We start from the raw sequence: 121,896 nt of genomic DNA, 5'->3' as shown, positions 1-121,896 counted from the left end.
AACACACGTCTCCATTGCCATAGGAAAGAGGAGCTGCGGGGCCGTTCCTATTAAGGCTGAATCACTAAAAACAAAAGTAGGATTTAAGAGTTCAACAAAGGGCTTCAAGTTTACACAAAAATACAAGATTTGTTAAGATGTATGTTATTGAAGAAAATTGTGTAATCTATTTTCCTGCAGGTCCTAAAGAATAGAAGGAAACCTTTCTATAGGAAGGACCGCCCCAGACATTTCCTTTGATGTATACAATTGTGAGGCGCCAGTGCTGAGGTTTCTACAAACCTCCTCAATGAATGGTGCATAAAACGACTCACAGATAAAATGATTCAGGGAGTGAAAAAATTTCAAAGTCAAAGTTCTTTGCTCCAATGTTAAGGACGAACCATTCCAGCTGTCCTATGTGGACACTGACTTTTGACTTTGATATGTGATAGACAGTGTTACAAGCAGGATTTTTCATTACAGTAGTAACCTTTGGTTGTTCTTTCTTTCCAGGGATCAAATACCATACATGCAAGAGGTCAGGGGATGTGGGAATGGTCAAAGTGGGAAGAGTTTCTAGGAAGACTGACTGAGTTTGGCAGAGTCAGGAAAATCCCCAGGCAGCAGGAAATCACATTCATCCTAGAAACCAAGTGAAAGAGTGTGATAAACCCGCAGACTTGCTGTACTGCGGCTTGGTGAGTTAGGAAGTCCTGATGTGCTTTGTAAGGATACCTGGCTGTGTTTCCTACAGTCTGGTATTTAAATAGTTTAAACTGTCTTAAATTTTATGGGTAGAAAATTCTCATTCCTCAGTCATCCTAACTTTTTACTTGCTGCATTCACTGTTCAAAATACAACCAAAGCAAGATTCAGCAAAACAATACCTCTTATACTTTGCAAAATGATTTGACAATGTGTATCAAAGGCTCTCTGAGAAGCTGGCATTTCACTGTTGAACCTGTATACTGAGAAAATAATCTTAAATATGGGGGGAGCTATGTGAACAATTCATTGCAGCACTCTTTATATTAAAAAATGTAAATAAATTTAAAAACCCAGTTAAACACATGGTATGATGCTACCCATCTGAGTGCTTGTTTGCAAATGATGTAAAGAAGTAATAGCTTGTTAAGCAAGAAAGGAACGTACTGAAAGGAAGTTATTAGCACATGGTATCCCCTCAGTGACACTCAGGTCAGGGTAGCAGTGGGGCTCCGCTGGACATTTCACCGTCCCAGCGACTTCCAACTGAGTCTGCATCTTGTGACAGAGTCTTAGGATGACTCCGATGACTCCGTATCTCCAGGAGAAGCTTCTGATAGGCTGAGCCTCTTCATGTGCGGTGGCTGCCTCCAAGCAGAGAGAAGGTCTTGCCCCTCTGAGTTTTGCTAGTGTCTGTGAGCAGGGTCGGCGTGGGGTTTGCCTGCATCTGCCTTTGAAATCCTCCAAAGTAAGAAAGATTTGATGCCAGGCATCAAAAAGTTACAAGTTTCCATCAAAGTCTCTTTGACTTTCAGCTAATACATTTGTCAGATTTCCGCTTTTAAAATAAAAACATCTCAAATTTATCTGCTATAAATTGACACCTATTACATGAGAAGTCTGCAAAGGATTTCACATAGTATGCCACCTCTAGCAGATATTTAATAAGGAGGAATAGCAAAAATTTTAGAAATAAAAATAAATGCTTCCACTAAAGAAAATCACTCAGCCAAATTGAAAGCCCTGCCACCCCAACTTCGAAGGAAACCAGCCCTACAGTGTCATCCATCGCTGCGTGTGCCCAGCTCTAGGGCCATCGTCTCCAGCTGGACGCTGACCCTGTATACTTAGTGTGCACTTCGGTCTGGATATAATGCAATTTATATCCTAGGGGGGCTAAGAAGCAGCGAGAGAAAGGAGGAGCCAGGAGAAGACCACACCCTTCTAGGCCACGCCCCCAGCAACCCACAGCCAACCAGACTCCGCCTCCTGGCAACAAAACAGCCATAGCCAATGATCTTCCACACAGATGAGAATTTGGGAGGGCATTCTAGATCTAAACCGTGACACTGAGGAAGAGATTGAGGCTACGGACTGTTCCTACACCTTGTCAAGAGCTGCTGCTGAGTTGTATGACCTGCTTTCTTTACCATATGTTCTGCGTTCCTCCTGCCTTCTACAGCGTCTCTCGCACAGGTCCTATGACCCTAACCTTCTTTCCTGAGGACTCTGAGCCTTTGCACACGCGGGACAGAGGGCTCTGACGTTTTGTTTTCCTGCGGAGGTTGCAGTGCGATGTCCCCGAGTCCCTGCAGCTTTGCTTCCATTCAAGAGCCGGGATCAATGCTCCAGCCAGCGTTGTAACCCCCTCCTTCTTTCTTACCTGTTGATCTTGTAAAGTGTTGAACCGAATGGTGCTGAATCTTGCTATATATTCCAATTCAATGGAAGAAGTGCTATACTACCTGGTAAAAACATACTTCCTTACAGACCGGAGCCCGAAATCACAGGCACAGGAAGGGCATTTTTGTCACTAAATCACCGGGATATAATTGCGAGCAGCGTCACATGTATTTCCATTCTGGGTTTCAGATCCAAGCGTTCTGCCTACAGGTTGCTCCATCACTATAGAAAGCACGGCTCTGTCTCCCAACTAAAAAAAGAGTTGATGTGAGCAGCAAAAACCAAAAAATTAGATCATGTAAACCGTGTACAGATGTAAAGCACCTCGCCGGAGTGAGACCCACTTGTTAAAGGCGGGTGGTCCCAACCTACAGTGCTGGGCCTCCTGGGAGGAAGTGAGGTCATGGAGTCTTGCCCTTTGGGATCCCACCCTGTTTTGGTTTTATTTTTGTTTCCTGGCCTTTAGGAGTTGACCAGGCTTCCTCTGTCACTTGCCCCATGATGTGTAAAGCAAAGGGTCAAGCTATCATGAACTGAAACCAGATGAAACTGAGTCAAAATAAAGGTTTACTTATTTTAAGTTGATTATCTTGGTTATTTTGTCAGAGGAACAGAAAGCTAACACACACCTATACATGGTACATAGTCGACAATCCGATGCAAAGATAGGATTTAGTTCTTCTGTGAACTCTTTCAACACATCAGCATGCATGTTTCCAGTACCTGTGCTCCAGCCATTCCAGGAGTTGCCTGAATTTGACTTGGCTGAAAACCACATGCACCCAGCCTGGGAGATCTGGTGCGGTGTGTGAGGAACCAGCACAGAGACTTCCGTGCTGCAGCCAAAGCATCTCAGAGCAGGGGATGGAAGAGGGGCAGCAGGGAGAGAGCCAGGCTGTGAGATGAGCGGTGGCTGGGCCTGAGGCCTGAGACTGGAGGGCGGCACTAGGGCATGGTGTGGCTGGCGGGGTGAGCTGGCAGCTCTAGCCCAGGGCAGCTTTTGGAACTCAGTGAGTCCCAGCAGAAAATCAGCAGAAACATGAAGAGACAAGCTGCCCGTGAGGGAGGTGGTGTGCCCCGTGAAGGAAACGGTCCCGTCTCACCTAGGTCAGAAGCAGGGCCAGCGCAGGGCAGCCCAGCGCCACAAAGAACAATTAGGCAAAAACTCCACCGCAGCAAAATAATGGAAATTCAAAAGCAGATCCTGCCAGGACCTGTGAGCCTGCAGCCGGCACAGGCTGCAAACTGCTGTCCCTTACCATCCTCCCCTTCTTTTTTTTTTTTTTTTTTTTTTTTTTTGCTAAAAGAAGACCCCTTATTTTAACTGGGCACACAGCAGCTGAGCTAGGGAGGCCGTGGTTCAGACTCTCTTGCAGTTCAGTTGACCATGTGGCTAAGTTCTGACCAACAGGATGCAAGTGTGAGTGCTACGTGCAAAGCCAGGAGAAAAGCTTTCGGGGCTGTTTGCTCTCTGGCAGGCAGAATGACAGCAGCCACCACCCTACCCCCCCCCCCCAGTCTGTGTGCTCATCTCCAGAACCTGTGGGCGTGTTAGGCTAAATAGCCAGGAGCCTTGAAGTCACAGGTGGAAGGTGCTAGTAGCTTCCCTGGAGAGGAGAATAGCCTGGCTCAGCCAGCTCGGCCCAATGCAATCAAAGGGTCTTTAAAACGGAAGCCTGAGGCAAAGGACTGCGGAGTCAGAGAAGGCATTGTGAAGAGGACCTGGGCTGAGGCTGCTGCTTTCAAAGGAGTTTCTAGAAGCTGGAAAACTCCATGAGAGGTTCCTACACCCCAAGCTTTCACAGCAGAACGGAGCCATACCTTGACGCCAGCCTGCCAGCCTCTGTTGAATTTCTACAGAACCGTAAGTTACGTTTGTGATGTTTGAAGTCCCTAATTTATTACTGCAGCCGTAGGCAATCAATACCCCTCCATTTGTTTTTATTGTCCCCTCAACTGGCCTGGAATATGGTTCATTATAACCACACGAGGACAACACTGCTGCAACTAGAAGAAACTTAGGTTGCTGATGCCAGTGAGGGTCCCAGAAGGAGAGAGGGTTCATAGCTGGGACACCTCAGTGGGGGGCTGTTTAAAGATGTGGGTGAGTACAGAAAGCCATCTGGGATTATGGCAGCCTCCACATGTGGGTAACGTGAAACCCGTGACTGTGCGCAGGGCTACCAAAGGGAGCTGTGATCTTTGGCCACTAGACCTAGGTAAGTGTGACACCTGATACCTGGCAGGGCCCCTAGGGACAAGAGTGCTCTGATGTCCGCAGGGGATTTAGCTCAGTGGCATAAGCCCCTGCCTTGCAAGTGCGTGGTGGTCGTCGTGAGTTCGATCCATGGTACAAAAAAAAAGTGCTCTGACGTCACTCTGCCTTGCTGTCCAATCTCTTGCTGGTTGATGGCCCCACACAGTCTTCTGAGGCACAGAGCAGGGGACAGGTAGAGGCAGAGTGGCCCAAGGACCCTGTGTGTGCCTGACTCCCTGGATGGCCTGCAGGCTTAAAGTTGTACCTGACAGAAAAGCAGACCTCGTCTAAGTCCTGGTGATTCTAGTTTCTCTTACGGCAGCTGCACCAACATCCCCATTAGTACCTGAGACCACCAGGGAGCCCCAAATCCTCTCCAGCCCACTACAGTGGTCCTCTCTTCCCTGCAGTGTGGAGACTGGGACCACGGGCCAGGTGACAAGGGCAAATCCTGGTTTGCCCTGCATGACACTAGGTAAGTCACTCTCTCTGAATCCCAAATCGTCCACTCTTCAGCTACAAAATGCTTAGTGTACCTCATCTACTTCTGGGGTCACTGAGCTCATTCACACCAAAGGCTTTGAGACCTGTGAGGCGCACATTAGTATGACACGGTGTAAATTATACATGCGGTCCCCTCTGCACCTCTGGCCATGTGGCCCTAGCTGTCTTGCAGTCATGGCCTCTATCTGTCCTTCAAATGCAGCCTGGCCTCACAGAAGGCCCTGAAGTCTTCTCTGAGGAACCTTCCCTGTCTGACCAGAGAGGTAAGTCCCTAAAGGCAACAGAGCACATCCTCCAAGGATTTATCCCTGCGTGGAGGCAGCGCTCCAAATACTGTCCTATGAAACCACTTCGCCCCTCTGAAAGTGTAATCGAGAACAAGTCCAGTCTTTATCTCCACACTGAGTGAGAGGGCATCAAATGGGAACTGGGAATGGAATCTATACCTAAGATGTGAAGTCTCTTCCTGTTCTCTCAATAACTGCCATGCCTTGGGGTCTCATTAAAACTCCTGTCCCCTCTTCTGGAAGCTCCTTCTGCTCCCCACCTGAAGCCCGGCAGCACCTCGTCCTCTTGCTCCCCCTCCTCCCTCTGATGGACCCTCTTCCCTTTGCTCTGGGTTGTTCTCCCCTGCCATATAATTTTGTTTTGTTGACCCAGGGTCTCAGTGTGTAGTTCAGGGAGGCCTTGAACTTACAGTGATCATCCCTCCTCTCTGTCCTGCCATGTGGGTTCCAGGTGACCAAAGCTGTTTTCCAAGTCACTAGGCCATGAATTAGGCTGAGTTGCTCCTCCTCGACGGTGGGGTGGCCCTGCCTCAGCCAGGGAACAGCTACCTAGCCAAGCAGAGCTCCCCAAGCCAAAGGCAGGGCGGCCTCTCCTCTCCCTCCTGTTAGACTTTGTCCAAAAGGCTGACTGCATTAAAAATTGAAGGGCATATGTGAAAGCATTTATAGATATAAAAGCTTAGATTTATGTATCAGGCTTAATGTAAAATTTATACCTACAAATACGACATGCAGGCTTCTCGGGAGTCCTGTACCATTAAGTAAATCAGTTCAACAAACCCTGCTGAGTCCACACACCACACACCTGCTCCCTGCCTCTCTCGCCTTCCTACAAAGCGAGCCTGAGTCAAGAGCAACCCTTTTGCAGTCACTTTCCACCATGGACCAAACTCTTTCCCTGCCCTAATGCAGTGCTTGTGAGCAGTGGAGAATCCAAGCAGGGTGGTGGCACCTTAGCCTGGGGAGTTTTCCATCGCAAGCTCTGAGGGGAGCCTGGCTGATCTTTGATGCTCCTGCCCACTCCCTCTGCTGTTTCTCCCCCTTTGTAAGAAGGCAGGAGAAAAGGTGCCTGTCTTTTTTTCTTCCTGCAACAAAAAGCACCCTGAGCAAGACTTCTGTTAACACCTGCTCATCTGTCTAACGGCACCTCACATTTCTCTCATGTACGCTGTGCTTTGTATCAGGCAGGTCTGGGACTTGGCAGCTCTGACATATTTCCTACTTATTATGGTTTGTCTAACAGCAAACACCAAAGACTAAGTAAGCAGAGGAGGTGGCTGCATTTTCCTACACTCACTGGGTGGCAACCAGCTAAGGGTGGAGTCTGTACTGCTATATGGGAAAGAAACTCCCAAGCTACTAGATGTCTGATGCAAGTTCATGTTCTCTGAAATCGAAGAATGAATTTTAGGAACAGTGGAGGTTAAGAGTAGAATATATTTATTGAGAAAAAGAAAGCTTTTGTCTGAAAGAAGAGACACAGAAGGGTCCCGAGTGGGTTGCCAAAGACATTGCCTTTTCTAGAGATTTTATAGAGCCAAACCACGAGGTGAAGTGTAGGCCATGGCACACTCCTAGACTCCCAGCACTCAGGAGGCTGAGGCAGGAGGATCAAGACCAGCCTGGGCCACAAAGTGAGCCCAAGGCCAGCCTGAAGTGCATAGTGAGACCCTGTCTCAAAAAGACAAAAATAGTGTGGTGAGTCCGAGGTGGGGAAACATGGGAACTTGCAAGGTACTCATGAGCTGGGTCAGAATTATGGTCAACCAATAGGATTACAAGTGTAATTGCTCAGGTAAAATTGATTAAATCAGGATCAAATGGGAAAAGGTCACGTAGCAGGCAGGCCTTTACCTGTAGGGTTGGGTTAGTGGCTTCCTCTGGCTTCCTCAACGTGATTAATATCCATCCCTGATGCTTATACTTAGGTGCGGCTACGTTTATTTTGTTCTTTGTCTTGATTGGCCCACAGCAGAGGTGTTTGTTTTCCCCCATAGTTGCAAGGTATCTGGTCTTCTGCATTGGCTCCTTAGAGGACTCAGTCCTATCTGCTGCCTATAATATTTCTAACTCGCCCAGTTGCCTGTAACAATACTGTATGACAGACATCCCCACCTGGCACCAAGACTCCACCTTGCCCGCAGCACTGGGACCCCTTACAGTGAAGGCTTTGACATGCTTGGCCCACACACTACTCCCCGTGTATGTGTCAGTGTCAGCGTGTGTGGGGACACCTTGAAATCTATGTGCTGAAGATTAGCTTTGAAGATATAGATATAAAACGAGAGGAAAGCTCTAAACGCAGCTGGGTAGACTTAGCGTTAGCGTCCTCATGTGAGTTTTCTTTGAGTCTCCCTCAGACTGGAAGCCAAAAGCACCAAAATGCAAGAGAACTAAAGGATTTCCTAAACCATGCCCACACTTTGTGACGATTACTGAGGTTAGGTTAGCAGGGCCACAGAGCTTGTGTGTGTGTTGGGTGGGGGATGCCCAGGCAGATTCGATACAGAGTCTGGTCCATCATGATATCCGTTCTGTCCCTTCCTCTGCATCCTTTCTTTAGGCTTTTAACTGGTCTTGAGCTCAACCGAATGGGTCACCAGATAAAGCAAACTGTTTCATTAAAGTGTGAATGGCCTGTGTTATAAGTTAAATATTTTAAATAATAAATTTCAAAGGAAGTAGTTTTGTTTAAAAGAAGTCTTAAGCCCAAAACTAGCAAACCAAATAGAAACAGTTTACTTCTGAGATATTATAGGACAAAAGTATATAGTCTTTTGGGACTAGTATACCTTTTGAAGAGAGCTAAACAAACATACAGATGTAGTTATTTAAGTATGTTCAGTTGAGTTCTTTTAGGAGTTCTCAAAAATTTCCATGTTATGTTTTGTTTTTGAGACAGGGTCTTGATATGCAGTTCAGACTGGCCTTGAACTCACTATGAAACCCAGGCTGGCCTCTAACTCATGATAATCCTCCTGCGTCAACCACCCGAGTCCTGGGTGATAGGTGTGCACCAGCACACCTAGCCATTGTGTTTTTAAAAATAAGATGACTTACAGTAACAAAGCTGGCCAAATTTTATTCCACACTTTGTATTACAAAATGTATTTATTCAACAAAATTCATTTGATTAGGAAAGCAAAAATATATTTAATTTCTGAAAGAACTATTTGGTTGGGAATCCTCAATCTATATGATACACACAGCCAATTTTCCAGGGGATGCAATGTCCAACCCCAATGATTACTCTGTTAAAGTGAGTAACTCAAACCTTTCTCCTGAACCTGTTTATTGAACCATCTAAAGGAATTGTGTTATTATGGACTTTCTAGAAAGAATTAGAAATGGAAGTTACATGGCGCCTGCAAATTTAACAACAAAACTAGTGTTTAAAGAATCGCAGAGACCCGCACTATGGGAAGAAGCTCCGTGTTTGGGAAGGCTGTATAAACATTCCCTATCTAAAGATAAACACTCGGGGATCTTTACGACATTCAGGCTGAGCTCTGTGTTGGCCTCGCTGTTTTGACTCATCTGGCAACAGCAATATATGAATGGAAAAGGTCAAATATCCAGCATTAAGACCATAATTGCTTTCACTTGGAAGCAGGAAATCCAACATTTTCTGGACAAAAAAGTCAATCTCTTTAAATAATGAGAGATACGATTTTTTTTTTCAGTGCCTGGGGTTGAACCCAGGGCCTACATGTATGCTAAGCAGGCTCTCTTATCACTGAGCTACACTCCCAGCCCCAGATACAATGTTTTAAACAATAACTTTGATCTTTCTAAAATCTAGTTTTGTTCAACCCATGAAATCACCAACAAATGTGTGCACTTTTCTAAATTTTCCCCTGAAAACTTGGGGAGAAAAGGATACCGTTTACCATACTTTGAAAGGTAAAGGCAAAGAAAGTTATTAATAAAGTAATCATGGCTATTATAATATCACTTTCAAACCCAGACCACAGAATTCCTGCTCAACCTAAACAAACTCAGGTTTCTCTAAATTATGAACATATTTTTAAGGAACATCAGCAAGCTTGATGATGCGTTCCTAGGTTTAGCTGTCGGAAGACAAACTGTCTACTAAGATGTAAGCTTTGCCCAGTATCTCTGTCTACACTGCAGACTCTGTTGAAGTGAATTTCACTATTTTTTTATTGGTACCAGGAACTGAACTCAGGACCTTGTGCTTACTAGACAAGCACTTATGCCACTGAGCTATATCCCTGGCTGTGAACTTCACTTCTAAGCATAAAAGATTTCAGAGAATGCACTTCAGGGAGCTCTCTTTATTTTGAAGTAATACTTCATTAGAAAAAGTGCTATAGATGTTCGCTGTAGAAAAAAATTATAAAATAAGGGAAAAAACTATTTTTAACTAGATAATTCCCGGGGGTTCTTTTTGATCTTGAGAATTACATGTCTGTGCATGGTGTGTATATTGTATTATACGTTTTCCATAACTGCAGTCTATCCACAGTTGTGTCATACAACTAGGCCCCATCTTTTGAGCTCACTGCTTGGTATTCCAGTACGTGGGTCTCAGGTTATTTTTACTAATTCTCTAGTGATGGTCCTTTTGAATTACTTCCAGTTTTTCTATAATACTGTAAACATTTTTAGATGCAAACGTTGGTCCATTTTCTCAGACTCAAAATTATGCATATTTTAAATTAATACACATTTCATATTCCCCTGTTAGGGGCATAGTTTTACCTTCTCGATAATTATGCCAGGATCCTTCTGCACCTCCTTACAGCTGAGGCAACTAAGACTGGGGACGGTGACTTTCCACGGTGGTGTCACCACTTGAGCTTCCAACCTGACGGTCACTTCCTGGTATTTTCATGTAGGTTACATTCTCCTCCTTACAGCACGGATTCACCACTGAACAAGTGCATTGTGAACTACTCCTTTATGTATTAGTGCTTCTTGCGTCTAAATCACAGCTAACTCTTCTTTTTTCCCATTACTTCCTGCTGCATGAAGTGAAAAGCGCTGTGTGCTTTTTATAGCACTAATGCCCGTTGCTCTGGCCAGAGAATCCTCTGTGAATGATTTCTCCCCAGAACACGAGGAGTTCAGCCCTAGCCATTTATTGCTGGTGCCTGAATGATGGCCAGTGTCTGAGGAGCACCCGCCAGGTGGTCACTCTGAGCTCAGTGCTGGGGGCTGACACTTGCTATATAGCTCGTAAGAAATCCGTATTCGTGCACTAGCATTTATTTTGCAGCTACTCACTGCACACCTACAGTGTGCTACATTGTGCTACTGCCAGAGTCAGCAGTGAGCGTGAAAGGAGGGGTGCCTGCTTCAAGGCATGTGTTCCAGAACAATCTAGAAATCCAGAACAGTCAAGTACTGTACCTGGGCCTCAGATTAAAGGCTCCCGTGTGAAGAGCCATCAGAACTGAGCTACAGACTAAGGGAAAGCAAGCTTGACAGGGGAGGGGGCAGTGACTCAGACCCCAGGAGCAGGGGAAGCCAGATGCAGGGTGTGAGCTTTGCAAGTGGTGAGCATGCGCAGACAGAGCTGGGGGCGGGGTTTGAAGGGCTGGGAATACAGAGACGGAAGTGAGCTTGTAGGGGGGCCGGGTACCCTAGAGCCAGGCTGTGGCTGAAGCATCTGGGCTTTGTGCCTGCCCCGCAGGTAAGGAAACTGAGGCACAGGCTTACACCACGGCCGCTGTGTTCAGTGAAGCCTTCAATGCCTGGTGACTTAATTCCATGGGCCTCTGAATTTTTACCTCAAAGAAAAAACACAGGCTTAGTAAGCTTTTACAGCCCACTGTTTCCAAAATATAACAAGTATCTGTACTTCAAAACAGACCTTTTGCTTAGAATTTTTGTTTTGAATTATACCAGTATTGTGGGTTTTTTTAAAAAAAATAAAATACAAATAAAGCAAGAATCCCCTCGAGCTCTGACCCCTCCACAGCCCTATAGTCCCTGCCCTTACCGTGCTGCTTTCTAGAACTGTATCACCGTTTATTTCTGTTTATTTGAATGTGTGTTTGACTTTATAGAAATGGAAAATTACGTTTCAGGGGCTGGTGTTTTACGCAACGGTAAAGCACTTGCCCTGCTGTTTGATCTGTAACCCTGACAGAGATTTTCCATCACCTTCTTAACTCTGGTTTGTTTTACCAATAGTGTATTACTTCAGCCAGCCCTGGTCTTCCTTAAATGTGAGGGATCTCTGCCTCGGTTAGAGACTGCAGATGTCCAAGAAATGCTTGCAGAGGGATGCAAGCTGCGTTGTTGATGAGGGTGAGTTGCTATTTAGGTAGGCAGGTGGGACCACAACAGGCGAAAGCCAGCCCAGCAGAGGTCACTGTCACTGCCCAGACTATCGTCCTCTTGGTAGATGACTGGATGTCAGGCCTGCATCTTGTGATTTCCAAAGGAGACCACCGAGGAATCCTCTAATGACAGGTGCCCCCTAGGAGGGAGGGATGCTAATGCGGGCGTTTGATTAACCATGCTGAAGACAGCAAACTTGTCCTTTGGCTGGCAAAAAGCTGACAGTTTGAAACAGCATCCAGGCCGGAGTGGGCCCCAGTGCTGACTTGTTCCTGGTGTGCTGAGAACAGCTGCTCGGAGTGCTGGCCTGGCCTTCATAAATCTCAGCGGCAGCAGGCACACCAGCCCAGGAAATAGACACGCTCTTTTTCGAGGAGGGCGCAGGCCTTTTGTTTCAGATGCACTGCAGTTGCTGAGCAAACTCATCTAGAGCGTGCGGCCTTCCCAGTGGGGAGGGGGGTTCTCCCGGCCTTTGTGAGCTTCTGAGATGGGCTCAGAGCAAAGATCCTGTTGTCTCAGGCTGTGGACACTGAGCTGGGAATTGGGATCTGCACTCAGCACAAGCCATGGACACAGTGGCGAGGGTTTAACCCAGTTTCCTGGGCACCCTAGGTAATAATTAACCCAGAACTTCCCACATTGTCTAATCTACTCTTGCTACAAACCTATTACTTTGAACCTCCAGTACAATGGGGCCTGACCCTTACGAGGGTTAAAAATAAGGTTAAATAAGAAGCACTTTTACCCTGTATATATTTCCTAGATCCTTGCTTGGTAGGAAAACTGACCTTGACCTTTCAAATAGAGAATGATGAAGTCTGGATGAAAAAGCAGAGAGAAAAAAGCACAAAGGAAGCCCTAAAAATTTGGAATATAGCTGGACCTGGTGGTGCACACCTATAATCTCAGCCCTCTGGGAGGCTGAGGCAGGAGGCCTGCAAGTTTGAGCCCAGCCTGGGAAATTGGCTCAAAAACTAAGAAATGGGCTAGGACTATAGCTCAGTGCAAAGGTCCTGGGTTGAATCCCCAGTAACAAACAAACAAAATGCCTGAAATATTGAAAACTAAAGAAAGTCTTATTGTTTTCCTCTGGCTTTTACTGGACCTTAACATCTATGCAAAACTTGAAGAAAGCGCGTGCCACTCACTGAGGTAAAACATTTTAAATCATTAAGATTTTAAGTGAAGTATTTTAAGGGATAAACTGAGTTTTAATTAAGAGTGTTTTCCCCTACAATTTAGTATTGAGCACTGAGTGCTAGCTATATTCTCTGACATGGATGTTTTTCAGGTACACGTAGTAACGCCCACATGAGCAAAAATCTAAGGTGCCAACAAAATTATGCCTGGGTTGTTAGTTAGTAGTCAAGTCTGAAGTTGTTTGACTGTGACTACATTTAAATCAATTCTGCTATTCATCTAGCAATATTTTCCTTGAGGGCTGGGGATTTAGCTCAGCAGCATGAGTGCCTGTCTTGCAAATGCATGGTCATGAGTTCAATCCCTGCTACCAGTAAAAAAAAAATTTTTTTTTCTTTGAGAGAGAGCTCTCTGATCCTAGTGGAGGCATCAGCCCCACCTCTACTAGGTTTTTAAAGAGCCAGGTTGGTGAGGAGGCCGTGAGCCAATAAACAAAGAATTTGCAGAAATACCCCATGAGTGTTTCTATGGGATTCCTGTTGAGTATGGAGTAGAAGCCAAGCAGAGGTTGGGGATTCAGGTTGGGTGGAGAATGAGATGCCAGCCTACCTCCAGCTCTGGGAGAGTGGACGACGATGGAAGGCGTCATCCCCAAAAAACGGCGCTACAGTTTAGTTGAGGTCTTTTTAGGCCTAGTTAATGCCACCTTTAAACACTCAAACACAGGCATGGGCACTCTCCTAGGTGATGTCTCTTCTGAGATACTTAATAGGTGATCTTTTTTAAGCCAGTGCTGATAAAGACCTGCCAGCACTGTGAAGTATGTTACTGCAGGGGTTTTGGTTTATATCTTCCATGCTGCTCATCCAGAACAACTCTGCAGGCCAAGGTCACATTCTCTGGCTTCAAGCATAGCTGGACTGAGCAAGGTGATCCTCAAGGACCCATCGTTCTGCTGCTTTCTGTTGTGTTGGCATCAGTCACAAGCAGCCTCCCCCACCCAGATCCAAGGTGATTTTGGCCTTGTAAATTCCGTTCGGAGGGAAGAGAGGTATTTTTCCCAGAATTCCCACAAAAACCCAGGACTCACTCTCTTGGGAAAGTTTGTTTCCTTCCGAATTCAAAGCAATCACTAGGCAGAGGGAAGCTGGGAGCCCTTGGAGGCTCAGCCCTCACTGGGCTGAACGTGTGAGCAGACCTGTCCTTTAAGGAGAAGCCAAGGGGTGCTGCGGGGTGGGGGAGCAGAGGAAGGGCTACTAAGCAAGCCCCAACAGCACTGTCTCTTAGGTCTAAGACATAAAATTCCAGGAGCCCTGAGTGATTCCGGTCTGAGGATTTCTGTATTATAGAATTATAGAATAGTATTCTGTACCCCTGAGTGATCCTGTTAGTAGTTATTTAAAAAGGGTTATTCAGTTTTACTCATCTACAAGGGGGGACTGAATGTATGTGTACTAGTAATAATGTACTAAAAATTCTGCTTCTTTATGGAAATACAAAGGTTGACAGTCTTTGCCCCCAAAGAATTCCTAGGAGTAAGATCAGTTAACACAAAACTGTGAGGTACTGCAGTGTGTTTAAAAGAGTCTGACATTTGTCTTAGTTTTGCAGGTCATGGAACTTGCTGTTTCTTCTTAAACTTGTAACAGCTCCAGAAATCAAGGAAGTTGTATGAAATTTAATACGCAAGACTATTTCACAAGAATATTTGTTCATGAGAGAAGTTTGGAAGTATTCCTAAGACAAAGTAAGTGGGGCAGTGATATGTCTTTAACTGGAAAAAATTCATATTAGGTACGAAGAAAGTACACAGGTAAAAACCTAAGAAAGTGTGTGTGTAAAAGTGTGTAAAATTGATTCTGAATTGCCAAGTACATTTCAAAACAAATTGATACTTTTCATGACAAGAAGTTCATAAACATAGCCAGGTGTTAGGACCTAAAAACCAAAGTCTAGGATACTATGTCCTGGTTGTTTAGAAGTGGAACAGAATTTATGATGAGACCCAGATGTGGGAGTTTAAGACTGAAAACGAAGGTGACCTCGAACTGATTCTTGGTGGTATTTTTCCAAATGAAAATAAGAACTCGGGGAGATAGGTGGCCCACAATCTCTGAGGCACAGCAGCCCACAGTGTGCGTTCCGTCTGCCACTCAGGATACCGCAGACATCTCCAGGAAAGGTGGCCTCCTGTGGAAACAAAGTGCCCGATTCACAAAAATGAGGGACAAGGGATGAGAAGGAGTCATCAGTCACATGAAGCCAAGGCCTGGGACAGATTTAATGGCAAAAGACTCCCCCTAAACGTACGTTTTTATTGTGGTGATTTGTTTGTATGTTTGTGCTTTTGGTGGCACTGGAGATTGAACTCGGGACCTTAGCACTGAGCTACATCCCCAGCCCCTTTTTAGTTCTTATTTTGAGACAGTCTTGGTAAGTTACTCAAGCTGGGTTTGAACTATGCAATCTTCCTGCCTCGGCTCCCAGAGTGCTGTGATGACAGGTCTGTACTGCCCAGCTAGCTTCCTAAACCTCTTCAGAAATCCAGAGAAGTCCTATGAAATATAAAAGCCAAGAAGGTCTGGTTCAGGTGTGAAATCTGAAAGCATTCCTAAAGTAGTGCTATTTTGTTCTCCTTGACTAGAAAGAAATTCATATTAAGCCAGAAAGTAGGCATTTAATTAAAAATATAGACACTTAAGAGTTTTAAGAGACAGAAACTAGTCTTGATTTACTTCAATTTGGGAAATATTTACTGAGCACCTATAATGTGACTACTTGTGGTGTTTGCTGATGCAAAACGAATGTCACATCACACAGTACTTGTCTCACTGTGCCAGCGAGATAAGGACGGAAATAGAGCCTTACGTCACAGGCTTACGTTACTGCAGCAGGCTTCTGCAAGGTGCTGGAGGACAAAGGCTCCCATTAAAAGCCATGTTTTAAGTGGCTCCTACAACAGCTCCCAAAGCCGACAAGGTCACAGATACAGCAGAGAAAGAAAGTCACAGAAGCGTGAAGTGTGCACAGAGAAGGTGCAAACAGGATGGAACTCTGTGCCTCTGACACTCCTCCTGGGGGACCTCACAGCACAGGGGAGCCGGAAGCTGCCAGGGGCTCCTGCGGGCTTTGGACAGGGCTGCAGCACAGCGGGCAGAGTGACCGGGCTGTGGCAAGGGGACAGGGCAGTTGTGGTGGAAGTGGCAGTGGCAGCACTGGTGACCGGAGGGCAGGTGAGAGGACACATCCATGGTTCCCAGCTGGCTGGCTGGCTGGCGGATGCTTCCTACCAAGGCTTTGGGAAGAACCTGCCATAAGCTGCGGCTTTTTATATCTCCTTAGTAAAATGGGACTCCACTCGTGTGCCCAGCTAATCACGTGGCGAGTCCTGGCTCCAGGTTTCTGTGTGGAGTTGAGGGGCAGTGTAGGGTGCCAGTGACTGAATGGAACTCGTTTTGCCCTTGGAGGGCAGGGTGGAGACAGGAGCCCAGCTCTGTGTGGACTTCACATAACCAATGTCACCAAAACCGAGAACAGTGACGGCCTATTAGGAGCTGGATGCCAGCTCTGAGTGACAGCAAGATAGTGCAGTGGTGGGGTGCAAGGTGAACAGATGGAGCCCTGTGTATGGGGAGCCTGTATAAAGGCAGGAAAGAGCCGGGTGTGGTGGTGCACACCTGTAATCCCAGCACGTGACAGGCTGAGGCAGGAGGGTTGCCGTGAGTTTGAGACCAGCCTGAATTATACCCTAAAACCCATCTCAAAAAAGAAAGAAAAAAAAAGAGAAAGAGGCTGAACTTCCATGAGCACCGGTGTTTAAGAGATCCGAGAATGAATGACAAGGCAGAAGTAGAGGAGCCAGTACCCGTGGAAAATGGGAACAGGGGTCACATCCGGGAAGGCAGAGAAGGCTGCTGAGAAGGAAGCGGTGATCTGGGAAGCACGTGCCACAGAGATCAAACAAGGCAAAGGTGGGGAAATGGGGGCTGCACAGGGATGGGCGGTCACCACGGACAATGGCCGAGGCAAAGCCACACTGCAAGGCCGGAAGGAGAGACCTAGCGATTCTGTCAGGAGCGGGCCCAGCAGTCCAAGGGAGGAAAGGAGCATGGGTGTGCAGGATAAAGGCGGGCTCCTTTGTTTCTCTGCACATGGGAGGAAGGTCAGTTTGTGGCAAGAGCAGTGGTCTCAGCAGACCGAATGGAGGACACACTTGTGGAGGAAGCGTAAACTGAGAGTGAGACGGGAGGTAGATGGACAGGTCAGAAAGCAACACCACCAGGCCTTCAGCCCTGCGCTCAAAGCTGGGATCCTCCTGCCTCAGCCTCCCACAGTGCTGGGGCTGCGGGCATTCCCCACCAATCCCGCTACATCCCTTTAACGCGCCCTCTCACTTCCCCCATGTTAAATGTACTAGGGGACAGGTGATGAGAGCAGCAGGTGTGGAAGGGTGTCACGGGTGACTCTCCCTTCTCACCCATCTAGTGGAAGTGGGCCCTGACCAAGGATGGGGGCAAAAGGGCTCCGGCCCCAAGCAGGGAAAGAGCTGAATGGCCCGGCCCTCTGTGTGGATTGCAACTGTGATACAAGACTTCGCCCAGGGTCTTAAAGCTGGAGAGAGGAGGTTTGCCTTTTAATATTTTCCTCTTAATCTCAGCAGACCCTCGCAGCAGGGTGGCTTTTCTCCGTGATTCCTGGCTCCAAGGGTCCTTAGCACCAGACAGGCAAGGTCTCCCCAGGCTGCAGCAAGGCCAAGTGCTGACCTGGTTTATAATTAATGCCTCCTTTGACTAGGAGATGTTTATAAACTTGGACCACAGCTTACTCTGAGATCTAATGATTAAACTTCTCCAGGCCCTCTTTAATTGCAGCTGCATTAAAAACTGACCAACTGGCCACTTAATCCCTTCTCCGTGAGATGCCTGGAAATCAAACCCCAGACTCCCCACACACTGGTCCACAGCACGACTCAAGAAAGCGCCAACCCTGGCTCCATCCATTGCTAAGGGCAGCAGATTGGGCTCATTTTAGGGAAGGGGAGCGTGGGGCGCCACTGCCTGGACTCTTTCCCTCAGCTACCCCAGGAGAGGCGTTGACCCCTATTTAAGCAGCCACACCCCGCACGGTTCCCTTTTTCCCACCTCCCCTGTGTGTGGCTCTCTGCAGGAGGTGTCTTTAGATTGTGTTTTGTGGACTTTAGGGAGAAGTGTGTCTCTAGAATCGCCAGCTTAGTCTCTGGGCCAGATGGAGAGTTTAAAGATAGCGTCCCTTGAGAAATTATCTCCCTTAAAGCCATTTCTGGATTCAGAAAAGTAGGTTTAAGATAAAAACCAGAGCTAGAAGCTACGACCACCTGAGTAGCAGGGCCCAGGCGCGTCCCGAGGGAGCCCAGGGAAAGAATTCAAACAACACTAGGGTCCCCCCTTCCCGTGGAGACGAGGTAGGTGTCACCCCCATCCCAAAGCTCTCGCTTTCTGATAATTGGGGGCCTGGAGTGGGTATGGGGGAGCTCCCGCTGCACTTTAGAACAAACCCGACTGATCCGCTCTCTCCTTTCAAAGGGGTTAACCGGCCTTCCCTGGGTGCTAGGTGAGTTGTAGCCCAAGGCACCTTGGGTGACTCACTCCTTACATATGTAAGTGTTCCTGTCCTGGTAGGTCCGACCCCGGGCTGAACACCCACCTTGGAGACCCGCCTAGGCGCATCCTGCCCGGGGCGCACGGCTCGGACACGCACCCAGGGGAGGCTCGGCCACCCCAGATCAAGCCCTGCAGCATTCGCTGGTTCTGCTTTAAAACAAAAGAGGGGGTGGAGTGGGGTGGGCCTCACCCCCCTCCCTTGTCTGGGCGCCCGCCCCCGCGGCCCCTGCTCTCCGCGTGCGCATGAGCAGAGGCGCCTCCCTCGGTTCCTCCCAAGGCTAAACTTTCTAATTCCCTTCTTTGGGCTCCGGGCTGCCAGGGACGGAGCGAGCGCTCACTGCGCGGCTCGGGGTGAGAACAAAGTGGCTGCGCGATTTTCCCCCCTCCCCGGCCCAGCCCTGCTTCCGTGGGAGCGGCAGGAAATGCAAGGGCCCCTCTCCCCTCTCTGAACATTGCCTTTCCCCCACCTCTGCAGAAGGGAAGACGGGAAGAAGGCAGGCGGCTCGGCGACGTGCGAGACCAGGTCCGCCAGGCTGCGGGATGGCCATGGGGCGGCTCCAGGTGTTGGTCTTCGGTTTCTTAGGTAATGGCGAGGCGGCGGTGGGGGAAGGGGTGCGCTTGGGCGCTGGGCTGAAAGCCCTCCGTGCCCGCTTCGGAGGGAGCCTGGGGGGCCGGTAGAGGGGCTGGTTGGAAACGATGCCCCTACAATTCAGCGCCCCCGCCCTGGCCTCGGTGGTGGCTGGGGACGCGCGCGGACCGCTTCCCCGGCTGTGTGCGCCGTGCTCACCCCGCCGCCGGCTCTCCGCGCCGGGCTGGGCGCCGGCCAGTTCATGCAGAGTTTCCCGGCCTCAGAACCCAGCTCCCCAGGGTGGCAGGGCTTTCTGTGGAGGGTCCCCTAAGAACCCACTGCCCAAGAAACTGCCCGAGTCGAGCGCAGGCTTCGTCCTGGAACCAGAGTGGGGCCATGTGGTTTTAATTAACCGTTGCCGTTCGTCTCCGCATGGCATCAGAAAGCGCTGGCTGGGGTGCATTTCTGGAAGGGCGAAGCCACCCCGGAGCTGCAGGCATTGCTCAGCCGCCCCTTGCTAGGAGAGGGGATAATTATCACCAGCCTAGGTGCCTCACTCTTCCAGAGCCTGGGCGACCCTGGCGCGTGCACGCGCGCACACCCGCCCTTGCTCCTCCAGCTCGCAGGTTTCCACGCGCACGCTCACAGCGAGGGTGCCCGCTGCCGCGTATGAGGGCTCACGCAGTGGGGGGGGGGGAGCGGGGCCCCGAGCCTCCCGGCGCTCTGGTCCAGGTACTTTGAAATGGCGAGTAGCTCACCCACCTTTTGTGGGTGGCTGTTCTCCAGGGCAAATCGGGTTGGCCCGAGCATCGCGTGGGTTTGCGGAGTGCTGCGCTCTGCCGAGTGCTGGCAGACCGGGTAACACGGCGGGGTTCCTTTCTGCTACCTCTCCGCGTCCCCGCCTTCTCCACCTCTTCGCTTTGCTCTTTCTATTGTGTGTTTTCTGTGTATTTAATTTACTCCTGAATCCACCACATGCTCATTCCATCTCCTCGGGTCTGTCTCCTGCTTGCGTCCCCCAACCTTGACACTTACTCCTCCCGTAGCCTTGTGCGGACCTGGAGGAGTGCGCGCCCTGGACGCTCAGGAACCAGAGTTCAGCTATGGCTGCGCTGAAGGCAGCTGCTACCCAGCCACAGGCGACCTTCTCATTGGCCGGGCACAGAAGCTGTCGGTGACCTCCACGTGCGGATTGCACAAACCCGAGCCCTACTGTATCGTCAGCCACCTTCAGGTGAGGGCAGACTGCTGGGTGTTGGGCGCACGTGTCCTGCTGGCCCAGTGCATAGGGGCCAGCCGGAGCCTCCGCATCCTGCCAGCCATCCGGTTAGGAAGCTCAGTCAGCCGGCGGAGCTGGGATTAGGCTGGTCACTCTCTTACAGCCCATCTCGGTGTGCTCAGTTGTATCTGCCAAACATTTCCTGTCGCTGCTATGACAAATCTTTGCTTCTGCCTTGTACCCAGCCCTGATCCCCAAGGCTCCAAAACCTTTGATTTCTTTTAAAAAATAACACCTTTTGAGGTGTGCATTAAAGATCGCCTATCCTTTTATGTTCCAAGCACTGATCCTGGTTTTTCCACATTTTCTATTCCAGTAAAGGGGTACTGTTATTTAAGCACGAGCCTCACAATGTGATTCCAACCAGTGAACCTGTTTTCTTTCCTAGCTTGGTGCTGTGGCCGTTTACCTCCATTAGGTATCAGGGATAGGTGCTTTTTTGCAAAAGAAGAAAAAAAAAGCCCTGGTTGCCATGGTACCCAGATAATGGGAAACCAAAATGAAATTTCAGGATGTTTTCTAGAAGTGGACCCAGATTTTTGGTTTCACTCCTCTATACAAAATCAGGAGTAATTTAACAGTAGATGCAAAGTATAAACTATCTAGAATCTGAGTCATTTTTCTTTATTTAAAAAATAAACAAAAGGAGGCTGATACTTCTGGTCTCTAACAAAAGCTAACAGTGTTGGTCCCACCGGCAGGGCAGGTTCCAAGCTAATTGCTCAGCACCTGGTCAGTCCCTTCACCTGTGCACCTTCCCGGCAACACGAGGGCAGAGTGTCCTGTGATTTGCAGGGCAGATGCTTGAAAACTTTTCAGAAGCAGAAAGCCTGCTTGGAAACTCCGATAAATTAAACTGAAGGAATGTGGTAGAGTGGATTCCACTCGCAGGCTTCCAGCTTTATACAGAGATGTCTAGACTGCTTCCTCCTGATTAGAGGGGAGGCTATAATTAAGCCCCCCTCATCCCCAGTTCTGGTAATTGTTCTTTAGTACTAGTTTCCTTGACTACAAGTTAATGCAGGCAGTGGATGTTATTTTTTCTAATATTAGCATTTAAATTTTACCTAAAGTGTTGTGCTAACATTTATTTTAGAGGTCAGGACATCCTGTTAATGAATCACCAGCTTCTGAAATCAGCTTTGAATAGGAATTAGACTCTTGTCTCAAAAGCAGCTAGAGCCAAGCTCTGATTTATATGATTAGCTGTGAATTTGTGCCATGCTTTTCAGAGACAAGGCCTAAAGAAAGGAAGCAAGCATGCATTTTTCTCAAATGTTTAGCTTTGTTCCTTATCTCTGTGCATCCCTGACTTCTGGTATTTATTTGGGTTCATATTTTGCTGGTCTCCAAATCCTTTTGGAGAAAATAGATACAAATGTAAAAGTATAGTCAATCCCTTGGGCCCTATGCAAATACCTTTTTTGAGCAAATTCTGTTCAAAGATCTGTTTGGTTCTCCACATACTTCAGTGTTATTATCATTTCTGACTTAAGAAATCATCAGCATTCCCGAAAACAGGTACACAGCCAAGCTCCCGAGGGGAAATGGAACTATTAAGGCAGTGTTATGAGTCACCATGATGTACAAAGAGAATAGAGAACCCTACTGCCTGATGACTATGGCTCCCATTTTAGCAAGAAAGAAAATGAGAAAAATTCAGAGTTAAGCTCAAGCCCATCTTTGCCCTAGTTCACATCCATGTTGGGGTTCCCTGAATTAGCCTCAGTTTATAGTACCCAAATGGCATGACAGCCTGATACCCCTTCTCCAGAATCCTGAGCAGTTTACAAGGGGTCCTGTCTGTCACCACTGTCAGTCTGCTGCTTGGGCAAAAACGATCTTGTTCTGTAGATCCGAAGGCCTCTCTAAATGCTTCTGCCTGATACTAGGTCTCTGACTCGTTCAGATTTTAGAAAAATCAGGCCAAATGAATTGTCTTTTTTCCTCTTATTTTTAGTTTGTTTTACGTCAGCAGAAACTAATACTTCTTCATTTTAGAGTAAGCTTTTCTAGCTATTTACTGAGATTAAGGCTTAAGCCTAGAAAATTGATTTTGATTAAATTAGAGGCTTATGGAAACAATGACCCTTTTTACTTTTGACCTTGAATTTGCAAGAAAGGAGGTTATTTTTAGGAGTATTTTAGACTCACTAAGTTGAAAGTGAAAAATGTGATGGAAGTCATTTGAGTAAATTTTTGTGCATTCACCTTTCTGGAAGCTTAGTGGTTTGATTTTTGTGGGCTTGGTGGAATTTTTTTTCTTTATGAGATTGCTTCTTAGACTCATGAGACTAACTTGTTTTCAGGAGGACAAAAAATGCTTCATATGCAATTCCCAAGAGCCATATCATGAGACCCTCAACCCTGACAGCCATCTCATTGAAAATGTGGTCACTACGTTCGCTCCAAACCGCCTGAAGATTTGGTGGCAATCGGAAAGCGGTAAGTGGTTGGTAACCTGCATGGGGTTCCAATTATGATTGGCTTCTCTGTCCTGTAATTATGGCCTCTGGCAGACTTACTGCCTGGAGTACTAACTTGTCTTGGTAAAATGTGATCCTTCTTCCTGAAGCAAATATCCTACAAGAAAACAATTTTTCATGCCAGATAAAGGAGCTTTCCATAGTCTTCATCCTAAGGCGCCCTTAGGGCATGGAGTTTGTGCTGGGGCAGTTAGGGAAAGGCACGGGGAGATCTGGTGCATCATGCCTTACAATTCTATAGGACAAAGTTAGTAGCTTTCATTTTTATCAACCCTAAGAGGAGTACAGAAATCACAGGCCCTTCCAACTGCAGGACATTTCATAGCGCTACAGTACTATGAAAAAAAGACAACAGAGTGATTTTGCAGAGTCAGTCACTGGCTGTGACCCCAAGTTCAGCAGTTTTCCTAATGATTGTGTGACTCCGACTCCTTTTTCTTTCTTTGCCATTTGAGTTGCAGCGTAGTGAATTCATCAGCTATGATATCACTATTGCTATGAAACTGAAATCGCATGGGTTTCACAGTTGCTAAATGCTGAAATTTAGGGAACAGAAATGTGTGTTTGTTAATTAATGTGCCCCAGATGGTTTTAAAGATGTTTATTAGTACGTTTGCAGTGTGTAAAGCGTGCACTCATTGTGGGGAGTTGTTACAGATATGCAGCATGTGATTCGCTCACCCCCTTCCCTCTCCTCCTCCCCATCTCTTAGTCCTGTTCCTTTTGCAAACGATCTCTCTCCCTGTCTCCTGTTATCTGCCTTTTATTTCATTCTTAATTTATTTCTGTTTGGGATCAGAGAACCATGCAATGTGTCAGCTTGTGCATCTGACTTATTTCGCTTAATATTATGGTCTCAAGGTGCACCCATTTTCCTGTAAATGACCCACATGTATCCTCCTGTCTAGTTAAGTAGTACTCCATTGTAAATATCAACACAGAAATAAATGTCTAACCATTAGATCCTTCTAAAATATTATGGAAAAGGACTCTCAAAGAAGAGAGCCTAAGCCTGGCCATAGAAGGCCTGGATACAACCACATCTGATACATGCTGCATACTTGGGGCTGGGGATGTATGCAGTCACTTATTAGTCTGAGAGGAAGATCTCCCTTGTCACTGACTGGTTACCTTGTAAAAGTTTTCCAGAATACAGTTTCTAGGGGGAGTTGGTTAGCCATTGGTCAGGCGTAGGAATCCATTGGTTACAAACTTGACTGGGAGAGATCCGGAGACCACATGTGCTGTTGAGAGTTGTCCATCTCGAATTAATTATTAAAGTTGAATGTTTTTGTTAGAAGTTCAGTGTGAAAGACGTTTCTATAAATGTGAGTCACAGAGGACTTCTGAAGTAGCATAGGGCTCATTGTGAGCAGGGCCTGGGTGAGCAGTCCTCCACTGCCCACGTTCATCCAGTGAAACGGACCGACAGGATGCCTGGACGTTAGGACCAAGACTCTCTCCAGCTTAGTCCATAGATAGGGAGATAGCGTCTTCTTGTGCTGTAGTTGTGAATGAAGGTTTTCCAGTTAATCCATGTCTACATCTTTGAATTGTTGGGAACAGGAGAATCCAGATGCCAGAAAGATTTTTGCAAGCTTGGTCACAGAGATTAGATAAGATTAGACAGATGGAACTTGGTCTTTCAATGATTGTTACCGCACCCTGCCATCTCTCTGTTATCTGATAGCTCACAATTAAAGACTTTCCCCTTGTGTGTGACACTGTCTTTTGTGTGATTTATGCAGGTTGTGCTTGTATATGTGGTGCTTAAAACATTAGTGACCTGTTCCTAAACCTGAAAAGTCAAATATGCAGTAGAAGGGATGATCATCATGTCTCTTCTCCACGAATTTTTGTTCCCATATTTTAAAAACGAAAAAAGCCCCAAACACTGCAGCACGTTATCAGGCTGCGAATCTAAATGGAATGTGCTTTGGGGTTACACATTGCGCGCATGTTCTTAGGTTACAAGAATGGGATTGAGTCTCGCTTAGTACTTTACGTAATTTTGTTATCTTAATTGTGAACAAATACCACGAATTTTTAAAAGCCTGGAAGAGGAGCGATGTAAGTTACTTGGCTAACATTTCTCTGAAAAAATTCAACGTCTAGAGTAGTTTTGTAATATGGTTCTTTATAGTAAGTCCGATAGGGTTTGTTAGTAGATGGTAGTGTTTTTCTTTAACATTCCAACTGGCTCATATCCGTTCCAGTGACCACTTTTTCCCCTCAATTGGCTTGGCAGTTTTCCAGCAGGAGGGTTCATTTCAAAAGGTCTTACCGATTTCCTGAAAATACACCAGCCTCTGACATGATTCATTCTGATATATTCCTGTCTTCCTGCACTGAAGAGTCCTTTTGCTTTGGAAGAGGGACCCCAAGGGCTTCCTCCAGTCTTGGGAAAGAGGCAGAGTCTCCCAGACCGGACAAGCGGGCTGGGCCCTAGGGCTGGGGGAGGGCTTCCTATCCCTGGAATCCCAGTGGCGCTTTTAAAGTGCTCCAGTGGGGCCTGCTGACCCGCAGGCGCTCAGCAAAGACTCCTGTGTTTGTTCAGGCTTTCCCCTGAAAGGGAAGATGTTGGTATTTTTTCCACACAAGTTTATTTATTTGACTGCTTCTTTGTCTCTTTGGCATTGTTTTTCAGTTGTGGAAATGCATCCAAAAATGTTCCATCAGGGACAGGGTTTTCTAAGTTGCTGTATAACTAATTTGTGGTAGACTCCTATTTATTTTCTTTGCTGCCACATAGAGAAAAGAGAGTATTTGTGTTTCTACTGGAGGAGGACTGACTCCCAGGGGCTTCCCACAGCAAGCTCACCCCCTCCTGTGCACAGGAAGTGCTCCTTCTTCCCTTTTGGGGGTCCTTGAGCACAGAGGGTCCGGTCTGGCTTGTCCCAGCTCCTGAGTGAAAGATGTCTATGTTGACATCTGCAGAGCTATTCTTTCTGCCTTGATCCAGTGAGCAGATTCACCCAGGTGGACTCCAGAATGATTTGTGGGAAACCCAAGACTCAATCTGCCTTGTACTTCACTTCCTAAATAATCTGCAGCCTCAGTTTAAGATAGAATGCAAAGAGGGATTCTGTGAGGTGCTTAATGATAACTTAATCATGAGTGTTGACAGATGGTACTGTTTTCCTGACTGCTTCCTTCTTTATTTTTTAAATCTATAGGTGTGGAAAACGTAACTATCCAACTGGATTTGGAAGCAGAATTCCATTTTACTCATCTCATAATGACTTTTAAGGTAAGAAATCCCTGACTTTCTCACAAACGATCTGGGGCATCCTGGGCAGTTTCCCTTTTAAAACAAACATCTCATGTGAGATGGCTTCTCCATGAGAAGTTAAATGTTATTGTTGCCATAAGTTGGAATAACTGAACAGCTTTTAAAACATAGGCATGAATACCTACCGTCACAAACCCTCTATTTTTGCGGCCGTAGGTAGAGTGAGCCTCTTCTCTAAGGTAATTCAACTCTAAACTTTTAATTAGCTATCTGCTTATTTCCCCCTAGAGAAGAGGCAGTGTTGACTCACTCCCAAACCACAATAAAACATCTGGAGAATAAATCTCTCATTCTGTGTGTTTATTTTTTAATGGTGTTTGGTAACTGAAAAGGAAGCATATTTTCTTTAGTTTTCAGGGTTTTGCAAAATTTGTGGGAAGAGATTTTTCCTAGAGAAATGTGTGTGTCTTCTTCAATGCAGATTTTTCTCATCATTTTTCTTTTCGAGATGTAAAATGACTCCAGGACTAGGGAATGTCTGTACAAAGTCCCTTTGTTTCTTCTTAAGCAGCTGCTTGGAAATGACAGACTTCACATGGCTTAAAGTACATGTTAGTGCACGGAAAACCCATCATTTGCTTATTGCTTCCCAGATCAAAATTGCTCTGGAATAATTTTCATTTGGAAAATTAGCCATACCCTGTCAGATTAGGAGAAGGTGCGGAGGATAGGTTTACCATGTGGGCAAGCAGCCATGCAGGTCTCACTTGTGCCTGCTGCTAAAGCCTGAGAGGGCGTGGGAGTCAGGAGGTGACCCAGGGGCCCCAGGGCCCGAGGTTCCCAGGACCGCTGGTGTAGCTGCTGGGGTGAAAGGTTGACGCTGACATCTGATCCGAGAGGGGTTGGATAACTCACCCGGTACTCCTTGTCACCAAGGTCATTAGATCGAAACTCAGCCACTGGTGAGGATCTCGCCTTCATGTTAGGTGACACTTGGGCATATTCACAGTCATCCTTATTAATGTTTTCGGTCTCATCTCTTACTTGGAAAGAGCACTGTCCACACACACATGGGTGGTTGCAAGTTCATCTGTGTTCCAGAGTCCTCCGGGCACATATTCCACAGCTGAATACTCATTCAAGTGAATACAATGGACCAAAGATGAAATTCTGCACATAAGCACAAAAGGTCACACGGAGGAGGCAGTGGTTGAACTGAGATGTGAACGATGGGTTCAAGTTGTCAGACTTCAGTTTAAAGAGAACGCATCCCTTGGGTCCTAACTGCAGAGAAGGCAGCGTGTATGGGGTCAGGCTGACCTGGGTGTGGATCCTGGTTCTGTTCCTCAGGGCCGCGTGGCCTGAGCCCGTCTGTAGGTGGCGCCCCATCAGTATTGCAGGTTGAGCTTCCCATTTCCAAAATGCTTGGACTGGAAGTGTGTCAGGTTTTTGGAGTTCTTCAGATTCTGGAATCTTTACTGGGAATCTACCAGTTGAGCGTCCCCAATCCAGAAATCTAAAATGCACCAAAATCAGATCAGCACTCAGGAAGTTTGAGATTTGGTGAAACATTTCAGATTTCTGGGATGGGAATGCTCAAGCTATACCCGGGAAGTGTTCTGCCCCCTCTGATACCCTCGGTTACAGCTGCCTTCCGGAGCAGCTGGGAGGAGCCCTTGATTCCTAAAGGCAGCACTTGGATGCTGTAGACTCCAAGGTTGGCCTGCTAAGTGGGGAAGGTTTACAGGCAGGGCAGCAGAAGGAAATAGATACATCCAAAAGCTCCTCAAAGTCTAAGCTCGGTAACGAAGGAGATGCGTGTTTATTCTCACACTCCTTGGCTCCGGGCTTGGGCTTTTCCTGGAGCATCAGAGCTCACTTTGCATGTGCTCGGTGTGCACAGCTAGCTGGTCCAGACTCTTTGTCTGTTATATATTTGGAGGCAACAGTGCAATAACAGGGGGCCCAGGCAGCTTGATGACTGAGCAGGGCAGGGAGAGGCTTCCACCCTTAGGTAAAGGGTTTGTTACAGTCTCCAGCAACCGCTAACTCCACAGGAAACTGGATGGCTTGTCAGTGGTCCTTTGGGACATAGTTTTCCAGAAGGGAGGAAGAGGGAAGCCCAGCCAGGACTGCTTCAATGGCTCTCCTCTCTACTCCCTTTTGACTGGGAGACATTGGGCTAAGCACGTCCCTCTGGGTCCTGGAGAGTGTCACCAGCTGGGAGCCTGTGGGAGCCGGGGTGTCCTCTCTCCTGTCTTATTCTAAGTTCTTACTTGGCCTGATTCTGCTCACTTCAGTTTAATAACATATGAGGTAAATTAGGCATTTGTCAGAATGTAACCTTTTGCTTTCTTACTCTTATTCTGTTAACAAGGGACAAAGACATTCAGGATTATTAAAGAAGACAAAAGGAGGTTTGGGCATATGCTGCTGTCACCCAGTTTCCTGTCACTCATGCAGAAATAGCTTTCTTTTTTTTTAAGAAGTAGCTATCTTAATTGAGATTCTGGTTTCTAGGTCCTCTGACTTCCCCCAATACCATCGCTGTATCCATTTGTCTCTTTGTCTGTTTTTAGCGTTCATTTTGCCTGTGTTTTGTTGCCAGTTGACCCTGTTCATCACCCAAATCTCCATCCTGTTTTGATTTCAAGCATGGTTTTTTTTTCTCTTTTCACGCCAACACCCGTCTTTCACTTTTCTCCTGTTCCGGTAGTTAGAGAAAGAGAAAGACCGTTTTGGTTGAATTCAGCCTGTTTGAATCTTAAGTACTGACTATAGTTATGAACTCGGTCTCGGAGCCTCAGTTTCCTCATCTGGAAGACAGTTGGGTGTGAGGATGTAGTCATTTCCCAGGGCTACCATGAGCAAGTGCCACAGACCCGATGGCTGAAACATCAGTTATCCCATCCCAGTCCCCGAGGCCAGCAGCCTGGGAAGGTGCGGGCAGGGTCAGCGTCCCCCAGAGCCCCTGTCCTTGGTGTGGAATAGCTGTTCCCTCTGGCTTCACCCAGTCTCCTGATGTGCATGTGTGTGCTAATGGCCCCTTTTTAAAAGGTCACCGGTCATGTTAGAACCCACCCTAGTGACCCCCTTTTACCTGAGCTACCCTCTCCTGACCGGTCTCCACATACTCCACATTCTGAAGCGTGGACTTCAGAATTCAGGAGGACTGGTCTCTCTCCGATGCATTTTCTTGACTCTTTATCTTGCCTCTTGCTGCTTTTCCTGAAGACATTATATGCTTGGAGGTTTCAACTGCTCCACATATACGGTGACTCCCAAGTCCAGGTTTCCAGCTTGGTTCTCATAGCCGAGTGCCAGGCAGAGTCACTGCCCCTCCCATGTAACAGATCCATGTGCCAGCCCCAGACCACTGCCTCCTCTGTCTTCATCTTTGGCATCACATCCACCCAGCTACCCAAGTTCGGGCACCTGAGTTTCTTTCCTGTCCCTCCCTCTCCACTGAGATCTAATTGATCACCAACGCAGTGCTGTATATGCTACATTTCAGAGTCTGGTCCATACCTATGTGGTATGGACCGCACATGCAGTAATATTTGAAAGTATGCAGGGCGTGTTTCACGTAGTGTGATATTTTCAGGGTTAATCCATGTTGTAATAAGTTTCTGGATTCCTTAGCTTTCCATGGCTGCGTAATTGCCCATTCTACCGATCTGTTGTAGCTGTGAGTTAAAACTTTCGTGGTTTTCCCTTTCACTTAATTTCTCTGTCTTCTGTTTCCCATGTTCAATGATTATGCCATGGGAGTTATTTTTCTAAAATGTAGTCATTTCATTCCATCCACTTAGATCTGTCAGTGTTCCACTTTCATTGTGAAAAGATAAATGCCCTCAGCGTGGTGCAGGGGTGCAGCCCCACTGTGACCCGCCAGCCTCTTCCTGCCCCACCCCCACTTTGTTCCTGCTGGAAAAACTCCTTCAGTCATCCAGTTTGATGCCATCCCTTGTGAAATGTTTCCTAGCTTGCTCTGTTCTGTTCTTTTTTTGTGATAAAATATGTGTAACATAAAATTTGCCTTCTTAACCATTTTTAGGTGTACAGTTCAGTGGTGTTAGTTCTATTAACAATATTGTGTAGCCGTCACCAGAATCAAGTTCCAGAACTTATTCAGCACCCAGACAGGAATCCTGTAGTCATTCCGCATTCCCTCTTTTGCCCTTTTTTACTTCCTCTGCTCGCCTCTAACCTGCTTTCCATCCCTGCTATCCTAGACAGTGCTGAACTATCCAAGGCATTTCACACAAGCAGTCGTGTGTGGTATTATTTGAAATTATGCAGGGTGTGTTTCATGTAGTGTGATGTTCTCAGGCTTCATCCATGTTGTAGCAAGTTTCAGGATTCCTTTCCTTTCCGTGGCTGCGTAATTTTCCCTTCTGCCTACCCACCACAGCTTGTTTATCCAAGTGGCCACCTTTTAGCTGGTGTGAATAGTGTTACTACATAATCATGTACAAATGTCTTGAGTCCTGGTTTTCAGTGTTTTGGGTGATACCGGGCAGTGCAATTGCTGACTTCCCCCGTTTCTCAAATCTCACTCTAGGTGGCTGCTATGGTGTTTGTCACACTGTACCATACTTTGATGCCCCCGTGGTTCTGTGTTGGACTGTGTGTAGCAGATGGACAGTGTCTGTGTGGCTTTCAGGAAAGGCAGACCCATGTCACTGAGTGATTAGACCAGGAAAGGAAAGAATGAGCATCAAACCTCACGCAATGGCCCCAGCAGCTAAGCACACCAGAGTTTGTTTGCTATTAGGGGCTGTTTATAATTAGCTCCTAAAGAGAAACAGCTTACTGATCTAGTAATACGGGAGAAAGTACAGAATTCAGAGAGTAGACGCTTCCCTTGCAAGAAGAGGCGCCATGGGACAGCTTGAAGTATTTGAAATTCGGCCACAGCCCAAAATATCGACGACATGCAGTCAGGGCTTGTGGCACACAGTGTGTGACATTTTCATCTGTGATTTTTAAAAAAATACAGATCACCCATAAAAACCATCACATGAGACTTTTGTTCCCTGGTTTCAGACATTCCGCCCTGCAGCGATGCTGATTGAGCGATCGTCCGACTTTGGGAGAACCTGGGGCGTGTACAGATACTTCGCCTACAACTGCGAGAGCACCTTCCCGGGCATCTCAACCGGCCCCATGAAGAAGGTCGATGACGTCATCTGTGACTCCCGCTACTCCGACATCGAGCCCTCGACAGAAGGAGAGGTGAGCTTGCTTCTTTGCTTCCCTTCCCACTTACAGGTCTACCTTGTGATCCCTGTAAAGATACCAACCGCTCCTGTATGTGTTTTTTAGGTGATATTTCGTGCCTTAGATCCTGCTTTTAAAATAGAAGATCCTTACAGCCCAAGGATACAGAGTAAGCTTGTTTTGAAATAATAATGTGGATGGGAAGCAACATTTATGGAACAAGTGTTACCCAGAACCCTGCTGCCCAGAGTCTAGATACTTGGTGCTAAATGCACTGGCATGTTCTTCTTTCTTCTGGATTATTCTATCAGAAGCTCTTGAAATTGCCAGTAATGTTCTCACTGTTGAGGAACACCTTTTGATGAGAGTAAAAGATGTATATGTCTTCAGTACTCTAATTATGTTGGTTATCCTACATCATTTTATTACTCAGTGTATTCATACAGATTAAGCTAGTGTAACTGTGTCCTCAAAATACAGTTGCTCAGGGCTGGGGATATAGCTGAGTGAAAAGAACTTTCCTAGGATGCATGAGGCCCTGGGGCCAATCTGCAACACTGCAAGCAAAAATAAAAGCATAAAACAATTTTGCTTTAATGAAATAGTTTCTTTCTCTTGCATGCAGTCAGCCAGAGAGATTGACAGAGATAAAATGTAGCTTGGTCACCCTCATTCAGCTTGCCAGATAAAATTCTCAAGCGATGGCCCATTAAATTTGAGTTGTAGATTTTAGTATGACTTTATCCTGCCTAATACTTGTGACCAATGTGTGCATTCCACGTGGTATCTGTGGTAAGGATACCTATGTTCCATGTGACATTTGGATGTGCAGAAAAAATTATAGTTTACCTGTAATTCGTATTTAACTGAGCACCTTTTTTTCTTTTCCTTCCCCAAAATTCTGGTAATCTTCAAATAAGGCTACCCATCTTATCAATGGGTAGAATTATCTACATAAGGAGAGTTAGGTTACTGCCCCTTCGTCTGCATCCCAGTTGTGAAGGGCAAGCCAAGGTAAAACATGGAAGTGGTCCCCATTGCTTCCATTCAGCCCCCCTGACCACGGTGAGCCGCTGGCGATGGGGCAGGAGACACTGGCAGACAGCTCTAGCCAGGAGGCCATGTCAGCTAAACTCTCAGCAAGGGCTCTTGGCAAAGAAAGAATCCTGAGAAAAACCAGAAGCGTCAGCCATGCTCCATCTATTCGATAAGATTAGATTTAATTTTCCATTAAGAGATGAACAAACTGAGTTTCAGAGAGTTGAGAGCATGTGATGTGGCTGTGAAATGCCAGACAACTCCTGACCCGTGCGGTGTCGTCCTCAGTTCTGAGCTCTTTCTGACCACCAGCAAGTATGTGTGTGCTGTTTCAGATTACGTTTTGATCTTCTTGGGAAGCAGAGTATGCAGTAATTAAGAGTGGGCTTTAGAATCACATCTGGATTAAAATTCCATTTCCGTCACATTGTAGTTTTGTGACCTGAGATAACTAATATACTAGAGATTTTTGGAGGAGCCAGTGGGGTTGATTTTTCATCTTTAGGTGGAAAAAGCAATGTTGATCTTAGGAAAAATGATTTGATGTGTAAAGTGATAACTGTTTCGTGCATGGTGGCATATGCCAGTTCCTGAACTCTGGAGAACAGAAGCAGGAGGCTGCAAGTTCAAGCCCAGCTTAGGCAACTCAGCAAGACACTGTCTTGAAATCATAATCAATGAAAAAGGGCTAGGGATGTGACTCAGCTAAGGCCCTGGGTTCAATTGTCAGTGACAGATGGAAAAAACAAAACAAATGCCTGACATACAGAAAGTGTTCAGTTCAACCAGTGAAAAGGCTTAGCTGCTGCTGTGAATGCTGTGGCTGCAGCTGCAGCCCAGGGCTTGGTCAGAGCTGGTCCTGTGTGCCAGAGGCAGGCTGTGAGGTGGCCTCCCAGCTAGGAAGGTACAGAGACAGGGCTGATGCTTGCTGATCTTTCCCAGCTGTGCTTGGCCCAATTTTAAACCCAGGTTGCCTAGAACTTACAGAGGGTGGCAGAAGTCCAGGGAATATTGCTAGAAAAGTGCCAGTTCCCCGATCAATTTTACATGTGACTCAGCCTGTCCCTGGTCAGCAACCTACTCCATCGCTCTATTGTAAAATATTGAATGATTTGTGCAGCTCACCCCCAGGTTCAGAGTGAGCTATGATCTGTTCTCCCATGTCTCAGAACACCCGCATAGGCCCCGTGACAAACCCCTTCTGAGTCCCTAAAAGGACTCATCCGTCCCCTTGTAGGTGAAACTTGTGGGACTTGAAAATTATGTTCCTGTTACAACTTGAATTTTCTTTTCTTTTGTTGGAAAGGAAAAGTGGTATCAGAAAACCCATTTCTATGTTAGAAAGATCCTTGTTAGCAGATGTGTTTTTAGTTTACTTTGTAATCAAGGGAACAGTTTCTTTAATTGTCCCTGTTATTAAAAACCTCTGAGTCCTTCAAAAGTGACTTTGCCTCTCGGAAAGCAGTGGGTGAGAGGCTGAGCTGTTAGATGTGTCAGGAGAGAGTGGGGAGTGTGTTTGCTGTCCTGAGGGCTTCCACAGAGGTCAGTTCAAGGGTTTCTAAACACTCCAGCTGACCTTCACATCTGTGTTGGGCCTCTCCTCAGTCGGTGCTTGTGCTCACTTTGTGCAGAGACATTTTACAGCAAGAAGCGTTGGCATTTGTGACCACCATTCAGCCCTGTAGGAATGAGGCTTCTCTTTCCCCTTTGAGTCTACAAAGAGCTTAAGTTTAATGCATGGACTTTGCCTTTCCACCCCCAGCCGTTTCTGTAGTCCTCATTGTAAGCCATGCATATATTATGAGGATTGAAAATTGTACTTGGGCTTTGAAAGTATCCAATGCAGTGGGTGCTGCTCTTTTGTCCTGTACTGTAAGTTGTAAGAATCCAGCAGCATACATGAAAATAAAAACAATTTTAACCTACAGAATTCACTGAGAGGGCAGATGGGCCCACCTGTCTCCTGGGATCCCTTAGACAAGAATAGTTATTAAGAAAACGCCAGTGGAGAAGGTTGATTACCTCTTGCTTTATCTAGTTGCTCTGGGTTTTAACTGCTAAACCAGCCTCTGTACTAAGAACGAGTCTACAGGCCAGGGTTGAAGTGACAGCAATCGATTCATAGCTAACTTTTATTCAGGAAAAAATAATTTGCCCTAGTGTGCTACAGTGCTAAGCCCTGTATCCTTATGTCCCTCCCTGTGTTATGTGGATAAATTAGAAATGTACAAGCAGACAAAAACATTGTAGGCTAAAATGTTGCTTAAAAACTTGGTTGAGATACTCTTTCCCTGGACTGTAGTTATTCTATAGTGTTAAACATGTTCTGGTAATGTAGATTTTTTTAAGCAGTGGACAGATTTAGATATTTTCTCTTCCAAAAGTAGATGTAAAACTATATTCCTGTAATAATGAAAAATTGAAGTACTTTGATTGTATTCTTGTAACTCCCTCACTTGCACACTTGCCCCTGAAACTGTTGGTCTGCTAACAGATCACCAAGCAGATACCCTTATTAAACAGGTGAGAAGTCCATACCCATCCCTGCTCCCAGGGACTGTCACATTATGGTAAGCTTCACAGTTGTCATTTAGATCATCCAAAGAGAGTAAACTGCCCTGAACGTGTTCCCAGGTGCCTAGTCCTGCTCTAAAGAGAAATGACTATCACTGCAGAGGAATTCATGCTTGTCTGATGAGACTTTTCATCCTGTTGGTGACCTTTGTAGACCTGTTAAAAATCACCAACCTGAGAATCAAGTTTGTGAAGCTGCACACCTTGGGAGATAACCTTTTGGATTCCAGAATGGAAATCCGGGAGAAGTACTACTATGCAGTGTACGACATGGTGGTTCGAGGAAACTGCTTCTGCTACGGCCATGCCAGCGAGTGTGCCCCTGTGGACGGAGTCAGCGAAGACGTGGAAGGGATGGTGAGTGGGCCGCCTGTGGCTTCCCCTCGCTCGGCACAGCGCAGGGGAAGCCCACCTTCGCTAAAGCCTCTCCCATCTTTTTATGCATGTTTAGCTTTCCGTCTATATGTAGCCCCTTGTATCATCTCGGGGGTTGGTTGCTAATTTTCTTTTTGAATCTAATTTCCTCTTGGACTGTGAGAATGTGCAGACTGCTCATTTCATAGACCCGGAGTTCAGTTTTGGAATTCGTTGCGGTAGGCTGTTGCTAAAGTAGGGATTTTAGCTCTCCAAGGATTAAAAAGTTGTCTGAATAACAATTGAGTCTGCTTTTGCATTAGGGAAGATTAAAAACCGCAAGCATTCGGTCTTTATGCTAGAACGTACAAATTGATTCCAGCCCGAAGAAACTAGAAAGTTTAACTCAGATCCATGGGATTTCATTTAGAAAGCAAATGGAGTTTGCTTTTTTTCTGTCTGTCCTTTTCAGTTTCTTTCCTTGCCCACTTTTATATTATGTCTCCTAATTGTATATGTATTGAAATTTGGGAACTGGATGATTTGCCAAATGGGTAGAGAGGATCAGGGTATTGTAATCCAGTAAAGTAACTTCTAAGAGAATTCTTACAGACCCGCGGTGGTGTTTTAATGCCAGATCAGCTGCAGCTCCCCTATACAGTGTTGGCAGAAGAGACTAGAGGCCGAGTAGTTTGCTGAAGAGCCCTCCTGCCTCTGCCCTCAGTCCCTTCCACCACTTGCGGCCTCCCTGGATGAAGGGTGTGCCTGTACTTGTAAAGATTGCCAGTCTGACGGAAGTCTGCAGGACCGAGTGTGCTCTGTCCTGCTAAAACGCCTTCCTTGCCTTTAGTCCAGTTAGCAGTCTGTGTGTGAACCTCTTGGGTATTTAAAAGAGCCCAAGGGGAGGCATCTGTCTCTAATCTTGTGGCTGAATTTTTCAGGAGATGCTAGGTAGAGTCTGTTTACTTTCAAGTGTAACAAATCTGGGTAGCTAATGTCACACCACTGGTTTGTCAGAGTGCGTTGTTCTGTTTATTCCAACACTAGCAAGTCTTACGGTTTGACTTTTGGAGTTTACATTGAGTTTCGTTAAACCATGTGGTAATGAGAAATTTTAATCTTCAGCTCACTGTGCTCCTATTAAGACAGTCCAGGAGGGACCCATTGGTCCTGTTTCTGATTTCCGTTCTGTCAGAAGTGCCCAAGTATGTGCATTTTTGGTGGGCAGAAATACCCATCATTTATGTGCCTTGTGGTAAAACAGTGTGACATAGGCCTCTTCGGCCCTTCATAGCATGAATTAATTTGTATCTTTTTCTGAGATTTTCTATTTTCTTACTTGGTTGAAGGAGAAAAAAGTAAATGATTGATTTTTAAAGTTTTATTTGGCTTGGAAAGAACTGTGAGGTGCTGTACCTAAAATGGAAAACCAAGATTAACCTAGCCAGGTGGTAAAGCTCACGCTAATAAGTTGGTTTCCAGATGGTATGTTGCATTTAGTTGTGTGCTGTAGCTTTTGTAGATTTCTGTTGCTATAGATTTTTAAAAAATTCTTAAGTTACTTGTATTTAAAAATAGATAATTTCTAATTTTGCTCATCTCGATTCTTTTTACAGATACTCAATAAAATATTGAGATCTGTTATGTAATGGGAATAATTGTAGTGAGGGTTACAGCCCTCGATGAGTGTTTAGAACTTGCTATGGGAGGAAGAAAATAAACAGACACCCTTGCTGTGGCGAGCTAGAGATTAGCATGGAAAGGGATTTGTGTTTGCTGTGGGAAACGCACGGCTGTCAGCCGCAGTCAGCCTCTCTCTCTCCCGTTTCCCTGACTTCCTAGGTGCATGGGCACTGCATGTGCCGGCATAACACCAAGGGCTTAAACTGTGAGCTGTGCATGGATTTCTACCACGACTTACCTTGGAGACCTGCTGAAGGTCGCAACAGCAATGCCTGTAAAAGTAAGTCTCCGTGGGAGGGACACTTGGAATCAGCTGGGAGCCGGTATCCATTTTCTGCCTAGGGGTGCTTGCACAATGTCGTTTTGCAGAGGGAAGCAGGATTAATTGCCCCTCTTCTCTTGGCTTCCCCTGGAAATGCCTAGGAAGCCAACAGTACACATTCAGTTAAATTAGTAAAAATTTGGGGCAGGGGATGCAGCTGAGTGGCACAGTGCCTGCCAGGTAAGCGTAAGGTCTTGATTCGATTCCTGGTACCAAAAAAAGAAAAAGAAAGAAAAATTCTTGTGCACTGTGCAGAATGTATGCGTTTGGCACTGACCCAGGGAGACTAAGATGCTGTCCTTGACATTAGATCTGTTTTCAGGACACAGTGACATTGAGGAAGATGAAGGAAACATACAGCCTGGTAATGGCTGCGGTGTAAGAGACTTGGAGTGGGGTTTCCGGTCTCATTCCCTGCCAGCCTGGCTACGGCCTCTGGCACTCGTCCATCCATCCATCCTCACCAGCCTCACTCTGCAGTAGCTCTAGGCACCCCTTTCACCCCTAACTCGCAGAGATTTGGACACAGCGTCCCTGCAGGAGGACTTTCCTGGAATTTTAGGGGCAGTGAGAGCTGGAATGGTCGAGGCTTCCTCAGCAGCTGGAGCCCAGCTGGCCTGAGGAGTTCCTAGGGCTGCTCAGGAGAGAGGGAGGAGAGCCTGGCTCTCGGGTACGTCAGTGATGAGACTTAGTCGCTTTGCAGGCGTCCTACTGCAGGGGCACGGAGGCGGTAGGGAGCAGAGAGCCCCATGAGGGCCAGGCTGAGCTAAGCTTCACTGTGAGCAGAATCGGTATGCACTGTAGGTATGAGGGTGAGCTAATCAAAGCTGGATGTAACCAGACAAGCCAGAGGAGAGAAATGCCACACCCAATAGGCTGGCCTCGTGGCTCTGAAGTGGACCTTAGTTATGGAGGTGGGAGTGGAGGGATCCATCCTTCACCCCCTGTCCTCCCAGGCAGGAAGCCCACGCAGGCTTTCCCAGTGCGCTGGCAGGTGGGATGGCCTCAGAGTCATGCACGGGGCTTCCATCCATCACCCCTGGGGGCCCAAAAGCAGCCTTTCTCCTGCTTGTACAGTTCTTCCTTTGCCCAAGGGAGTTCTGGTTGTGAAAGCTCATTCTCTTCCCAGATACCTGTGTTCATTTCGTAGAGTTCACACCATTAAGGTTCCCAGCCTGATTTGGGGTTGAAACGAGTGTCCTCAGTGCTGTGGCCTTTCGCACCATGAGTGCCTGCTGGTTGGTGGCTCTTTTGCCTGAACGTGGTCCCTCCTGGCCCGAGTGGGCCCCCTCGTCCCTCCCACCCTCGGCCAGCAGGTGTGCAAGGCCGCGCTCCATGGTCTCCTCCCTCTCACAGAGTGCAACTGCAACGAACACTCCACCTCCTGCCACTTCGACATGGCGGTTTTCCTGGCCACCGGAAACGTCAGCGGGGGAGTGTGCGACGATTGTCAACACAACACCATGGGCCGCAGCTGCGAGCAGTGCAAACCGTTTTACTACCAGCACCCAGAGAGGGACGTCCGGGACCCCAACGTGTGTGAACGTATGTTGGGGACTGTCACGGGAGCCGCTTCCATTGCTTTTCACAGGTCTGCAGTCCACGTCCTCTAGCAGATCTCTGCATCTGAGCAGCCGAGCCAGCATCATCAGTCGGTTACCCACGAGCCGGGATGGTGGACCTTTCTGTGGCTGATTTCTGTAGATTGGGTGTAATTTTAGCCTGGGGTTTTTTGTTGTTCTCAGGATGTACGTGTGATCCTGCTGGTTCTCAGAACGGCGGCATCTGTGACAGTTACACTGATTTTTCCACTGGTCTCATTGCTGGTCAGTGTCGGTGTAAGTTACATGTGGAAGGAGAACATTGTGATGTTTGCAAAGAAGGCTTTTATGACCTAAATGCCGAAGATCCCCTTGGTTGTAAATGTAAGTCCGTTGGGAGAAGGTCTGGGAATCCCGCGGGTGCCTAACTCCCACTTTGCTTTCTGCTGCTGCTGCTTGGGACTCACTTGGTTTGTGGCTTTTGTCTTCATACAGCTTGTGCGTGCAGTCCTCTGGGAACGATTCCTGGTGGGAATCCTTGTGATTCTGGCACCGGTTCTTGCTACTGTAAGCGTCTGGTGACAGGACAGCACTGTGACCAGTGTCTGGTAGGTACATCACGAAGAGCTTACGATTATATGATCTAAGAGGGAACATGTCACCAGCATGGATTCTGCCATTGCTCTTACATGTTAAGGTCAACAGACATAACAGGAAATTCAGTGTCAGAATTATTAGTGGATACGTCGACAAGATGCAGTCTCGGTGAAATACCATGTTTTATAGATGAATTAACAGAAGTTTGTAAAAATGAGAATACTTCCTGCTAGTGAGGACATAGTGAGGTGCTGGCGCTTGTTAGCTGCTGTTGGAAACGCAGTCGAGGGTGTACTCTGAGAAGCACTCAGCAGATCGGCCCAGTAGCCTGTGGAAATGTACTTACCCCTTGACCAAGCAATCCCACTTCTGGGAATTTATCCTAATGAAATAATCAGAAAATTGGACAATGTTGCATTCACCAAAAGGCTCATTATGTCTTCTGTTCATCGTGGCAGAAGACTTGGAAACAACAGTGGGAAAATAGGTTTAAAAAAATCTGGGGACTTCCTTACAATATAATATTTAGTTGCCATCAAAAATGACAATAACATGAGGAAATGCTTATGTCATTAAATAATTCTTCTAAGGCTCACAAAGTATGAATAATGTTTTAATTGTGTAGGAAAAATATCAAGAAAAACAGAATCTTGGGACCTGGGGATGTGGCTCAGAGGTAGAGTTCCTGCCGTGCATGTACAAGGGCCCTGGTTCACTCCCAGGAAGGAAATACACCAAAAAGTTCACTGTAATAACTGTAAAGCAATTTTAATGTTATTATTTGCTTATTGAAACCAGGGCCTCACACACGCAAGGGCAAGTGCTCTACCTCAGAGGGACAATTACGAGGAAAAATTTTTTAAATTTTGCATCTTCTATGACATTCTTACTTTGCTCGTATAACTTGGGGGATCCACTGGCCCCAAGTTAACATTTATGACCACTATGTAAATTTGTATAAAATCCAGATAGATTCTTAAATAGATTTCCGGAAGTCTAATTTAAATTAGAGAACCTGGTTTTTTTTTTTTTTTTTCTTTATCTTTTTTTTTTTTTGTCCTTTTCATTTTTATCGGTACCAGGGATCAAACTCACGACTGCCTGCTTGCAAGGCAGGCGCTTATGCCGCTGAGCTAAATCCCCAGCCCCAGAGAACCTGTTTTTATCCAAACATTTTTAAGACTCAGAGTTGGTCTCTATTTTGAAACTGTCCCATGTCTTATTTCCGTCTCTTCTGTCCTCCAGGCTTGGCGATTTCCTCACTTTTCAGTTGTGGGAGAACTCGCTTCAGGCCTTGTTTCCACATAAATGAATCCTCAGATGGCTTTTTCCTGGATTCAGGACAGACTGAACTGAGGGAAACTGACCGGCCTGCCAAACATTTGTTGTAACTCTTAGAGTAGTTTGAATGAAGGAAACTAGGTGTCTGCTGCTTGCTCATATTGTTTGCAAGATGACAAAGTTGGTCTAGGATCTGGCATTGCCCGAGATTCTGTGACCTCTGACTGCAGTGACCTGCGGCTTGGGTTTCTTCATTTCCAAACGCTCCTTCCTGTTTGTTGGCTTTTTGCTCTCACCATGCACATAAGTGTTTGGTGAAGCCACCGAGACACGCCGTGGCTTGTTCCCTGCGGAGTCTCCTGTGCAATTACAGGAGCGCCCCTTTAAATGTGGGTTTAATCGTTTGTCCTGCAGCCACAGCACTGGGGCTTGAGCAACGATCTGGATGGCTGTCGGCCATGTGACTGTGACGTCGGGGGAGCCCTGGATGACAGGTGAGGGGAGCTCCCTGGCACACTCGGACCCACTCCAAAGTGCAAAAGGTGCCCATCTTTGGTCTGAAGACCTGGTTGAAAATCACTTGTACCTGTGGCCTCTGTGTTTTTGTTTCGTTTTGTTTTTTGGAGACAGTTTTTATTAGTGCATGTTTAAGAAGCATAACGACTACTTTTATAGTGGGTATTTGGTATGCGTATATGAACATTTGAATTCTTTTTACTTTGCTTCCCTTCCACCCTTTACCTCTCCCTCCATCTCCTGGTCCGCTTCCCATTTACAGTATCTCTGTTTCCTTTTATCATTCTTTTTTTTTTTTTTTTTTGCTATTTATTTATACTTTGGATTTCTCATGTGAGAAATCATACAATATTTAAGCTTGTGTATCTGATTTATTTCTCGTTTTCAAGGTGAATTCAAGGTGCATCCTACAGATGACTCAAAATTTATTCGCTTTTATAGTAGTTAGTTTTCCATTGTGTATAAATACATAAACACTGTCTTTTCTCTCTCCACTTGTCTCTTGATAGACATACAGGCTGCTTCCAAGATTTAGCTATTAGAAGTTGTTCAGTTGTTTTTATTCTAAGAATTGACTTTGAAACTTTCTAATGTACTTTTACTTCTGGATTGTTTTCCTGTAGTATTGTTTTATATTTTTTTTCCAGTATTTTTAAGTTATAAAAGCCATGAATGCCCACAGTTTAAAGAAAAAGGTTCCGATAATGCAGACTGGGCAGGAAGCGAACGGTGAAAGCGTTTCTTTTCCGTTCTCCCCTGCGAGTCTCTCTCAGACACTGCCTGCAGGCACGGCTGCTGGTGGCTGCTTGTCTCCCCAGTCTCCCCTGAATAACAGGGTTCAGTTTTCCTGTTAAAAATTAATGTTTCATCCTGGAAGAACAAGTGTTTCCTGGTCAGGCAGTGGTGTACACTTGTAATTCCAGCATCAAGGAAGGCTCAGGCAAGAGGATGGAGAGGTCAAGTCCTGTCTGGGCAACTTAGCAAGAGCAGGTCTCACAATAAACTCAGAGGGCTGGGGATGGAGCTCGGGGGTAGAGTGTCCCGTGGTTTGATCTCTAGTATGTGGAAAAAAATTCTTTTTAAATGACACGTTAGGCTTTACTTTTTTTTAACAGACACATTCAAAGAAAATAACGCCACAATTTTCTACTTTCCACTCGTGTTCTTAAAAAGGAATATATATATTATATTCTGAAATTTGGTCTTTTTCTTATTAGCGTGTACTCATCCATGTCCCTTTTTGGTAGATTTTTGGTATTGTCATAAGAAAGGGCTATGATTTATTTGATCTTTTTTTAATCTTTTTTACTGTGGAAAAATAAGCTGTGCCTGATAGTGCATACCTATAATCCTAGCACTTGGGAGGCAGAGACGGGAGAATTGCTGTGAGTTTGAATCTAGCCTGAGCTACATAGTAAGACCCTATATCAAAAAAAAAAAAAAATCCTTGACTATATATCTTGATGAATGTTTGTAGATATCTCTATAGACTAGATTACCAGTGATGGAATTTGTAAGTCAAAGTATATGCATTTTTTTTATTTTAATAGGCAATGTTAGATTGTTCTAGATAGGTTAAACCAGTTGACTTTCCACCAAAAGGAATCCTTACAACAGACTTTTCCCCCATCCCCAGCTGTAGCTGGTATCATCTAATATTGTGATTTTTTTTCCAGTCCTAACACATGGGAAACAAACAGTATGCATAGTCGTAATTTACTACTAAAATATGCTAGTGTCCTTGGAGTAGATAGAACATGAAGCTCTACCAAAAATTATCACAGCAAACATTTAGCAAGATGTTCAATTTGTGGGCGTTTAATAAACCAACTCTGAGTCCAAGAGGATCTTGGTCTGTGTCCCTGGATCAGAGTCAGAGCATCTGGTAAAGATAGTGCAAGTGACGGCCAAGAGGCTTGACAGATGTTTCCTTGTAGTCCGGGAGAACATGAGTTCTTTGAGCAAGCTTTGTGTGCTCAGAAACTGATTCTTGCAGACGATTTTCCGACGCCACAGTGGTCTGCAGAGAAGGCGTGCAATGGGGGGGGGGGGGTGCAACAGGTTCTGCTGGGCTCTTTGTGTTCCTGCTGCTCCAGAGAATGCGGCAGAGTCTGTACAGCCTGGAGCCGCCGATGCTCTGGGGAGGATTTCTGTTCTTAGAAAACTTTCAGGGGGAGGCAGCTAGGATGATGCCATAAAGATGGGAAGACAGACTGCTGCGGGCTTGTGGAATCCCTTTCCTGTCTTGGCTGTGTGACTCCCTGGGCGCTTGTTGGCTCCTTCAGCAACTGATTCCTCCACTGGGAGCTGTCATCGCTCCTGGGTGCACATAACTCTGCAAACCACGTCACAAACTCAAAGTCCTACGCTCCTTTACCCTCTGTGCTTTCTGCGGCTTGCCCTCCCTTCCCCTTTCGCTCTGTCCCTCAGATTTAGTAGCACTGTCCGCACCCTCACAAAGCCTCTCGCCTACCCACTAATCTCTTCTTCAGAAACTCAGAAAAACCAGAAAGCATCTTAAGCCTTGTGAAGCAAATTTGTAGCAAAGTTTTTTTTTTTTTTTAAATCAGTACCGAGGATCGAACTCACGACCGCCTGCTTGTAAGGCAGGTGCTTATGCCGCTGAGCTAAATCCTCAGCCCCTGTAGCAAAGATTTTATGATTATGAGATACCTTGTCTTGGGTGAGGGGAAAAGAGCCTTTCAAATGAGGCTTCTGGTCCTGTGACTCAGTGGTGGTTCCTGTGGTCTTCCTGTTGCCCCGAAAGGAATTTCTCTAGGAGTCCCTTTGGCCAGGTCTCTCTTCCGCATGAGATCATAGGACATGAGCGTCACTCAGGAAATAACTTGCTGTATGATTGCTGTGTTGCAAGCGGTTGATTTTCCTGCTAAAGGGTTTCAACAGACCTTTCCCCCACCCCCAACCGCAGCTGGTATCATCAAACATTGTGATTTTTGCCTCCTAACACATGGAAAACAAATACGCAGAATCATGCCGAAGTCTTTTGCCCACCAGCATTCCTTACGTCTGCCTCCGACACATAGTAGGTATGAAGTGAGTGTGGATTGGGTCAAAGAATTTGAGAAGCAAAAGATTTTTGAGATGTAATAACCAAATACTCCTTAAGTGAGGAAGCCTCTAAAAATGATTCCAGGCACAACTTAGTTACTTTGGCCAGGAATGGAATTAAGTGTAAAATTTATTCAAAGCGGAAAACATTTTAAAATGTTTTTATACGGTAAGGCCAGATGGGTTTTTGGTTGTATCGTAAAAGTGTCTACTGTGTGGATGGCCAATCTGAAACTTTCAATATTTAAAGAAGATCTACTAATTTAAAGCAATTCAAGCTGGGTTAAGGAAGTTTTGCTTAGTTGATTGTGTGCTTTAATGAATAAATCAGAATTAGTGGCAGTCGTTGGTAGGTAAACAGTACTTATAAGTGTTTGGAAATATGGAAAAATGTAAACATCTTTGCAGTGTCCTCAACATGTATTACATCAGTTAATCTCAAAAGCCACAGAAGGCCCTACTTTGTCTCAACGTTCAACACATATCATTTCTGCGTCTTTCGGCATTTACTTAATTCTGCTTTGTGTTACAGTTGTTTGTATTAAAGATCTCTCAGGACTGGGATGTAGCTTAGTGGTAGGGCACTTGCCAGGCACGTGCAAGGCCCTGGGTTCGATTCCCGCAAATCTCTCTAGACAATGATCGTGTCTGTCTTGATTTTTCTATCTTCTTTGGCACCCAGCACAGAGAAACGTATAGATGGATGCTCAGTAGACGAGGGACTGGAATGTGTTGACTTGGAAGCCAGAGCAGAAGTTAATGGAAGCTGCCATTAGTACATTGAATGGGCACAGTTTATATAATCTTTAATAAAGAACACACTCCTGCTCTCTAGCAAGTATTGCTGGGGTGGGAGGTTGTGACCCTGGGTGGAAAGCGTGATGCCGATTGCTGGCAACAAATCAATCATAGAGTAGCCAGCTCTTCTGGAATCAGAAGTGTGGGAGAGGACTGCTGAGCAGTGGGGTCGGCTGTTGTGAGCGATGCTTTTATCTTCGTATTTTTTTCTGTCTGATTGGGTAGTAGTAGAGAAGAGTTGAGATCATTACTCATTACTGTTTAAATAAATAGGATTATTCCTCCAATGGAGTTTTTAGATTTACTTATGAGAAATCTGTTTTTAAGAAATAATCTTGTCCTTCACCTATTGGGGAGACCTACACTACTGTTTGTCTTTTGCTGCTGTAAGAAGTTACCAGACTTTAGTGGCTTAAAAGAACACAGATGTGTTTATTATTCTGCAATCAGCCAGGTTAGACAGTTGCAGTGGACTAAAATCAGGATGTTGGTGGGGCTGCATTGCTTTTGAAAGCCTGGGGTACAGAGGGAGAATCCATTTCCTGCTTATTCAGGTCATTGGCAGAATCCAGCTCCCTGAGGCTGTACACTGAGGTTCCCGTTTTCTTGGTGGCTGTCCTCTAAGGCCCTTCCGGGAAGTGCAGGAATTGGTGCAGAAGAAACTTGACAGTGGGCCAAATGGGAAGTTGCTGGTGTCAGGGAGCTTCTGGGCCAGTATTTGCTTCCCAGGATGGCCATGGAGGCTGCAAGGCAGGCAGAAGCCCGCAGCCTGCATGCAGTGAGCTGGGGCACACAGGGCACCCCTGTGGTTGTTTGAGCAGCAGATGGAAAAGAGGTCTGTGTCAGGGTGGCAGAGACCTGGTGGCAGGGCACTGAGCGATCTGGTGGTCTCAAAGGGCCCAGGTGTGGGGAAGGCAGCCCTGGAGTCTGCCATGCCTTTGCGTCACCCGTGCTTGTCTCTGCCGCCTGCCCCTGAGGACCCAGTTGTTGTCTTCACGGTCTGTGTCCTGCTTGTGAACATCTGCTGGGGAGGAAGGAGGCTTCTCTTTGGCCTGTGTGATGTAAGGTCTGATGGTCGAGTTTCCAAAAACGGCCGTCATGGGTGGCTTGTGCCAAAAGAGGGTTGGGTCCTCATCCGAATAGGCTCTCCATGCCTGGGAATCAGCGACAGAGGGCTGAGAATTCCCATTCCTGTGGGATAGTGACATGATACACAGGGAGAGCACTTCCGCTGGGCTGTGACGGGGCCATTTGGGCTGTTTCAAAACACGCCTTGAGCGTTGTCATGCTGTGGGTTGCAGCTGGCCTTGGTACCTGATTTCAGATTAGCTTTGGGAACCTTGGGAATCGGCTTAGTAACAGTTCCAAACCACAGCTGGACTTTCTTTTTCTTCTTTTTTTTTTATGGAGCTGGGGCTGGAATCCAAGGCCGCACAGCAAGTGCTGTACCACAGAGCTGAGTCCCTGACCCCTTGACTTTTAAGGGAGTAAAAATCAATGCATGTAATTTGGATTTTTACCTCATACATAAAATACTACCATAGGAAAAGACAAAGACACAGGCTGAGAACAAAACAAATGCATTGTACTGTGGTTTACGGAGAGATTCTCATTATCTAAAATAACAGTGAAGACTAATGGTTCATTATTTACATTAGATCTTTTTCCTCCCCGCTGTTTTATTTTTAAATGCTGATCTGCAATGCTTACCTTCCAGCTGTTACTTGTTCAGCCCGTGTTTACTTGGTGTCCAGAGCTGTAGGCTCAGGTGGGAGGCAGGCAGCTGAGGTGGAGAGGGCCCCACCCGACCTTCACCACAGAGAAGTCTGTTAATTATTACACCACTAGGGAGAAAGCAAGCAAGTCTTAAGAACAATAGAGGTCTATCTAGAAACAGCTGGGCCTCAGAAAGTACCTCTTGACAGTGGCAGAGCAGGGACCCTAACTAGCCCTGAGGAAGCGGGTAGAAGTGGAGCCAGGGTAAGTGGGATCTGAAGACTCAGTGCGGCAGCTTGAGTGAATAGTGCATGACAAGTTTTGTGCCTTCCTTTCTCCCTCAGTGAGGGACTGCATGAAGGTGAAGAGGCTGGTGCCACAGCAGGGGTCTTTAATGAGTCTTGTTTTAAAGAAGTGGATCTTTGCAGTAGAAGAAGGGAGAGGGCATTCTTGGCTGGAGGAACCACAGAAGTAAAGGGAAGGAGGGGTCACCTAGAGCATTGGAGAGACTGAGAGTTGTTCCAGCTGACAGAGAGAGGCCTGGGGACAGGAGGAGGCCTGACAAGGTAGAGGATGAGGAAAGCATAAGGCACCTGTGACAGGAGGTGACGTGGCCCATGCGTCTTAGGAAGGTCACAGAATTTGATTCTTGTTTGAGTATGAAGAAGGAACCTAAAGACTACCCTCTAATTTCATGGATGGTGGCACTTCCTCCCCAGTAGAAAACGTGAAAGATGGATCAGCGCCATTTTGGATCCATTGGTTGGGGGCACTTGGACAGCCCAAGTTGGAGGTGTCCTCCAGGGAGATGGAGATTTGGGTCAGAGTCCCACAGAAGTTGTAGTTGGAAATAAAGCAAAGGATATAAAATACCAAGGCTAGGAGGTTCATGATGTCTGCAGGTTATCCCAGGATGGGCAGATAAGCAGAAATGAAGAGAGGGCAGGGGAGATGCCATGGAGAAGACCGGATGCCAGCAGGGTTTCCCGTCAGGCTTTGGAGTTTGAGATTCGTTCACAAGTAGTATTTTTCCACATACTTATTTTCTGAAGGAAGTGAGAAAATTCTGCACACATTTTGCCTGTGGTAATGGCGCACAGCAGATGGATGGCTGCCTCCCGCAGGCGCGTTTGTGTCTGGCACCCACCCTGAGGGCTCCTCCTCCCTCCCTGCAGTTGCTCCTCGGAGTCCGGCCAGTGCTCCTGTCGGCCTCACCTGATCGGAAGGCAGTGCAATGAGGTGGAATCGGGGTACTACTTCACCACCCTGGACCACTACATCTACGAAGCAGAGGGAGCCAGCTTGGGGCCTGTAAGTAGGGGAAGCTGGGGGAGTAATGGCCTAGACGTGGTGGCTTAAGAGGCCAGCTAAAAGCATTTCTGTAGCTTTGGTCAGGGAGCACAAAATAAGGGCACCTCACCTTGAAAGCAGCCCTATTTCAACCTGTGTCAATCTCTGATTCACGTAGACTCCAGTCTACTTGCGCTGCAGAATTACTGTTGATTTGACATCATCTACGCTCAGACTTGTTTGAGTCATCATCCTAAAGTGTAATGACTCAAAATGTGTGTGGCATCTGAGCCGGGATGATGGGGATGGCAGGAGGCTGGCTGGGTTTCTCCCTGTGTGCCCTCTCCCTGCAGCTCTCAAGAGCATCCCTGGCACGGCGGAGTCTCAGTACTAAGGCTTCTGGCTTCCAAGCAGGAAACCGAAGCTGCCAAATCTCTCGTAAGCTGGGACTCGGAAGTCCCAGAACATTGTCTCAGCCCAGTTCTCAAGGACGATGTTTCACCTCTTGATTGATAAAGCTGCGCACGATACAGGACCAAAAGATAGGCTGGTGCCAGTCTTTGGAGATGACCAACCTTGACTGTTCTGTAATAGCTGTGTGAACAGTCGGTGAGCTTTATCTTCTCAAGAGCAAGCGCCCATTAGCATATTAAGTTTCTTCACTTGCAGATGGAGCAGGAAATTGATGCCAATTAGATAGAAATAACTGCACTAGATGGGGACTAGCCTTGAAGAGAGTGTGGGAAGTACTCTACCAGCCGTAGACTTGCTTCTGACAGTACTTTGGATATGCTTGAAGCAGGGTCATTCTTTCCCTCACACTAATCACCCTGGTTGTATCATGCTGGTTTAGCCTGTGAGTTCCCATCTCCAATACCCTGGGATGAGTCCAGCACAAAAATAACAAGAAACCGGTTGCTGTGTTTATGTATCAAGCACTTGATATTCTCCTGAGAAATTTGTGACTATGTGAGAGAGAGGGGATGGCCACAGTTTCGAATCTCTGGGTAGCTTTGGGTGTGACTGAAATGCCATGGAACCCTATTCCCTATGGAGTCTAACTCCCGTTCCCCAGGGCGTCACTGTGGTGGAGCGACAGTACATCCAGGACCGCATCCCATCCTGGACGGGAGCTGGCTTTGTCCGAGTGCCCGAGGGGGCTTATTTGGAGTTTTTCATTGACAACATCCCATATTCCATGGAGTATGAAATCTTAATTCGCTATGAGCCACAGGTAAAGGAAGTGGACTATGGGGGGTGGGGGTGCTGTTGGGGTGAGGGGCATCAGGGTGGGGTTACTGGTAGAAAAACAGTACCTCTAATGGGTTCTAGATACTTCTGTGAAGTTTGGGGGTTACACTGGAACAGATCAGCCTCTGACTTGCAAATCTCCTCAGTGGAGTTAAGACATGTTTATTTCTTGAATCCGGTTTCTTGGACTTGTGGTGGCCCCTCGCTGGCTGTTTAACCTGGCTGAGGTAGAAGTGACGGTGACGGTTAACTTCGCCTGATCCTACATCACCAGATCAAGCAGAGCGGAAAATGTTGTCAGGAGGTGGAGGGGGTCATGCCAGGGAGAAGCTGCCAAAAATGTTTCATAAAGAACCAGAACTAGGCCTTGACGCTTGTGGATTTTCGAAAGGAACAACATGAGCAGAAGGGGGATATTTTTTGAAAATCTGTAGAGCTAGATGAAGAATTCGGTGTTTGGGAAAAGCCAGTCAGTAAAGGACTTTGGACTCCTAAAGAGGGCTCAGAAGGGTTTGGAGCAGGGGATTGTCATTGGGGCCGCTGGAGAGCAGTCATAAAGGGACACTGGGAAGTGGCAGGCAGAGCTTCAGGGCAGCCTTTCAAATCAGAGAGGAAGGGTTTAAGGCAGGACCAGGGCAGTGACAGAGGGGAAGGGAAGGCAGTGGTGTTCTCCAGGTAAACCCAGCCAGGGCTTGGTTCTGAGGGAGGTTTGTCTTGGTTACTTTTCTCTCATTGCTGGTACAAAATACTCAACACCCAAAATGAGGCAAGGAAAAGTTTATTTCGCTCCCTGTCTGCAGAGGTTTCAGTCCATAATCAGCTGGCTCCAAGGCAGGTGGCGTGGCTGAGTGGGGTAGCACTTTAAGGCAGCAGCCAGCAAAAGCAGCAGGAGGAAATGAGGGGGCAGAGCAAGCCCCTTTTCCTCCTTTATATTGTACACAGACCACCCCTCGTCCCCTCCAGTCCCTGTGTAGCACCCACAAAATCTCCTTGCCCTCCTTTACACAAGATGAGGATATTTACCAAGAGCCCTGGCTCCCTGCTGAGTCCGGTGGTTAAAGTCTGAAAGTCAAGTTGACACAATGTGTCAACCATAACAAGTATTTAAAAGCCAGGGGGCAGAGGGCTAAGATTGATGGTCCTTTCCATGGCTCATTTCTTACTTAGCTGCCTGACCACTGGGAAAAAGCCATCATCACAGTGCAGCGGCCTGGGAAGATTCCAACCAGCAGCCGATGTGGAAACACCGTGCCTGACGATGACAATCAGATGGTGTCGTTATCACCAGGCTCGAGGTCAGTGCGGGCTGGGGTTTGCCTGCCACTCGGCGGAACTAACATGCACGACCTCCCCAGGCTGGTCGCTTACAAGCTGTTGAGTCCCCACTTCCGAGTCTGACCTTGGCTATTGACTTTCTACCTTTGGAATTGGTGCTGTATAGTTTTTATTTTCCATTTCTTGGATGCTTTCAAGGCTGACTTGTCACTGTTTTGCTCTTCTGTTGTGGGACAGATACGTTGTCCTTCCCCGTCCGGTGTGCTTCGAGGAAGGTCTGAACTACACGGTGCGGCTGGAGCTGCCCCAGTACACCTCCTCCTACAGCGATGTGGAGAGCCCTTACACGCTCATCGACTCGGTGGGTGCCGGCCCCGCACACACACACCAGCTGCCTCCCCAGGGTGCTCATCATGGAGGGAGCAGAGCCGAACCATCCTTGCCCCTGGCATTGCTCTGCGTATATCATTGCACCCTATGGAAACGGTGCAGTTATTCAGATTGTTCCCTCCAAAACTGGGAATATGCCGTACACACCAGCATCTCAAAAACCACCCAGCCACAGAGAGACTAGCTAAGCTTTTTCTGGCCAGAATACTTAAGAACGGAAAGGGTTGGTGAGCATGACTTCTCTGTCCGAGAAGCAAAGCAGCGTAGTGTCTCCTTTACCATGGAGTGGGTGTCACTGTTCTCACCTTCTGCAGCTCGTGCTCATGCCATACTGCAAGTCCCTGGACATCTTCACCGTGGGCGGCACAGGAGACGGGGTGGTCACCAACAGTGCCTGGGAAACCTTCCAGCGGTACCGGTGCCTGGAGAACAGCAGAAGCGTGGTGAAGACACCCATGACGGATGTGTGCCGGGGCATCATCTTCAGCATCTCTGCCCTGCTGCACCAGGCCGGCCTGGGTAAGGGGGGCCGGGCAGCTTCCTGCGAGGTGCGGTGGAGAGCGTGCCCTTTGCATCTGTGCTAGGCAGCGCCAAGGACATCAGCTCTCAACTGGAGCTTTTCTTTATATTTTTAAATAATGTTTCAGTGATCCAGGAAACACGCAAGTAACAGGAGACTAGGGAAGAGATTGCAGATACAGCTTGTCTAGAAAAATGCATGTTTTTCTTTGTGAAAGGTCGGGCTGACTCCCAGAGGTCCTTGGCTTTGGTTTAATGTTCGGGATATTTGAGCTCGGGAGGCAAGGGGAGAGGACCTCCTGCCTAGGGAAACGGCTTTGATCTGCCAGTTCTGTCCCCGTCCACACGCATGCACTCCAGCCCCAACACAGGGCTGCTTTTGTTCTGAACCAGAATGCTGACAAAGCACAGTAGTAAAGGAACAAGGACTGGGGAACTGAGGACTGGCTCAGAGAAGGGTGACAGGCTCTCATGTCGTGGGTTCTGGTGTCTCCTCCCCTGCAGCTTGTGAGTGTGACCCTCAGGGCTCCTTGAGTTCTGTGTGTGACCCCAACGGAGGCCAGTGCCAGTGCCGGCCCAATGTGGTTGGAAGAACCTGCGACAGGTGTGCGCCGGGAACCTTTGGCTTTGGACCTAGTGGATGCAAACGTAGGTGCATGGGGAGCACTGTAAGTGTTCCCGTGATCCGGGCCATGGGTGGGCGGGGAGTGAAGGGGCAGCTTCCAAAGGCATCGCACCACTTGGGAGCCGATCATAGGAGCCCACGGGCTCTCTGCAGGGAAGACAAGGGTGCTCATGAAAGGGGCACATCCTATTTGATGAGTCTCTGAAGGTGTGTCCTGGGTGCTGTCTCTGCAGCTTGTGACTGCCATCTGCAAGGCTCCGTCAGTGCCTTCTGCGACGCGAACACTGGCCAGTGCCCCTGTTTCCAGGGCGTGTACACTCGGCAATGCGACCGATGTCTGCCCGGCTACTGGGGCTTTCCAAGTTGCCAGCCCTGCCAGTGCAACGGGCATGCTGATGACTGTGACTCTGTGACCGGGCAGTGCTTGAGGTGCCAGGACTACACCACAGGCCACAACTGTGAGAGGTAGGTGCAGCACTGCCCCTCCCAGGGAAGAGAACGACATTGTCTCTGGGTGAGAGAAACTTCAGAATTAATCACTGCTGGCCCCAAATGGCTCCTTTATTTCTGCCCCCCTCAGTATTTTCTAGGAAGTCATTCATTTATCCAGCGCATGTGTGGTTTAGGCTTTGTATGTGGTGCGCCCTGTTCTGGGTGCTGGGACCATCACCAAGAACCAGATCAGTGTAGATCTGCCCTTTTGCAGTCATTCCACAGTTCACCATGGTCAGCACGAAAATCTTCTGTTTCGCATAGGTTGGCCTCTGACAAGAGTGTAAAACGTTAATGCCAAAACTGGCTTAAAGTAGGCACTGAGTCCAGATGCGATTAATATTTTAAATAGCTTTGTGTTTCAAAATGTTTTATGGAACCAGTTTCCAGGTAGAAAAGTGTTGTGCATAAAATGTGCACAAATGGAGCTGGTCTCCAGGTAGAAAAATGTTCATTCAGTAATCATGATGGATGTAAAGCCCTGCATCAGACAAATAGCACAGGATATAGACTGTGCCTTCAGTGACACAAAGTAGCTCGTATGAAAAAATTGCATGCCCTGTTCACTGCTAGTTGAGAAATTCAGATTTAAAACCTGCTTTTTGGCCAAGCATGGTGGCACATACCTGTAATCCCAATACTTGGGAGGCCAAAGCAAGAGAATTGCTGTGAGTTTTCATGGCCAGCCTGCTGGGCTACAAAGTGAGTTTAGGCCAGCCTGAACTGCATAGTGAAGAAGAAAGAACCTGCTTTTTTAAGGAAAATAGTCTCCCAATTTAAGAAAAATTACTGTTTTTTTGATAGTGGTACTAGGGATTGAAAACTGATAGGATCTTCATATTGAGTTACATCCCAGCCCTTTTTTTCAATTTGAGCTGTCGTCTCACCAAGTTGCCCAACTTTGTGATGCTCCTGCTGCAGTGGTGAGCAGAAATACTGAAATGACACCCACGATTTAGAGGCAGATTTATTTATGCTGATCAGCAATGATCAGGATCATCCTCAAAATATCAGGCCCTGATTCTGGCAGTCTAGGGCATATGAGATAAGCAGAATGGCTCGTTACTGGGGGTTGGTTCTTATAATTCGCATCACAGTGACCAGCCATTTCCAAGAAGCAAAAGTAACAGGAACTGTAACCAGAACTATTAGGCAACTAACAAACTGAAGTGTATTGACTGGGGTGGACATCTTCTGCCACACTGCTCGGCCTCCTAGAGTGCTTGGAATAGAAGAAGGCACCACCACACCCAGAGTAGTCTCTACTTTTCTGCATCTCTAACTTCTCTCTGTAATATCCCTCTACATGGGATTTTGTTTCAAAAAGCCCCTTAGGAAGTTTTGCTCAGTCAGTCCCACAGTTGCCTATCAGATGGAAGAGAAGCCGTTAGTGACACTCAAACATGAGCTCAAGGTAAGGCAGCGAGATGTTCTTAGCTTGATGCTGGAGTGGATCCAGGACGGTAGACTAGGTCCCACTGCCTTCTCTGAATCAAAACCATCATTTAAACCACAGAACTGTGGGGTCAAGGGAAAACTAAGACCCAGTCACACCAGAACGAAAGGGGAAATTCGATCGCTGGTGTCATCTTTTGTTTTCGGCTCTGTCTTTATCTTTGTTGATGTTTCAGAGAATTGGTATGAGAAGGAGACAGATGAAGAGGTCAGGTGAATGAGGGGAAAGAGCAGGGTGGGGGAGCAGGTAAAGAACAGAGGTAGTTATGCGTCGTGCCAGTTCAGAGTGAGATGCGCTGCCATCTGGAATCAGATCCCTGGAGACTGGCTCAGCCCATATTTGCAACTGGCTTTGGGTTTTATTTGTGGAGCATTTTGATTTCTTGTTAGAAAATAAGCTGTGGGATAAGGGAAGATTTTTAGCACTAGATATGGACAGTAACACTTTGTTGAAGTGTTTGGATCTCTGCTGTCCAGTTTAAGCCAGTTTCTCTACATTCTTTCCTCATTCGGTGTGCTCAGAATTTCAATCCTATTAATTTAGAAGAAGCCCTACGCTCAGATTTCTCCTGAAGAGAGAAGGAAATGAACACTGCCTTTGCATCATGATGTTTCTGATTATACTTCACCTAGAAGAGGCTCTTGGAAACCTGCTCAGAAAACATGGCACTGGGGCTTTCCTCCGCACATCGTTGGGGAACTTATTCTTGTATTATGTCTATATCTAATGAAATGCATGATTAATTTCCTCTGAACACTTCTGTATTTTTTCTTCTACCTCTATTCTTTGCCTCATTTTAAAAAAAAAATGCTGCCAAGTGTGGTGGTGCCCACCTGTGATCCCAGCCCTCAGGAGGCCGAAGCAGGAGGATCACCAAGAGTTTGCGGCCAGCCTAGGTAGTGGTCTAAGGCCAGCCTGAAGTACACAGTAAGACCTTGTCTGAATAAACAAACACTGGTACTTGGACTTTGAGCAAAAATCATGAAGAACACAGTGAAGTAGAAATCTTCAAACCTGAGTTGCAACCTTGGCTGTCTTTAACCAAGGAGGAGTTACAGTGGCCAGCTCTGTAGGTTAGTGATGGTAGACTGATGGTCTCCAAAGTTCCTTCAAGCTCTTACATTATAGGTGTTGTACAAAGTAACCTTACAGCACTTTGTCTTGAGGACAGCAGCATGGCTTAATAAACCAATTCCGTGATAATGATCAGGAGGCTGTACTGGAATCCGTTCATTGCTAAGGAGGTTCCCAAGCTTTGCAAATCATTCACCCTCCATGAATCCCTTTCCTATAGAGGGAGGAGCCTGGAGCTGTTGATTTGGCAGTTAATAAATAACATCTCGCCTTTCAAGTTTGGAGCCACCTGATGCATAGACTCAGACCACCCTAGCAGCTTTGCGACTGGTAAAATCTGCATTGCAGATGTGGCTTTAGATTCGTGGCCACCTGGCCACCCTGGGCTTGCTAACAGGTTCTCCCACCCAGGCAGGGAGGCCAAAGCATGCAAGCTACACTCACAGAGTCAGACGCCTCAAGGCAAAGAGGAAGCCAACCTGATGCTCAAGGTGGGGGCAGCTGATGGCAGAGGAGCCGTGTGGCTTCTTCTAGGAACGGGGGAGTCTGGGGCCACATGTGCAGTGCTGTGATCCTACAGGTGTGAGCCCACGTTACCTGGAACCGATGCATGAGAGACTGGGTGGAGGATCCCAGTAATCTGTCCTTACCCTTCCCAGAGCCAGCTGGACAAGTATTTTGCTCCGGTGGAGCATGGCAGTGTGAGGAACCAGGAAGAATGTTCCCAAGAAGCGCAGAGTTTCTAAGTTTCTCGGAACCGAGTTCTTACCACAGTGGTCATGACTAACTCCCTTTTGTGACGGATGCAGGTGCTTGGCTGGTTACTATGGCGACCCCGTCATTGGGTCTGGAGACCACTGCCGTCCTTGTCCTTGCCCGGATGGTCCTGATAGTGGGCGACAGTTTGCCAGGAGCTGTTACCAGGATCCAGTCACCCTGCAGCTCGCTTGCGTTTGTGAGCCGGGGTACATCGGTAAGTCACACACAGGCGAAGGAAAAGCTGCATCTTTAGTTCATTCATAATGAGAAAAAGGTGGGTGATGTGGTTGGGTCACGCATACAGTCCTTAGTTAAAAGTTAAGGGGGCTGGAAAATCCCTCTATTTTCCAATTTGGCTCATAGAGCAGTCAGTTCTTGAGGGTCTGGTGTTAGAGCAGAATCGCAAGGACATTTCAGTCCAGGTAAAACCTTATGGAACGTTTTTCTGTTCTTAAACAGTAGGAAGATGAATTTACTTCTTATTTCTCCCTTCTTTTATCTAACTTCTAGCAAAAGCATCTTGTCTTTCGGGGCTCAGGGCAGGGCGATTTCACTGGACAGGCCCCCTTTCGTTTCCTTTTCTGACTCAAACACCAGTTATACTTATGCAGAGCTCAGTAAATTGCATATGATTTCAGGGTTTCTTAGGGAAATTGGTCGGCGGGAAGGAGCCCATTTTCCAGTTGCTCTTTGCGGTTTATATAATCCCTGGGTTAGAGCTCTAAGCTCAGGCTGCCTTTTTCCCTGTCCTGTGTCCTTTGGCCCCCACCTGCTTCGCCCTATAAGTGAGATGCTAAAGACTCATAATTGTTTTTGCCCTTTTGTGGCCACAAAAGACTTCCTCCCCGCTCAGTGGAAAGCCTCTTTGCCCCTCCAGGTGTGATGGGCCGGGCTCTGTGAGCAGTGCGGTACGGTGATCCCTGCTGGGTGGGACTCCTGGGCCAGGCCGGGTCCTAGCCAGCTGGTTCACTGAAGGTCCTGTGTTTGGCTTCCCTGCACAATAGGCTCCAGATGTGACGAGTGTGCCCCGGGGTTCTTTGGCAACCCCTCGGACATCGGGGGGTCATGTCAGCCTTGCCAGTGCCACCACAACATCGACACGAGCGACCCACAGGCCTGTGACAAGGAGACCGGAAGGTGCCTCAAGTGCCTGTACCACACAGAAGGGGCCCACTGCCAGCTGTGCCGGTCCGGGTACTACGGCGACGCCATCCAGCAGGACTGCAGAAGTAAGATGTGCCTGCGCTCACCCGCTTGGCCAGCTCCTCCGCATGGCTTCCTTCTCTTCGCTTTTTGTTAGCATGTGATAGACTATTACTTAGTCTTCCTTAAAGAATAAACGTCAACTTTCTGGACTCTTTTTTTTCCCCATCCCCTTCCCTTCCCTTCCACTCCTCTTCCTCTCATTTACAAAGCTTCATTTCCATCAGAATGATTCTGTCTACCTCTTTTTATCTATACTGAGGTTCAAACCCAGGGTCTTAACGCTGAGCTATATCCTCATTTATGACCCCCCCCCCCATTGAAAACAAAATTTGAGACGGGGTCAGTTATCAAGTTGGTCAGGCTGGGCCCATACTTGAATTCTTCCTGCCTCAGCCTCCCAGAGTGCTGGAATCACAGCACATGAGCCACCAGGCCCACCTTCCAACTTCTTCATTAGAGGATTTATTCTTCATGTGTTTGTCACATTGGGCAAAACACATGCTCACTCTGGCAGTGGGTAAAATCGTACTTTTAGTGACTGAATTGTTAATTATATTCTTATTTTCTGGCAATATTGAAGTCTCACCATGTGGCTCAGTGCTGGGGAGAGAAAGCCAAAAGGGGAAACTGATCCTTGTCATAATAAATACCATGCAGCAGGGCATTAATGTGCTCTGTCCAGAACCTGCTGACCGGAGGGGACTTGGAGGACCCGTGCTGTTTCCAACACCTCCTGGTACCTCTGATTCCAGCCAAGAGTTTGAAACCACTGGACAGCTCAGTTCCCAGTGGCATAGGTTTTATTTCCATTTAAATCTTGGCTTTTAATATGATTGATCAGCAGCTGATAGAAGCTGTATGTCTGGAAAATACTTGCGGTAAAACTGTCACTGTACGTTGTGCACATACATCAATGGCCTGCGAGAGGGCAGAACTATGTCACATTTCACAAAGGCTTCTGAAGAGCAGTCCTTTCAGGTTTTTAAAAAAAGTTACTTCCAAAGTGCCAGCTACAGGTGCCTTCACTCATTTATCTAAATACAGATTGCTCAGGAAACTGGGCTGCAATAAAAGTATTTTTAATTCATTGGGACAGCTTTTAAAATTATACCACAAATTAGATTTTCTGTATTGGGGGTCCTCCTTTTAGACATGAGAAAAAACTATGATCGTCACATTTTAGTATGAATTACCCAATTGAGTTTTTCTTTACACAACTCAAAACTCAGTCATGTTTATCTGCTTGGCAGTTCAGGGAGCAATTTGACAGTTTTCTGGGTTTTGAAATTAGCAAAAATTAGCAGTGTTTTAAAGTAGGGTTCTTGTAGTTTTACACGCTTTTGTGGAGGAGTGCTGTTTTGTTACATGATTTTGGCCTGGATTCTTTCCATTTGCATTTATTTGTGTAACTTCAGGAGGAATACTAACTGAGTCCTGGGTGATACAATAATTGCAGAGGTTTAGAAAACTTTCCTTCCCTCTTGCCGTGTCCCTGACGGAGCCTGGGAGGGGGAGGAGCCTGGCCGCCATGGCCTCGCTGACCTCGCTGTCCTTTTCAGAGTGCGTCTGCAACTCCCTGGGCACCGAGCAGCAGCACTGTAACAGCTCTGACTGCCAGTGTGACCAGGCCACCGGCCAGTGCTCCTGCCTTCCCAACGTGATCGGGCAGAACTGTGACCGCTGCGCACCCAATACCTGGCAGCTGGCCAGCGGGACTGGGTGCCAGCCGTGCGGCTGCAACGCTGAGCACTCCTTCGGGCCGTCCTGCAACGAGGTGAGGGGTGAAGCTGGCATGAGCCCTGAGACAGCCAGCCCACAGGGAGCCTCTCCCCTGCTGGAGAGAGGCCAGCATGGCACACGGCTTGGCCAGCACAGCACAGGCTGGCTGTCAGATTTCACGGACCTCGAGGGGCAGGGGTGACAGAATCCTGTCCCCAGCGATGCAGTGCAGCACCCCAGCAGAATGGTGGGGAACAGCACAGAGGGGACAGGGCTGTGACAAGAGAAGAAGTTTCTCTTCCTTACCTGGCCCTGGGTCAGACTTCCTTCTTAGCATGAAAGGAGCCAAAGAGCGGTGCCCAGCACGTAGACAGCCTGCACGCTACACCCTGCATCGGTCAGGATTGGTGTGGCACTCCGAGGGTGACACAGTGAAGAAAGCTAGACACAGACCCCACGTGCTTTGGTTCCTTTCTGACCTTGTTTCGGGGGAGCTCTGAGGAGGTGCTGGCCAGTGACCTCTTCCATGGCCGAGATGGGAGAAGGCAGGGTCCCTGTCCCCAGGGAGTGGCCGGTTCGATCCCACTTTTACCCAGCAGCTGGGGGGAAGATGACAGCTGCCTCTTCCCTGAGGCCGCTGACCAGTCCATGTCCTGGCCACAGTTCACAGGGCAGTGCCAGTGCATGCCGGGCTTCGGAGGCCGCACCTGCAGCGAGTGCCAGGAGCTCTTCTGGGGCAACCCCGACGTGGAGTGCCGAGGTGAGGTCTGGTGGCAGCGCGGGGCAGGGGCGGGGCTGCCAGGGCCTTTGGTAAACTCAGAAGCATGGTACAGATTGGCACTATCAGGGATATGGGAAACATGAGCTTCGTGTTTGCTGAAGAGTCTAACCCCGCCTCCCAGGTAGGTGCTAAAAAGGAAACTCCCTGCTCCTCCCGCCTGCACCCGGGGTGCGGGTGTTTGGCTCTGCACATGCGCGTACTGCAAATACACACCCAGGGCTTTTAAAAATGACTTTAAACAAAGTGGGAACCTTTGAACTATATATTCCTTTTTTTTAGTTAGTTTATTTATTGAGGCAGGGTCTCACTATGCAGTTCAGGCTGGCCTTGAACTCACTTCAAGCCCAGGCGAGTCTCAAACTGGAAATGATCCTTCTGCCTCAGCCTCCTGATTGCTGGGATTGCAGGCGTGCACCACCACGCTTGGCAAAAATCAGATGTTTTGTTTTCCAAATCCATTTTATTTCAAGGATAAAAACAGAAGAAAAAAATATTAAAACAAAATCTCAAAACATGTCAACCGGGGGCGACAATGGTGAATACATTGTGCATTTTCATCCCCAAATCATTCACCCAGAGCACAAGACGTCTGCCTTCATTTGTCCAAATAATCAAATCATACATTTCTGCAAGGTGATTTTTTTTTTTTCTCCTCTCTGAATGTATTTTATGATCAGCTTCCCTGGCAGATTGCGCAAGTGACCCTGGTTTTTCTTCAGAGATCACTAGATGCTGGTGACAGTGAACCTCTTAGAGATGAATGCACAGACTGCAAACCAAAACCCACATAGTTATCACAAAGTGCTAACATTGCAATGAAATCTGAATACCAAGGTTTTAATTTAGAAGAAAAAACCTATACATTAACATCTGCTGTATTAAAAACAACAGGTGTGCCATTGGTTTGCCACCACTGTAGGGAACTGTGTTATCAGTTAAATGTAGAAACTGAACCCAGGGCCTTCGTGTACTAAGCTCCCCAATCAGCCTTCTTTATTCTTCATTTGAGACGGGGTTTCCCTAAGCTTCTAAATTCTCCAGGGTGGCTGTAACTTGCCACCTGCATTCACCTTGCATGGTGCTGGAATTGCAGATTTGTGACACTGTACCCAGGTGACCTTTTAAATATATTTTTTTATTGTTGGTATTTTTCAAGATAGGGTCTCACTATGTAGTCAGGCTGGCCTCAAACTTATGGCAATCCACCTGCCTCAGCCTCCCGGGGCCTGGGAGGCAGTGACCACACCTGCTGACATTTTGTTTAGTTTTTTTTGGTTTGGTTTGGTTTTTTTGAGACAGGGTCTTGCCATGCAGCTTGGGCTGGCCTTGGGCTCATTTTGTAGCCCAGGCTGGCCTTGAACTCACAAAAATCCTCCTGTCTCAGCCTCCCAAGTGCTGGGATTTCAGGCATGCACCATCACACCTGGCTGATATTTTCTTAAGAATTAAAAAAAAACGAAAAAATTAGTAAAATCACATGAGTCATTTTTATGTTATTGCAGTTTTTTGAACACGATGCATATTTTTCTGATCTTGATGACCAAAGATTTCATAAGCTCTTTCAACTATCTTCTGCTCTGGTTCTGTTTCCCCCGCATTTTTAGTTTATAACCGAACAGTTTCTATCATTTCTTACGTGCTCTTGGGCTTCTTTCCATCGTTGCACATGTGAACATCATATGTTGTTGTCAGACTTTAAGTTTATGACCTTTTTCTCTTCTGGACACAACAATAGAAATAGCAGGTCTTCAAGAGAGCAGCTCACTCAGGATCTCCTGCAGGAGGTCGGAAACCAGAAACTTCCTCCCGCGCAGGAGAGCGCCCTCCGCGGGCAGAGCAAGCAGGCACTTGGTTTCTGCCGAGGCAGTCGGGAGTGTCTTGGGGGGAGTCTGTGTCCCAGTGGGCCCGAGGTTTGCTGTCAGGGAACAGTTTTTCATTCCTTGGATGTTGGCGGTTCCTGACATCTGACAAAGGTCCAGCCCCTGGTGCTAAGCCTCTTCCCAATGTAAAATCTTCCCTTGAAAGGTGTTCTCCAGGACCCTGATCACTATTTGCTTTTAATTCCTCAATCTTCTAAAGCCCCATGGGCTTGAATTTGCTCCAAATAGTGCTTTTGTCACTGCAGATTCTATCAGCGTGTGTCACTGGCAAAACAGCTTTGGCTGCCAAAGCTCCCCGGCCCTGCACTGCAGTCTTGGCTTCCTGAGTGTGAAAAGCCTGTCAAAGTCGGAGACTTGTTCCGAGGAGTGCTCAGGTTACTCCTTACCCTTTAGAAACTTTTTCGTCTAATTTTGCCAGAGAAATAGTGATTTAAACCCACCCCAACCCCCAAGCTTGTTTGGATCAAAAGTTAGATCTTGTTTTAGAAACTATAAAGGGTGAGATTTGTAGCACTGGTGTTCACTGACTTCATTCATTTTATCTAAAAGTCAGCCCATTGCTACTAAACTGATAATCAGGAGAAACAAACACATACAAAACAAAGACAAAAAAAAAAAAAACACAGACTAAGTCTTCCCAAGGAAATGCGGCTCATTTAAGGAAAATGGACTGAAATGGATGTGTGTATTCTTCTCCATTTCTCCTGTTAGTATTTTCTTTTTCTCTGTAAGATAATCAGATTTTTTAGTTAATAAATGGACTACAAGATTGTTCAGCTTCAAGACTTGCCTTCTGTGCCAAGCGTGCTGGAGGGCAGCAGTGGGGTGGGCCAGGCAGAGGGCAGACTCCCTGGTCCAGCTGAGCCGGAGCCAGGCCTTCGGTCCTCTCACTGGCTCTGCATTCCGAGAGCACAGGCGCCCAGCCTGCCCCTGCACAAGCTCACTCAGCTTGAGTAGGAAGCTTTCCAGTCCTCTGTGTTTTTTGCATCTATCACATATGTAATTTTTAAACTAAAACTTACACAGAATTTGCTTTCTGAACAGCTCCAGAGCCAGGCATGGTGATACACGCCTCTAATATCAGTTACTCTGGAGGCTGAGGTTAGAAGATGGCAAGTTTGAAGCCAGCCTGAGGAACGTAGTGAGTCTCTGCCTAAAAAAAAAGAAAGGAAAAGAAGCCAGGCTTCGCACTCCTATTATCTCAGCAGTCTAGAGGCTGAGGCAGAAGGGCCTCCTCAAGTTTGAGGCCAGCTTGAGCTATACTGTGAGTTCTGAAAAGCCTGAAGGAACCTACTCCATAGTGAAACCTTGTCGCTAGGTTGCTGGGTAGCTAGAAAGAAGGGCATGTGGCTCAGTGCAAAGGCCCCAGGATCTGTCCCCATTACTGCCAAATGAGAAGGGCAGGGGAAGGGAAGGCCTTTAGTATTCCTGACCTTTATATTATAATCACTCTTCTCACCCACCATTCAGCCCACCCCTACCCAGTAAAGGTTGATGTCAAGCCCTTTTGGAGATATTAAAGCTTCCCTAGGAATGTGGGCTCACAGGAAAGCACTCCCAGAGCTTTTCCAGTTCTGGACCTAAGAGTTCCACTTTGGTTTTCCGACTAAACTGTAATTTTTTTTTTCAGACTTACTTTGGTCTCTATCTAAATGCTAACTAGACAGAAAGCTTCTTTCTCCAGAGTGTTAAAAATGTAGGGTGAAGGTGCCCGACCAAGATGCTAACTTCAGCAGTTCAGTTACGTTTACTTGAGTGCTGCAGTCTATAGTGCCTCTTTGAGTTCACAGGACCTGAGCTGGTTTAGGACATTGCTAATTTGGGAGAAAAAAGCATTTGCATTTATGCCATGATGGGACAGTTGGTATAGGCTGATGGTGGCCAACCAATGGCACATGTTATATTTATTTCTCTTTGAAGACAAAAAACGTTAATGTGTGAGTTTTTCTAAACTAAAACCTCAGGATTCAGGTTTCATTGCAGGGTTGGCACTTGTCTTGAAGTGGGTTTTGGGTTACAGTTTGGGTGCTTGTCTCTAAAGTTCACCATCAGTGGTGTAGGCACTTGATATCCGAGAACCAACAATCAATGTCCTTTAAGGGATAAGACCATAAAGCAGGCTCTCACACAAGAAAGTGTTGGACCACAAATGCCTCTGATGTGCTGTAGGGAAAGCTGATAACCTACAAAGCATTGAGAGAGACAGAGAAGAACGAGAATTGACTATTGACTTAACTGTGGGAGATTCATCACCAGCCACAGGGCCGACCCAGCCCATTGGACCAGGGCAGGAGTGAGCAGGAGACATGGCGCAGGGTTCTTTCTGTGTGCATTGGGCCACCCTTCAACTTCAGACAAGGACTTGATGGTCTGGCTTTAGAGAGCAGCAAAGACAAGAAGTATCTTCCAAGAGGAGGGCTATGGGCAAAGAACAGTCCCCCTTTTCTTGAATTATGTATTTAATTGCCAGATACATTTTCAGCTGGAATGGATTGTCAGAGAGCACGAATTTAGATCTCTGGCGCCATGGAGCAGACAGTATGCTTATAGAAAGACTTCAGTCATAGCTAAGTATTCTCCTTATGGAAAAAAAATGTAGTTATGTAAAAGACAAATGAGTAGAGCCTGTGATTTTCAATTCGTTCAGTGTTCCTATTCTCTGAGGCTTGGGGCTCTTGGCCGATGAACTGAGTCTGAACAAGCTGCCACTGTGCCTTGACCTGGGGGGAATCTCCTCCGCCCACTGCCGCAGTGGAGAAGCCTGCAGCCTGGGGTTCTGTGTTGTGCCCCTAGATGTCAAAGGGCCCGCGAGGAATCTCAGCGATTCATAGACAGCAGAAAGGGAGGGTGAGTTTCTATCCACAGCCCTGGCTCTCAGCAAAGGCCAGCCTCTCTCATCCTAGGGCTGACCAGAGCTGCGAGGCAGACAGGGTCTGGGTTGTGGACATGTTCCAAACTCTGCTCATTCCTCATTTCGTGTTTCTTCAGTAGAAGAACACAGTTTGCTCCCTGCCCACACATTTATCTTTACAAGGCCTGATTCTTCTCCTCGGGTTGGATTTCCTCCACAGTCACGTTGTTCTTTAGACTTGGTGTCTCAGGAAATCAGATTTCATTTGAATCCCTAAAAAATCATGCAGTATGTCGTCAGGAGGGTGAAGTCTTGTTTTGTGTAAGCCTAGAAATGGAACCTGTGTCCCCAGAAGTGGACAACAGCTTGTGCCCCTGACCCCAGGGCTGGACTCTTCAATCTTGTTGCCCAGGCATTCGGAGCCATGCACTGGTGAGGTGGGGCGCCAAGAGGGCCCAGGGAGGCCCCAGGATGGCGCAGGTTATTCTGAGTATGATGCCAGGAAGGAAAGCATGCAGGATCAGCGCCTGTCCTTGAAGTCTGTCCACATCCAGTTGGGCAGATAACAGAGTATATTTTACTTACACATTTTCACAGAGTGAATGATTGGCCAGACTTGTGTGCTCAGGCCTTTAGTATTTATCTGAAGTCCTGATAGAGAAATAATTCCGTCACCTGAGATTTGGGAATGGACTAGGCTTTGTCATTATTAATATCCATCATAGCTGCCAACCAGAAATGCTGATTTTTTAACCCTGTTGTAGGCTTGATTTTTACCCTGTGGTATTTGGCTCTGTGTCAGGTGCCAGCTGCTGTGTACTGAATTGGTGACAGGTGGGGACCAAGGGGCTCTCAAGAACCTTCAATCACTAGTGGTGCTTTATGGATGTGCGCATAGTGTGTTGGGATGGTTATCTAGCAGGACTTGGCCTTTTTTCCTGCTGCATGGCCAGGAGCAGTCATGTGATCTCCCTGCATCTGTTTCCACATCTGTAAAGAGTAGGGATTATTGTGCTCATATAGCTTCTGTTGAGAAGTGAAATGCCTGCCGAACATTTCTGTAATGCCAGGCACATAGTAAATGCTCAGTAAGTTCATTTTTAGTTATTATTGTTATTGTTAAAAGCCAAATTGGTCGCTGAGGCTCCTGATCAAGACCAGCTGGCATCGCTGTTTCCCTTCCAGCCTGTGACTGTGACCCCAGGGGTATCGAGACACCACAGTGCAACCGGTCCACCGGCCAGTGCATCTGCATGGAGGGTGTCGAGGGGCCACGCTGTGACAAGTGCACACGGGGGTTCTCGGGGGTCTTCCCGGACTGCACACCCTGCCACCAGTGCTTCGCTCTCTGGGATGTGATCATTGCTGAGCTGACCAACAGGACCCACAGGTTCCTGGAGAAAGCCAAGGCCTTGAAGATCAGCGGTGTGATTGGGCCTTACCGGGAGACCGTGGACTCGGTGGAGAAGAAAGTCAATGAAATCAGAGCAATCCTGGCCCAGAGCCCCGCAGCCGAGCCCCTAAAAAACATCGGGAATCTCTTTGAGGAAGCGGAGTAAGTAGTTAACATTTGGAGCAATAATTTACAGTGTTTTCTGAGCTTCTAAACAGCAGCACTCTCCTGGCGTGGTGCTCCTGCTGGATGGCCCTAGTCCTGTACCTGTAGACGGACTCTGGCCTGTTCATTTGCAGTGGTCTTGGGGGAATGATGGGGGCACATTGCTGGGAGCAGGATCCTGCAGGCTGCAGTACAGGGGATGCATGTGTGCGTCCCCCACTGCCCCTCAGGACACTGCTGTCGGGCAGAAGTTGGGGAGCAGCACTGGGTTTGAGCATGACCAGCTCTCAGCTCTGCCATGCTCCTGAACCTGGATCACATACCTAATGCACGGGCTTCCATTTTCTTTCCCATGGAGCATGGGGAAAATATTTGCTTTTCCCTATCAAGGAAGGATTTATGAAGTGGTAAAGTAACTGCAAGAAACACATTGGAGATCTAAATTATTGTGACTATAACTTGCTGCTACTACTACTAGGGAAATTCCATCACCACAAATAGACTTTATTCCTAAGTTATTTTGCTGCTCAGCCATTGGTCCACTAGACCAGTCTTCATCTAATTATTAAAAATGTTTTTACAGCAAAAAAAAAAAAAAAAAAAAAAATCCTTTTATTCTTTTTTTGGGTGTTCATCTCTCAGACTGAATAATAAGGCTTTTGGTTCCGTTTTGTTTCTGAGCCTGGGTCTCCTCATGTAGCCCAGGCTGGCCTCAAACTGCCATCCTCCTGCCTCAGCCTCCCCAGTGCTGGGATCGCAGGCGTGTACCTCCACACATGGCTCAGTGAGTGCGTGTGCTTGCCAGTACAAGCAGAGTTCAGGCGAGCGGTCAAATTTCTCAGGGTCATTTTTTTATCTTTTCCTCTAGCCTCAGTTTCCCTGCCCTTAAACATTCCAATTGCCTTTGCCAGCATTATGACATAGGACCTGAGAGATGAAACAGAGACAGCTCTGTTATTTCTGGCTAGGTGGCAACTTTAGATTGTGACAGAGGACAGAAACACCTTTTTGTGTGGGATGGGACTTTAGCATCTCTAAAAAGCCAGGTGGACTGTTCTCTTCGTGATGCGTGGAAAGCCAGAGCACAGCCGACACGCTCAGCTCCAGTTCTTTGTCCTTGCAGTTTAATGCCTTGACTTAGAGCCTCAGGATTTGGGTCCATGGCCGCACGGGTGACCAGGGTGTCAGGCATCTGCTGTGGACCAACAGGGTATCAGCAAGGCATTCGACCTCATTAACAAGATAGCCTGCTCAGGTGCAGCAGTCGTGAGTTTTAGGCCATGGATGAGTACAGGCCCATTTAGGAAGTGATTGCTGGCCTGGGCCTCCCGTGCCTGCAGGGAACCCTGGATGTCCTGGAGGAGCCCCAGCTGGGAGCCCCATCCAAAGGCAGCTGTTTCTACCCTTAGTATCCATGAGGCACATTGCTGTCATCTCAGGAAAAGCAACTTCAAAAATCATTTTTTTCAACATACTATTGAAGGATATGTGTGTGTGTGTTTTAGGACTGGAATGGTCCTACTTTAAAATACACAATGATGCAAGGCTGGGGATGTAGCTCAAGGGTAGAGCACGGGCCTAGCATGTGTGAGGCCCCCTTAATCCCCAGAAGAACAAAAACCAACCATAGGCTTGACTTTTTTTAAATTGTAATAGTTTTTTTTGAGACCTAAGGAGACACAAAAGCCTTTTGTGAGACAACAGATTCATAAAAGCAGAACACTGAAAAAAGAAACCGTTATCCTCAGGAAGAAAGCCATAAGGTTCCCGAAGTGTAAATTAACCTAACAGATCTGATGATCCCAGCAAGTGCTTGTTCTTTGAGCTGCATCATTCGTGGTATCATCTCAGTCTTAAACATAGTTTTTATAATGGCCCCCAAATTATTAGCATCTTTACATTTTCTTAGTTTTGTTCTGCTTTTCCTTTTAACAGCCAGGATCTCAGGGTGATGGCCGGGCTGGCCCCAGATGTCTGGGCATGAGTGATTCTCCTGCTTCAGCAAGCTTTCTCGAGGGGCTGGGGCTAGAGACACACAGTACCACATACAGCTCGGCTTTTTACATTCTTATATCCCAGAGAAAACAATTACGTTCAGTGAGGCGAACCAATCATTACAGAGCTAAGGTCTGCTCAAACCCTAATTTCTTGGTGAGACACACAGACCGGAGACTGTTCATACAAACTAATTCCTCGGGGCCTGGGGATTTAGCTCAGTGGCATACATAAGCGCCTGCCTTGCAAGCAGGCAGTCATGAGTTCGATCCCTAGTACCGATAAAAAAGAAAAAGACAAAAAAACAAAAAAACTGATTCCTCGAGGGCAGCTTTTGAGATAGAAGATACACAACAAAATGCACTTGGGTCTGGATTTTACGGGGGTATTGTGAAAGCTACGTTTGTCCTCCGTACATCAGCCTCTTTCAGTAAAAGGGTGGCATTTTGGTGGGAGGAGGCTCCTTTGGTGGGGCTGCGATGGAAGTGAAGGGTATGTGGAGGCTTCTCAACTTGTTCCATCTGGAAGCAGATCCCTGCGGTCAGGGAACCGCGTTGGCAGGAGGCTAGGTGGCTAGGAGGTGTAATTCTGCACTGCAGTCATTTCTGTCTCTAAGGCTCATGCAGTTAGACTCAAAGTTGTTTCTGTGTGAAGCTGGAAGCCCACGGTGACCTGGCCTGCGCTCATAGCGCAGCAGACTTGGAACCCTGCCACGGCCACCCACCGAGACACAGCTGAGCGCTGCAGTGTGCGCCTTCAGAGCCTCTGCAGAAAGTTGTTATATGTAGAATGGTTACAAATTACTAAATTGAAGTAGTATCATGGAGGGAGAATTGAGGTAAAAATGAGACTTTACAATTTCCTTTGGTTTCTCTTATGTAGGTAATTTTTCTGTTTTGTTTTTAAACAGGAAACTAACCAAAGATGTTACAGAAAAGATAGCTCAAGTGGAAGGGAAATTATCAGACACAGCTTCACAGAGTAACAGCACAGCCAAGGAACTGGACCTGCTGCAGGCAGAAGCAGAAAGCCTTGACAACACTGTGAAAGAACTGGCCGAACAACTGGAATTCATCAAAAACTCGGACATTCGGGGTGAGCATCTTTTGTGCAAAAAGTCAGTCCTATCATTGCAAGTTCGAGGCCAGCCTGGCTACAAAGTGAGCTCAAGGTCAGCCTGAACTGCATAGGGAGACCCTGTCTCAAAAGACATAAATAAAGTTAGTCCTAGACAATAGATTCACCATCTACTTAACCTAATACTCTCAAGGGGAAAAATACCTGCTTTTTAATGATTAAACTTTTCCTCGTTGAGTCTCTGGCTCAAATGGGAATGGAAGTCCCTGTTTTACAAATTTGCAATTTGGGACAGAAAGAGACATAGTAAATGCCCCAGGGGCCAGTAGCAAGAGTTGTAGGATCCATTTCTTCATTTTCCAGTTCCACTCCTTGGCCTTTTTCTTGCACAGACTGTTTCGAATAGTTCTCAGGTTGAAAATTCTGCAAATGCTTTCACATTTAAGAATGTTACTTGGTCAGGAAATAATTTTTCCAGATCCTTGTTTATTGATACAAGCCACATGGTACCTTCCCCCAAAAAAGCAAAACAAAGTAGAAATATCACACCGCGTTTTATGCACAATTGGTTTTGGCTTATTTTTTCTTTTTTAACTCAGTCAAAACACATCAAGCTGTTTAGCAAATAGTACTAGGCACGTGAGTGGACCAGAATAAATAACTGAGATGGGAGAAACCATCCTGTCATATGATCTGTAGGCTGCCTAACTTCAGCCGTTCAGAAAGTACTAGTTGTCTGTGTTTGTGATGAATTTCTCATTTTTCAGTCCATATTTAACATTGCTAATGGGACAGAATGGATTCAGTCATGAAATAGAGCTTTTCTCTCAGATTTTTTCTGGAACACTAAAACCTTTCAGTAAAGTCAGGCTAGAAGATACCAATAAGGACACAGCTTGTTGAGGAAAATGGGGTACAGCAAGACTAACCAGGGGCAATTTCGCTTTCTGCCCTAGGCGCCCTGGATAGCGTCACCAAGTATTTCCAGATGTCTCTCGAGGCGGAAGAGAGAGTGAATGCCTCGACCACGGATCCCAACAGCACCGTGGAGCAGTCGGCTCTCATGCGGGACAGGGTGGAAGGCCTGATGTTGGAGCGGGAGTCCCAGTTCAGGGAAGGACAAGAGGACCAGGCGCGCCTTCTCGATGAACTGGCAGGCAAACTCCAAAGTCTGGACCTTTCAGCCGCTGCTGAGATGGTAAATTTGGGATTTGACCTCCCTGCTGCTGTGCTATAGGACTCTGCTTTGTCCTTATATTGCTGTTTGCTAATAAGCCAGGGCTGGGCTCCGCTGGGCTGGGGCCGTGGTGTGGGGTATCTGCCTCTCCCACCACCGGCTGTTTCCTGTGGGGCAGCTGGAGTCATGAGCACTGTCCCATGCTGCTCTGTCAGCTGAATGACTTCTGATGGGAACCTGGTCCTCTTATAAACGGATATTTCTTTTCTCACCATGTTCTGATTTGAAGTGCAAAATCTGTGTCAGTGGAGGAATTCAGAATCGTTCTGGGAAATCCCTTCCAAAACAAGACAGCTGATTTTTTTTTGTAGCTAAAATGATCCTTTGTTCCAGCATCTTTACCTGGTGAAGCTTAAGCCCCAAACCTGCCTACAAAGTAGGTAGATTTAATTTCCTAGAAGCTTTTAAAGAGTAACTCTGAAGCCAAGAGAGATTGAGTTTAATGCAAATCAGGCAGAAGGCCAAGAGAAAGCCAAACTGTGCCCATGTCTTGCTCACGTTTCCATTGTTTTTCATGGAAGGACACCTGGGAGGATATGGAGAATGTTTTCTATAGGCCAAGGCTTGTTTTCACTCAGCCTGGAAATGCAGAGAAACAGTTCAAAGTGCAGGTCTATTGGAGACTTAAAAAGTTGTCATCCTCATCTTGTGTCCAGTGCCCTACATGTGTATGCACGCGCGCGCACACACACACACACATGCACACAAGCCATCTGTACCATACAGTGGCCAATGTCACTGATGCCTCCAGTATCAGATACTCACTATCCCATGAAGCTTTGCAGCATCTCTTCAAACTAGGGATCGTGTAGATCACTGCTTGCTGCTTACTAGATGAGAAAACAAAAAAATGAAGGTCTAGGGCAATGTGGAAACTGCACCTGACAGTAGGAAATGTTGTTAGGCATGAAGGGCCAGGTCTCTGAGTCATCTTTTAACACTGATTGCTTCCTTACAAATCTTAATACAAATCAGTCATCCGGGAGGCAGCTACACATGCTAAAGGGCTTTTGCTTTGTATCAGAAGGCAGCCTGGGACAGGTCATGGTGGGTGACTTCCTCTGGCCTCCACAAACATGCACCTTCTCCATAAAGGCTTTGCCAGCTGGTGAGCACCCTGGGGCCAGCCAGCTTTGCCAGGTCTCTGTTAATAAGGAAGTCTGCTTTGAGTTCCATGTTGTCACTTGACATAGGTTTCAGTCTTTTATTTTTGAGCACACAGCATTTCTCATGGTGCTCCCGTCCACTGAAAGGGAACAGGCCTCATGTGCAGTCAGATTGTTTTGGAAAGCACCCTTGAGATTTCAGTTTCTCTTCTGGATTAGGATTCGGGTTCTTTTATGGCACACGGAAGGGGAGGGTAACTTGGACAAGCGCCGTTTCCGTTTGTTCGCCGTTTTCTCGCTTCCGTTGGCATCTGTGATGCTCCTTTCCTGCGCTCAGACCCCACCAGCCAGCACACCCCTGCCCAGCTGCACGGTCCTCAGCACTGCCTCATCTACCATTCACCTTCATACCCAGGGTCTTACTCCTGACCTGTGCTTTGCTACTGTGAAGTGACTCTGTCTAACTAGATGTGATTACAAGGCTAGATGTGGGCCTTTTGTACTGTAGTCACCAGGACAGGTAACTTGGTGTGGGGGCCAAAGAAAGTTCACAGTGGCTTTTTTAAAAAAATGTAAATAGACAGGTACAGGGAAGTTTCTTTGGTTGCCACACTGGCAGCCTCAGCTTGCTACAGCTGCTCAGACCCTGGGCAGGGCCCTGTGTTATGCTGGTGCACATGGGCAGGCGCCCAAGGGATGTGAGCTTTGTTTCACTAGAATCAAGCAGCCTTGCTGCCCCCCACCGCCCGGGCTCTTTGCTGAGGACACTGCGGTGGGCCACCCAGCCCATACCGTGGTCCTGCCGCAGCCCTGATAGCTCTTGTGCCTGACCTTGGCTCCTCTTATGCCTAACCCTTGGCTCGTTGCAGACGTGCGGGACACCGCCAGGGGCTGACTGTTCCGAGAGCGAGTGCGGCGGCCCGAACTGCAGAACTGAGGACGGAGAGAAGTGGTGTGGGGGGCCTGGCTGCGGGGGTCTGGTCACTGTCGCCCACAATGCCTGGCAGAAAGCCATGGACTTTGACCGAGATGTCCTGGGTGCCCTGGCCGATGTGGAGCAGCTCTCTAAGATGGTAATTCCTGGGTGGTGTCAGCGTTTTTTGTGACCTGTGTTCATGTGTGTGTGCGCCTGTGTGCCTTTACTTACTTCCAGCTGTAGATTGAGGATCTACAAGGAGAAAGCAAGTCTGAATGCTGACTGAAAACATTTGTTTCAGAAATTTCACATTCTTATGTGGTCCAGAAAAGAGACGGCGAGGTTTTTATTCATGGAGAGTTGAAGAATTTGCTTTCCCGTCACAGGAGTAACGTGTGTTACCAGGGAGCTCAAATCCTAAATTTAGAACTGCGTTGTTTTATTGGGGTTGTGAATGTATGCAGCTGTATCGGAAAATGCTGCTCTAAGCATTTGGGCACTTGTTCTCCTAAAGTAATCACATTCTTCACTGAAATATTTATGTCAATGCCCGAGGAAAAAAACTAGACACCCTTCTTGGAGGCCTTAAAAAACAGAAACTTGTTACGTGCTGGCCCGGCATAAAAGTTGTACATGACAATTCATATACCAGAGGTCACAGGGGAATGTCACACTTTGTTCAGTGGGAGGGTTTATTTCCCAAGGGTAACTCCAGTGCTGGGCTCTTCACCATCCGGGGATCATTTCCAGTGTGCTAGTCTGCGCAGTGACACTGTCTCAAGGCTAACTGCTCTTTGGTGTTTAGATCGCCGAAGCAAAACTGAAGGCAGACGAAGCGAAACAGAACGCGCAGGACGTCCTGCTGAAGACAAATGCCACCAAAGACAAGGTGGAGAGGAGCAACGAGGAGCTGAGGAGCCTGATCAAGGAGATCAGAGACTTCCTGACCCGTAAGGAGTTCTCCACTTAGTCTTCACTGTTAGACATTTGTTCTTTTAAGATTCTGTTGGATGGACCATGATTCAAATCTACATTTTAGACAAAATCAGTTTTTGGCAGGACATTGAGGTAGCATGCCGAGTGAGGTAAATGTCCATGTTAAGAAGGTCTCCGTTTCCTAAGCTTATACACATAAATATCCTCTGCCAAGACTATGCAGGAATGTAGCCGTAATCTAGGACGGCTGAAACTGCAGATGAAGTCAAAAGAAAATACTCCGAGAACTGAATTTGGAATTTATGTTAGAGATTATATATAATGACATCAAAACTCTACAGAAGTGTGTGATTTTGGCATTGTCTCCAAAGCGTTGTAATGCTGTTACTGACAGGATATTAAATCTACAGTTAAAATAATTCTTTAGCTTAAGTGTTATGTACAGAAAAAGAAAATTTCTAGAAGCACTGCTGGTCCCAGTTCAAGGATTACCAGTAATGATGGTAATGGGCTGCAATTTACAGAAAACTCTGTACTGAATTAGAATTAATCAAGACATTTATTGTCTCACATAAGTCCAAAGTATGACAGCTTCAAGGGTTTGAGACCCCTGTATGTGTTTATTTTTTTTTGCTCTGCCACTTTAAGCATAGTTCTGGGAATATCTTGCGGAAACCATCATTCCAACACACTTTCTGGAGATCAACATATTTGAAATATACTCTCCTTGTAATACTTTTAAATCACCTTTCACGTTTTGTATTTGAAACTCCTTAGCTTCACTGGTAATACACTCTCTGCACTAGGTCGTTTCCCTTTCTTGTTCTACTTATAAAAATACCAACTTTATGTCTACATTTGCAAGTTTCAGCCTCAAGATTTTTCATTGTGGGGGGCCAAGGGAAGAGCTCAGTGGTTCCAGCACCTGCCTAGCATGTGCAACCCCCTGGGTTGGATCCCCAGCACAGCGGTTTGCACTGCATGCACAGTCCCAGCTAAAATGCTGGCGTCCGTGGTTTTCCATAGTTGAACCCCCACTGGCTTGATTTTTATCACGTCTTGCCCATCCCGCCCCCACCTCCAGGCTGCCTCCTCTCTACCTTGCTGGCCTTCAGAACCACATCAGTTCTTCATCGCTCTGCCCTACTGCAGAACAGATTCCAGAGGTCCGGTAGTCACTGTCCCCATGTCCTCTCACGGTTATGTTATGAACTCTCCCATGAATAGCGTGCTGTGTAGCGTTACCTCATGGTGTTACCACGCCGCAGGTGACCACCATGGTTTGATCTTTCAGAGGACAGTGCCGATCTGGACAGCATTGAAGCAGTTGCTAACGAGGTACTGAAAATGGAAATGCCTAGCACCCCTGAGCAGCTACAGAACTTGACAGAAGACATCCGTGAAAAAGTGGAAAGCCTTTCCCAAGTAGAAGTTATTCTACAGCAGAGTGCTGCGGACATCGCCAGAGCTGAGTTGCTGTTAGAGGAAGCTAAAAAAACCAGGTATGCAAAGACTTGAGAGCGTGTATTTGGTGTAGCTAAGCATGCACAAAGGATTTTTCTCTTTTTTTGAGGCAGGGACTTGCTGTGTAGTTCAGGCTGGCCTGGAACTCAAAGTGATCTTCCTGCCTCACCCCCACGAATGCTGGAATTCCAGGTGTGCACCACCAGGCCCAGCAAAAGGATTTCTTTTGAACCAGTGAAATTTCTAAGAGTCTCTATAAGTCTTATCAGAAAGTTTATCCTAAAAAAGAAATGTTCTCAGTGAAAATACTTTTCTCTTATTAACAAATAGTATATCTTATCCCTTTACTCAGCCAAAGTGCAACAGATGTGAAAGTCACTGCAGACATGGTGAAGGAGGCTCTTGAAGAAGCAGAAAAGGCCCAGGTTGCAGCAGAGAAGGCAATCAAACAAGCAGACGAAGATATCCAAGGAACCCAAAACCTGCTGACTTCGGTGAGATGGCGCCACTGTGGCTGCATGTGGGAGGGAATACCGTATATACGGTTCTGCCAAAGCAGTTACCTGGCAACAGGGATTCTCACAACTGAGCAGTAGAAAGAAATCCTCTACTTTAAGACAGAACTGGCAGGCTGAAACTGGGGATATTTCCAAGAGGGGAGTTAAAAAGAACTGTGAAGATACTGGACCCTATTCTCCTACAGAAGTTCTAAGACGGATAGAAACTTTTCTGGAAGTGGCACACACTGTTCAGTACTATGAAGTATAGCACTGTGTCAAAATTCCATTTTAGAAAACTGCCCTGCCGATACAAACAAAGCAGCCCCAAACAACTTGTGGTTAAGACCAGCATCGGAAGATGGTGATCATTCATAAAAACTGTAGTCACTTGAAAACCACTGGGAAGCATCAAATGTCAGGATGTTTCCCCTTCCAAATTCTCCAAGAACCTAACAGAGAGAGCTGAACAGTCTGCTCTGGAGGAGTGGAAAGCTTATGTGTTTTTCTTCTGAGCAAAACACTGAGACTACCAGATATTAACTAAGAAAAGTAGTTTTCACAAGGATTTAGAGCTTTATTCTAAAAATCTTGTGGATTATATTTCCCTTCCAATTTTAGGAAAGCTTTTTTTTTTTTTGGTACTGGGGATTGAACTCATGACCTCACACTTGCCAGGCAGGCACTTGTGCTGCTGAGCTAAACCCCCAGCCCAGGAAAGCTTTTCTTAAATGGGTGGGAAAACTGACACCCAATTCCCGCACAGGCCCTCAGCATGAACTTTCAAACTACCTTCGCAGACCAGTCCTGCTGCGTGAAGCCTGGGGACGGTTTTTCAGGGTGCTTTCCCTGCCACTACCCAAAGGGCACGCGCTTTCCGCCGTTCACCAGGCTCAGAGAAGAGCCTGCCAGCTTCTCAGCCACTGGCCCTTACTTACATTCTCAGAATATATAAGACCCCTTATTCTTATGTTTGAAAAATGTTTAGAAAAGTTATGTATTCCCACCAGGGTATGTGGTAACTCTTTAAATATTTTTATTTTTTAGTTCTAGGTTATTTAGATTTTTAGTTGTGCAATTAACATTCTGTATACTTTATATATTCCTGTTTCAGTGTATATAAAAATTACCATTTTGAAAATCAATTGGGAATATTAAAATTTTAGGTGAAATATGTGGTCTGATGATATAATAGGGTGGCTGTTTTTTAAGGACATACGGGGCTGGAAAGTGTTTAATGTTATTAGCCTAAAACAAAGAGGTACTTAAAAAACCATTGTCTTGGTCTTCTCATTGCTGAGACAAAAATGCCCAAAGTTAAAGGAGACAATACTTCAGCTCAGTGTGTAGGTTTCAGTCCACAGTCTACTGGCTCTCAGCAGGGTGCCAGCACCGCACTGCAGAGGGAAAAGCGGTCCGGGGCAGCACGGCACAGCAGCAGCTGCCTCTGCCTTTACCCTTCCTGGCTGCCTGCCTTCCCCATGGCGCCGTCCACACCCAGAACTGTGCCAAACCAACCTGGGAACTGATTTCCCGGTCACATGCCCTTAATGCCACACACTGCAGACCCAGCCACTTCCCAAACCTCTCAGCTATGAGTGCATCTAGACATAAGCCGTAGCAGTCACACTAGTCAGTACTTATGAGAACTCCAACAGTACTGAGAATCCTCCAAGAATCCTTTCCTCAGAACTTCAGGGTGAGCTGTGAGGCTAAGAATCATTTGGTTTGAAATAGGTACAAATTTTAGCACGTGTCTACACTGATACAGTTTCATTATGACAGTGCCCTTACTCAGTTTTCGGTTATTTTTTGTTTTTAATGGAACAGACCTATCCTTAAAGACCATTTTTAAGAAAACCTAGTGAAACTATCTGTTCTGTTACGGGCCAGACTACTTTCCTTTGGCCAGCTTTTAAAAACAATGTCCTGTAAAAGAGATCAAATGTGAACACTTACAGGTTGCTCAGATGAGATATTTTCCCCTAAATAACTTTGTATTTTCAGCTACCAGCTGTAACTTTCCTAGACTACATGCCATTAATAGTTCTATAGAACCTTCTCAAGGTTTAAGAACATTTCCAATCTCCCTGTTTTCAGTAATTAATGAAACCTCTACTACTGGGGTTTAACATTTAGAAATGATAGGAAAAACTAAAAGGATAACTTAGATTTATAATTTTCCCACCACATTAAATTTGGAAAATATGGAAATCCCCCTTCTTAGAGGTACTTATGAACGTTCTTTAGCCAGAGTTTGAGATATTCTTAAGTTGCTTTCTCAGCACATCAAGCTGCCTATGGATGGTTCTTAATACCAAGTAAGGGAAAATCTGACATTGCTCTCAGTTTAGGTCACCAGAAAAATACTGTGCATAAATGTATGAGAGGTAGCAAGGACTGAGGTGTACGCTTAAGCTTTACTGCAATTCTATTTTCTTCTTAATTCTTTTCGGTCTAGAGCAAAATGGCAGTGGCAGCCACTGAAATCTTCCATTAAATGTGTACTCACAGCATTTCCTATCCTGTCTTTACCTTAATGGCTTACTAGATGATACACATTATCCTTTTAGATTGAGTCTGAAACAGCAGCTTCCGAGGAGACCCTGTCCAATGCCTCCCAGCGCATCATCGAACTAGAGAGGAACATGGAGGAGCTGAAACGGAAGGCCACCCAGAACTCCGGGGAGGCCGAATACATTGAAAAAGTCATACATGCTGTGAAACAGAGTGCAGACGATGTAAAGAAGGTAAGTGTATCTTTACAACGTCACAGCTAGGTTTATAAAGGTGCAATCAATCTAAAAGACAAAAGACCTAAAAGAGGTATTCACCAGAAATGGCCCAAGTGACCTATTTGCAACAGCAGTCTTTAGAGATGCCGCTGAGAAGAATAGGAATGTCCATTAAGCATAGACCTGCCAACCTAACTTCAGAAGAGCTGAAAAGAATAAAATTAATCCAAGGATGAAAAGCACACGGAACTTCTTTATAGCATAATTACCTGGCCATTTGAGAGTACTTTAAAAGCAGCAAGAAAAAAGCCTAAAGTTCATTACAGAACAGCTAGAAAGAAGTCAAATCTCATTCTTCGCAGACTTATTTTGAATTAACTACCTCTCTCCCAGCACTTCTCATTAGAAGGTACTATATTTTGCAAAAAATCTCATGCCAAATTCTTATCTAGAAGCCGAGTAATGTTTGAAACACATGCTTAGTTTCTAAATCTGTGTGGGCAAATGTTTATTTCCAAAGGCACCTTTTATACTTGGGGGAGGTGACTTAGTGGCTAACTCTCTCCAACAATTTTCCTAAAAGTTACTTTAGCTTTTAGGCATTACGTAAAAGTAACCTGCATCCACCTCTGGGTTGGAAAAGAGCAAAATGAGAAAGGTTCACTGCCAGTGTCGGGCAGCTAGCTGTCTTTTCTGTTGTACGTCCCTGCAATTCTGAGAGCAAAAATTTTCCAAGTAGCACTTTAAAGAAAGTGACATTTACACAATATAAAGGAATAAAATCTCGAAGTGAGATTTCCCGTCTGCCTTTCCCCTCAGCTTTCCTGTCAAGTCTTCCCAAACCCGGAACAGTCAAGGTTGTGCGATTGATCCTCTACTGCTTTGAGCAGAGCAGACCCTGCTGTCCAGTCTCCTTAATGGAGGGCTACATACAGTTATTTAGCAAGAGAGTAACGGCTTAGGCCTAATGACTTACTGCATCTACAAAATTTCTTTGAAATGGCTTTAGAAATCACAGCTTAATATGAAGTTTGAATACTGCTGATGGCCCTTCCTCTGTGCCCTGCAAGTTAGCATCTTCTGAGTATAGCATGCTGCCCTCACAAACGCTCAAGTCTTACTGGCATTAACCTCTTTGTGTCTAAATGTGGAATTGCAGGCTCTGGATGATGAACTTGATGAGAAGTATAAGAAAGTAGAAAGTTTAATTGCCAAAAAAACTGAAGAGTCAGCTGATGCCCGGAGGAAAGCTGAAATGCTGCAGAATGAAGCAAAAACACTTTTGGCTCAAGCAAATAGCAAGCTGCAAATGCTAAAAGGTGGGTCCTAATTTCAAAGCACAGCTTTTATGATAAATCTATTCAATTTGTTTTAGGTGTTTAAATATAGCCTTATAGGCAAAGATTTGATTAGGTTTTCAGGTCACAGTATAAATCAAACTTTTTGGGTTTGCTCTTCCACAGATTTGGAAAGAAAATATGAGGACAATCAAAAATATTTAGAAGATAAAGCTCAAGAATTAGTGAGACTCGAAGGAGAGGTCCGCTCACTGCTTCATGACATAAGCCAGCAAGTTTCCATCTATAGCACCTGTTTGTAACAAAGCGGAGAGGGCTGTCAGACGAGACCAAAGTAAATAGCTACATTTAAAAAACTGACTTTGACCTTCAAAATAAAACTCATTATTTAATGTTTTTATCACCAAATTTTGTATGAAGTTAAATAAAGTACAATGCTTTTGTATAAATATTTAGTATAAACCTTAAGAATATTAATTCTGTTAAATATTATTTTCACTATAGGTTCTTAAGTTTACTGCTTTCATGAAGGCCTTGGTCTCTTTTAGGTCCATAAACAAGCTAATCTACCCTCCTTCCCCAGTCCTGGATCAAAGTGAAGAAAGCATGCAGCCCACCAGTGACAACGAACCTTTTAGATCTTTCAGTGATAAACAGCTAGATACAGCACCTGTGCCATAGGTTTGACAAGGTCAGAGTTGCTCTAGAAATGCAAACAAAAAAGCAATTTCCAGTGCTATGGCTTTTAAATTGTGCCACCTAAACTTGGGGCAAGGGTTGCTGGTAGCAAAGTTGAAATTAAATCAGGCCAGACTATGGCCACTGCTCTTGCAAACTGAGCAATACTAAAAAAAATTTCGCAATTTTCATACTATACCCCAAAGATTCTCTGCCACAATCTATAGATGAGACCAAAACGATCATACCACTTAGCTCATAGCTTAATAGAGGTTGCTAGATACTGCCAAGCTTATGTCAATCATGTAGCAGAACTCAAGAGGCTCACAGGGGCTATGCTAGGCTAAGTGTTTTTTTTTAAAAAAACACATTCTTAGACCAAGTCTGTCCTGTGGATCTCTTAACAGTTATGTAAGTAGCTGGAATTTAGAAAGGGCAATTATCTGTCAATTAAGAATCCTAACTAGCAAAATGGTTGTATCATGGATTAGACATAACATTTTTTTTTAAAAGTAAAAATCACTTCTACTTCCCAAGTCTATTACTAAACATCAATTTGAGAGTTCAGATTTTAAAAAGATACAGTGGTGCATGTCTGTAATCCCAGCACTCAGGCTGAAAAAGAATCTTCCAAGTTCAAGACCAGCCTGAGCTCACAGAGGCCCTGTCTCAAAAAGATGCAGAGTTCACTTCCAGTAACCCTGAGTGGCACGTACCACACTGTTAACGGTTTATGTCCAGATGTCCCTCAGAGCCTCCAGAGTCATGGGGGGCTTTCAGAAGGTGACACCAGAAGTGGAGTCTAGTTAGAAGAGGAGCCAGGTCACTAGGGCTACGACCTGGAAGTCTGTCCGTGCCTGGATGCTTCCTTCCTACTCTGCTTCCTAGCCACCATGCTACAAGTCACTGAACAAAATACATTTTATGGGGAGAAGGCGGGGGGAGCCAGGGATTATAACTCCGGCACAGAACCTGCCTGGCATGTGCAAAGTCAAAAGTTCGATTCCTGGTACAAAAAAAAAAAAAGGTAAAGACACTGGAGAGCAGTACAGGCACAAACAGAAGGTGATGCTCCAAAAATCAGCAGTTGGGCAAATTGTTTTAATAAGTTTTCACTTGAGAAGATACAAGAGCAGCACTATGAAAGAGAAAAATCTAAGGATGGAGGCACAGAAGAGAGCACCCTCCTTTTCTGCAAATATTCTGCCCAGTCTTGGGAAAGGCTGAGAACACAACACAAGTAAAGCTTAAAAAAAAAAAAAAAAAAAAAAAAAAGGAAAGAAAAGATCAGCTGCTACACCTCACCCAAGGAAGACAGAATGTGTAGTTCATCCAATTGACCTGATTAAGGGAATACAGTCTTGACACTGTATCACTCATGACTAAGACACAATTCCCAAGACAAAAGAAAATGTGACTGGCTCATATATAATGTGATTAAAATCTGCAAATTAAAACTTTTTCTTTTCAGCTATAATCAACTGATAGTATCTTATTCTATGTAGATTACACTCACCAAATTTAAGACTAAAATTCTCTTAAATTGCATATTTCTAAGACTTTTAATACTTTCCTTTTAAAACGTCTATGCTATGTATACCAAATCTGGGAGCTACTTAATGCATCTGGAATGATTCTTGAGTTACAAGCCTATTTAGTCCTTGACCTTTGAAATATTTAATCATTTTAAATAACTTAACATTGTTGTACAATGTGAAAAAGAGATGTTTAAGACTATAAAAGATAGCCAGGCGTGGTGGCACGTTTGTAATCCCAGCACTCAGGAGGCTGAGATAGAATTGCTGAAAATCCGAGACCAACCAGGGCTACACAGTGAGTTCAAGACCAACCTGAACAATATACAGCAAGACCCTGTCTCAAACCACCACTTCCCCAAAAAGAAAATAAAATATATACTAGCAGTAATTATAAAAGAATTAGTATCATCTCTCAATGTGGACTCAGAATAACCAGTAAACAAATACATTTATTTTGATGTTTGCATTCTTCGCTATAATACATTTAAGTATTTAATATTTGAGTTTTGTAGACAGGCTTAATTTCCATAGCTATGTTAATTATCCTCAAACTTGTAGACCTCAACAGAACCTTAAAAACTCCTTAAACTCATAAATTCTACCTCTAAACTTCAAGAACTTAGGAGTTAAATAAAACAAGGGAGAAATGGTCACTATTTACACAAGTTTGGTTTATACATATGTATTTAAATCTTGTTCTAATAACAGACTTGTTTCCAATATGAAAACCAAATTTAAAATAACTTGATCACCTCTCTTCACACACCATACTCCAACTCCACCGCCTTCACAGAATCAGAGATAAATGCCACTTTAATTCAGTGGAGCTGAACCTTTCATAAATATGAAAATACAAACTGGTGAAAATCAATCAGGATGCTACTACAGGTAGCTTTTCTCCTGCATGTTAATGTACTGAAACAGAGTATTTAAAATATAGATACAAGATTATTGCATTCTGTCCAAACCTATTAAATACCTTCCAAAAGTTTCATAATTCAGTCCTAGAAGTTCTTGGAACTGTGAGCATATCCTGTTCAGAAATGTAACCTCTACAAAAGCTTCCAGGAGGTTTCAGAAAAGAAGTAGATCTTCTAATTTAAAAGTTGATTGCTTTGCCAAATGATGCAGCCAAGTTTGCTTCTCTAAAAGCTTCTGATAAGGTCTGCAAGAGAACACATGTAAAATTTAAAACCAAATTATTTGTGTATCAAGAAAAATGGATGGCCTTTAATTCTGTGTGCTGTTAATTACCGGATGAGCATGGCAGACTCTAGCTATATCTTCACAGGACGCTCCGTATTCCAAAGCCAGAGCTGCTTCATTTACCATTTCTCCAGCACCCTTTAAAAGAAGCCAAGAAGTAATTTTGCTTCTATACCAAAAAGTACGTACTAAGAAGACAGCCACAATTAAAGAGAGACCAGACCTTTAGACCTTAAAACTGTCTTAAATGTTTGTGGCAATTTAAGGAAAAGCCGGCAGAAACAAAACAAAAACACCAGAAAGTATAACAGAACAGAGCTCTGACTCTGAAGCCAGATGACCTGGCTTCAAACCCTGAAACCCACTTACCTCAACCACCCACTAACCTGTGAGCTTCATTCATTTCCTTCACTTCAAAAGTAACAGCACCTGCCTCACAAAGTTACTGTCAAAAACTGAAGTAAGGTTAACTATGTATCTAGGGAAAGTGATACAGAGAGCCCTCCAATACTGTTACCTTGACTGTTACTCAGATCGTGGGGAAGAACACACTGCAGACTCAGCAGAGTCCCAGGCTCCCCTGACAGGTTAACAGCTGAGATCCCAATAGGAGCCAGCCACCCACAGATTGAGGCAGAACAAAGGCTCTAAAATTCCAACAGACTTGGCCTGTTACGAGAATGAAAGGCAGCCAGTGTAGTAAGAAAGTTAAGACTCAAAACAGAAAAAGATCAGGTCAGAGGAGGGCAAAGCAACTATCAACATCAGAATGTAAACACCAGGTGGCTTAAAATTAACCTATTAAATAGCAACACTCTTCAAGGCCTAGTGTGTTGTAATCCCAGCACTTGGGAGGCTGAGGCAGGCCAGACCAGCCTAAACTGCACAGCAAGACCCTATCTCAAAAATAAACAACCAAAGATTTTTTCAAAAAAGGCAATGCTTTCCAGAAACCTCAATGGGATTTCTCTGGCTTCACAATACTCACTGGTCCCAGAATATGTGCTCCCAGCACTCTGTCTGTTGCCTTCTGCCCAATAATCTTCACCATGCCATCGGTGTCAGCATTTGTCTTAGCTCTGCTGTTGGCAGCGAACGGGAATTTCCCAACTTTGTACTCAATACCCTGAGAGAGAGCACATGAGAACCTACATCAGCTTTAAAAAGCTTCTTCCTAGTAGGGAAATCTCAACCATTTGTTCTGAACACAAAGACAGACCAAAAGGCAGGTTGAAGAAATGTATTTTGGGTACAAATACAAACAAAATGTTTGTCCATCTGGTTATATTCAAAGCCAAATACAAAGCTCTGAGTTGGCAGTTTTGGATGCCGGCAGCTTAGCCTCCCCCTCCTTTCCTGCCAATAAAGTGAAGGAGTGAATACTTCCCTCATGACCCGAAGGAAAAAGCACATGAACTACCGCTGCCCCACAGGGCCGTTACCTCCTCCTTCAACTGCTCTTCCGACTTGCCGACCCAGGCCACCTCCGGGTGCGTGTAGATCACCGATGGCACACAGTTGTAGTCGATGTGCACCGCACCACCAGCCATGCCTTCCACGCAGATGATGCCTTCATCCTCTGCCTTGTGAGCCAGCATCGGGCCGGCCACCACGTCCCCGATGGCATAGATGCTGCCAAGGAGCAGAAGAAGCGGTGAGCTTCGGAAAGCCAAGGCGTGTTTATTTACAACAGAGTCACGCTTCTATTTAATAAGTCACCAAAAAATATCAAGCACAATTCCAAAAATTTATGCATTCAGGCATTAATCTTTGAGCAATGAAAAAATTTAGCTATTCTTGATTTTGCAGCTTGTAATTATGCTATTCTTCCCTAAAGCCAACCTATTTTTTAAAGGGAGACAGAAGGGGAGGGCAGGGGGAGAGGGAAGGAAGGATAGAACGAAAGGTGGATATAAATTATCCAACTTACTTTGGAACTTTAGTTTGGAATCTGCTATTGACTGGAATTCTGCCTCTGGGATCCAGTTCAATGCCAAGTTCTTCTAGTCCCAAATTCTGAGTAAAAGGTCGTCGACCAATGCAAACCAAGAGTACATCACACGTGATGACTTCAGCTTTCCCACCAGAAGCAGCTTCAATGCTAGACAATGAACAGTGTAAAAACGTTACACACACAGCTACAGAGACAATGGAGAAATTTAAGATCAGAGATTTCTCAAGCATTGATGACATTCTGAACAACGTATGTTTATCTCACTATAAACATTGAAGGGAATAAAACAAATACACATCCTCAAGTTTTATCATCAAAATTCCATTAGAAAGGTGATGCTACACAGTAATTAAGGACACAGGCCTCAGAGCTGGGAATTGGGCTCCGTGCTTGCTTAACACAGGACACCTTCAGATCCACCTCTACCACTAAAAACTGCCAAACAACACACAGGGCTCGAGGGTCTGCAGTGCAAGTACCAGCTACACCGGCTGTATAACTGACCCTAGGAAAGTTATTTTATCACACTGTGTAAGTACAGTGGTGCCTCACTTCACAAACTTCATTCTTCCATGATTCCACTCACCTGGTTGCCAACCAAATCAAATTTCCCCATAAGGTCAACTATGAACCTAACCTAACTTTGAACTTTGATTCAGATGTGACCAATTCAGCTGCAACTAGAATTGTGGAAAAGAATTAAGTTCATGGGGTATAGCCAGCTGTGGCCCTGCCAGGGGAGACCCACCAGCAGCTCCTGAGATCCGCACCATGTTGGAACTTAGGATGCTGGGAAACCAAGCAAGCAGCTCCCCTCCCTGGTAAGCGGCTGTGGTGTGGCAGGCTGCAGCCCCTCCAGGGGCAGAACCACCAGTGTCTCCTGAGATCCGTGCCATGTTGGAACTTAGGATGCTGGGAGACTAAGCAAGCAGCTCCCCTCCCTGGTAAGTGGCTGTGGTGTAATAGGCTGCGGCTGCCGCTGGGGAAGAACCACCAGTGACTCCTGAGATCCACGCCATGTAGGATCTTAGGATGCTGGGAAACCAAGCAACCAGCCTGCCTCCCTGCTACGCACTAGTGAGCCTACTGGTGCACGGGCTGAGAGTCAAACATCCAACTTCCCCTGCCCTGTTACCAAATGGGAACCAGAGATCTGAGCATCTCTTGGGAGGTGGACCACAGCAAATAAGGGGGATTTCCTTCTACCATCTCTTTGAAGGCAAATATTTTTATTACTGTTTTTCTTTATTCTGATTAATGGTACTGCTCTATTCAATATTCTGTTTTGATAAGTTCTATAATGTTCTGTATTTCATTTTATTTTGATATATGTAATTGAAAGAACAACTATTGTGAAGATAAGGAGATATACTGTGATACCTATTACTGTTATCCTGGTAACCTGCTGGAAGGTTCTGTACCAATTTCACTACACTGTCTCAGGTGGCTTATTCTGTCTTGTTCTGTTGTATTTTACTACCTTCAAAATAACAATTAAAAACTGTATCTATTAAGCAGAGTTCCAGACACACAGTAACCTAATTAATATTACCAGTGATTTCCCCTTGTAACTGTCTGAAAATAATGAACTTTAGTATGTGTGAGGGGTCTCAGCTTTTCTGAATGTAACTATAAGAAGTTACATAACATCGTGAGTTTGATCCCCAGTACCAATAAAAAAGAAAAAGACAAAAAAAAAAGTTACATAACAATGAGGACACCAGGCTCATTTGTCCGATACCAACTTAACCCATGAATTTCAATGCACCACCTGAGAACCAATATTGAGCTCTATGAAGCAACAACACTCTGCAAATTATAAAAACCCTACATGGTATCTGTTGATCTGATTTCAAAAACTTGAGTTTTTTTGAAAGAAACAAAGATAATACATCAAAGATAAACCAAGGCATACTTACGAAACATCGATTTTTCCATCTGACTTCTTGGTGGCCCCAGTAACCTTTGTGTTCAATTTAAATTTAAACCCTTGCTTTTGAAGGATCCGCTGAAAATTCTTAGATATCTCCATGTCGATTCCGACTCCACCTACGTGACCTAGAAACTCAACTGCTGTCACATCGGCACCAAGTCTTTGCCAGACAGAGCCCTGCAAATGATTGCAAACCAGTAATCACAAAAGTTAGTTCCCATATCAAATGTTTATTAAATCACCTTAAATAATTTACTATGAGATATTTTCTAGTTTTGCTAATGCTAATTAAAAGTTCTGTAGTTTTAAGTTAACTCTAGAACAAATAGGTATAACTTTATATATACATATGAAATATATACAATAACGAAACATATAATACATATGTATCTATGTACTTATGTATATTTTTAATCTTGCTATGTAGACAGGCCCTAAACTCACTACATAGCCCAGGCTGGCCTCAAACTTGTGGCAATCCTCCTGCCTCAGCCTCCCCGATGCTGGGATTACAGGCATGAATCACTAGCTGAAGAGGGATGACAATTTTAAAACACATGACGGGGGAAGGCCTCAAGGACAGTGCCATTTTCACTGAGACCTGAAGGAGTGAAGCACACAGATACAGTAAACAACAGGTAACCACAGAACAGTGTTCCAAACAGAAGGGAACAAGTGCAAAGATCCTGAGGGGAAAAAATGCTCTTACTGCTAATTATCAGTGCAGTTTGCCAAACAATAAGCCAGCCTTATGTTTTATTGTCTCAATACAAGAGAAATGTTTATATTTTATTCAAAATTTAAATTGAATTCTGGTTTTTAATTTCAACAAATTAGCATAACTTTTGAACAATATGTGAAACTATACATAAGATGAATGTAATTTTATAGCATTAAATATGAAAAACTAGGAACACATCCTTTGCAAAAACTAGTAATTTAAAATTATATCAGTTTACCTTTCCAACTAAATTCTATTTGTTCATTTCACAAATTTCATGAACTTTAGGGATGAAAGCAGAGTTTAACAAGAAACAATCAGTTGGGCGTGGTGGCACACACCTGTGATGTTAGCACTCAGGAGGCCCAGGCAGAAGCATGATCACTGAGTTCCAGGCCAGCCTGGCCTCCTCAGTGAGTTCAAGGTCAGCCTGAACTACAGTGGGACCCTTTTCCAAACAAAACAAAACAAAAAACAAAGGCAGCATAGGGTCACTTAAATCAAAATGGACCATCAACCTAAAACCCAAGACTATGAAATTTCTAGAAGACACAAGAGACAATCCCTGTGACCTCAAATTAGGACATTTCTTACACATTAAAAGTATAATCTATAAAATCCGCAAAAAATGATTAATTGGACCTTATCCAAATTTGAAATCTTAAAACATTAAGAACACAAAAATAAAGGATACAACACTGAAAGTATTTATAAAACATATATATGTAAAAGATTTATATTCAGAATACACAATTCTTGCAAACTCAACATGAAAATAACCCTAATAAAAACATACAAAATACTAGAAAAGACACTTCATCAGGATCATACTGAGATGGCAAACAAGCACATAAAGATTCTCAGGACTAACAGATAACTACAGACCCATTAACATGGCTCACTTAAAAGAACAGTACCAAGTACTGGGAAGAAAAGAAGCAAACTTACATCACTGGTGGGATTATGATAAAGGGGTGGCCACTCTGGCATACAGGGACCCCCCAAGAACTTAAACAGACTTACTGTGTGACACAATCACCCTGCTTGATATAGAACAAAAAGAAATGAACACGGGCATCTATCTAAAAGCTTACACATGAAAATTTAAGGTCTGGAGGTTTAGCTTAGGGGCTGGAGGTTTAGCTCAGTGGCATAAGCACCTGCCTTGCAAGCAGGCGGTCGCGAGTTCGATCCCCGGTACCGATAAAAATGAAAAAGACCAAAAAAAAAAAAAAAAAAGAAAATTTATAGCAAGGTTCTTCATAACAGTCCTGAAGTAGAAACACCCCACCAACTCATTCATGAGTAAACAAAATATTCTATGTCCATAGAACAGAATATTACAAAAAGAAGTACATGTTACAACTCAGATGGACCTAATTTAGAGCATCCAAAGTGCAAGAAGTCAAATACAACACACTGCGTGTTTTGATTCCATTTATATGAAATGTCCAGGAACAGAGGACAGATTAGTGGACTGTGGAGTCCAGAAGAAGGGAGTAAGAGGACTTACTGTTAGGGCACCTAGCTGCTTCTGGTTCTGGCATTAGAGCACGGTAACTAAAAGCCACTAAACTATGCACTTTTTAAATAAAAGAGCAACATACACATGTGAGTTACATCATCATAAAGCTGCCTAAAAGTACACTGTAGTGACAGTAACAGCAGCAGCAGTAGCAGCAGCAGCACCCTTCTGAACGTGAACTAGAATAATTAAAAACAGTGCAGGAACCGTGAGGCGCACTGTCTTTTTTTTTTTTTTTTTTTTTTTTTTTTTTAATTTTTATTTAAGGAGAAAAGAAAAGAAAGAAAAAAAAAACAGTGAAGGGGTACAAGTTATACAGATTTACAGAAGAAAAAAATGCGCAGTAGGAAATCACTAGTTAATGGATTACATATTGCCATCTTAGAAATAATTGTTCAAGTCACAAAATTAAAGCTTGTAGAGTGGACATTCCAACAATGATACTGCAAACCGTTCTGTTCAATGATCCAATAAAACTCTGTGATATCATTTTCTATCTTATACATTTAAATATACATGCAGTTATATAGTTTAGAGCATTTTCTTTTCCTCTCTTTTGTACAGTGACTATTACACATTTTGGGTTTCATTGCTCCCACGGTTCTTATTGCTTTTTTGGAAGAGAGTAAAACCAAATGTGACATAACAGAACAGAATCGGTCAAGTCAAAAGGGTGGATATAATAGATAATATAAAAACATAATACAAGGTGATCAACAATGGTTACCATAATGCCTCCCGCTATTTCTAATAGAATTGCCTATATCAATAGTTGTAATACAATTGAACAAAACCGTAAAGAATAAAACCGACAAAACCAAAACATTGGAGATATTGTAGGTCTTCAAAAGTAGATAAAAGTCAACGAGAATGGGCGTTATGATGAATCTCATTATCTTCTCAGCTGATGCCTAAACTTTCGAACCTGATACTATCCAGCAAAACAGAATAGAGGAACCTCAGTCAAAAACAAGATGGTGAGAGTAATACAGGGCTTCAAATCGAGATAATAGAAAGTCAAAGTGGGTTACTATATTATATCCTGCTATATTTTCCCTTTAATTAAATGGATAAAAATAAAAAAGTAAATAATGGAGTGGAGATTGAGAAAAAAAGAGGGCATAACAGCGAAACAGGGCAGATCAAAACATAACCATTTAAGCAGAATAGTGTTTCACCACCAGATAATCCTGACCCAAAAATAGTTACCATATTGACTCCCTCCCTGAAGTCCTTGAGTACAACTTCATATACTGTAGCATTAAGCATATCAAAACAATGTAAAACCATTTAAGAGAATGACAGCATTATAGAGTATTTAGAATCGACTAACAGAAAATGAACAATGGTCTCTGTATAATCTCCTTGTCTTTAAAAGGTTTTTGCTTATACTATCGTACATAACAAAATCCAATAAGATACAACCTGTTTAGACCATTGGAGACAGAAGAACAAAAGCTAGTTGAGACTTCAAAACAAGATGGTACTAAATCAGCATTACCTATTAAGATGTCATTTTCTCCAAAAAAAGCTGTTCCTATCATCCAATCTTCTCTGTCTCATTTCTGTTGAGCTCTTTTTCTGTCAGTAGCTGTCAGTTTGTCTTCTTCATTTTGTTCTCTGCTCCATTCGTTGTGGCCTCCCCGCCACTATTTCTGGGTTCTTTGTATTTTTCTTTTTTTAGAATATCCTGCAATACTTTCTGTAGGGTTGAATTGGTGGTTGCAAATTCCCCCAGTTCCTCTTTATCCTGGAAGCACCTCGTTTTTCCATCAATTTCCAGGGACAGTTGTGCAGGATATCTCAATCTTGGCCGGAGATTATTATCTTTCAAAGCTTGAATTATTTCTCCCCATGCTCTTCGTGATTTGATGGTTTGTGAAGAGAAATCTGCTGTAATTCTGATGGGTATTCCCTTGTAAGTGATCTGTTTCTTGTCTCTTACAGCTTTTAATATTCTGTTCTTGTATTGAATTTCTGGAATTTTAATTATTATATGCCTGGGTGTTTCTCTGTTAGGGTTGTAGGTAGCTGGGGTCCTGTATGCCTCATACATCTGAGTATCTTTACCTTTTGCTAAATTAGGAAAATTCTCCTGGATTATTTCTGTGAGTAGCTTTTGTAGTTCACTTGTTTGTGTCCCTACTTCTTCTTTTATGTTCTTAATCCTTAAGTTATGGCTCCTCTTATCATCTTCTTGTCTTTGTATTATTGCTGTTTGTTTCTTTGTTATTTTTAAGAAGTTTTTCATTTCATTCTCCCATGTTTCAAGTCTGCCCTCCAGTTCAGATAGTCTGTCCTTAGTTTCTTTCAAGCTGTTATGCCAGTCTTGGATAGACTTCTTAATTTCTTGATAGTCCCTTTGAACCTGCTTCACATACTCAATGCTTTCTCTGTTTTCTCCATCAAGCAATTCTCCCCTCTTTTTCTGTTCTTCCATTCCACCATCTGCTTTTTCCTGGTGGTGCTTAGCATTTCTCTAACTATTCTGCATACTTCTAGCTTCAGGTCATTGATAACTTCATTCCTGAATTGGTCTATGAGGCTCTCTATATGGCGCTGAATGTATATTGGTGTGGTGTCCACTATTGCCTGTTTCTCAGGATTGGGGGCCGAGGAGCCTTTCTTGTTGCTTCCCTTTCCCATTTTTCTGTTCCTTATAAAATGCAATCTTACATAGGAGGCCCGGCTTCCCTGCCTGTCAGCCACAGCCTGATCAAATTGCGCTGGTTAGTTGTTCCCGCCCACCGCTGCGCCCCAGGGAGTTGCGGAGGAGGCAGCCTACGCGGGAGTCGGTCGCTCCTCCGGGCCACCGTCAGGCTCTGGGATCTGGGTTAGGCCAGCCTAGGGAGTCCGCCCGCAGCGTCACTCAGGCCAGGCACTTTTCACCAATCCCATCCGAGAGGGGAATGTGTGGCTGGAGTTGCCACCGCGCCCTGCTCTTACAGGACTGCCTGAGCCCAGAAAAACCTCCGCTGGAGTCAAACTGTGGTAGGGGGTAGTTTCTCTCTCACCTCGCCACCAGTCAGTTTTCGTGTACGCCTCCTTGTCCGTCCTGTTTCCGACTCCATTCGCAGACTCCCGTTCCCAGAGCTCGGCGCGTCTCTCCTTGCCGAGCCGCTGTGGAGGCAGCCAGCCGCCGGGCGGCGGGAAATCCAAACCGCGGCTTCCAATGGCGCGGGGTCGAGCCTCTACACGGAGACTTTTCTGTTCCTATTTTAGCGCCAGGACTGTATCCTAAGTTGGATTCTCTCAGCCCAGTTCGTTCCTGAGTCAGCAGAGCATATCTTTACTGGTTCATATCTCCTTAGTCCGCATCATTCCTGGCCTCTGAGCCGAGCCTTTCAGAGAGCCTTCAGTAGTTGCTGTTGTCTGTCCGCCATGTTCTCCCCCCCCCTCGAGGCGCACTGTCTTGGAGCTGTGTCACTCAGGGCAGAAAACGATCCACAGCAAAAGGCCTGCTCTAGGAAAGCGGATCTCGGAGTCCGCAAAGATGGAAAACCTGCACTCCTATCCACCCCTTATTCAGAACTTATTAGAAGCATTTACAGCATTATTTGAAATGTATCACCTTATTAAATCACAACAATGATGTTATTCTTAGTTCCTTTTTAAAAAATACATCAGCTAGTTCAGAAAGGCTGACTTGAGGACTCAAAGTCAGTAAGAGGCAGAATTGGTGTTGAAATTCAAATTTAAATATGTCCTGTTACAGGACATTCTCCCACAGTCCTTGGACGGCAGGCAGGCTACAGGCAGCCTGCATTCCCAAGTCAGCACAGGGCTCTGTGGGGAGATGGCCAGACTGCTTAGGTGGCTTAGGAAGCTCCTAGGCGATCTGCGGGTTACAGAGGCACAGCCCTGGATACTCCCATGGTCCCTCACCAGTTCTGGGTGTACTGTTTGGTCTCCTGCTTCTGGGGAGCTATTAGGCAGTCTGCTCTGCCACAGCCCTCAGCCACGAAGCTTCTGCCTCAGACCCAGGTGAACTGGCACTGTGAGCTAAATAATCTAACCCGGGAGAAGAAACTTCAAGGCAGCCTAACATGCAGGTTACAGCACAGGTATTGCTACTTTTAGCTAGGTTTATGGTAAGAACTGGGGCAAAAAGCCAGTGCCAAAAAATTTGAAATACTTAAATTTTGGCCCAGCAGTTGTAAGGGTCAAAATGTAAGGTTGAGGCCAAGGAAGTATGGATGCTAAAGAGATCAGTGCTATTAAAAAGCCCCAAGTGGCCAGGTGTGACGGCGCATGCCTGTAATCCCAGCACTCAGGAGGCTGCAGGAGGAGCACTGGCATGACTCTAAGGTCAGCTGAGCTATGTAAGGAATTTAAAGCCAGCCTGGACTACACAGTGAGACCCTGACTCGAACAAAATCAAACAAAACAAACAATTATTTTGTACAAGGAAAGAAGGTATCTTGAGCACAGGAATCAACAGGATTCTACCCACTGCAAGCTCAAGGGTACAAAAGTGTTACCCTTTCATGAGAGGAGAGTCCCTGGTCAAACTGCTTAAGAATAAACTCCTAGGAATTGGTTCCCCAGGATTCATTTTATCATGCTTAACCGTTCAGCCACTCAGAGGCTGCAGCAGTCATGGTCCAAGAGGGCCTGGCCACCGCTTCTCCCAAGCCCTTCAGAACTCACATTTTACCACCATGTGCCCTGCAGCCACACCACACAGTATCAGCACTGCTCAGGTTCATCTTGCTTTTCTAATTCTTCTCTATCCCCTTATTCCTCCCTTTAAGAATGTGAATATCCTGTACCATTGCACCTTAGGGATCATGTACAGGAGCAAGAGTAGCTAGACTTGCATCTAATGATGTTTATCTCAAGCCAAAGCTGCTCAAAAGACAATGACGACACGACAGTAGGGTAAACATATCAAACCCTGTCTTCAAAATCAAAGAAGAAATGGAGACCTTCCAAAACAAGGATAAAAGCTACAGTAAGCTATTATTTCAGGCAGGGGAAGGGCTATGATCAAATTTATTACAGAAAGATCATTGTAGCCAGTATGAGATAAAAGAAGGCAGGAAGAACTGGGAAAAGCATTACTAAAATTCAAACAGAATCAGAAAAGACAAATCAGAATCAGAAGAGCCAGAGTACTCCTGAGCAAAAAGAACAAAACCAGAGACATCATAATCCTGGATTTCAGCTTCACAGCACAAAGCCACAGTAACAAACGCAAGCAAAGTACTAGCAATCACACAGAAACAAGCAAGTGGGCCAGTGGAATAGAACATAAGACACAGAAAAGAAAAGGGGAAGAAGAAACGAGGAGAGGGGAGGGGAGGGGAGGGGAGGGGAGTGGAGGGACAAACCATGTACCTATAGCCATCTGTTTTTCAACAAGAGTGACAAAAACAAACAAACAAACAAACCCACCATGTGCCGGAGTAAAGACGACCTCTGCAGCACATGATGCTGGGAAAACTGGGTATCTACTTGCAAAAGACTGAACCCCTAAGTCCCTATTTCTCACTCTGTACTAAAATCAAATAAAAATGGGTCACAGGCCTAGATATGAACACAGAAACTTTGACACGGCTAGAAGACAACACAGAGAAAGCACCTGAAGCCACCAGCACAGCAAAGGCTTCCTGAACAGAGCTCCAACGGTGCAGGAAATACAAGAACCAACAAACAGGATTATGGCAAATTAAAAAGCTTCTGCACCACACAGCAAAAAGAGTAAAAAGACAAACTATTCTGATAAAGGACCAGCATCTGGACTATATTTTTAAAACCTCAAGTGAGTTAACCGCCTACATCACACCATGTGAGGCATGTCCATCCATGACACAGAAGCACGGATACAGCAGCTCAGCTGTCAAAGAGCCTGGCTGCCTGTCAGCAGAGGAGTGATAAACAAAATGTAGTACAGTAAACCAGCACCTCAATTCACACACACTTTTTTAAAAATATAATTTGTTCACAAACAGAAACATCTGGAAAAATTTCACTTTTGTTTTCAAACTCTGCATCAAGTGACAAACATGACCACAGCCACCTTTCCCACATGAACACAAATGTTGCCATCTTTTCCAAAATTGTAAAAATTAAGTTGGTGAACCAAGGTACCACTGTGTGTGTGTGTATGTATATATATATATATATATATATATATTAGAATATTATTTAGTCGTAAAGAATGAAACCTGTCATTTGCAGAAAAATACATGGAACTCAAGACCATCATGAAAGCAAAATAAGCCATGGGAAACTTAAAAGATAAGCAAATAAAGTGAGTAAAATAAAGGAGAGATGACGGGAAACTAGAAGGTAGTCTTACCGAAACAGCAAAGGGCATTGGACGAGATGGGGGTAACAGAAACAAAAATGATCAAGATACATGCATGTACCAATTGTCCCCGTGTGAGTATCATTGGTTTTTTTTTGAGATTCCTATTTTGTATAACATGTACTAAGAGAAAAAGAAAATTAAAACCTACGTTCTCTACCATGACACTGAACCAGAATTGAAAAAGGCAAACTATATAAATAAAAATATTCATATGAATAATCCTCACAAGAAAAGAAGTATGTACGATTACACAGTAAGTTCCCCAAGTTAGATTTTTAAAAAGACATTTGGGAACTAATCCAATATAGTAACAAACAGCTGAAGTATTATTTTAAAATGTCTGAAACAATCTAAGGCTTGGAAAGGCTAAAGCAAAATGCTGAGAAAAAACAATAGAATTGCTTAGAGTTATTACACTAACAAAAATAAGAAAGTAAATCTGTTATCTTTCTTCTTGCTTTTATTCACCTATGAAAACAATTTTCAAACTGGAATGAATAAAATACCATCAGCAAAAAGTAATGTCCAAGATAAGAACCAAGTTATCTTCCAAGGAAGATAACTTCCCAGTCAAACCAGCTGGATTGAGGAGTTTAGCATGACAGTCAGGAAACTGATAACTTAAAAGCAAGAAAATCTGATAGTTCTCCTGGTGGAGAAATGGAGATTTAAAAAATATTTGTAACTGGTTGAAGATTGCAGTGTCAGATGGCTTTAATACTTCATGCTGGTGCCAGGCATAGGGGCACATGCCTATAATCCTAGCACTTGGGAGACTGAGGCAGGAGGACTGCCAAGAGTTTGAGGTCACTCTGGGCTACAAAGTTCAAAGCCAGCACAAAGCATATAGCGAGACTGTCTCAAAAACAAAACAAAATAAAACAGAACACAGAGCAACACAACCATCCAAACACTTCATCCTGGTCAAAAACATGTACCAATACCTTGAATGACACAAGAGGCAGCTGGTTTAACTAAGAGAGATGAGACCAGATGATGGGGACACATACTTTAGTTAACACACTCCTGAAATTTCTGAATTTAACAAAGGCAAGAAACAGTAGTTAAGTATATGAATATCGTAATAAAAACTGAAAAGCAGACTGGGAGAATGCATGCAAGTGAACAAGAGTAAATTATAACAAGAACAAAAGAATAACTGTTCTTTTTTAGGTATAAAAATTAGAATTCCATGTACAAAAACTACAAGATTTTGCTGGGCATGGTGCCCATCTACAATCCCAGCTCTTGGGAGGCTGAGGACCACCACAAGTTCGAGACCAGCCTGAGCTACATAGTGAGTTCAAGACCTGAACAACACAGCAAGACTCCGTCTTCAAAAAACAAAACACAACACATCAGGTTTTTAACTGATCCCAACCTTCATATACCTGCTTAAGCAGGGAATAAAGCAACTAAGTTCATCTTAAAAGATTTTGCTACAGGAGATACACAGCACATACTGAAAGACGTGCCCTCAATTATGTGTTTAGTCCCAAAAAGCATTACAAGAGATCCTGTCAAACAGATGATGATAAAGTAATGGCCCTGATATTTATGAGGCAAAGGAATAAGCATATGGATCAAAACTCAGTTCCTGTCTTCAAGGAGCTCACAGTCTCAAAGGGAAATACAAATGTACTGTATTTTTATTAGTGGGTATTATAGAAATACAGATTATATTAAGGATTCAAAGAAGAAAATACAAACTTTCTAAAAAAGAAGTCTTCACTTAAAAAGTAATCTAACTAATTTCTGGAACGTATTTATCAACAAATGTTTACTGCCCAATAATAACGAGGGCTAAAAAGTACTTACACAGTAGCTACTATACTAGACATTAAAGACACACAATGAATGAAACAGCCACGGTCCCTGCCCTTATGGATTATGATTTAACAAAACCACAGAGAACAATATTAACTAACTGAGATAAATACTGTAAGGAACAGAAGTTCTGCATGTAATGAGTACCCTTACAGAGGGCAAGCAGCAGGACAGGTAAGTCATGTCCCAAACACAAGAGGCAGAGCAAAGCTTGTTCATTACCTGATAACCCAGGACACAGGTGCAGAGGGAGGGGACTAGAAACGGGGCTGGAGACAGAAGCCGGTGCTGCACCATGCTATCTGTAAACACCACCAAGTGTGCGTTTACTCTCACAGCCACAGTAAGCTATTATTTCAGGCAGGGGAAGAGACACGATCACATGTATTACAGAAAGATCACTGTAGCCAGTGTGAAGAGAACAGACCAGAAAAAGATAAAAAAAGTCAGGAAGGCCCAGAGCAAGATATCATGCTGGTCTGAATTAGGGTCTGATCAGGTGTGGGAAGGGGAGGGAATACACGCACAGAGGACGGTCAGGTAGACTCACATCAGAAACCAGAGCCCAGTGTGGGACGTGGGGGTAGCAGGGGAAATCAGGAAAGGTCTTGTTTTGGCCTCTACATGGATGGCAGCACCACTCACTGAGATGGGAAATGTTAGAAGAGAAACAGGCTGCGTTCTGTTTAGGGATGGGAAGGGAGGACGGGAAGAGAAAAGGGAAGTTAGACATTCACTGAATGGGGAAGATGCCGGTCCATCTGAATATGAAACCCTGAGACGTGGACAGAGGATCAGGCTGCAGACTCTGAATCCCCTGTGACTGAGGTGACAATTACAGTATACTGTGGAAATACAAAAAGAGGCTAGAAAACCTGGTAACAGAATCCAGAGTAATATTCACAGGCTGAGGGTCCAGCTCAATGATTCAGCCCTTGCATAGCACACAAGAGGCCCTCTGTTCAGTCTCTGGTTTTGCAAAACAAACTAACAAACAAAAAAACACCAAAAAAAAAAAAAAAAAAAAAAGCAGCAAGGAGGGCTGAGGAAAAAACTTGCATAGAAGCCACCCTAAAGGACAAATGCAAAACCAGCAGCGTACGGAACGAGAGACGTTAAGGAAAGCAATCCAGAAGCAAGAAATTATGAGGCTGACTGCTGCCAAACAAAGCACTGATGAAAACAGTCCACTGGTTTCAGCAATAAACCACAGATGGAGGAAGGAGCAGGAACCGATGAAACAGAACATGGACAGCGCTTTGGAGAAGCCTGGCTGTCAGGAGAAGTGAGAGGGGCGTTAACAACCGCAGGACACCAGCTCAGGAGAAGGCAGGGTCACATCAGCCTGCAAGTGTGAGTGCACCTGGGCACGTGTGCTTAGCACACAGTACACAGTACACACTAGCATTTTTAACTGGAAATGAAAAAGGAACAGAAGCAGAAAAGGTGTAAGAACTAAAAAATATAAACGAGTAAAATTTTTTTACAAAATCACAAAACTAAGTCCTTGAGAAGGTAGAAGAGGATGTGCTACCAGGCACAGGTGAAGGGATTCATCCTAGAGAAGTAGCAGTAGGCGGAGGAAAAGGAGAGCTGTGAAAACATGTAAAGGCATTTTCAAGTCTGAGGCACCGGGCTGAAGGAGCTGCGCTCTGATGGTTTCTCTTGCACGCGATACTCAGGAGGTGAGGCCAGCTGCTGCAGGGGAAGACAGTACCTCCGGAGGAAATCAAAAGCCAAGCAGAGACCGGGACAGTGCGGCGACCAGAACAGTGGACTGCCAGCCAGGCTGATTACTGCCAAGGTTTGTGGTGAGTAATCTATCAAGGCACCCATCTGCTGGGTCTGTTTTTCCTTCAGGCACAGCCAACACCTCACCTCAGAAATAGCACTTAAGGCAGAGGTGGCTTTAACCAAGACTAGAGCTGTGCCATGCAAATATGACAGAATGACGAGGCAAGTGACTCAAGGGCACCCATGAGACAGCGGCTAAAGTGGTAAGACCATGTGATCTAAACTCCTCGGGAATGCAGTTAAGACAGAATAGAGCAAAATACTAGGATATTTTCTGTACTAAAAAAATCTAGTTAAGAATACAGAAGTATGTTAGGAACAACTAAAGGAAAGCAGTTTGCAGTTAGAAAATGAAATGTATAAATTTATAATTTCAGAAACTGAGCAGTTCTTTGTGCACTGTCTTGATGTAAGGGGCAATGGCCCTGGACAGGACACCTAAAACTAAGGAAGAGGCCACTGGAAATTATGTGGAAAGCTGTCAGGAGGCAGGAAGTACCAAACAGCATGGTGTTCAGAGAAATGCAAACTGCAAGGTAAGAGGGAGGGCAGACGTGTACCATCTATGCCATAGTAAGTAGTGTGGGCTTTATCTGGAACGCAGTCTACTCAGAGTGAAGACTGCCGTTAAGAATCTCAAAGCCTGCTTTTTTTGGTTTTTTTTTTGGAGGTAGGAGCTCACTATGTAGTGCAGCCTGACAATGCACTGTGTAGCCCAGGATGGTCTGGAACTCACATCAATCCTCCTACCTCAGCCTCCCAGAGTGCTGGGATCACAGGCACGCACCACCATGCCCAGCAAAGCTGTCCGATTAAAAAGAAGTAGACCAGTTTCAAGGAAATGAATAGGTGGAAGAAACAGAGACTGTGAAACAAAAGGATGGCCTAATGACTCATGATTACCAAAATAGGGTGCCTGCGAAGCAAAAGTATATGTTACTATTAGCAGTGTTTAAGTACAACTCAGTGCTGATTGGCCTAAGGCGTTAAAGAATCAAAAGGAACTTCACGTCTCTTCCAAGCCTATGGAAATAACAAAACACACCACTCACCAATTCTACGCCAATTACACCTGCACCGATGACAACCATCTTTTCTGGAACTTTTTTTAAAGATAAAGCACCTGTAGATGACACTATTGTATCTTCATCAATCTATGATAAGAAAAGGAAAAGGAAAATCAACACTACTTGGAAAAATCCAGTATTTTATGAACAATTTCACTCCACAGAATCCTAAAAACCCAAAGTCACTTACTTGTTTTAAGGGACCTATGATTTCTATATACCAACCTTCGTCACATCCCATTACAGATGCTAACTTTATATTTTATTATCCAGCATTGTAAAACAAAATGGTCAATTTTAACTTCATCCTAAACTCCAGTATATGTCAACAAAACACATTTTATATCTGGTTAGAATCACTGCAAATTAAGGACAAGTAACTTTCCAAAGCTGACTGTCAAAACTGTTCCAGTAAGAAATCTCTTACTCATAATTCGTAAGTAGCAAAAATAATTTATAAAACCTACTCCTAAAAGGAGGTTGTAAGTTTAAATTACAAAGCATAAATACCGTGATTCCAGGAAAAGGAGTGACTTCTGAACCGGTAGCTATTAGGATGTTCTTTGTATCTATAACCTGAGTGCCGCCATCAGCTTTTGTAGCTGTGACCTGGTTCTTGCCTGTTATCTTTCCAAACCCATTGACGTGAACTACCTGTATAAAATAATGTTTATAAGTTCACAAAGGTTAAAAGGATTTTTCAAAATATCAAATAACGAAAAATACTGTATAAATACAAAATATTTCATTTCTTAGTAATGCCACACACACATATCAGCAAAAAAACTTACGTATGTCAAGAAATCTATTTCAGGTTAGCACTGTTAAATCAGTATTCCCCCCACAGTCAAGTTCAAATAACATCATCCTGTTAGCAGAACACAAGTCAATGGATGTATAAAATAAAGCAGAAACCTAAACATTGAGTACCAACCTTATTTTGTTTGAATAAATGGGCAATTCCTCCTGTTAAAGCTTTTACTGCATTCGTCTTCTGCTCCATCATCTTCTCTAAATTCAAGCGAACTTCAGACACTGTAATTTGTTAAATGAATCTTTTAAGTTCTTAGCCAAATTCTTGAAATACTGAATGATATTTTTACAAAGCAATGTCTGAAAATTTTTGTTTTTTGGGGGGTTTTTTTTTTGTCTTTTTTGGTACCAGGGATCGAACTCACGACTGCCTGTTTGCAAGGCAGGCGCTTATGCCACTGAGCTAAACCCCCAGCCCCCGAAATTTTGTTTTTTTGAGACAGAGTCTCCCTATGTAGTTCAGGCTGGCCTTGAACCCACTATGGAGCGCAGGCTGGTCTTGAACTCACAGTGATCCTCCTGCCTCAGGCTCCCAAGTGCTAGGATTACAGGTGTGTGCCACCCTACCTGGCACCTGAAATTTTATACGAGAAATCTGCTAAACTTCATGAGGCAAAAACTAATAAAGTACATAGCCGAACAGTTCAAACAAAGATGCTTAATACAAGAGTTTGCTTCTATCAACTAAATATTTATTCACTTAACTCAGAAAAGCACTCTGAAACAACACTATGAGATAAGAATGCTCAACACAATAGAACTTTAGAGGTAAGGCTACCTGAGAAATCAGCTCTGCAGAAGTACCTGGTCAGTATGTGCAGGCCTTGCATTCAATCCCCAATACAGGAGGTGCGGCAGGGAATAAAAAGAAGCCAGCTTACCTAATCAACTCATACCCTAGCAAGGAGGAAACAGGCCCCAGGGATTGCTGACTCGCCAGGGCCACAGAGCTGCAAGGCAGAGCCCTCTGGGCTCTTCTTTTCTAGCACTGTTCCGTTTCTCGTGCAGTTTGATGTATCTGCTTTAGAGAACGCACACCACCTCCACACCCCCCGTAGGGTACCTACACAGTTCCTCTGGCAGAAACCCAGGGCTATATAGAAACAAATAAAGGGAACTAATATCCCGTGGTATATTTTGGTCTATTCTAGAACAGACTGTGCTGGATATAGTTTGCAAACAGAGTAACTGGAAAGAATGAATGAAAACAGTCCAAAAATGTTTGACAAAAGGCAAGATGCATCAAAGTCAAATGTTATGAAATGGCTCGCCTCTCCTCGCTCTAACTCACCCTTCACTTCCTCTTCTCTTTCCATCACCAACAACTGAGGTAGGCCCCTCTGCCTGCCCCTCTGCCTGCCTGCCCGCCCTCCTTCCTTACCTGCCCACGGCACTCAGAAATCCGGTCTCCCATGGATTTCTAGGGGTCAGGGAAACAAAAACGTGACTCTCCAACCACGTGAAAAATAGTAGACTCCAGGGCAAGGGTACAGAAATATCATGGTATTAACCCGATCTAGATACTCTTAATTAAATGTGTATATATTTTCTAGATTCCTTCTTACTTCTCAATAAAAAGCTATTCAAATATGAGAGACAGAAGTATTTAGAAAGAGGAGTCAAGCAAGGCCAGTAACACTGCTGAATATAAAAAGTATACTCACTTTCAATTCCCCTAGAAGCAAAGTCTTTTCCATGGGCCATATGATAGTAATGAGAGTTATTCAATAAAGCCTAAAGGAAACAAGAAAAAATTATCAATTGCTTATAAAGACTCTACAATCAAAACCACAAAGAAGAATTTCTCTACTTGGAACAGTATACCAGCTACAGCAGTTCATCAAGAATGACATTAAAAACATTCAACCAACAAGAATGAAAAACAAGGCCAGATGTGGTGGCCACATGCCTGTAATCCCAGCACCCAGGAGGCTAGGCAGGTGGATCACAAGCTGGAAAGCAACTTGGGCTACACAGTGAGTTTAAGGCCAGCCTGAACTGCATAGCCAGACCCTGTCTCAAAAAAAAAGCAGCTTTACTTTCTTTAAAAGGTGTGAGAACATACTTTGGGGTGGCAGGTTAAAAAAAAAAGGCAGTTGTGTTTACATACATAAAAACCTACATGTGGAATTTATAATTTATTATCTGCTTCAATGGCAAAGGAAAGCTAAAGAGAAAAAAAAAAACAGAACATCAATCTGAATGAAAAGGCCAGATGCTCTGAGACAAGGAATCCATTTGACAAACATGTGTCAGCTAGTGATGGCACTCTTACATTTCATAATGAAAAACTGTGGTTTTTAATGATACTTGGGTTTAGATTTTTTTAACTCTATTAGTCTAATAATACAGTCTCACACACGTGGCAAGTGGAAAAGCATGCTCACCTTAGAAGGAATACAACCAACGTTCAAGCATGTTCCACCAAGTGTTTCATTTTTCTCAACGCAGACTGTCTACAACCAAGGAAAATAGTATTTATTCACAGTTAACCTGCAATGTTTCAGTTAGGTCAAATTCCAAATGTATCAATCCTAATTGTCATGTAAAACAAGGTACTCAAGCTGTATTTTTCAGAAATTAAATACAGTCTTTTAAAATTTATCATCTGGCTGGGGATTTAGCTCAGCGGTTCAAGCATTTGCTTGCTAAGTGCAAGGTCATGAGTTCGACCCCCATGCCAAAAAAAAAAAAGGAAGAATAAAATTTACCATCTGAGTAAGAAATGTGGGGTAAAGGGAATTCTTCTACAAGATGACCATTCATATGGCTGTATTTCTATCACTGTATCTTCCACAGTGTGATTAGAAGGACAAATCGAAAGTTATGCGAAGTGAAAATTAACGGACTTCACTTCTCATTGTACAAGAATACTAAAACCACACGAACTCTCCATTAGTCTTAGGTTTATAGAATAATTTACAGATTTAAGAAGTTATTTACCATGTTTTTAATCTGCAAAGTACTTTATAAATACGATCTAAGTGTCAAAAATAACGTATACAATGTATGTGCATCCAGTGTGAAAACCTTAACCCTTACCTTAAAGCCTAACTGCGCAGCTTTAATGGCAGCAACATACCCGCCAGGACCAGAACCTACCACCGTTACATCGGCGTCAACTATAATGAAAGCAAATTGATAATAAAGTGCTTAATGTTTACCAAATAATCAAAAAACGGACAAATGAAATGAACAGACATTTCTTAAAAGTACAAATGGCCAATAAAAAATGTTCAACATTGCTGGCAATTAGAGAATTACAAATTAAAACAGCACTGAGGTACTGTCTTATTCCAGAAAGCATGGTCAATATCAAGAAATCAAATAACAAATACTGGCAAGAGTGTGGGGAAAAAGAACTCTTCTGCATTGCTGGTAGGAATGTAAACCACTCCAGAACTCAGTATGGAGAGTCCTCAAAAAACTAAAATTAGAAATTACATTTGATCTAAGTATTTTCCTTCTAGGTATCTTCTCAAAAGAGTTAAAAGTCATCATACTACACGGATACACTCACCGCCATGTTTATAGCAGTACAATTTAAAACAACTAAATCTTGGAAACAACAAAGAAAATGTATTTATACACAACGGAGTGCTACTCTATTGTGAAGATAACCTTGAGTCACACTATCTGAGACCCTCATACTATGTGAAATAAGTGAAACGTACACATTTAAATAGCTCACGGTTTCTCTTATATGAGAAACTCTCTCTCTCTTACCTTTTCTTTCTACTCCTGTCTCTCTATTTAGAGCAAAATAAAAGATAAATAGAAGTGGGGAGAACTTTTTCAAAGGGATAGGGGAATAATAGCTGGAGGAGAGAAAAATGGAAGCATTATGTACTGTAAACATGTACTAATAAAAAAGTAAAATTCATTAACAGCATCTAAAAATATTTACCTGCTCTTTAGAAAAAACAAAAAGCCTCACATTTGTGTATCCAGGGGTACACACTTAACCAGAATTTTCTACACAGTATTATCTTGTTCCTACACATCCTTATAATGTTCTTTGATGCTATTAAAACTGGCTCAAATTTTAAATTTTCAATTTCATGTTCTATTATTTTATATTCATTCATTCATTATGGCATATGGAAATATAACTACGCTCTATGAAATTAACCTTATACCCGGGACCTTTCTAAATTCTGGAGATTTAATAGCAACTGATGAGGGAAAGACTCTGAGTTTTTGACTCTGACAACTGGACTCCAAATGTCAGCTCTGTCACTTACTGTACGATCTGAGCCAAGTAACTTAATCCTTCTGTAACATGAGGAAGGTAAGCATGTCACACTTAACATTTCACAGAAAAAAACAGGTTCACAGCAGACAAATGACTAGGCCAGGGTATAGCAAGTGACAGGCAGAGACAAAACTAAGCTTTCTGACGTTAGTGCTAGTGGTCTTACTTTAGTACTGTGCTACTCCCCAGTTTCAGCAGTCATAAACTGAAATTCCAGGGGCAACAGTCAAGCCTTCCAATTACTCGCTATACGACCTTAGGTGAGGAATTTAACCTGCTTCATTATGGCTCCCTCTGCTGCAAAATACAGACTACCGCACACCTCCTCCACGGGTCATAGCACGCAGCGGTGCGTGCTGGGGGCCGAAGAGGCTGTTTTTAAATTGCCAGTCGCCCCCTCTCATAAGCCACAGTCTGCCCTCGCTCTCCCGTGGAACAGCTCATTCTCTGAAGCCCTGAACTGTAATACTTCACTTTCTAATCATCACCCTGCAACCTCCCAGTCCACAGGGAACAGGAAATATGATGATGGCTTTGAAGCAAAACAAACCAGGGTTCAAATTTGACTTCTGTCATCCTTAAATCCATGGCCAAATAATTTAATCTCTCTGGTCTTTGATGAAATACACAGAAAATAATAAAGATGGTACCTATAGTCTAGGGTTGTGAAAACCAGACAGAAAGCGTGGTGAGGCTAAGAAGGCGCCAGGTAAACGTCTACTGCTCTGTAAAGGTTCCTTCCTTCCTTTCTCAGAGTCTCCTCTCAGCTTCAGGACTGCAGCCCCCAATCTTCCTCACACCCTCAGCCCTGTCCTCCACACCCCACTGCACTGCTGCACGGCCACCCGTGGACTACCCTGTGGAAGGCCGGCTCAGATCCCACTCTCTTCCCCTTCACTGATTCCTCTATCTCTTACTATTAAAAATCTGAGTACCGCATCCACACTTTTCCAGTAACCATTTCCCAATCATTACCTCCCATCACATTCTGCTGAACCAACACCACACAGTTTAACTTCGGTAACAAAGAGTTAGCCTTCATGAACAGAATTATGCTGGTCTACCTAGGGACATTCTATTCCATTTACCTTGAACTAAACACTAACCATGCAATTCACATTACAAACATGACTCTAAGCTCCTTACATATACAGATGGACAGATAGAGAAACATAATATTCCCCAAGGGTGTTTTGTTTATCTTGAGACAGTTTCACTACGCAGTATAGGCTGGTCTCAAACTCAGTGATCCTCCTGCCTCTGCCTCCCAAATGCTGGTATTACAGGCATGAAACACCATGACCAGCTTCCCTTACTCTTATATGTAGCTTAGAGAGAAACAAACAAACAAAAATTACAAAGGCCCACTCTGTAACAAGAGTGATCTTTAAAAAAACTGATTATATCATGCCTCTGCTTACTGTTTTTAATACAGAAGGTAAACCCTTTCATAATCATGGGAAACCAACTCTCAGTCTCCAAAACATTTCAGCATTCTGGCACTTTTTCAGCTCTTTAAAATATTCCTCTGTTATTCCTCCTACCTGAAACAGTTTGTCATGGTTTATGTCAGGGACCCCTAAGCCTCATGCAATTATGCATTTGTGATTGGTTCATTGTCTAGTGCTCCCATTAGTGATGTGAGTGCTACACCTGCCTAGGGGAGGAGCAGGATGTAACAGCAGGAAGAAGGTTGTCTGTCTGTCTGTCTGTCTGTCTGTCTCTCTCTCTCTCTCTCTCTCGCCAGCTCACATCTTGCTGTTTGCAGCCAGCCCTATGAATGGCAGCCCCACCATGCTACTCTGCCACTTGGAGACAACTGAGTATGAACTGAAACCTCCAAGAACTGTAAGAAATAAACTTTTCCTTCCTCAACTTTGAGTGTCAGGTATTTGTCTCAGCAATAAGTAAAAAGTAACTAAGACCAGTTCTACCCACTCCCACCCCAATCCTTTTCAGACATCGATATAAACACTTATGAAAGAATCTATAACTAATCCCAACCCACATATAGATTTCATAGCTCCATGAAAGCCCCATATGCTCAGCTTGTGAACCCCAGGTGTTTGTCTTTTCCAAGTGGACTGTGAATGCTATGAAACTTCAGGTCTTACCAGTTTGGCTCACTACTGTATCCCAGCAGCTAACCCTATAGCTAGGACATGGTAGGTATTAAATATCTGTTGAACTCATGAACATATAAGGAAGTAAGTAAATGAATGAATGTGTGATTAAGTGCAAGAAATCTGTTCCTGTTATAAAATGGAAATTCATATCTACAGTAACAGACGAAACTGCCAATCTTGACAAACGTTGTTCACAAAAATATTTAAGCACTTCTCAGCTGTTGTAATAGGGACTGAATCAGAATCTTTGATTTCTTCAAGTTGGTCAACTAATACTCATCTAAGGAAGGGGAAGGAGGGTTTTGTGTAGGGACTACAGCCCAAAGGATTATCCCAAAAATCTAAGGCACAGTTCCTGCATCTATAAAATAAGAAACAGAGCAGTACATCTATATTAAGATAACTCAATACCATTAAACTTATTTCTTATTTTAAATGCTTAACAAATAAAATATATATCCTTCACAGCAACTTCAAAAATAAGCAAAAAGTTCAAAAAACTTTTCAGGTACATCCTGCTACCTAAAAGGTGCTTTTGATGAAACCATTAAGACTTTCATTCAGGATGTTAAGGGCTCACCTCACCACTCTAAACAGTGTTAAAACAAATGACAAAATCTTACCCGGCAGGCAAAATTAAAATTTAAAACTATAAACATATGAAATTGCTCCTTTGATCAAAAACCTTTAGAAATTCTGCACCACACATGCAGTAAATCTATGCCCTGGCCTGGTTAGAAGGAATCTTTGGTCTGATGCCCACTCACCTCCCTCATGTTCCACTCCCTGGGTCTCTGTACCAGCCGCGCCAGCCTTCTTGCTATTCCTGAAATCTCACAAGCTAATTCTCATCGCACACCTTCCTCACTGCCGAACTAACCTCACCGTCTTACCCCATTCAGACACCTGCTCAGATATCGCCTCCTCAAAAAGGTTCCCTTGGCTTCCTGTTCTTAAACAGCTTCTGTCCCACTGAGCTATTTGTTTTCATTTTCAATTACTTTCTAAAATATTTACCCGTCATTGAGATATTGCTGGGTTTTTTTAATCACCAGTCTGCAAGTTTCACAAAAGCAGGGCTTTGCCTTGTTCATCACCTGTCACACTCAAGGGCTCAACAAACATTTCTGTGAGTAACTATGCGAGCAAATGCCTAAACTCAGATTACTTACTAGTCATTCTAATGTTTACTCATTTTTCCATCAATACACAAAGAAACTGTCAGCTAATTTAGTTAAAAACAGCCATGCTAAATAAATACTTACTCGATTGATCTGCATAAGTTCTCAGAGGTACTGCAGAAACTCCCTGCAGGCCATGAGATATCCGATTGAAATGCCCTCTCTAGGAAAAAGAAGATGTTCCCATTATATAAAATATAAATTCGAAACACAGAACTACTGAAGGTTAATGAAAATGTAATTTTGAATAAATATATCAAGCACTGATTAGTAATAATCTACTGCCACACCAAGGTAACATCATTTTCTCTTCTTTGGCAATAACAATAAATTTTCCATCACAGTCTCAGCTTTACACAATTACAGTACTTTTTAAAAATTTTTAAAAATATTTAACCTAAAAAAAGTATATTCACCTTGCAGAAGCATTGCTAATTTTCAGGGTCAGGGATTATTTTAGTGTCATAATTAAATCTCTGTAAATTTGAACTCAGTCTATACTAATCCTTTTCATTATAATTACCGTTCCCTAATTCTAATTTACTAGGGTTGTACCATCTATATTTACCCAGAACGATGTATGAATATGTTCCTGAAAGAGTAACTAGGAACAGAAAATTAGCCATGGAAACTAGGTAATAATACAGTACACTGATATTTTGGGGATACTAGAGTTCCCCAAATATTGTATCATAACCTCACAATCTCTAAATACCTATGGCTACCACTTGCTAAGAAGAGCGAAGAGTTCTTATTTCAGTCACAGCAGGCAAATAAGAGGCAGTGACAAAAATATCTGCTCTGAGGTAGTAACGTTGTTTCAAGTCTTGCACCTACGGTCAGACCAGACTAAAGAGCAGCAAACTGTCGAGTACTGAGTTTTAAGTCCCAGCTCCATTTCTTTAAAAGAACAACTTGTAGCCTGGTAACATTAACTTCTGGGAACACAGGCACCTCGTATTTGAAACAAAGGAGTCTGATCCTTATATCTAATCAGTAAATGAACAAAAGTTGTCTTCATAACTCGCTGCAGTTAAAAGTTCAAGCCTCCAGGTGGATCTGAGACACAGTCACGGCCACTAGTTTAGAGCTGCAAACACCGACAGGTCCTAAGAGGAATTCCCGCGGCTCATTCCAGGGGTATGGGGCTCGACCAAGGCGGGGCTATAGAAATGGTGGCCCAAACTTATCTACCCACAGCAGAAAATCAGGCCGCTCTCAGGTCAGGATGAGGATTAGGAGGCAGGTATGAACAGCCACGATGTCTGTGACAGGGGGGTGAAGGCCACCCTACCAAGGTGAAGGCCTATGTGCATCTGGCGACTTGGCCGGGTTTAGGGCTGTGGTGGGGGGAACCGGGAGCAGTCAAACGACTAGAGAGGGCTCTCCACAGCCCAGACACGGGCCCGCCGTCCGGCTGCCGCGCCCGGCAGCCAGCCCTTACCTGCAGGAGGCGGGGCGCAGGCGGGGCAGCGCCGGGGCAGGACAAGGTGCCTGCCTGGCCGCGACCCCTTCTGCCCCTATCTGCGCGCCGCGCCCGGACCCCACGAGCGGCCGGTGTCTTGGGCTCACTGTGGCCCCAAGCAGTCGGCCCTCACCTTGGCCAAGGAGCGGTACACACGACTCCAGCTCTGCATTTTGCCTTAGTACTCTCCCTTCCGCCAACGGTTTCACCTCCGCTGAACGCCGCCACCACTTTTCCAAGGTCTCCCTGCCCTGCGCATGCGCAAACGCGATTTACGACACCGCCCAGGAGCCGTGCGATTGGCCGACGCGTTCAAGGCGTTCGGGTCACGCTGGGCGTTGTCGCGCAGGGTCCTAAAGAGCGTAGTGCTTTGCGGCAACAGAGGGTTGCGGGACCGTTTCCAGGGATGCTGTCAGAGCATCCGGAGACGGAATGTAATTTTGTGTTTGGAAGACAAGATAAAAGTATAGTTTGCTCATTGCAGGTTGCAGAGAGCAAAGCCTGGCAAGTCGACAAGTTCTTGGTTGCGTTTGGCTAGTGCAGTAGCACTTTTTGTAGGCAGTGTTTCACTGTACGACAAATAATACCTCCATGGTCTCGAAAGGGATAGGCAATAGGACAAAGCCTTTGGTTTTAACTTTTGCTTTATAAGCTCTCCTCTCAAATTATTAAATAGCATTGACGTTTTCTTCAGTTGGGGAACACACCCGTCTTGTAGAGCAAATTGAAGGGTAAAATGGTGACTGAGATTTTAAGTTTTCCTAAGAGTAATAGATGTAAGAGTGTCGGAAAGCACTGTCTTCGAGATTGAGCACAGAACTCTAAAGTCTGATTCTCGCTTTGTGATAACTTTTTTTTTGTACCGGAATCGAACTCATGACCTCGCGCTTGCTAGGCAGGCGCTTGTGCCACTGGGTGAAGTCCCCGGCCCTGTGATAACTCTTTAGTATGAATAATTTTTGTATTTCAGAAAAGGTTAGCGCCCAAGTACTATGCAGAGATCGGGGGATTTAAGCACTAGCTATAAATTACTCCTATAAATTATGCCTAGCTATGTTCAGTTTTAGGGGAAAAGACATAATGATAGTTAGCATGTGTTATAAACACTGCTAGCTGTTACCCAGTACCATTCTCCCTTTTTATGTAGTAGTAGAATGTTCTGCTGTAGATGACGATGCCCAGAATAGCTACCTTTTCCAGGTTTGCCTGTAGCTGCTATAGCCATATGACCAAACACTGTACTGGCTAATGTCTTTCCTCATGCAATATTATTTTATATAATAATTACTGTGTATTAAATTATTTTCTGATAGCTAGGTATGGTTACAGGTAGCACACACTTATAGTCCCAAGACTTGGAAGGCTGAGGCAGGAGGACCATTGCAAATTTGAGGCTAGCATGGGCTACATAGTAAATTCAAGGCCAGACTGAACTACAGATGGAGACGTGTCTCTATGTAAATAAATTCTAATAATCTTCATTGTGGTGCCCTTAGAACATGTCTAAAATTCTATGATATTTCTCCTATGAAAGTTGGATGTAACTTCATTTTCTCTTGGATATGAACTAATCTTATGGGAATGCTTGTAATGATTAGAATGCATCAGAAGTTATACCAGGTGACTCTCAGATTAGGATGAGGAGCAGAGTAGGTGCTTGCTTGGAAGCATGATATGGAGGAGGAAGCAAGCCTTCAGAGGACAGGCATCTCCTGCCTGAGTTTGTTCTACAGCAATAGCTAAGCGGGAGCACTCACCTGCTCACTACAGTCAGTTGTGACTTCATTGTTTTTTCTTACGGATTAGGGCTTTCCTATTCACACCCTCTCCTTCTGATGTCACTTTAAAATTCCTTATCAGTTTCCTGTCGCGAGAGCTGCAATGTTTCTGTTGTGTCCTAGATGTTGCCATTCTGCCAAGGAAGCAGAAATAAATATGCAAAATAAGTTAACATATAAACATCCCAAAATAATGACTTAGGAGTTCATTTCTCTCTCCTATAAAAATCTAGGCTGGATGGAGCATGATGGCACAAGGCAGTAAGCCCAGACACTTGGGAGGCCGAGGCAGGAGGATCACATGTTTGAGGCTAGCCTGAAAACATTAGGGAAACCATGATTCCTAGTTTTTAAAAATGTAAACTGGGCATGATGGCACATGCCAAAAGTACTCCAAAAGGCTGAGGCAGGAGAATCCCAAGTTTGAGCCCCAGTCTGAGCAACTTCAATGACTTAGCAAACTCTGGTCTCAAAATTCTCAAACTTAAAAATTAAAATAGGATTGGGAATGTAGCTCAGTGTAAAGGTCCTGGGTTCAATCCCCATATCATAAAAATAAACAGAAAGGGCTGGGGTTGTGTAGCTCATGGGAGTGTAAAACAATAGTTTCCTTATCTTATTAATAAGTCACCTAGCTAGGAAAAGATATGAGACAGAGTTGAGTGATCAGCCATATTGATGAGAATTAAAATTGGACCAAGGATGAACTCATGCAACCTAGATTGCAAACCCCTTACAGGCCCTTTCTACTAAGCTCCTGAGTTTCCAAATGAATTTGAAATGAGAAATAACCAGTTTTCCTTTAAAATCTCAGTGTGCCTTTAACCCTACATGCTGAGCAGCTGGTTTAGAGACCTGACTTCCAATATCATCATTTTAAATTCACGGAGCCACCTGTAAGAGGGGGCCGCTAAACAATTGAGCAATGCCTGGGCTCCATGCACTCATAAAAAATCCTTGAGCAAGAGGCCATACTGAAATTCCACTTTTCAGATTCTCCTGAGAAAATCAGGAGTCTTTTTTTTCTTCTTATTTTCAGTAAAAATTCTCCTAATCTTTTAGTGCACAACTTCGTTCTTCAATGTTGCTCACTTTGTACAGAATTAACTTTCAGTAGAGCACTTGCCTAGCATGTGTGAGACCCTGGGTTCAATTCCCAGGATGAAAGAAAAAAGAAAAGGAAAAGAAAGCCTAGGATGCTCAGTCCTGTGACTGTCCCCCAGACTCCTTTTATCTCATGAATTCTGCTAGCATCTGGGCCTAGCATCCAGGCTTGGCTTACATTCCTTATTCAAAATGGCTGACATGACTGTCATTCTGCCATGAGGAAAGGAGATTAAACCCTCCAGCTTCTTTGGTTTCTAGTTGACATCAGAATTCACTTCATTTTAGAGGTCGTGTAGCTGAGCAATGTGTCTTCCACTATCTGGGCAATAAATGACACCTGTGACTGAAGCTTCCTAATGGGTTAAAACTGGAGTCCTTCACCATCATGCTGTTCCCTGGTAAAAGATGCCTTTTACATCCTGCTGGTTAATTTCAGGCTTAGCAAGTACTGGCAGAGGAACTAAAAAGACACACATTTTAAAACTTTCCAGTTACTAACTGTTCTCTAGGTTTACAAACCCAGGACATCTTGTGGCCTTCAGGTGACATCAAAGTACAGACCAAGAATTTGCTAATCTTATTCTTTAATTAAATGTAAGAGAATGTTTAACCTGCAGGGAAATAATGTGTTCAAGAAAGTACAGAGACTGGCCCAGGAGATGAAAGTCAATTGTTTATCTCAATGATATTCCAACGAGAGACAGACAGACAGACAGACAGACAGGCTCTGGATGACAAACAACTGGCTCCTCACTTAACATCCCCGCCCACTGCCCTCTGTTCCCTCTTTCCCTCCTTTTGCAAGCACGTTTTACCCAGAGCTCCCTAGGGCAGTCAGTCCCTGTTGGTAGTAGCCTCCCACGTTTTCAGTTTGCTGGTTTCCTAAATAAGTCCTATCCTTGCCCCACAACTTGTCCCCTAGTCATTGGCTCTTGAGTGGCAGTCAAACTGGATGGGGTCCATTAGCAGTTCTATGCTTGTTCCTGTGGTTACAAACTTGCATCTAGTTACAGTGGAATTTGGGAAACACAGTCTGGTTGCCTGAGTACATTGTTAAAATTGTACTAATGCAAGAAGGGATACAGAGGCTAGGCATGTAGGCACATGCCTGTAATCCAGCATTCAGGAGGCTGAGGCAAAGCCAGCCTGAACTACATAGCAGGACTGTGTCTCAAAAAACATTGCAGAGGAAATATTGGGGATAATGAGCAGCCTCCACTGCACAGCTAGGGAGAGCTACTTTCTCCCCAGCCTCAGTTGACATCAGTTTAGGACACATCTCTGTGTAAAGGAATCTTTCCTGACCTGTTCTGTGGCTGTTGACCCCTACTACTTTGCCCAGAATTATAGTATTCACAGAGTCTAGGAGTTCAACATGGGATGAGAAGCCAGGCAGGATATAGATTTCCAGTACACTCACCATGTCCTTCCCCACCCCCACCCCACCTTTCCACCAACTGTGCCTCCTTTCAACCAGAATAAAGGCCACGGTGTAGATCAACAAATGAAAACCACCTTAGGGGAGAGGAGGGGTCCACAGAGAGCCCCCACTAGCTGTGTTCATATTCCAGACAAGGCAGCCAAAAATTACATCATAATTATTTTGCTAACATTAATATTAACCTGCAACATTGGTTCTAATGACTTTGTAGGGTGTTTTAGATGTTTGCTCATTAAAGTATTTCCAATTATGAGACAGGCAATTATGATTTTTAATGTTATGAACAACTTGTATGTGTCTTTACTCATTTTTTTTTGAGATGAGGTCTCGCTACATAGTTTAGAATGAGTTAAGTTCATTTGAAAGGTGAGCTGAACATCCCAATGGAAAAAACAACTGAAATCTTGACCCTAGAGCTTAGAAAATTAGTATTCCCTCTGTCTCTGTCTCTGTCTCTGTCTCTGTCTCTGTCTCTCTCTGTCTCTCTCTCTCTGTCTCTCTCTCTCTCTCTCTCTCTCTCTCTCTCTGTCTCTCTCTCTCTCTCTGCTTCTTGGCTTCTGTGAAGAGAACAGTTTTCCTCCACCTCACCATTTTGCCAGGATATTTTCTGCCTAGAGCCTGCCCATGGACTGAAACCTCAGAAGTTGTGAGCCAACTTCTTCTGTAGGCTGATTTTATCAGGTATTTTGTCACAGCAAGGAAAGCTGACTAATACCCACAACTAGACATTAATTTGGAACTTGGCTGACATCTTTATAGAGAAAGATGAAGTCATTGAGGATAACAAGCAAAAGGAGTTAACAAAGAGAGTGAAAAGTAGCCTAGCACATTGCCAGTAGAGAGCAATCCCAATCTCTATCTGTGAAATTATTTTCATGCAGGCTCCCAACCTTTTGAAGAAGATGTTGCGCTCTGCCTCAGTGAGGGCTGAATTCATGATACTTACATAGTAAGACTTGAGGGTCTCCTACTGACTCCCCACTCAAAATATTTCTGCTCTACCCAACCAGTGCTCTAACTTTTGGTCTGAAAGTTTCCACAAGAGACTCATCCTACTGTTCCTTTTCCAAAAAATCTCTATTATAATAGGCTGTCAGTTGCTGGCCACACTTTTTCCCTTTGGGAAAATGGGCTAAACGAATCAACGTGTGTTGAGCAGATGTGCTAGACCCTGCACCAGTAGGTTTACGTCCTTTCTCCATTTCCTCCCATTGCTTTATTAGCAGCTTTTCCTCGGATGGCTGAGCAAGGAAATAAGATGCTGGGCTGGGGGAGGAGGGTATCTGCAGGGCGGGTCAAAGGCTCATAAGGAATGATAGCTGGACATTAAGGTGAGGGACTAGGCATAAAGAGGAGAGAGCCAGAAGAGCAGGCAAAGACAGAGGACTTGCTAAGGTGCTATTCTGCCAAGGCAGCCCAGCACCTGCCTTGAATATGAGCATTAACCACTGCATTGAAAGTGGTAGCAACTGCTTTAATTACCTGAATTTTCTCTATAACTTGCAAATGCTCTTTACCTATCCACTCCTTTACTGATCCAGTAACCACTGGGGAACCGACTCTGTGTTTGGCATGGTATAAAAAGTCAGAGAAGCAGCGGAGAGCTAAGCTGGCACCAGTGCCTGCCTGACCTTGTAGATTTGACAGCCCAGTGGGGACATTGCCTTCACCAACGAGTTCATAGTGGTCCCAAGTGAAGCATCCTGCTGGAGTGTGTTGATGGAGTAGGGATTCAGTCTACAAGTCAAGGGCGGAAGGCTTTTCCAGGGAAGAAGTGCTTAAGCTAATATCCACACAAGAGTTACCTGGGCGAGGAAGATGCAAGGGGCATTTCAGGAGCCAAATATTATCATCAGACTCATTTTACAGATGAGAAGGATGCCGTAAGGAGACCTGACTGCAGTGAGCAGGTCCAAGTTTGAGACTCTCTGTGTATAAAATGGCGCGTAAGTAATCTCTCTGCTTCCCAAACTAATAACCACCCAGCTGTGAAGCCCTGCAGTGATATTTAGAGATAGCTTATACAAATATCTGTGTGATAGTCACAGCGGCTTCCTACCTGTTGGGATGGCTGTGATCAAAAAGACAAGAGAGCCTGAGGACACTCGCCTGTAATCCCAGCACTTCGGAAGCACGAGAAAGAGGATCACAAATTTAAGTCCCACCTCAGCAACATAGTAAGCCTCTGTCTCAAGCTGAAAACTAAAAAGGGCTTGGAAGATGGCTCAGTGTGACGGTCCTGGGTTCAAGCCCTATCCCCCGCCCACTCCAAAAAAAGTTGGCTAGTGCTAGTGATGGCGTGGAGAAAGGCAAACACTTGTACACTGTTGGTAAGGCCATTATGGAAAACAGTATAGTAGTTCCTAAAAAAATGAAAACTAGAACCACTCTATGGACCAATCATCTAACTACTGCATATATAGCCAACAGGAATGAAATCAGTGTCTTGAAGAGATATCTGCACTCCTATGATCATCACAGTAGGATTCACAGTAGCCAAGATATGGAGACAACCTATGTCTCCACTGACAGAAGAATGGTTAAGAAAATCTGTGTTGTACACAGAGGAATATTACCTAGCCATGAAAACTGGGGAGTCGTATCATTGGTGATGACAGGTATAAGCCTAGAGGACGTGATGCTAAGGGAAATAAATCAGACATGTAAAGACAAGGGATCTCATTTCCCTGTAAAATCTAAAAAGTGGAATGTACATGGAATAGAAAGTGGTAGCTAGGGGCCAAGGTATGGGAAAATGGTAAGATGTAGCTCGAAGAACATAATTTTTTTATAGGAACACGAAAGTAAGAAGGGCAACAACTCCTGATTATAAGGGGAGTAAGAGCTGGAGACTTAATGCAAAGCACAGTGACCAGAGGAAATAATTCTGCACTATGTGCTTAAGGTTTGCTAAGAGAATTGATCTCCAGGGTTGTCATGACACATTTGAAAAGCGATAACTGTGTGACATTGATTGTGACATTATTGTGACAGTGGTCATTTTGCAAAGTACATCTCGATCATATCACATTGTTCACTTTACATGTAAGCAATTCTTATTCATTGATTACACCTCCATCAAGTATAAAGTTTAGTAAGGGAAAAATAGGCACAGCAGTTCCTGGCAGTGGGTATCGGTCACTTTGGAGGCTGCTCGCTGCTGGTGTTCTCACTCTGTCTGCATTGAGGAATCCACCTTCTGAGTCCAGGTGTCCCTAGGAGGCCCACGCCCTGGCTGTCCTGGTCCCCAGCAGCTGGAGCAGGCACAAAACCCTAAACTCTGCCAATCACTCGAACCCACCAGTACCCCAGTCAAGCATGGCACAGAGAAACTGTAACAACTTTTCCTGAGGGGTGGGGTACTGGGGATTGAACCCATGCCCTCCACACATCCTCCAGGCTTTTTTATTCTTTATTTTGAGACAGGGTCTCTCCTGCTGAGTCACTAAGTTGCCCAGGCTGGACTCAAACTTGCAGACCTCCAGCTTCAGCCTCCCAGAATTCCGGGATTACAGGTGTGTGCGTGCTCAGTTGAAACCCTGACAGTTGAGAATTCACACCCTGGCAATGATGGCGACACAACTGTAGGTGTCCAGAGGTGGCATCAGCAGTGTCAGGTCCTCAGCAGGGCTCGTGTAGCTTCCTTCTCGCCGGATTTTAGAGGCTGCTTTCAGACCCTCACACCGGTTCCGGCTCTCAGACAGCCTGGTGATAAATCCCTTCTCTGTGCAAGTGACAGCGAATGTTCCCTAAGACATTTGCAATTGAGAAGTTGGACTGTGTCCTACCATTAACTAAAAGGCTGCTCTGTAGCAGACTCTTCAAATGAGATACTTGCCTTAAAATCTTATCATACTGCCGGACACACAGGATTAACCAACCCTATTTGGTTGGTTAAAGGAAATAGAAGCCCAAAGAATTTCAACAGCACGTGTCACATCAGGGAGCCCAGAAATTGCAAAAGCTAAGCCATCTGTCCTGAGCCTTCTGCAGTCCTACGCTACGTCCCTTAGTAACTGCTGAATGGCATCACCTGGCTGTTTCTACCACCGGGCTCCTTACAACTGGAGACCTCATTTCTGCCACTGCCCTGCCCTGACTATAATGCAGTTTCTCTGGGATTAAATCCTCCATCTATTAGAAAACTCTGAAAATGAAACACGAGCCCCAGGTGGTGGTGTGCGGGGGAATGAGACAGGAGGATCGCTGCGAGTTCAAGGCCAGCGTGGGCCCTAGCAATATGTATATATTGTTTCCATTTCAAAAAACAAAACAGCCAGGCATGGTGGTACACACCTGTAATCTCAGCACTCAGGAGGCTGAGGCAGGAGGATTGTTATGAGTTTGAGACCAGCCTGAGCTACATAGTGAGACCCTGTCTCAAAAAGACCAAAAAAAAAAATCCAAAAATGATATGTGTGTCACATTAGAATGGAAGGGTTTACCATTAATGCTTTAAAATGATTTTCAGTACAAAGGTCAGTGATGTGCCATAATTAATAAGTCAACAGTTATGAAGTATTGCCTTCCAAACAGCTACTAGGTACAGAACATTGTACAGGACAAAGAAAGAAATACAATAAAGCTAACAGCCAATCTCCCAACTTGGGAGAGAGCTCACGGGAATGTCAAAGGCAGCCTGCCCGGGCCATGCCTGGGGTCCACTGCCCACTCCCCTGCCCTGCCTGACAGCATTCGACAAAGCACTCACTGCCTCCTCTAACCCACTTTCTGTTCAGAAAAAGAAGTACAGCTGGCTGCCAGTGTTCCTTTAACTTTATACCAACATGCTCTTGAAGGCTGAAGCAAATTTGACTGGTTTTCAGTGTGAAAATAATATAAAAGCTGCTTTTAGAGTTATTTCTCAATCAAACTTGTGTCTAACTCCCATGTAACAGTAGTGTGTATGATGATAGGAATTTGATAATTTTGTTTTTTGGTGTGATAAATGTCAAAGCCCAGAACAATGCAAAGTAACACCTTATATTCTTAATCTATGAGATTCATTGGGGTAAATTCTACAGCCACTAGTGCTGCTGGTGAGTTCTCTTGGGTGAAAACATGCATTAAGTTTTCACTCCAAAGTCACTTTCTCAGACATCTTCTAATTAAAATTGGAAGCTGAGCTTGGTGGTGCAGACCTGTCATCCCAGCACTCCGGGAGGCTGAGGCAAGAAGATCTCAAGTTCAAGCCCAGCCTGAGCAGTCATAAGAAAGCACTGATGGTGTCACTCAAAGCAAAGGCCCTGGGTTCAATCCCCATTACCAGAAGGAAAAAAGACAAAATTATAACGTAGTCCCTGTCTGCTCCGTGTTCTTATTCTCCCCGGCCCAGTTGATTGGTTCCTGCAGTCTGTATCATCTGCTAACAGATTGTATCATACTTTGTTGTGTAAATTTCAGAACCTTTTCTGCTGCTATGACGATTAGGCTTTGTGAGAACTAAGACTTCTGTTTGGTTTACTGATAAACTTCCAGTGTCTGGCATGTGATTCGCTTCTGAAATGCACTTTTAAAAAATTGTTCCCCAATGAGAGAGAGAGTAGCAGAGCCAAGTGCCCCGGGAACAGGAGGAGGAAGAGAAATTGCAGTTGGAAGGGGATTATCTGGGAAACTGGTTACGGGGTCCCCAGAGGTACCCCAGTTCTAGCGTGCTGATAAATAAAATGAGCATATTGAAGGGTGCGGCACTTCCGTGCAACCTGGAACATCCTGCTGTGCACGGTAAGCCATCCCGTCTCACCTGTAAGCCCTAGTTCATGGTAGACACCGTGTGAACTGCAGCTGCACCACGTTGTTTAGGGAATAGGAAGACAGAAGCCAGTATGCGCTCAAGACAGACGCGGTCCTTCCCCGATCTCGTCCCTCTGCAGCTGGTCAACTCCACAGACGGAAACCTGCGGATGTGGGCCTCCAACTGCATATGCGAGATGCAGTTACTTAAACCGGTCGTGGAGAGAAGTTTAATTATTTCAATTGGGACAGATTTCATTAGAGAGGGAAGAGAAGGCAGGGGGAATGTGATCGCTCAGGCGTGGAGACATCTGGGCAAACAGGAATAAAGGACAAAGGCTTGACAATGGCCAGGGTAATAGAAAGAGCGGGCACGAAAGTCAGTCCTTTGGGTCAGAAGCTGCTGTCCTTAGCTTGGGCCCGGGGGATAAATGTGCTGATCTCTCTAGGTCTCTTCCTCATCTATAAAAAAGGAAATCCATTGAGGGTTGTTAGAAGGATTAGAGAACACCTTATAAATAATATATCTGTACAGAAGAAAGGGAGCCACTGTCACACTGCCGTACCATGCCGGGCACTTATCAAGCAGGTTAGCTGAAGTCATTTTCAAGTGGGTTTTAAGTCACTTGATTTGAGCCTCTGCAGGTGCTCTCGTGAATCTCTGGTAACATGGATTAAGGTGGTGGCTTGGGAATGGCAGGGGAATAGCCTTTCGGAGTTTGTAGAATCCCATCAGATGCTCTAGCACTGGACTCCTGGTGATTTAGATGTCAGGATTACTGGCATCAGCATAATTTGCTGATAGCAGAGCAGGAAACTTCTCTGCCTTTATGAGACGAAACGACAGGTCTAAACCCACAAGTCTGAGAAGTGATTAAGGAGATTAAGTGATTCAGATTCCAAACACTGCTTTTCTCATCACGTAATTCTCTGTCTCTGACCATTTTAATGGCATTTAAACAAATGCAAGTCCCTGCTGACTCTTCAGTCAATTGAAAAAAATCTCGCTGCCTCTCCAGCTTCTCTGCCTCTCTCTACCCAGTTCTCTCCATCTCCCTCCCCCTCGTCTCTCTCTTCCTTCCTGCCTCCACTGCCTCAAGAGCACTAGAACACTCGAGTGTATCTCTCAGGCCACTTTCTGCCAACTCATGAAAGATTTCCTCTTCACTGTCTTTGTCCTCACGAATCTAAACCCCTCCAGGTGGAAATGGTGCTTGAGCGTAAATACGCTGGCAATACCACTCAACACATTTCATTCAAGGCTTCCTGTGGAGAAGGAATCTCTCCTAGCTATTAAGAAACTAAAAGAAAATGAAGATAAATGACCCCAACCCTTAGGGAACACAAACAAACACTTAGTGAATGAGAAAGTTATTGCTATAGCCAAGGACGAATGGAGCAAGAAATCATGTAAGAGAAAATCGTGTTATTAAAAAACAGTTAGCTCACTCCTAGCATGAAAAAGGCCAGAGGAGCATAACCTGGAGGTGACGGGACTGAAGAAAGATCGGATGCAAGAAATGGCTCTCCTGCAGAAATACTGCTATCCTGCCCTCCTGAAATAACAGGATGTCCATCATCTGCCACAGACTGGCCATTTCCTTGCTTCTTGGCCAGATAGGTTCTTTCCTCCTTTATTTACCATTACCAAGAAGAGAGGGATGGGTGTGGTGCTCAGTGGCAGCAAATGTACCTAGTACATGTGAGATCCTGGGTCCGACCCCAGCCTCAGAAAGAGGGATGCTTAAAGAGACATCTGCACTTCCTTCTTTCCGTATGAATGGCAAATTTTGTCTGTGTCAGTGATTTTACACTTCATCATCATCTTTCTGACAAAACAACCCCTAGCATATGAGGCTAAAACATATCTCCATCTGATCTTTTTCTAGAGGTCTGTGCAGATTTCACCTCCATATTATTTTGATAATTATTATTTTGGTCATCTTGACTCCGTTATGATTTTGATTAATCTTTTATTTTGATTTCAATGAATTTCATGGAATTCAATGAATGTCATCTTTTAAAGATATTTTTCATTTGTTTTTTAAGATAGTGTTACATTATGTAGTTACATTATGTAGTTCAGGCTGGTCTTGAACTTACTATGTACCCAGGATTGGCCTCAAACTCATGGCTCTCAACTTCTGGAATTACAGGCATGCACCACCATACCCAACAGTTGAAAAGAAAATTATAACCTTTTTCAAAATGACAAAATTCTATTTTCTATTCAGTGTTAGTAATTAATCAACGGATCAATATGTA

The 121,896-nt window shown here is 44.8% G+C and overlaps 2 protein-coding genes across 3 annotated transcripts; one reads left to right on the top strand and one right to left on the bottom strand.

Annotated features, from left to right (window-relative positions):
• The first annotated feature begins 18,984 nt into the window (after window positions 1-18,984).
• Lamb1 (laminin subunit beta 1) lies at window positions 18,985-79,622 on the top strand. Its single transcript, XM_003469787.5, has 33 exons — window positions 18,985-19,092; window positions 20,124-20,311; window positions 22,666-22,801; window positions 26,019-26,092; window positions 31,124-31,312; window positions 31,403-31,466; window positions 35,064-35,266; window positions 37,106-37,226; window positions 38,625-38,813; window positions 39,014-39,193; window positions 39,305-39,417; window positions 41,102-41,181; window positions 47,962-48,097; window positions 49,152-49,310; window positions 50,495-50,622; window positions 50,840-50,963; window positions 51,307-51,511; window positions 52,016-52,159; window positions 52,370-52,601; window positions 55,968-56,131; window positions 56,922-57,146; window positions 58,683-58,897; window positions 59,506-59,602; window positions 65,540-65,909; window positions 68,818-69,002; window positions 69,941-70,182; window positions 72,197-72,400; window positions 73,049-73,193; window positions 74,474-74,681; window positions 74,996-75,137; window positions 77,714-77,890; window positions 79,035-79,194; window positions 79,339-79,622. Exons 1-33 carry the CDS (start codon window positions 19,050-19,052, stop codon window positions 79,473-79,475), a joined length of 5,379 nt encoding a protein of 1,792 aa, XP_003469835.2. The 5' UTR covers window positions 18,985-19,049; the 3' UTR covers window positions 79,476-79,622.
• A 2,196-nt stretch (window positions 79,623-81,818) lies between these two features.
• On the bottom strand, window positions 81,819-109,864 carry Dld (dihydrolipoamide dehydrogenase). 2 transcript variants are annotated; one of them, XM_003469788.5, is made up of 14 exons: window positions 109,706-109,864; window positions 108,192-108,270; window positions 103,588-103,667; window positions 102,933-103,001; window positions 102,210-102,279; window positions 100,667-100,767; window positions 100,243-100,386; window positions 99,718-99,819; window positions 86,469-86,659; window positions 84,526-84,696; window positions 84,038-84,227; window positions 83,584-83,721; window positions 82,644-82,733; window positions 81,819-82,554 (listed from the first exon to the last, which is right to left on the bottom strand). In XM_003469788.5, exons 1-14 carry the CDS (start codon window positions 109,742-109,744, stop codon window positions 82,489-82,491), a joined length of 1,530 nt encoding a protein of 509 aa, XP_003469836.1. In that variant the 5' UTR covers window positions 109,745-109,864; the 3' UTR covers window positions 81,819-82,488. The 2 variants fall into 2 exon arrangements, with proteins under 2 accessions (XP_003469836.1, XP_063094445.1); XM_063238375.1 differs by lacking the exon at window positions 109,706-109,864 and adding an exon at window positions 109,552-109,603.
• Window positions 109,865-121,896: the final 12,032 nt, after the last annotated feature.

This window comes from Cavia porcellus, unplaced genomic scaffold (genome assembly GCF_034190915.1).
Source record: "Cavia porcellus strain 051 isolate PalLab524CR breed Dunkin Hartley unplaced genomic scaffold, mCavPor4.1 scaffold_2, whole genome shotgun sequence".
Classification (NCBI taxonomy): Eukaryota; Metazoa; Chordata; class Mammalia; order Rodentia; family Caviidae; genus Cavia; species Cavia porcellus.
The sequence above is the reverse complement of the archived record's forward strand: the minus strand, read 5'-3'. Positions and strand labels throughout refer to the sequence as shown.

Bases quoted from the DNA above. Each gene is read 5' to 3' on its own strand.
- Lamb1 (XM_003469787.5), top strand. From the start codon at position 19,050: ATGGCCATGGGGCGGCTCCAGGTGTTGGTCTTCGGTTTCTTAG. The intron at 52,160-52,369 runs GTAGGTGCATGG...CTGTCTCTGCAG, and splicing joins TGGACCTAGTGGATGCAAAC to CTTGTGACTGCCATCTGCAA. The intron at 56,132-56,921 runs GTAAGTCACACA...CCTGCACAATAG, and splicing joins TTGTGAGCCGGGGTACATCG to GCTCCAGATGTGACGAGTGT.
- Dld (XM_003469788.5), bottom strand. From the start codon at position 109,744: ATGCAGAGCTGGAGTCGTGTGTACCGCTCCTTGGCCAAG. The intron at 84,697-86,468 runs GTAAGTATGCCT...TTCATTGTCTAG, and splicing joins GATGGAAAAATCGATGTTTC to CATTGAAGCTGCTTCTGGTG. The intron at 82,555-82,643 runs GTAATTAACAGC...GTTCTCTTGCAG, and splicing joins GAGTCTGCCATGCTCATCCG to ACCTTATCAGAAGCTTTTAG.